Here is a 116385-nt window from a genome sequence, read left to right as displayed (position 1 = left end):
GTTAAAACATATACCCCCGATAACTTATGTGACTGTAATATACAAACCACATACCCCATACCTTATGTACAAATACCGTGGTAACTTGACTAGGGGGTTGAAAAGCATCCCCCGATAACATGCGAAAATAGCATGGTAATATATCAACCGCATACCCAATAACTTACGTAAAAACACCACGGTAACTTATATCAAAACAACATGGTAATATACAAATAGCATACCTGACAACTTATGTACAAACACCGCGGTATCTTTACAGCAAAAAGGAAAAGTTGTTGAAAAACATCCTCCGGTAACTTATGTGAAAATAAAACCGTAATGTACGAATTTTCAGTTTCATTTGATCTCATCTCAGGAAGGTACAAGTAGTGTGCAAGTTGAAAGAAATCATATGATGTGGTGTAGCCCAGTTGGTTGTTGTTGCTAAATTAATTGTGGAAGGTTGTGGGTTCGATTCCCCTCCTATGGCATTTTTTCGCTTTTTTCAAACTGTTGTGCAGAATTGCGACGGGCCCGCCCCCGGCGGGGGATCCGGGTTTCCTGGAAAATCGGGAGAAGGGAGGGGTTCGTGCGGGGGGAGGGGGTGATCGGGATGGCCCAGAAAATCGGGAGTGATGGGCTTCGTACGACAAGAGGGGCTGCTGTGATTTTTGCGATCGGGATGGGATGGGTTTCGTACGATAGGAGGGGGTGTGGTGATTTTTACAATCTGACACACGATTGCCAGTTATCACAGTCCATATATATATAGACTTGCTAAACTAAGCTTGAGCGTATTTGTCTTAGCGTACGCTCCGGCCGACCGAGCGCGCCGGCCAGTACGCGCTAATTAGAACCGCACGACTCGCCCCACGTGCTTCGCCCGTTCCTTCGCGGAAAGACAATCGTAACGATTACCATCATCACGCACTAAATCGGTCACTCGCCAGCGTCTCGGACATCAAGTCCTACTCTTAGTAATTCGCTTGTAGGAAGTAGTAACAAAGTTACCATCACTATTATAGCGGTAGTAATTAAAAATTACTAGGTGGTAATGGAGTTACCATCACTATTACAATATATATATATATATATATATATATATATATATATATATATATATATATATATATATATATATATATGTGTGTGTGTGTGTGTGTGTGTGTGTGTAGCCAGTCTATTTTCCTAATATTAGCAGAATAACTATTCTGATAATACTTCTGCACTGCACGCTCAACGTAAGTGTACGTCATTGTTTGAACCAAGTGTGTTGCAGTACTCACACGAGTGAACTTTCCATCGCAAAAAAACTGCACGCTGTGTTTTTTCGGTACCTTTTTCGCTCTAATTTTTTAACCGTTTATCGGAAGGCGTGTAATATACGGTTGAAAAGCTATGGATTAGGAGCTACTTCGACATGTTGAACATTTTTCAAGATTCCACGCGGTTTAAGAGTAGTTTTGAAAATGGTGCGGCCCATGACGAGTGGCAGCGAGCATTTTTTCCCGATTTCTTCTAAACCGCTTGTTGGAATGAAGCAAATGATCCCCGCAAAAAAAAAGGAATGAAGCAAATGATACACCGTTGGAAAGATATCGTCGAGGCGCATCTTTTTCATAAGTATTATTTTCTCTAATTCGCTACGGTTTAAGAGCAGTTTCAAATTTACTAAATCGCGGAATTCTGTTTTTCAAATTTTTTCAAATTTTCAGTACTGTTTCCGCTCCAATTTTCTAACCGTTCGTCGAAATGAGACATACGATACGCCGTTGGATAGCCACAGACGAGGCACAACTTTCATATGTTGAAATGTTTTTGAGATTCCTTACGGTTTTTAGGTAATTTTGAAAATTGTGCGGCTGACGATGAGAGGCAGCGGCCGTTTTTCGTGAAATTTTTACGAACCGCTGGTCGAAATGATTCAAATTATACGTCGTTGGAAAGATATCGATGAGGCGCAACTTTTTCATGTAGAACCCTCTCTCCGATTCCTTACGGTTTCGGAGCAATTTTGATTTTAATGAAATGCGGAAACTGTTTTTTCGTGACACCAAAATCATTGTTTGTACTGCATCAGACAGCAAACCGCACTGCTTTAGACTAAAACACGCACTTCATCGGACGGACAAGTGCACTGCATGATTTCTTTTTTGTGGGACGTAAATTTTCCCAAACGAGGTACCAAACCACACTGCTTTAGACTGAAAACCGCACGGCATGAGACAACCAAGTGAACTTCATGATTTCTTTTGTCGAACGTAAATTTTTTCAGACGAGTTTTTGTTGTCTTTTTTTTCAACATTTTTTTATGAACAAGAGTGGACCGCAGAGACGAGGGCAAGTGAACCGCGACATATATCAAAGTGAACCACATTACTATCTTGTTGTTTCGCTAATTTTTTTACACTTTCATGTTGCGCGCAAACGAACAACATCACTCTCAAAAGTGAACCACATCGAGGACCAAACACACTGTAGGTGTTGCATTGATATAGTGAACCACTTAGGAGTTTTATAGCTAACCAGGCGAGAGAACAAAGTGAGCTTCACATCTATCTGATTGTTTTACACAGACACACACATACAAAATTTGTACTCTCTACCAGTCGAACCACAAAAAATTATATGGGCTACACGAACTTCCGTTTTTCACAATGAAGTGCAGATCTCAGCAACAACCAAATTGAGTAACTGGGCATGCAACCGAACTGCATCACTTCATCTTCCCTGCAAAGAGAAAAGTAAAATGAACCCCGAGAGCAAAAGAACAACATACTGCAATTTTCACTCGATTTCTCTTCACAGAAAACACACAATGAACTTCATCCACATATTTATGTTTTTCAACAATTGCAGCCCATGCAGAGTCGTGGATCTGACAAAATAATGAATAGCTTGGACTACACTACAAATCTGAAAACTAAAATAAACTGAACCCCGTGCTACCCCTAGCCAAACTACAGCATGGGACACCCTGTTTTTCTAGCGGACTTGCTGATGATAGTACTACCAGCGAGCCGTGGTGGTGCAACCTGCGCATGGACCACACGGAGAGGAGCAGCGAACTGCATGCGGCACCGAGGCCGAGCTGCACAGAAAAGGAGATGGAGGTCAGCAGGATGTGCAGCTCGTTAGGGAGGAGCAGGGCTCCAGACTCGGGAGCAAGGGAAGTGGTGGCCCTGTCAAGGCGGGGATTGGGAGGGGAGGGGTGGGAGGCAGGGTACCAACGCAGTTCCACCGCGGGCCGGAGTCAGAGTACTGCGCGAGCACCGTCGGCCGATACGGCCGCCTGAGGAGCCGTAGCCAGGCGGGGCTCGCTGGGTAGGGTGCTGTGGACGGCAGCAACTGCCCATGCTGGTAGCCCGTCGTGGTGGCGCGGGGACGGCGGGAGGGAGGAGCAGAGAGGATTTGCGGAAGGGGAGGGGTGGATCTGGCTGCGAGAGTCGCGCAGGGATGGCGGGAGGAGCAGAGCAGAGTCGCGCGGCAGGGGAGGGGAGGGTCCGGCTCCGGGGGTCGCGGGGGAGCTGCTTGCCGGCGCGAGCCTAGGCCGCTGGCGATGCAGGGCACGGGCGGTGCGAGCCCAGGCCGCTGGCGATGCAGGGCAGGGGCGGCGCAATCCCAGGCCGCGTGCGGGTGATGCAGGGCCTGGGCGGCGCAAGCCTAGGCCACCAGCGGGTGGATCGATAGCCGACTAGGGGTAGGGCGGCGCCAAGCATACGGTGGATCGGGGAAGAGAGGTGCGGCGCCGGCGGGGGAAAGAAGGTGGATCGGGGGTGGGGAGGTGCCTAGCAGAAGGTGCGGTGGGAGGTGGCGTGGGGGAAGCGGGGAAGGTGGTGGTGCGGTGGCGGCGTGGGGGGAAGCAGGGGAGTGGATGGGTGGTGACGCCGCGGTGAGGAGGTTGAAGAAGGGGGGGTGGATCGGGGAGGTTCGTGCGGTCTTGGTGGGGTGGGAGGGGGTGGGGATTGGGATCGGGCAGAAGTGGGCACATCGGTTGGTTTTTTAGCGCGGTTCCTTGCGTGTTTGCACGGGTGTTAGCAGAATAAGGTCTTAAGGCGTGTTATCATAATAGACCCACCCTATATATATATATATATATATATATATATATATATATATATATAAAGCAACATCAGCAAGTTACACGGCGAAACGATACAATGTGGTGAGGCGGCCCTCTGATATAGCAGATCTCTAAATAACTGTCCAACATAACCACACGACTACATTGCGAACAGCTAATCACAGGATGACCGGATACAACGCCATGACACGACCTAAGACACATAGCCTCCACGACGATGCCCTCAGAAGGGGAACGCAAGCACCACCGTTGTCGAGCCCAAAAGGACAAAGGTTTTGACCCGGAGACTCGCCACGGAGAGGAGAACTACGACGACGTCGTCAAGAAGATCACAGCACCCGCAGATATCATCACCGTCGCCGTCGCCGCCAAAGCGCGAAGCTTTCACTCGGCAACTCACCCGTGTCACCATGAGGCACACAAACCAGTCACGGGGAGAAGCGGCCTCCAGATCCAGATGGGCTTGTGCAGAAGAACTTGCGTTTGAACCATCTGAAGCTTGACGCCTTGTCTCATCTTAGCACATTCATTTTATATTTCTATTCCATTCCATGTTACCTTTATTTAAGCCGTATCACCGTAATATAATGACCTGCCGTGACACAGAACAAGTCTATTTCCAGAAAAATGACGTTTGCCGTATCACCATATTCTTATCCATGTATCCATATCCCCGTACCATGTAACATAAAGCCTACCGCACCCACTGGTCGACGACCGCCACCGCACGCCAACCCGCCGCGCCCGCCGGGCAACGACCGCCACCGCACCGCGCTTCTCTGCCTTACGCTCCTGCCAGCCAGCGGCCACCATCACCGCATGCGCATGGTTGCACGCCTGTCACACCGCGCTACTCTGCCGGCGCTACTTTTTTTATTCAATACTTTGACATGTGAGTCTACATGTTGCTACTTCCTTACATTCATGTATTTTAATTTTTTAATGAGTAAATATGTGCATATAGAGCGAGAACTCATGCTAGATTAAGGGTGAGGCTCTGTCGCCGGCGTAAAAATCATGTCATATTAATGTTATTTTGTCTTTTGTTTTTTTATGAAATTGGTGTAGGGAAATTTTGACGATAAGATGAAATCACCTTGATTGATCAAGATATTTTTCTATTTTTTTGCAGTATGTATCTATAAAAAAAATAGCGCGCTATTTCGGCGTTATAGCATATCTTGAAGGCCGACAGGAGAATTTGCTCGCTACGGTGATAAACGAAAAACATGTTTTAGCGTTATAGCGTGCACCCGGCCCATCTAGCATCGGCCCATACCACTCTTAGGACTCCCTTGATTCAAAGGAATTTCATAGGATTTTTGTAAGGTTAGAATCCTTAGGACTTTTTCCTACATTGGTCGTTTGATTCATAGGATTGAATTCAATAGGATTTTTTCTTATGAAATCATGTGTACTAGATTTCATTGAAAATCCAGCATCCACTCCAACCTTTTTTTTCAGTTTCTTTGTTTTTCCTATGACATCAAACACTCTGTGATAATCCTATGGGATTCAAGTGGACATGCCATTCCAATTCTTTATTTTTCGTATTCCTGCGTTTTGAGAATCCTACAAATCAAAGAGGGCCTTAGTCTTTAACTCGCTCTCTCCCAGACGCAAGTCAGCCCAACGCATAAGACGCCAACTCGATAGCGGCGGCGGCGTGGTCTGGTAACCGGCAGCGGCGGCGTCTCCGGCAGCAGCAGCGGCGTCTCCAGCAAGTCAGAGGCTCAGCGCCTCCAAGGCTCCAAATCCAGCAAGTCCGAGGCTCAACGCCGATGTCAGCCACGTAGCCGGCGCGGGCAATTCAGACAGCAGGTGAGAGCTACTTACCTCTCTTCAAGTCTCCATCCCATCTCCAGCACTATCAAAGTTCGAGGAAACTTTGAGCGCTATGTACACCTGAATGCTTGTCAGATTTCTCTCCTGAATGTTTGCATCACCTGTCCAAACTTTTTTCTTGAGGGCAGGAGGTTGCAACACCTTCAGGCTTTGTTCGGTTACACCTTGTCTCAAGGGGATTGGAGAGGATTTGGGGGCGATTTGACTTGTTTGGGATTCAATCCCTGCCAAACCCCGTCAAATCCATACCAACCAAACGCACTCTCAGGTTTTCCAGATTTCTATCATGAACGAGTCTGAACCAAGGTTTTGGTTACCGAATGAGGCAATTTTACCGAGGGGGCTGATAAATGTTGTTACCACGGTTACCGAGAAATACCGAGAATATTTCGAGCGAATTTTGTAGTTGAATTTTGAATTCAAATAAGTGAATGAACGAATATTCGAACCAGAGACCTCTCAAAACCGTAAATCAAGTGTTTAAATTCAAAATTTTCAAAAAATGGTATTTTTGCTCGGTATGGCGATTTACCCAGGGGCACGGAAATACGCGGTAACCATGAAAAATCTTGAAATTTCGACCGGTAACCAAAACAGTGGTCTAAACTCTGAAGCGAGTAGATTCAGCATTGGTTATGAGTAATTTTATTCGACAGTGTTTGAAGTTAAATTGAGATAATAGGACGGTTGTTGAGCCTAAATATTTTATCCATTTTCCTTGATGGCTTCAGCTATGATTTATATAAGCCAAAACATATCTTTACTATGCCATTACGTATGTAAGGTTTCCGAATATCACCCAACCATGTCTCCACCAAGGAGCGTGATGCTCCTTCAAACACTATAGCGCCGTGATAGCGTGCTATTTAAAACTATAGTCTCCACTAGAGTATGATAAAGAAATAATTTCGTGTATAGCTTCTTTTGTTTATATCTACTCACTTGATCTTGTAACAAATGGGAACAGAGGGTACTTACTTACTAATGAAAACAATTCAGAATTTGAAAACTTTTGTGTTCTTCTTTAGCTCAGCAATGGCCCGCCCAGCACTTCGTTTGTAGCTCCGCCACTCCGCCGAAATCAACACTACTGTGGCTTTCTGATCTAATACTAATCCAGCAGTTCGTGTTTCTGCTAAGCCTAGAGTAGTGAAGATGTGGCGGCGGCCGCAAGCTGTCCTCTGTCGTGTCTCGCCAGCAAACCTATCTCCAGCCGCGTGGACCAGTGGTGGGGCGAGCTACCATGCCTCCTCGCCAGAGGGGGGGAAGGGAAAGGCGGCGCCTTTGCAGGTCACAGTCTATCTTCTTCTTACAGCTTTATGTGCGCTACACTTTCCCTCAAGCTTGTTCCGAAGAATCAACGATGAGCCGAGGCATTGAATACCCATTGTTCCAGGTACGTGGGATGGTGGATAGGTTCCGGCTACTTGCCAGGGGTGGCGATGGTGGCAATGGCTGCATCAGCCAAAGACGCTCCAGGTCCGACCGCGGCAGGCCCGATGGTGAGCCTTTCTAAATATAATCCAATCCCTTTTTTTGTGCGCTGCTCATTGCTGTCATATGTATGCGAACCATCCAAGTCCTTGTAGACTGATAATGCTCTGAATTCAGAGTCTGAACATTGATGCAACTTTGTTTCTGGTGTTATCGGTTCTGTTTGTTTGCACCATTGACCATGCAATTGTATGTTACTATGGTGCAGCGGGTCATCTGATTTGGTTTTGTTCCACTGAGTTCCGGATGCTGTGAAAAATCATTGTAGATTTATACTGTGCCCTATGTACGCCGGGTGTAGTGCTCTTCGCCGAGTGCTAAACACGGACACTCGGCAAAGCAAAATTTGCCGAGTGTCACTCTCGGCAAATCCAGCTTCACGGCAAACTGCCATCTTTGCCGTCACTGCCTCACGGCAAAGAGGCACCGCACGGCAAAGTTTGCAGACGCCGAGAGCCGCTCACGGCAAAGAGGAGCCACGCGGCATGCCCGTCCGCAACAGACGGCTCCGTCAGTTACTGCATACTTTACCGAGAGCCGCAGCGCGACACTCGGCAAAGCATATGCAACAATTGTGTTCTTTCTAACTGACATGTGGTCCCACTGGTCACATTTATCAGTAAAAGTTTTAAATAACTTCCTAAATATTCTTGAAAAAAATGACGATATCAGCTCTCGGCAATCCTCCTGACCAGTAGGACAGCGTGGCCCACATGGGAGATGACAGTTTACATAGCTTTGCCGAGAGCTGGTCTCGGCAATGTCGCCTTCCTTTCCGTGAGCTGCTCTCGGAAAAGTTGTGGCACAACAGTAGGTCTCCCAGACGACCATGTTTTCGAGAGGGGTTCTCGGTAATATGTAGTTTTCCGAGTGTTGCTCTCGGAAATCTTTCCCATCCATTCTGCTGTTTAAACTATTTCTTTTCTGATCCCTGCAGATAAAAACAACTACTTGGCAGAAGGATCATATATAGGCATAATTTGATCTAGTCCACACATATATAGGCATAGTTTGATCATATATAGGCATAATTTGATCTAGTCCACACATATATAGGCATAATTAGGGATAGTCCACATATTGTCACACACAAGTCGAATGTATTATCCTAGTAGACGTCACACACAAGTCACAAATTCATACATATTATCACTACTTGCAAAACACGCGCACGTCACAATAGAAGTACACTTGTTCATATATAGATCATCTTGAGGAGGAGAGGCCATCGGGTTAATATTTCGGAGGAGGAGGAGGGGCATCACTTGCACTGCTTCGAGATTGCATAAGAACCTATAAGAGTAGAGTCACGTGAGGGTGGTTCGTCCCTATGTAATGAATCTTCTACTCTAGTTTAGATAATGTTCTACCTGTAGTTGATCCTCAAGCAGCTTCAACCTCTTGTTTGTGTCTTCCGTTCCTTTTCTCTGGACTCTTGCTCAGCCTGCCGCCTTTGCTCCTCTTCAACAGCCCGCTGCGCCATTAAATCCTGTAACATGGCATTAGGCTCATATAGGTTGGAACGGTGCTATTTCGAGGCATGGACATAAATGAAAGGTTAGGATGCTAACCTTGAGACGCGCTATCTCACGTGATGCGGCGGTTGGGCGACTCCGTATGGACGGAGTTGAGCTGGTGCTCGACGCGCGTATCTCGTGCAGCTTGCGATGCGAGGAGGTGGCGATCGCCCCGTTGCAAAGGAGGTGGCGGCCATGGCCCTTCCCCTCACCAGCAATGATGAGAAGCTCAGGATCAAGGGGCTTGGACGTAGGTTCGGCTTCCTGCCCGTGCACCTCCTGGAAGACCTCTTTGAAGGTCCCCCACTTCTCCTCCGCCGACTCGCTGCAGAACTCGGCACCATCCTTCCCCTTGTGGCCTTCTTTCCAGGCTTCCAGGATGTGGACCGGGCGACCAACCTTCGCCTCCTGCAAAATTAACCATCAAGTTTAATGAACCAAGATGCACCCCGCGAAAAAGTTAACATCTTAATCCACATACCATGTGTTGCTTGAGAGCGGTTAGGTTCCGGCTCCCCTGGACATGAGCCGGGCCTGTCATTTTGGCTCGGTCGTTTCCCTTCTCCACATGTTGCGCCTGCCATGCTGGGTTACACCACATGTCAACTAGGGCCTCCCAACAATCGTCCTTCATCCAGTGTTCCTTCACCTTGTCGGTCAAAATCGAATAACTGAGGAACAAGAGGGATGAATCAAAGTACTAGCAACCGATGTAGTCACTTACCACTGACAGGTATTCTTCTCGCGACGTGTTGGTCTGGCAAGCAGTCTTCCTTGTCATCTTCTCTCCCTTCTCATCGAGCGGCCGACACTGCATCACGGCTTTGTACCACAGCGTGTGCTTGAGGTCAGAGAGTATCTTTCGGGCAGATTTCACGATGCCTTTGATCGCCTTCTGCTGCTCACCATCCACGCAAGCAAATGTTTCCTACAAGAAAGCATATGGCATCTTCTCACCATCCACGCAAGCAAGGATTTGGATATGGAAAAATGCAATGGTCGGAGCGAAGATACTTACAAAAAAGCATTGATGACCCGAGTGGCCATGGTGACATCATGCTCATCCTTGTTATGTAGGTAATGCTCCCAGGTTAAACCTGGCGACGGCGGATCGTCATCACCCGGCTTGGACAATCCAGGGAAGTGCTTCCTCAAGAGGGAGCCGATGATGTGGTTCGGCGGGCGTGCCCCCTTAGGTTGTGTCGGGATAAATTCCCACTGACTGCATGATATAAAAGACAACCATATGTGAGTGTCAAAGCTGTGGCATCCAAAATATGATGCAAATGAAATGCTTGCTTACCCCTCTCCTGTCGGGCAAATGACAGGACGGTTGCTGGCAGCAGTTGGTTCCGGGACCTTCCCCGGACCACGCCCGGATTTCTTCCTCTTGGAAGTGTTGCTCGAGGTATACCCCGAGCCGTCCGAGGCCTCCATGTCGCCCGACTCAGTAGCGAGCGGATCTGGTGCATCTAAGTCCACTCCGACATCGCCATCTGATGACGACGATGCCTCGGTTGTGGCCTGATGGGAGGCGGATGACTCGGTCCTACCAGTCGGGACTCTCCGGTACTTATTTCCAGTGCTCCCATCAGAATCTGAAAAACAAAATATATATGGTGAATATTAACCATACCACTTGTCCAAAATACATGAAAAATTGACTGAAAAGAGTACATAGGCAACAGGAGCATATTATCATGCACTGGACAATATGAACTGTTCAAATATATGAAAAAATAGGCGGAAAACTATACATTACAATAGCTGAAAAATATACATAAGCAATATGAGCATATTATCATGCACTGAACAATATCAACTCCTCAAAAACATGAAAAATAGGCTGAAAGCTGTACATTACAGTAGTATACAGCAGCATATTATGATGAACTTGACCCACAATTTCAGGTTTGGTTGTTTTGTAGCCAGTTTTGCCATGGTATTAAATTCCTCAGCAAGACGGTGCCTACTTGCAATTACTAGCCCCTAGTGGCAGTAGCGGAGCGTGACAAGCATCCAAGAGGGGGTCATTTTCAAAATGAAAGCAAAAAACATGTCCAACTCAAACATCCTAGTGGAGCACCTAAAAATACCTAGAACTAGATCAACATGGACCTAGTGGAGCACCTAAAAATACACTATGAACTGAATTACTAGCCCCTAGTGGAGCACCTATGAACTGAATTTTCCAAATTCTCATCTTCTTCAACAAAATTTGCATATGTTCAGTGGGATGGGTGTACACACCTGAGGGCATCTCCAGCTGCCGCGCTACCGGAGGAGCTCCGCTGCGGCGGCCGTCGTTGGGTCACATCGAAGAGCCGCCGCGCCGCCGGCCGGCCATGAAGCACCGTGGCGGCGACAGTTGGGGGCGGTGGACGTAGTTGGGGCGGTGGAGGAGGGGTGGCGGCGGCAGTTGGTGGCGGTTGAGGGCTGGCGGCGGCGGTGGCGGCGCAGGGAACAGAGAGGAGGGGAATGAAGATACAAAAGAAAGGGGAAAGGTTAAGATCTAGGTTAGATGCTTTACCGAGAGTGCCTCTCGGAAAAGGTGGCCATTACCGAGAGCCGAGAATCGACCCTCGGTAACCACTGCTCTAGCTTTTTTCCCCTTCTCTTTTTGTTTTTGTTTTGCACTATCTTTTTTGTATCTCATATTTCATATGCTTTTACGACCAAAGTTTGGAAATTCCATGACTTTTGATGAATTTTTTCGATTAAAGACATTTGATTTACTCATATATATATATATATATATATATATATATATATATATATATATATATATATATATATATATGCTTTTTGGGTTAGATTTGTTCAAAACTCAACTTTAAAGAGTGTAAAGTAAAAAACATGAGAAGAAGCAGTTGTTGACTGATACGTCCATTTTGCATCATGCTTTTATATCGATATTTATTGCATTATGGGCTATTATTACACATTATGTCACAATACTTATGCCTATTCTCTCTTATTTTACAAGGTTTACAAAAGGAGGGAGAATGCCGGCAGCTGGAATTCTGGGCTGGAAATGGAGCAAATATTAGAGACCTATTCTGCACAACTCCAAAAGTCCTGAAACTCCACGAAAGTTACTTTTGGAAATAATAAAAAATACTGAGCGGAAGAAATACCAGAGGGGGCCCACACCCTGGCCATGAGGGTGGGGGGCGCACCCTACCCCCATGGGCGCGCCCCCTACCTCGTGGGCCCCCTGTTGGCCCTCCGGTGCCCATCTTCTGCTATATGAAGTCTTTCGTCCGAAGAAAAATCATAAGCAAGCTTTCAGGACGAGACTCCGCCGCCACGAGGCGGAACCAATCTACGGCTCTGGCGGAGCTGTTCTGCCGGGGACACTTCCCTCCGGGAGGGGGAAATCATCGCCATCGTCATCACCAACGCCCCTCTCATTGGGAGAGGGCAAATCTCCATCAACATCTTCATCAGCACCATCTCCTCTCAAACCCTAGTTCATCTCTTGTATCCAATTCTTGTCTCTAAGTCTGGGATTGGTACCTGTAGGTTGCTAGTAGTGTTGATTACTCCTTGTAGTTGATACTAGTTGGTTTACTTGATGGAAGATCATATGTTCAGATCCTTTATGCATATTAATACTCCTCTGATTATGAACATGAATATGCTTTGTGAGTAGTTACGTTTGTTCTCGAGGACATGGGAGAAGTCTTGCTATTAGTAGTCATGTGAATTTGGTATTCGTTCGATATTTTGATGAGATGTATGTTGTCTCTCCTCTAGTGGTGTTATGTGAACGTCGACTACATGACACTTCACCATTATTTGGGCCTAGAGGAAGGCATTGGGAAGTAATAAGTAGATGATGGGTTGCTAGAGTGACAGAAGCTTAAATCCTAGTTTATGTGTTGCTTCGTAAGGGGCTGATTTGGATCCATATGTTTCATGCTATGGTTAGGTTTACCTTAATACTTCTTTTGTAGTTGCGGATGCTTGCAATAGGAGTTAATCATAAGTGGGATGCTTGTCCAAGTAAGGACAACACCCAAGCACCGGTCCACCCACATATCAAATTATCAAAGTATCGAACGCGAATCATATGAACGTGATGAAAACTAGCTTGACGATAATTCCCATGTGTCCTCGGGAGCACTTTTCTCTATATAAGAGTTTGTCCAGGCTTGTCCTTTGCTACAAAAAGGATTGGGCCACCTTGCTGCACTTTATTTAGTTTTGTTACTTGTTGCTCGTTACAAATTATCTTATCACAAAACTATTTGTTACCTATTATTTCAGTGCTTGCAGAGAATACCTTGCTGAAAACCGCTTATCATTTCCTTCTGCTCCTCGTTGGGTTCGACACTCTTACTTATCGAAAGGACTACGATAGATCCCCTATAACTGTGGGTCATCATTACTCTTTTCTGGCGCCGTTGCCGGGGAGTGAAGCGCCTTTGGTAGGTGGAATTTGGTAAGGAAAAATTTATATAGTGTGCTGAAATTTATTGTCACTTGTTACTATGGAAACTAATCCTCTGAGGGGCTTGTTCGGGGTATCTTCACCCCGACAAGTAGAGCAAATAGTTGCTCCTCAACCTACTGAACCTATTGAAAATGAAAATGTCTACTTTGAGATTCCTCGGGTATGATAGAAAAACTGCTAGCTAATCCTTTTGCAGGAGACGGAACAATGCATCCTGATGAGCACCTAATATATGTGATGAAGTTTGTGGACTATTTAAGCTTGCAGGTGTGCCCGATGATGTTATTAAGAAGAAGGTCTTCCCTTTATCTTTGAAGGGAGATGTATTGACATGGTATAGGCTATGTGATAATATGGGATCATGGAACTACAAACGATTGAAATTGGAATTTCATCAGAAGTTTTATCCTATGCATCTTGTTCATCGTGATCGCAATTATATATATAATTTCTGGCCTCGCGAAGGAGAAAGCACCGCTCAAGCTTGGTGGAGGCTTAAATCAATGTTATATTCATGCCCCAATCATGAGCTCTCAAGAGAAATGATTATTCAAAAAATTTATGCTCGGCTTTTTGATAACAATCGCACCATGCTCGATACTTCTTGTGCTGGCTCTTTTATGATGAAGACTATTGAATTCAAGTGGGATTTATTGGAAAGAATTAAACTCAACTCTAAAGATTGGGATCTCGACGAAGGTAAGGAGTCAGGTATGACACCTAAGTTTGATTGTGTTAAATATTTTATGGATACCGATGTTTTCCGTAAGCACTAAATATGGACTTGACTCTGAGATAGTAGCTTCTTTCTGTGAATCTTTTGCTGCTCATGTTGATCTCCCTAAGGAGAAGTGGTTTAAATATCATCCTCCCATAGAAGTAAAAGTAGTTGCACCTATTAAAGTTGAAGAAAAGACTATCACTTATAATGATCCTATTGTTCCTACTGCTTATGTTGAGAAACCACATTTTCCTGTTAGGATAAAAGATCATGCTAAAGCTTCAACTGTGGTTCGTAAAAGCAATATTAGAACTTATACACCTCCTGAGCAAGTTAAAGTTGAACCTAATACTGCTACTGTTAAAGATCTCTTGGCTGATAATATTGATGGCCATGTTATTTATTTTTGTGGTGAGACTGTTAGAATTGCTAAACCTTGTGCTAAAGATAAACATAGACATGTGGTAGGCATGCCTGTTATTTCTGTTAAAATAGGAGATCATTGTTATCATGGCTTATGTGACATGGGTGCTAGTGCTAGTGCAATACCTATTGACTTATACAAAGAAATTGTGCATGATATTGCACCTGCTGAGTTAGAAGATATTGATGTCACCATTAAACTTGCCAATAGAGATACTATTTCACCAATTGGGATTGTTAGAGATGTTGAAGTCTTGTATGGGAAAACTAAATATCCTGCTGATTTTCTTGTTCTTGGTTCCCCACAAGATGGCTTTTGACCCATTATATTTGGTAGACCCTTCTTGAACACTGTTAATGCTAAGATAGACTACGAAAAGGATGTTGTTACTATTGGTTTAGGTGATATGTCTCATGAGTTTAATTTTTCTAAATTTCGTAGACAACACCGTGAAGAGGAATTGCCTAGTAAAGATGAAATTATTGGTCTTGCTTCTATTGTCGTGCCTCCTGATGTCTACTACGCAACCATCTTCTTGTAGACGTTGTTGGGCCTCCAAGTGCAGAGGTTTGTAGGACAGTAGCAAATTTCCCTCAAGTGGATGACCTAAGGTTTATCAATCTGTGGGAGGCGTAGGATGAAGATGGTCTCTCTCAAATAACCCTGCAACCAAATAACAAAGAGTCTCTTATGTCCCCAACACACCCAATACAATGGTAAATTGTATAAGTGCACTAGTTCGGCGAAGAGATGGTAATACAAGTGCAATATGGATGGTAGATATAGGTATTTGTAATCTGAAAATATAAAAACAGCAAGGTAATTAATGATAAAAGTGAGCACAAACAGTATTGCAATGCTAGGAAACAAGGCCTAGGGTTCATACTTTCACTAGTGCAAGTTCTCTCAACAATAATAACATAGTTGGATCATATACCTATCCCTCAACATGCAACAAAGAGTCACTCCAAAGTCACTAATAGCAGAGAACAAACGAAGAGATTATGGTAGGGTACGAAACCACCTCAAAGTTATTCTTTCCAATCAATCCGTTGGGCTATTCCTATAAGTGTCACAAACAGCCCTAGAGTTCGTACTAGAATAACACCTTAAGACACAAATCAACCAAAACCCTAATGTCACCTAGATACTCCAATGTCACCTCAAGTATCCGTGGGTATGATTATACGATATGCATCACACAATCTCAGATTCATCTATTCAACCAACACATAGAACCTCAAAGAGTGCCCCAAAGTTTCTACCGAAGAATCAAGACGAAAACGTGTGCCAACCCCTATGCATAGGTTCATGGGCGGAACCCGCAAGTTGATCACCAAAACATACAGCAAGTGAATCACGTGATATCCCATTGTCACCATAGATACGCACGGCAAGACATACATCAATTGTTCTCAAATCATTAAGGACTCAATCCGATAAGATAACTTCAAAGGGAAAACTCAATCCATTACAAGAGAGTAGAGGGGGAGAAGAAACATAAGATCCAACTATAATAGCAAAGCTCGTGATACATCAAGATCGTGCCAAATCAAGAACACGAGAGAGAGAGAGAGAGAGAGAGAGAGAGAGAGAGAGAGAGATCAAACACATAGCTACTGATACATACCCTCAGCCCCAAGGGTGAACTACTCCCTCCTCGTCATGGAGAGCGCCGGGATGATGAAGATGGCTACCGGTGAGGGTTCCCCCCTCCGGCAGGGTGCCAGAACAGGGTCCCGATTGGTTTTTGGTGGCTACAGAGGCTTGCGGCGGCGGAACTCCCGATCTATTCTGTTCCTCGAAGGTTTTAGGGTATATGGATATATATAGGTGAAAGAAGTACGTCAGGGGAGCCACGAGGAGCCCACGAGGGTGGAGGGCGCGCCCAGGGGGGTGCGCGCGCCCCCTGCCTCGTGCCTCCCTTGTTTCTTTCCTGACGTGCACGCCAAGTCTATCGGGTGGCTTTCCTTCCAAAAGTAACTTCTCCAGAAGGTTTCATTCCGTTTCGTCTCCGTTTGATATTCCTTTTCTTCGAAATACCGAAACAAGGGAAAAAACAGGAACTGGCACTAGGCTCTGGGTCAATAGGTTAGTCCCAAAAGTAATATAAAAGTGTTTAATAAAGCCCATAAACATCCAAAACAGATAATATAATAGCATGGAACGATCAAAAATTATAGATACGTTGGAGACGTATCAGCATCCCCAAGCTTAATTCCTGCTCGTCCTCGAGTAGGTAAATGATAAAAACAGAATTTTTGATGTGGAATGCTACTTGTCATAATTTCAATGTAATTCTTCTTGATTGTGGTATGAATATTCAGATCCGAAAGATTCAAGATAAAAGTTCATATTGACATAAAAGTAATAATACTTCAAACATACTAACTAAGCAATTATGTCCTCTCAAAATAACATGGCCAAAGAAAGTTCATCCCTCCAAAATCATATAGTTTAGTCATGCTCCATTTTCGTCACACAAGAATACTCTCATCATGCACAACCCCGATGACAAGCCAAGCAATTGTTTCATACTTTAGTAATCTCAAACCTATAAACTTTCACGCAATACATGAGCGCGAGCCATGGACATAGCACTATGGGTGGAATAGAGTATAATGATGGGGGTTATGTGGAGAAGACAAAAAAGGAGAAAGTCTCACATCAACGAGGCTAATCAATGAGCTATGGAGATGCCCATCGATTGATGTTAATGCAAGGAGTAGGGATTGCCATGCAACGGATGCACTAGAGCTATAAATGTATGAAAGCTCAACAAAAGAAACTAAGTGGGTGTGCATCCAACTTGCTTGCTCACGAAGACCTAGGGCACTTGAGGAGGCCCATTGTTGGAATATACAAGCCAAGTTCTATAATGAAAAATTCCCACTAGTATATGAAAGTGACAAAACAAGAGACTCTCTATCATGAAGATTATGGTGCTACTTTGAAGCACAAGTGTGGTAAAGGATAGTAACATTGTCCCTTCTCTCTTTTTCTCTCATTTTTTGTGGGCCTTCTCTTTTTTTTATGGCCTTTCTCTCTTTTTTTTATTCCTCACTTGGGACAATGCTCTAGAAAATGATGATCATCACACTTCTATTTATTTACAACTCAATGATTAAAACTCGATACTAGAACAAAGTATGACTCTATATGAATGCCTCCGGCGGTGTACCGGGATATGCAATGAACCAAGAGTGACATGTATGAAAGAATTATGAACGGTGGCTTTGCCACAAATACTATGTCAACTTCATGATCATGCAAAGCAATATGACAATGATGAACGTGTCATGATAAACGGGATGGTGGAAAGTTGCATGGCAATATATCTCGGAATGGCTATGGAAATGCCATAATAGGTAGGTATGGTGGATGTTTTGAGGAAGTTATGAGGAGGTTTATGTGTGAAAGAGCGTATCATATCACGGGGTTTGGATGCACCGGCGAAGTTTGCACCAACTCTCAATGTGAGAAAGGGCAATGCACGGTACCGAAGAGGCTAGCAATGATGGAAAGGTGAGAGTGTGTATAATCCATGGACTCAACATTAGTCATAAAGAACTCACATACTTATTGCAAAAATCTACAAGTCATCAAAAACCAAGCACTACGCGCATGATCCTAGGGGGATAGATTGGTAGGAAAAGACCATCGCTCGTCCCCGACCGCCACTCATAAGGATGACAATCAAAGAACACCTCATGTTTCAAATTTGTTACATAACGTTTACCATACGTGCATGCTACGGGACTTGCAAACTTCAACACAAGTATTTCTCAAATTCACAACTACTCAACTAGCACGACTTTAATATCACTACCTCCATATCTCAAAACAATCATCAAGCATCAAACTTCTCTTAGTATTCAACACACTCATAAGAAAGTTTTTACTAATCTTGAATACCTAGCATATTAGGATTAAGCAAATTACCATGCTGTTTAAGACTATCAAAATAATATAAGTGAAGCATGAGAGTTCATCTATTTCTTCAAAATAAAACCACCGCCGTGCTCTAAAAGATATAAGTGAAGCACTAGAGCAAACGACAAACTACTCCGAAAGATATAAGTGAAGATCAATGAGTAGTCGGATAATTATGCAACTATGTGAAGACTCTCCCATTTAATAATTTCAGATCTTGGTATTTTATTCAAACAGCAAGCAAAGCTAAAGAAAATAAAACGACGCTCCAAGCAAAACACATATCATGTGGTGAATAAAAATATAGTTCCAAGTAAAGTTACCGATGAATGAAGACGAAAGAGGGGATGCCTTCTGGGGCATCCCCAAGCTTAGGCTCTTGGTTGTCCTTGAATATTACCTTGGGGTGCCTTGGGCATCCCCAAGCTTAAGCTCTTGCCACTCCTTATTCCGTAGTCCATCGAATCTTTACCCAAAACTTGAAAACTTCACAACACAAAACTTAACAGAAAACTCGTAAGCTCCGTTAGCGAAAGAAAAAAAAACACCACTTCAAGGTACTGTAATGAACTCATTCTTTATTTGTATTGGTGTTAAATCTACTGTATTAAAACTTTTATATGGTTTATAAACTATTTTACTAGCCATAGAGTCATCAAAATAAGCAAACAACACACGAAAAACAGAATCTGTCAAAAACAGAACAGTCTGTAGTAATCTGTAACTAACGCAAACTTCTGGAACTCAAAAAATTCTACCAAAATAGGACGACCTAGACAATTTGTTTATTTATCTGCTTCAATTGGAATCAGTATTTTATCACGTTCTGGTGATTTTTAACAATTGTTTTCGTGAACAGAAAGTTTCTGGAATTTTCAGCAAGATCAAATAACTATCATCCAAGAAGATCCTATAGGTCTTACTTGGCACAAACACTAATTAAAACACAAAACCACATCTAAACAGAAGCTATATGATTTATTTACTACTAAACAGAAGCAAAAAGCAAGAAACTAAAATAAAGTTGGGTTGCCTCCCAACAAGCGCTAACGTTTAACGCCCCTAGCTAGGAATGATGATTTCAATGATGCTCACATAAGAGATAAGAATTGAAACATAAAGAGAGCATCATGAAGAATATGACTAGCACATTTAAGTCTAACCCACTTCCTATGCATAGGGATTTTGTGAGCAAACAACTTATGGGAACAACAATCAACTAGCATAGGAAGGCAAAACAAGCATAACTTCAAAATTTTAAGCACATAGAGAGGAAACTTGATATTATTGCAATTCCTACAAGCATATATTCCTTCCTCATAATAATTTTCAGTAGCATCATGAATGAATTCAACAATATAACCAGCACCTAAAGCATTCTTTTCATGATCTACGTGCATAGAAAATTTACTACTCTCCACATAAGCAAAATTCTTCTCATTTGGAATAGTGGGAGTATCATAAGAGACTTGAATACTATATATTGTTTCCACATTAAAAGAGTAATGTTCAGAAAAAGGGTAATCATAATCATGACAAGTTTTATAAATATAATCATCACTACTTTTTATAGCATAAGTTTCATCACAATAATCATCATAAGTAGCAACTTTGTTCTCATCATAATCAGTTGAAACCTCTTCCGAAATAGTGGATACATCACTAAATAAAGTCATGACCTCTCCAAATCCACTTTCATAAATATTATAAGATTCATCATCCTCCAAAATAGTGGGATCATTACTTCCTAAAGTTGACACTCTTCCAAACCCACTTTCATCAATATAATCATCATAGGTAGAAGGATGATATCATCATAACAACTTTGCATATCAAAACTTGGGAGGCTAAAAATATCAACATTATTAAACGTAGCCTCCCCAAGCTTGGGACAAACATTAATTGCAGCAAATATATTCTCAAAAACATCATCTTCATCAAACATAGCATCCCCAAGCTTGGGCCTTTTCATATCATAAGCATAATCACTCTCATCATTAATAGTATGGATAGCACCAATAGTATAGCGATTCTCATATTCCAAGCAAGTACCAAAAAGATTTTCAAGATCATAAGAAGTATCATTATTTTCCCAATCATAATCATCACAACAAGCAATAGGCATAACTAGATCATCATCAAGTGCATCATCTTCCACAATTATTTTTGATTCATTTTCATGAGGCACAACAATAATAGGAGCAACATTATTTGGGAGGGATACCTTTTTACCTCTCTTCCTTTTTCTTTTCTTCTTCTTCACCACATCATGTGTGGGTTCAATCCTCTTTTTGGAGCTCCTTATTAATGAGATTGGTTGAATAGAAGGCTCCTCCTCGTTACCTGATTCATCATAAGAAATAATAGGAGAATATTGGGAAGTCTCTTCCCTTTCATTAGTATTCTCCTCATCTTCTATTTGTTTTCTTTTCTTTATGTAATTGGCAATATAAGGATTTTCAATGCAATTCACCGCACAATACATAGAAATTTCCTCTAGATCAAATCCAAGAAGTTTATAATGGGCAAATTCTGGAAGATAGTTAGTTATACGTTTCATTTCTTCATGACCCATAAGCAAACTAAGTTCATTATAATGTGCAAGGGAAATCAAGTCATCACAATTTTTGGACATGATTAGATCATGAAACAATTTGCATCGCATAGTTAAATGACCCCGTTCATTGCAAAGTTCACAAGTATGGCCAAGAAAATTTAAATTTTCAGCGCAAACATCTAGCCTTTCTTGCAACAATTTAGTTTCTAAATGCTTATGCCTCTTGCAATATCTATCTTCTCTATTTGATATGTACTTGCAAACCCAATGCACTCCACAAAAATTGACATGTTTATAGGAGGCATTTTCATCATAACTAGTGCAATCATCATTAGTACCATGGATATTCAAGGAGTTCATACTAACAACATTGCAATCATGCTCATCATTCAAAGATTTAGTGCCAAACATTTTAATGCATTCTGCTTCTAACACTTTGGCACAATTTTCCTTTCCATCATACTCACGAAAGATATTAAAAAGATGAAGCGTATGAGACAAACTCAATTCCATTTTTTTGTAGTTTTCTTTTATAGACTAAACTAGTGCTAAAACAAGAAACAAAAAGTTTCGATTGCAAGATCTAAAGGTATACCTTCAAGCACTCACCTCCCCGGCAACGGCGCCAGAAAACTGCTTGATGTCTACTACGCAACCTTCTTCTTGTAGACATTGTTGGGCCTCCAAGTGCAGAGGTTTGTAGGACAGTAGCAAATTTTCCTCAAGTGGATGACCTAAGGTTTATCAATCCGTGGGAGGCGTAGGATGAAGATGGTCTCTCTCAAACAACCCTGCAACCAAATAACAAAGAGTCTCTTGTGTCCCCAACATACCCAATACAGTGGTAAATTGTATAGGTGCACTAGTTCGGCGAAGAGATGGTAATACAAGTGCAATATGGATGGTAGATATAGGTATTTGTAATCTGAAAATATAAAAACAGCAAGGTAACTAATGATAAAAGTGAGCACAAACAGTATTGCAATGCTAGGAAACAAGGCCTAGGGTTCATACTTTCACTAGTGCAAGTTCTCTCAACAATAATAACATAGTTGGATCATATAACTATCCCTCAACATGCAACAAAGAGTCACTCCAAAGTCACTAATAGCAGAGAACAAACGAAGAGATTATGGTAGGGTACGAAACCACCTCAAAGTTATTATTTCCAATCAATCCGTTGGGCTATTCCTATAAGTGTCACAAACAGCCCTAGAGTTCGTACTAGAATAACACCTTAAGACACAAATCAACCAAAACCCTAATGTCACCTAGATACTCCAATGTCACCTCAAGTATCCGTGGGTATGATTATACGATATGCATCACACAATCTCAGATTCATCTATTCAACCAACACATAGAACCTCAAAGAGTGCCCCAAAGTTTCTACCGGAGAATCAAGACGAAAACGTGTGCCAACCCCTATGCATAGGTTCATGGGCGGAACCCGTAAGTTGATCACCAGAACATACATCAAGTGAATCACGTGATATCCCATTGTCACCACAGGTACGCACGACAAGACATACATCAAGTGTTCTCAAATCATTAAAGACTCAAATCCGATAAGATAACTTCAAAGGGAAAACTCAATCCATTACAAGAGAGTAGAGGGGGAGAAGAAACATAAGATCCAACTATAATAGCAAAGCTCGCGATACATCAAGATCGTGCCAAATCAAGAACACGAGAGAGAGAGAGAGAGATCAAACACATAGCTACTGGTACATACCCTCAGCCCTGAGGGTGAACTACTCCCTCCTCGTCATGGAGAGCGCCGGGATGATGAAGATGGCCACCGGTGAGGGTTCCCCCCCCCCGGCAGGGTGCTGGAACAGGGTCCCGATTGGTTTTTGGTGGCTACAGAGGCTTGCGGCGGCGGAACTCCCGATCTATTTTGTTCCCTGAAGGTTTTAGGATATATGCATATGTATAGGTGAAAGAAGTACGTCAGGGGAGCCACGAGGGTGGAGGGCGTGCCTAGGGGGTGGGCACGCCCCCTGCCTCGTGCCTCCCTCGTTTCATTCCCGACGTGCACTCCAAGTCTACCGGGTGGCTTTCCTTCCAAAAGTAACTTCTCCAGAAGGTTTCATTCCGTTTTGTCTCCGTTTGATATTCCTTTTCTTCGAAACACTGAAATAAGGGAAAAAACAGGAACTGGCACTGGGCTCTGGGTCAATAGGTTAGTCCCAAAAGTAATATAAAAGTGTTTAATAAAGCCCATAAACATCCAAAACAGATAATATAATAGCATGGAACAATCAGAAATTATAGATACGTTGGAGACGTATCACCTCCTAGTGATCCTTTAGAACAATATTTGCTAGACCATGAAAATGATATGTTTATGAATGAAAGAAGGGAAATAGATGAAGTGTTCTTTAAACAGGGACCTATTCTGAAACACAACTTGCCTGTTGAAATCCTAGGGGATCCTCCTCCACCCAAGAGTGATCCTGTGTTTGAGCTTAAACCATTACCGGATACTCTTAAATATGCTTATCTTGATGAAAAGAAGATATATCATGTTATTATTAGTGCTAACCTTTCAGAGAAGGAGGAAGAAAAATTATTGAAAACTCTGAAGAAACACCGTGCTGCTATTGGATATACTCTTGATGATCTTAAGGGTATTAGTCCCACTCTATGTCAACACAAAATAAATTTGGAGAAAGATGCCAAACCGGTCATTGATCATCAACGACGGCTGAATCCTAAGATGAAAGAAGTGGTAAGAAAGGAAATACTAAAGCTCCTTGAGGCAGGTATAATTTATCCCGTTGCTGATAGTCAGTGGGTAAGTCATGTCCATTGTGTTCCTAAGAAGGGAGGTATTACTGTCGTTCCTAATGATAACGATGAATTGATTCCGCAAAGAATTATTACAGGTTATAGGATGGTAATTGATTTCCGCAAATTAAATAAAGCTACTAAAAAAGATCATTACCCCTTACCTTTTATTGATCAAATGCTAGAAAGATAATCCAAACATCCACATTTTTGCTTTCTAGATGGTTATTCTGGTTTCTCTCAAATACCTGTGTTAGCTGATGATCAAGCTAAGACCACTTTTACTTGTCCTTTCGGTACTTTTGCTTATAGACGTATGCCTTTTGGTTTATGTAATGCACCTGCTACCTTTCAAAGATGCATGATGGCTATATTCTCTGACTTTTGTGAAAAGATTTGCGAGGTTTTCATGGACGACTTCTCCGTCTATGGATCCTCTTTTGATGATTGCTTGAGCAACCTTGATCGAGTTTTGCAGAGATGTGAAAAAACTAATCTTGTCTTGAATTGGGAAAAGTGCCACTTTATGGTTAATGAAGGTATTGTCTTGGGGCATAAAATTTCTGAAAGAGGCATTGTAGTTGATAAAGCTAAAGTTGATGCTATTGAAAAGATGCCATGTCCCAAGGACATCAAAGGTATAAGAAGTTTCCTTGGTCATGCCAGTTTTTATAGGAGGTTCATTAAGGACTTCTCAAAAATCTCTCGGCCTCTGACTAATTTATTACAAAAAGATATACCATTTGTCTTTGCTGATGATTGTGTAGAAGCATTTGAAATACTTAAGAAAGCATTAATTTCTGCACCTATTGTCCAGCCACCTGATTGGAATTTACCCTTTGAAATTATGTGTGATGCTAGTGATTATGCTATAGGTGCTGTTCTAGGGCAAAGAGTAGATAAGAAATTAAATGTTATTCGACATGCTAGTAAAAATCTAGACAATGCTCAGAGAAATTATGTTACTACTGAAAAAGAATTCTTAGCAGTTGTATTTGCTTGTGATAAGTTCAGACCTTATATTGTTGATTTTAAAGTAACTATTCACACTGATAATGCTGCTATTAAATATCTTATGGAAAAGAAAGATGCTAAACCTAGACTTATTAGATGGGTTCCCCTGCTACAAGAATTTGATTTGCATATTATTGATAGAAAGGGAGCTGAGAACCCCGTTGCAGACAACTTGTCTAGGTTAGAAAATGTTCTTGATGACCCACTACCTATTGATGATAGCTTTCCTGATGAACAATTAAACATCATAAATGCTTCTCGTACTACTCCATGGTATGCTGATTATGCTAATTACATTGGTACTAAATTTATACCACCTAGTTTCACATACCAGCAAAAGAAAAAGTTTTTCTATGATTTGAGACATTACTTTTGGGATGACCCACATCTTTATAAAGAAGGAGTAGATGGTGTTATTAGACGTTGTGTACCTGAGCATGAACAGGAACAGATCCTACGCAAGTGTCACTCCGAGGCTTATGGAGGACACCACGCTGGAGACAGAACTGCACATAAGGTATTGCAATCCGGTTTTTATTGGCCTACTCTCTTCAAGGATGCCCGTAAGTTTGTCTTATCTTGTGATGAATGTCAAAGAATTGGTAATATTAGTAGACGTCAAGAAATGCCTATGAATTATTCACTTGTTATTGAACCATTTGATGTTTGCGGCTTTGATTATATGGGACCTTTTCCTGCCTCCAATGGATACACACATATTTTAGTTGCTGTTGATTACGTTACTAAGTGGGTAGAAGCTATTCCAACTAGTAGTGCTGATCATAACACTTCTATTAAAATGCTTAAAGAAGTTATTTTTCCGAGGTTTGGAGTCCCTAGATATTTAATGACCGATGGTGGTTCACATTTTATTCATGGTGCTTTCCGTAAAATGCTTGCTACGTATGATGTTAATCATAGAATTGCATCTCCTTATCACCCACAGTCTAGTGGTCAAGTAGAATTGAGCAATAGAGAGCTCAAATTAATTTTGCAAAAGACTGTTAATAGATCTAGAAAGAATTGGTCCAAGAAACTTGATGATGCATTATGGGCCTATAGAACTGCATATAAAGATCCTATGGGTATGTCTCCGTATAAAATGGTTTATGGTAAAGCATGTCACTTACCTCTCGAACTAGAACATAAGGCTTATTGGGCTATTATAGAGCTCAACTATGATTTCAAACTTGCCGGTGAGAAAAGGTCATTTGACATTAGCTCACTTGATGAATGGAGAACCCAAGCCTAGGAGAATGCCAAATTGTTTAAAGAAAAAGTTAAAAGATGGCATGACAAAAGGATACAAAAGCGTGAGTTTAATGTAGGTGATTATGTATTGCTATACAACTCTCGTTTAAGATTTTTTGCAGGAAAACTTCTCTCTAAATGGGAAGGTCCTTACGTTATCGAGGAGGTCTATTGTTCCGGTGCCGTAAAAATCAACAACTTCGAAGGCACAAATCCGAAGGTGGTGAACGGTCAAATAATCAAACATTATATCTCAGGTAATCCCATAAATGTTGAAACCAATGTTATTTAAACCGTGACCCCGGAGGAATACATCAGGGACACTTTCCGGAACGTTTCAGACTCCGAAAAGGAATAGGTATGTGGTACGGTAAGTAAACCGACTCCAAAACAGTTCTAATTGCAATTTTTCTCTGTTTTGGAATATTTAGAAAAATATAAAAATAAGAAGCAGTCCGGAAAGGACACGAGGGTTCCACGAGGGTGGAGGGCGCGCCCTACCCCCCTCGGCGCGCCCCCTGCCTCGTGGGCACCTCGTGCGCTCTCCGGACTCCGTTTTCTTGCACGATACGTAGTTTGGTCGGTAAAAATTCATTATATAATCTCCCGAAGGTTTTGACCTCCGTATCACGCAAATATCCTCTGTTTTCGTTTCAAGCTGTTTTTCTGACAGATCTAGATCATTATGACGTCTCCAAGAGCCCCCAAGGACAAGTTCTTCGAGAAGGACATCAACCCTTACCTCGCGGAGGTGCTGCGACACCCTCAAACCATTGAGATGTGTGATGGGTTGCTGCACATCCGCGATGTTGAGGGACCAAAGGGGACTGGAAGCATGGAGACGAGGCTCGAAGCAATGGAGCAACAAGTTTTCAAGTGCCAGGGGATGGTGGAACGTGGACTCAATTCCAACCACATGATGATCGCGGAGTTCACCAACAACCACAAGCTAGATTCCCAGAACATTGGGGATACCATCTTCAAGCTTCACGAGAAGATCGAGCACCTCCAAGCCCAAATCTATGACCTGCAAAACCAAAACTGTGAGTATGAATATAGATTCAAGAGGATGAGTTTGGCTACAGATTTGAGGATCCCGGAGACTCGATCATCCTTCTATGATGGTGAGCCTATGCCTTGGAAGATGGACGACAAGCTCACATCATCAACAACTCCACCACCTTCCTCTTCAACAAAGGAGATATAATCACATGGGTATGGGCACTCCCCTTGGCAACTGCCAAGCTTGGGGGAGGTGCCCCGGTATCATATCACCATCACATCTCCTATCTTTACCGTTTTTCTTAGTTCGATCCTTTTTAGTATTATCTTGATTTAGTAGAATAAAAGTTTTGGTATGATCTAGTTTTGAGTTTGGCTTTATGATCCCTCTATGTAATCGAGCCCGTGAGCTATATAATAAAGATTAGTGTTGAGTCAAGGGCTTGATTATTTTGCTATGAACTTGAGGGAATAAAAGAAAAGAGAAAGAATAAAAAGTAACAAAGAGATCATATTGATCTTATGGAGAGTAATGACTTCACATAGAAAGAGTATGATGATTAAAAGTTGTTGAGAGTTGACAAACATAGCTTTGGTCATCGTTGCAATTAATAGGAAGTAATAAAGAAAGAGAGGTTTCACATATAAATATACTATCTTGGAAATCTTTTATGATTGTGAGCACTCATTAAAATATGACATGCTAAAGAGTTGATGTTGGACAAGGAAGACAACGTAATGGGTTATGTTTTCTTATATCTGAAATAAAGTATATTGTCATGGATCATCCAACATGTTGAGCTTGCCTTTCCCCCTCATGCTAGCCAAATTCTTGCACCAAGTAGAGATACTACTTGTGCTTCCAAAAACCCTTAAAACCAGTTTTGCCATGAGAGTCCACCATATCTACCTATGGATTGAGTAAGATCCTTCAAGTAAGTTGTCATCGGTGCAAGCAATAAAAATTGCTCTCTAAATATGTATGATTGATTAGTGTGGAGGAAATAAGCTTTATACAATCTTGTGATGTGGAAGAAATAAAAGCGATGGACTGCATAATAAAGGTCCATATCACAAGTGGCAATATAAAGTGACGTTCTTTCGCATTAAGATTTTGTGCATCCAACCCTGAAAGCGCATGGCAACCTCTGCTTCCCTCTGCGAAGGGCCTATCTTTTACTTTTATCTCTAACCCTTATGCAAGAGTCTTGGTGATCTTCACCTTTCCTTTTTACATTTTATCCTTTGGCAAGCACGGTGTGTTGGAAAGATCCTGATATATATATCCAATTGAATGTAAGTTAGCGTGAACTATTATTTTTGACATTACCCTTGAGGTAAAAGGTTGGGAGACGAAACTATAAGCCCCTATCTTTCTCTGTGTCCGATTAAAACTCCGTAACCACAAGTATTGCATGAGTGTTAGCAATTGTGAAAGACTAAATGATAGTTGAGTATGTGGGCTTGCTGAAAAGCTCTTATGTTGACTCTTTCCGATGTTACGATAAATTGCAATTGCTTCAATGACTGAGATTATAGTTTGTTGGTTCTCAATAAAGTTTCTGATTCATACTTTGCATTGTGAATAGATTATTACTTGAGCATAAGAAATCATATGACAATACCCATATATGTTGCTGTTATTAGAATATCATGATGCCCTCATGTCCGTATTTTATTTTATCGATACCTCTATCTCTAAACATGTGGACATATTTATCGTTATCGGCTTCCGCTTGAGGACAAGCGAGGTCTAAGCTTGGCGGAGTTGATACGTCCATTTTGCATCATGCTTTTATATCGATCTTTATTGCATTATGGGCTGTTATTACACATTATGTCACAATACTTATGCCTATTCTCTCTTATTTTACAAGGTTTACATAAGGAGGGAGAATGCCGGCAGCTGGAATTCTGGGCTGGAAAAGGAGCAAATATTAGAGACCTATTCTGCACAACTCCAAAAGTCCTGAAACTCCACGAAAGTTATTTTTTGAAATAATAAAAAATACTGAGTGGAAGAAATACCATAGGGGGCCCACACCCTGGCCACGAGGGTGGGGGCACGCCCTACCCCCTGGGCGCGCCCCCTGCCTCGTGGGCCCCCTGTTGGCCCTCCGGTGCCCATCTTCTGCTACATGAAGTCTTTCATCCGAAGAAAAATCATAAGTAAGCTTTCGGGACGAGACTCCGCCGCCACAAGGCGGAACCTTGGCGGAACCAATCTAGGGCTCTAGCGGAGCTGTTCTGCCGGGGACACTTCCCTCCGGGAGGGGGAAATCATCGCCATCGACCAGCACCGAGAGAGAAATTTAAAGAGTGTAAAGTAAAAAACATGAGAAGAGGCAGTTGTTGACCGTGGCCTACCCCCTGTCTCGGTTCCGCCAACTTCTTAGAACGGCACCGAGAGAGAACTTTAAAGAGTGTAAAGTAAAAAACATTAGAAGAAGCAGTTGTTGACCGTGGCCTACCCCCTCTCTCAGTGCCGGTCAACTTTCTAGACCGGCACCGAGAGAGAACTTTAGGAGTGTAAAGTAATAAACATGAGAAGAAGCAGTTTTTGACCGTGGCCTACCCCCTCTCTCAGTGCTGGTCAACTTCCTAGATCGCCGGGGCCACCGGATAGCCCATGCACATACATGCGATGGCCTCCTTTGAGAGCACAAGAAGTTTTGAGGCCAATGAAGCAACATGACCCGCACTTCCTGCACAAACCGGACACATTCCCTCTCAATACCCACAGACTATCTCAAAGAATGGGCCTAGACTTGGTCTGTCATCTCGCGATGACATGCACTAACACGGAGAAGCAGTTATTCACCGTGGACTACACCCTCTCGGTGCCGAACAATGCCCTAGACTGCCGGGGCCACCGGATGGGTGCTCGATATAGAGACCGCCCGAGGGGGGAGGGCACCCCTACATGCGTGTGGCCCATGCATATGCATGCAGGGGTGTTGTGCTATTTGAATAAGCAACGCACCTCCTTGACGTGACATGTGCCTCACAAACCACACACACGGGCGGGAACGTCGAGGACCGGTTGCGTCCGTCCCCGAGACAGAATCTTCGGTGGGTGATCCCGTGACAGAACGAGCCTAGACTTGGTCTGTCATGTCGCGATGACATGCACTAACACGAAGAAGCAGTTGTTCACCATGGACTACACCCTCTCGGTGTCGAATAACGCCCTAGACCGCCCGGGCCACCGGATGGGTGCTCGATAAGGAGACCGCCCGAGGGGGGGAGGGCACCCCTACATGCGTGTGGCCCATGCATATGCATGCAGGGGTGGTGTGCAATTTGAATAAGCAACGCACGTCCTTGACATGGCACGTGCCTCAGAAAAAACACACACGGGCGGGAACGTCGAGGACCGGCTGTGTTCGTCCCCGAGACAGATTCTTCGGTGGGTGATCCCGTGACAGAACGGGCCTAGACTTGGTCTGTCATCTCGCGATGACATGCACTAACATGAAGAAGCAGTTATTCCCCGTGGCATACCCCCTCTAGTTGCCGAACAACGCCCTAGACCGCCGGGGCCACCGGAGGGGTGCCGGTCTCTAGAACCGGACGTGGCCCATCTGAAGAAGAAAACACAAGACGGTAATTATGATGTGCTAAGGCTGTTTGCCAAGCATGGAAGAAAACAACAAAAAAAAGTATAATACATATTATACAGAATGCACAAGAAGGAAAGAGATCTAGGTTAGATGCTTTACCGAGAGCCCCTCTAGGAAAAGGTGGCCATTGCCGAGAGCCGAAAATCGACCCTCGGTAACCACTGCTCTAATTTTTTACCCTTCTCTTTTTGTTTTTGTTTTGCACTATCTTTTTTGTATCTCATATTTCATATGCTTTTACGACCAAAGTTTGGAAATTCCATGACTTTTGATGAATTTTTTCGATAAAAGACTTTTGATCCCGTGCGTTGCAACGGGTAAAGTAAGCACTTGTACCTGCTTAAAATCATTATATTGGCTACCTTTTCCCATGGTATAAATGTAGAATGGAACAAAAGTTGGTGAAGCAGAACCCTCAACAGATCGGGACCAGTCCGCTAGAAATGATGCAGAAGACGACCATTCAAAGCTATCCACATATATTCGGTTGCATTTCGGGTTCGAACCGCGCGGTTCAGACGATTGCAGACGTTTTGAGGGTTGGTGTCGAAGATGCCCTTAAATGCTCCTTGAGAGTATAATAATTCATTTAAATTATTTATAAATTATCAAAAGCTTTGAATTCTAATGATTTTGATTATTTAGTATTTTATTGAAGGTTGTTTTATTTGAAGATTATATCTCATTCCAAACGTAAGAAAAATACTCTTGTACTGGCTGATAAAAACAATGTTGTCATCTGGCACACCCATCAGACACGTGTACCTCCACCCACCGCTTTAAAGCTTATCTGGTCTCTAGCGAGATGCATCTGCATCCACATCTTACCTTGCTCGCTTCATCTCCTTTCTCTGATTCTCAGTCCCTCTTAATTCATAGCCTCGCCGATTCTCATGTCGGGTTACCATGCCTTCGTGTCTGATCCTCAGTCCCTCTTAATTCATTGCCTCGCCGAGGATCTCTGCCATGTATTCAGAGTCTGTTTTCTGTCTGTTGATTTTTTAGGAGGCTGGTTAATATTATGGATAATTTGCAATTGTATATATAAATCAATGAGAATCAGTTTTAAGGGATCGAGGTGGGACAAAAATCAAACGTAATCAATGCATGACCAGACCGAGTTTGCGAGCGTGCGCGATGGCTGAACGTACGGGCGATATTTAGGACGTGACCGCGTGTTGATAAAACGCAGGGGCTTTTTGTAAAAAGTGAAACGTTTTTTCTCAGACATCCACTTAAAAACGTACCGCGGGTTTAATAAACAAAAACATAAGAGTTTCTCGCAAAAAGGGCGCGACGGTGAACCCACGAAGTCAATCCGTACTTTATTATTACTAGCAAAAAAGCCCTTGCGTTGCAACGGAAGAAAAATAATATGGTACACCCCTTTCCTGAAGCATGGCTCAGAACCCACCACAACTTCACTTCTTCTATTTGAACATGGCACTCCATTTAGAAATAGTAGCTAGTTCAAAATTATTCAGCCCATATACTATCTTGTTAATTCCTATAAAAATAGATTAAGAGTTAATTAATTAGTCAACCCTTTGAATAGTAATGCTCACCTTTTGTGATATTTGGATTGAATGGTGAACTTCAGAAACTCACCTCATCTCCCCTTCTTCCTAACCTATACCCCCTTCGCTAGTCTCATGAAGACGAGATCTCTGAAGAATCAACATAGTACTTGTACAAAGAAAATAGTTATGTACCAGTAGGAAGCAACAACCCTATGCATGTCCTCACTCTCATATGCCCGTGCGTTGCAACGGGAAAAAACAAATCATCGCATGTTCCAAGCGACCCATCGGTGTTACCACTCTCTTCACCATCATGGTCATGTAGTCCATCTATTCATGACGAACAAGATCAATCTCAGGTAATGAGCCTGATCGTCACAATCTAGCACACACCTTTAGCAATCCCATCATGTGCCTCGCAACGAAAAAAATTATCCCTACACCCTCCTACCAGAATAGAACACATCTAAGTTGATGCCTACAAAATTGTTATAGTACAAAGCAAGCCAAATTTGCCATGCCTCTATGCTAGCAATTTTTTAGTTAAATTGAAAAATAATATAAATTTATTTTTAAGCTACCAAAACTTTGATTAGCTGTTACCACTGAGACAGAAAGTCTGGAATCGAGACACGTATTATTCAGTACATCAAAATATTCAGAGTAGTGGTGTAAAGAAGAAAAACAATAAAAGTAGTCTTTAGAAAAGAACTACATGGTTCACATGGTGGCTCTATTTTTATGCATGTAATGCAGTACAAATTTTATCACATTTGCAGTAAGAGGTTAAAATTTCATGGTAGAGTCGACCTCTGAGTATTTAACTTTCTGTTATTTGTTTAATCCTAATGTAACGCATGGCCGCAACTTGAGTAATCAGACAGACATAAACCATGCGTTGTGAGCTGATAAAAAGAGTAGGTTGAAGATGCTCGCACGGATGTCCTCATGCCCAAAAGTGAATCGCAGACCACTAACCTTTTTCAACAATCCACCTATCTTCTGCTTTGATGGCTGGTTGTAACCATATTGAAACAAAACTGATGATTCACTGAGCAGCTGTGGCGCAAAAAAAAGAAATATTTGAAAAATATAGGGTTTTGCTCACCGTTCGCACAGTATGTTGACTCCTGCTAATGCCATGTCCTTCATCGATTACATTAGACAGATTGGTAGTCAAGATCAATTTATCAGATTCGATAAGGTGGATGAACGCCAAGGGGAAAATAAATTATCAAGGAGAAATATTAATGGAAAGCATTCTCTGTAGAAAAGTGTCAGTAAAAAATTGAATTTATGTGTGGGTCTGCATCTGTTAAATAGAATTGAACAACAACAAAACTGAACTATTTATGTTGTGTCTTCCTAAGCATTCACATGCATGGCTGAAAATGCAATGATATATATTTGATTAAGAAAACGTATGCTCATAGTATAGAAAGTACACATACTTCCTATATTCCAAGCAGACCAGGAAGGAAGTAATGTGGATAACTTATCTTGTCTGGCAATAAATATGGTGCCAAGCCTTTAGCCCAATCATCTCATCCTCGTCCAATGTAGTGGTAGAATTGTGTGATAACCACTGAAAAAAATAGCGCGCTATAACGCTGCTAATAGCACGCTATAGCGTGTAGAGAATTGTCTCGCTAAATCCTTCAATGTACAATGTCTCGCTAATAGCACGTTATAGCGCGCTATAGCAGGCAAATAGCATATTTTTAGGGGTGGCGCTATTTTCTGTAGCGCGCTATTTTTTTCATTGGTGATAACACACAGACACATCTTAATATAATTATTATCTGCATGCATATATATTGGCGTAAGTGTGGATGGCCGGAAAGAAATCCATACCTGAACATCCATGCTGATGGTCCTGAAGAAATCATATGCAGCTGCAGAACTTGTCATGCAAGTCAGAAAAGGGCAGCTCCTCACCCACACGCACGCATGCACAGGATAGATCAGAATAAGATGTACCTGTGAGTTTTGAGTGATTGATCACCCCATGGTGGAGGAGCGAAGAGGCAGGGGATGAGCTTGAGTAGCAGGCGGCCGTTTAGAATTATACAATCCCCTGTTGTTGGATTCATGCTAATGTGGATATACACGATGATTGAGCGCCTTCGCTCAGGCTCGTCATCTCCCTCAACGAAGCAGGTAGACATGGAGACAGAGGGGAGCAGTCACTGCACGCCCCTGGAACTGCCGGTCTGTGCCATAGACAGCCCCGCTGCCGCAGTCCAAGATCCGTGCGGCCTCGTCTCGCGGGTTGCAGAACCTCGTGACACGGCGATCTCGGACAACGATCCCACCAAGCAGTAGTGGATCACAGTACAGCAACAGTAAAACCTCAAAGAGAAACAACGATCGATCGGTCCTAGCTAGAGCACCCGGTCGGAGAGCGACGACAGGCGGCAGAAGAAGTTGAAGCCGGCGGAGGGCATGTCGCCGCGGAACCTGGGGTGACGGAGGTAGAAGAAGCCCATGCCCAGCAGCAGCGCCTTGAACGGCACGGGATAGAGCACAAGCGGTGCGTACCCGGTGGCGCCAGTCGTGGCCAACTTCGTCGCCCAAATCATGGCGCCTACTTGGGCGGCCGTGCGAGCGCCGGCGTACATCGCGTGTTGTGCCAGGCCCGGTTGCGAGGGGCTGGCTTTTTATATCGATCTTGAGCTGGAGACATGTTTGGTCAGATCAGGAATCTGCATCTGTTACGGTCCACGTGACGGAACCGGGCGGGATACATATTTAAGTTTTTACAGGCCCAATAACGTAGACCCACCGACGTTCGATGCACGTCGCCTCGTTCCAGAATTAGTACCACTTACGTATACGTTTTAAATTCAAACTGAAAGCGTAAATTCACGGAAAGAAGCGTATTGTGACGGTGAACTCGACAAAGTCAATCCGTGCTTTATTATTATTAGGGAGAGATTGGAACCCTCCCCGTGGTTCCGCTCCCGCCCCCGCTGTGCATCATCATCCTCATCACGGCTGAGGCTCTTCACCAGCCTCTGCAACCACTACCCCAACGGAGGAGCCTTAATTGTTCGCGATGGGCGCCGACGGCATGATGGCTCTCAAGATCGCAGCAGGGGGCCGGGATAGGGGCACACCACCCCCAGGGTTAGTACTCTAGCGCCGACATACTGACGCTCTCCTTCTGCACTGCCGCCAAGCTCGCCGTTGGTTGGACGCGATCTAGAGTGGTACAGATAAGAGGGAGGAGTAGAGAATTTCTTCATGGGACTGGATCCCAGCGCCGACGGCCAGGACCGCGACCGCGGGGCGGATGAGGAGGCGACAGCAGGAGACATTTTTTCTCAGGAGCCGGGAGAGAGACGGGATCGGGTGCCATGGGGTGCGAGAGGCGACGAGGCTGCGTGGGTGTGGGATCGTGCGTTCGTGGGTTGTGGTTTTTTTTTGGCCTTTTTTTCGGGCGGGGATGGAAGAAGCGGTGGGAGGACTTTCGATAGCTAGCGATAGAAGGGGGTTGAACCACGAGAGGAGGTCGAACCATCACGACGTTCGATCCCTCTTTAATAGTAGAGATAGTTAAATGGCCGATGTACTTATATTAGAAATATTTATTACTCTGCATCCCTGCCCATGCAGAACAACAAATGTCGTTAACTTCAACTTAATTTCCAAACAAATCCCTGCAGGCCCATGGAAAAGAAGATGCTTGCATCTAAAGCAGTAAAAATATATCCTAGTTTCTCATGAGAAGCTACCAACAGGCAAAGAAGATGAGTTGTCATCAGAATAAAAACATAACATAAGCATCTTGCCTTCGATGGCCCCGATGCATATTTCAAAAAGAATTGGTCAATGAATACACTTTAAAGTGTAAATGTTGATTCTTGAACCATTAAGATTGAGATCTGGATGAGTTTGCAAACCTTGATTGATTAGAGATCAATTGCTTATCCATTGACATACGTGTGTTCTCATATGCAGACTAACTATATTGGACAAAGTAAGAGAGGCTTAAGATCTAAACTATAGGCAAGAAAGATTAGAAGCACCAGATCATCATGGACGTACCTGTTCAACATGAAATTTGACTGAATGTTGACCAATGAGCTTCAAATCCACCTGGTCTTCCAACTCAATAGCATCTCTCCCTGCACTGGATCTCTTAAATTTCTTAAAAGGTCACCAACAGCAAAAACCTACCCCCAAGAAAATCAACATGCCGCTCCACCGGGCCACGCCGCCGCTGTGTCCACAGAATCATGTATCCTCCAGATCTCTGCGCCGCCGAGCGTAGACTCTGCCTCATCCACGTCCCTCTTAACCACATCGCTGCAGCGCCGGCCAGGTGGCATGATGCCGCGCTAGTGAGCAGCATCACGTTGAGATTAGCTCGCCACGGCATGCGCCAGGACCCCGGCCCGCCGCACCACCTCGGCGCACAGCATCAGCCCCGTCCAGGCGCCCAGGTACACCTCCAGGGAGCCGTCCCACGCGCCAACTACGTTGATTCGATCCGCTGTCAGGGCGGCCGAGGATGAGGCCTAGGGCATGACCTCGCCGAACGCCATCGGTGATCGATCAGGTCATGGAGTGCTGGGGTTTCGACGAGTTGGGGTTGGGGAGGCGGCTAGTGCCTTTTCAGGACGGGAGGAGTTATTTTTTTAGGGAAGGACGGGAAGGAGGTGCGTGCTGTGAAAGAAACTCAGGGCTGGCTGGATTCTTTGTTGGGCCAAATTGGATTTACGTGTGAATTTGACGTACAGGCAAAAAACAAAACGTCGTATATGGCCCGAAACTACAGACGGTTCCCCGAATTAGTACCACCTCGCCTATATGTTTTAAAATCAAACTGAAAGCGTAAATTCACGGGAAGAAGCGTATTGTGACGGTGAACCCGACAAAGTCAATCCGTGCTTTATTATTAGGGAAAGATATATATATATATATATATATATATATATATATATATATATATATATATATATATATATATATATATATGCTTTTTGGGTTAGATTTGTTCAAAACTCAACTTTAAAGAGTGTAAAGTAAAAATATGAGAAGAAGCAGTTGCTGACCGTGGCCTACCCCCTCTCTCGGTGCCGGTCAACTTTCTAGACCGGCACCGAGAGAGAACTTTAAAGAGTGTAAAGTAATAAACATGAGAAGAGGCAGTTGTTGACCGTGGCCTACCCCCTCTCTCGGTGCCGGTCAACTTCCTAGACCGCCGGGGCTACCGGATAGCCCATGCATATACATGCGATGGCCTCCTTTGAGAGCATAAGAAGTTTCGAGGCCAACGGAGCAACAGGACCCGCACTTCCTGCACAAACCGGACACATTCCCTCTCGATACCCATAGACTATCTCGAAGAATGGGCCTAGACTTGGTCTGTCATCTCGCGATGACATGCACTAACACGGAGAAACAGTTATTCACCGTGGACTACACCCTCTCGGTGCCGAACAATGCCCTAGACCGCCGGGACCACCGGATGGGTGCTCCATATAGAGACCGCCCGAGGGGGGAGGGCACCCCTACATGGGTGTGGCCCATGCATATGCATGCGGGGGTGGTGTGCTATTTGAATAAGCAACGCACGTCCTTGACGTGACACATGCCTCACAAACCACACACACGGGCGGGAACGTCGAGGACCGGCTGCGTCCGTCCCCGAGACAGAATCTTCGGTGGGTGATTTCGTGACAGAACGAGCCTAGACTTGGTCTGTCATCTCGCGATGACATGCACTAACACGGAGAAGCAGTTATTCACCGTGGACTACACCCTCTCGGTGCCGAATAACGCCCTAGACCGCCGGGGCCACCAGATGGGTGCTCGATATGGAGACCGTCCGAGGGGGGGAGGGCACCCCTACATGTGTGTGGCCCATCCATATGCATGCAGGGGTGGTGTGCTATTTGAATAAGCAACGCACGTCCTTAACGTGGCACGTGCCTCACAAACCACACACACGGGCGGGAACATCAAGGACCGGCTGCGTTCGTCCCCGAGACAGAGTCTTCGGTGGGTGATCCAGTGACAGAACGGGCGTAGACTTGGTCTGTCATCTCGCGATGACATGCACTAACACGAAGAAACGGTTATTCCCCGTGGCCTACACCCTCTAGGTGCCGAACAACGCCCTAGACCGCCGGGGCCACCGGAGGGTTGCCGGTCTCTAGAACCGGATAAGGCCCATCTGAAGAAGAAAACACAAGACGGTAATTATGATGTGCTAAGGTTGTTTGCCAAGCATGGAAGAAAACAACAAAAAAAGTATAATACATATTATCGAGAATGCACAAGAAGGAAAGAGATCTAGGTTAGATGCTTTACCGAGAGCCCCTCTCGGAAAAGGTGGCCATTACCGAGAGCAAAAAATCGACCCTCAGTAACCACTGCTCTAATTTTGTTCCCTTCTCTTTTTGTTTTTGTTTTGCACTATCTTTTTTGTATCTCATATTTCATATGCTTTTACGACCAAAGTTTGGAAATTCCATGACTTTTGATGAATTTTTTCGATAAAAGACTTTTGATGCACTCATAGATAGATAGATAGATAGATAGATAGATAGATAGATATATGCTTTTTCGGTTAAATTTGTTCAAAACTCAACTTTAAAGAGTGTAAAGTAAAAAACATGAGAAGAAGCAGTTGTTGACAGTGGCCTACCCACTCTCTCGGAGCCGGTCAACTTTCTAGACCGGCACCGAGAGAGAACATTAAAGAGGTTAAAGTAAAAAAACATGAGAAGAGCCAGTTGTTGACCGTGGCCTACCCCCTCTCTCGGTGCCGGCCAACTTTGTAGAACGGCACCGAGAGAGAACTTTAAAGAGTGTAAAGTAAAAAAACATGAGAAGAAGCAGTTGCTGACCGTGGCCTACCCCCTCTCTCGGTGTCGGTCAACTTTCTAGACCGGCACCGAGAGAGAACTTTAAAGAGTGTAAAGTAATAAACATGAGAAGAAGCAGTTGTTGACCGTGGCCTTCCCCCTCTCTCGGTGCCGGTCAACTTCCTAGACCGCTGGGGCCACCGGATAGCCCATGCATATACATGCGATGGCCTCCTTTGAGAGCACAAGAAGTTTCGAGGCCGAGCAACAGGACCCGCACTTCCTGCACAAACTAGACGCATTCCCTCTCGATACCCATAGACTATCTCGAAGAACGGGCCAAGACTTGGTCTGTCATCTCGCGATGACATGCACTAACACGGAGAAGCAGTTATTCACCATGGACTACACCCTCTCGGTGCCGAACAATGCCCTAGACCGCCGGGACCACCGATGGGTGCTCGATATAGAGACCGCCCGAGGGGGGAGGGCACCCCTACATGGGTGTGGCCCATGCATATGCATGCAGGGGTGGTGTGCTATTTGAATAAGCAACGCACGTCCTTGACGTGACACATGCCTCACAAACCACACACACGGGCGGGAACGTCGAGGACCGGCTGCGTCCGTCCCCGAGACAGAATCTTCGGTGGGTGATTTCGTGACAGAACGAGCCTAGACTTGGTCTGTCATCTCGCGATGACATGCACTAACACGGAGAAGCAGTTATTCACCGTGGACAACAACCTCTCGGTGTCGAATAACGCCCTAGACCGCCGGGGCCACCAGATGGGTGCTCGATATAGAGACCGTCCGAGGGGGGAGGGCACCCCTACATGTGTGTGGCCCATCCATATGCATGCAGGGGTGGTGTGCTATTTGAATAAGCAACGCACGTCCTTGACGTGGCACGTGCCTCACAAACCACACACACGGGCGGGAACATCAAGGACCGGCTGCGTTCGTCCCCGAGACAGAGTCTTCGGCGGGTGATCCAGTGACAGAACGGGCGTAGACTTGGTCTGTCATCTCGCGATGACATGCACTAACACGAAGAAACGGTTATTCCCCGTGGCCTACACCCTCTAGGTGCCGAACAACGCCCTAGACCGCCGGGGCCACCGGAGGGTTGCCGGTCTCTAGAACCGGATGAGGCCCATCTGAAGAAGAAAACACAAGACGGCAATTATGATGTGCTAAGGTTGTTTGCCAAGCATGGAAGAAAACAACAACAAAAAGTATAATACATATTATCGAGAATGCACAAGAACGAAAGAGATCTAGGTTAGATGCTTTACCGAGAGCCCCTCTCGGAAAAGGTGGCCATTACCGAGAGCAAAAAATCGACCCTCAGTAACCACTGCTCTAATTTTGTTCCCTTCTCTTTTTGTTTTTGTTTTGCACTATCTTTTTTGTATCTCATATTTCATATGCTTTTACGACCAAAGTTTGGAAATTCCATGACTTTTGATGAATTTTTTCGATAAAAGACTTTTGATGCACTCATAGATAGATAGATAGATAGATATATGCTTTTTGGGTTAAATTTGTTCAAAACTCAACTTTAAAGAGTGTAAAGTAAAAAACATGAGAAGAAGCAGTTGTTGACCGTGGCCTACCCCCTCTCTCGGTGCCGGTCAACTTTCTAGACCGGCACCGGGAGAGAACTTTAAAGAGTGTAAAGTAAAAAACATGAGAAGAGGCAGTTGTTGACCGTGGCCTACCCCCTCCCTCGGTGCCGGCCAACTTCCTAGAACGGCACCGAGAGAGAACTTTAAAGAGTGTAAAGTAAAAAACATGAGAAGAAGCAGTTGTTGACCGTGGCCTACCCCCTCTCTCGGTGCCGGTCAACTTTCTAGACCGGCACCGAGAGAGAACTTTAAAGAGTGTAAAGTAATAAACATGAGAAGAAGCAGTTGTTGACCGTGGCCTACCCCCTCTCTCGGTGCCGGTCAACTTCCTAGACCGCCGGGGCCACCGGATAGCCCATGCATATACATGCGATGGCCTCCTTTGAGAGCACAAGAAGTTTCGAGGCCAACGGAGCAACAGGACCCGCACTTCCTGCACAAACCGGACACATTCCCTCTCGATACCCATAGACTATCTCGAAGAACGGGCCTAGACTTGGTCTGTCGTCTCGCGATGACATGCACTAACACGGAGAAGCAGTTATTCACCATGGACTACAGTCTCTCGGTGCCGAACAATGCCCCAGACCGCCGGGGCCACCGGATGGGTGCTCGATATAGAGATCGCCCGAGGGGGGGGGGCACCCCTACATGGGTGTGGCCCATGCATATGCATGCACGGGTGGTGTGCTATTTGAATAAGCAACGCACGTCCTTGACGTGACACGTGCCTCACAAACCACACACACGGGCGGGAACGTCGAGGACCGGCTGCGTCCGTCCCCGAGACAGAATCTTCGGTGGGTGATTTCGTGACAGAACGAGCCTAGACTTGGTCTGTCATCTCGCGATGACATGCACTAACACGGAGAAGCAGTTATTCACCGTGGACTACACCCTCTCGGTGCCGAATAACGCCCTAGACCGCCGGGGCCACCGGATGGGTGCTCGATATGGAGACCGCCCGAGGGGGGGAGGGCACCCCTACATGTGCGTAGCCCATCCATATGCATGCAGGGGTGGTGTGCTATTTGAATAAGCAACGCACGTCCTTGACGTGGCACGTGCCTCACAAACCACACACACGGGCGGGAACATCAAGGACCGGCTGCGTTCGTCCCCGAGACAGAGTCTTCGGCGGGTGATCCAGTGACAGAACGGGCGTAGACTTGGTCTGTCATCTCGCGATGACATGCACTAACACGAAGAAACGGTTATTCCCCATGGCCTACACCCTCTAGGTGCCGAACAACGCCCTAGACCGCCGGGGCCACCGGAGGGTTGCCGGTCTCTAGAACCAGATGAGGCCCATCTAAAGAAGAAAACACAAGACGGTAATTATGATGTGCTAAGGTTGTTTGCCAAGCATGGAAGAAAACAACAAAAAAAAGTATAATACATATTATCGAGAATGCACAAGAAGGAAAGAGATCTAGGTTAGATGCTTTACCGAGAGCCCCTCTCGGAAAAGGTGGCCATTACCGAGAGCAAAAAATCGACCCTCAGTAACCACTGCTCTAATTTTGTTCCCTTCTCTTTTTGTTTTTGTTTCGCACTATCTTTTTTGTATCTCATATTTCATATGCTTTTACGACCAAAGTTTGGAAATTCCATGACTTTTGATGAATTTTTTCGATAAAAGACTTTTGATGCACTCATAGATAGATAGATAGATAGATATATGCTTTTTGGGTTAAATTTGTTCAAAACTCAACTTTAAAGAGTGTAAAGTAAAAAACATGAGAAGAAGCAGTTGTTGACAGTGGCCTACCCCCTCTCTCGGAGCCGGTCAACTTTCTAGACCGGCACCGAGAGAGAACATTAAAGAGGTTAAAGTAAAAAAACATGAGAAGAGCCAGTTGTTGACCGTGGCCTACCCCCTCTCTCGGTGCCGGCCAACTTTGTAGAACGGCACCGAGAGAGAACTTTAAAGAGTGTAAAGTAAAAAAACATGAGAAGAAGCAGTTGCTGACCGTGGCCTACCCCCTCTCTCGGTGCCGGTCAACTTTCTAGACCGGCACCGAGAGAGAACTTTAAAGAGTGTAAAGTAATAAACATGAGAAGAAGCAGTTGTTGACCGTGGCCTGCCCCCTCTCTCGGTGCCGGTCAACTTCCTAGACCGCTGGGGCCACCGGATAGCCCATGCATATACATGCGATGGCCTCCTTTGAGAGCACAAGAAGTTTCGAGGCCAACGGAGCAACAGGACCCGCACTTCCTGCACAAACCGGACACATTCCCTCTCGATACCCATAGACTATCTCGAAGAACGGGCCTAGACTTGGTCTGTCATCTCGCGATGACATGCACTAACACGGAGAAGCAGTTATTCACCATGGACTACACCCTCTCGGTGCCGAACAATGCCCTAGACCGCCGGGGCCACCGGATGGGTGCTCGATATAGAGACCGCCCGAGGGGGGGAGGGCACCCCTACATGGTGTGGCCCATGCATATGCATGCACGGGTGGTGTGCTATTTGAATAAGCAACGCACGTCCTTGACGTGACACGTGCCTCACAAACCACACACACGGGCGGGAACGTCGAGGACCGGCTGCGTCCGTCCCCGAGACAGAATCTTCGGTGGGTGATTCCGTGACAGAACGAGCCTAGACTTGGTCTGTCATCTCGCGATGACATGCACTAACACGGAGAAGCAGTTATTCACCGTGGACTACACCCTCTCGGTGCCGAATAACGCCCTAGACCGCCGGGGCCACCAGATGGGTGCTCGATATGGAGACCGTCCGAGGGGGGGAGGGCACCCCTACATGTGTGTGGCCCATCCATATGCATGCAGGGGTGGTGTGCTATTTGAATAAGCAACGCACGTCCTTGACGTGGCACGTGCCTCACAAACCACACACACGGGCGGGAACATCAAGGACCGGCTGCGTTCGTCCCCGAGACAGAGTCTTCGGCGGGTGATCCAGTGACAGAACGGGCGTAGACTTGGTCTGTCATCTCGCGATGACATGCACTAACACGAAGAAACGGTTATTCCCCGTGGCCTACACCCTCTAGGTGCCGAACAACGCCCTAGACCGCCGGGGCCACCGGTGGGTTGCCGGTCTCTAGAACCGGATGAGGCCCATCTGAAGAAGAAAACACAAGACGGTAATTATGATGTGCTAAGGTTGTTTGCCAAGCATGGAAGAAAACAACAAAAAAAAGTATAATACATATTATCGAGAATGCACAAGAAGGAAAGAGATCTAGGTTAGATGCTTTACCGAGAGCCCCTCTCGGAAAAGGTGGCCATTACCGAGAGCAAAAAATCGACCCTCAGTAACCACTGTTCTAATTTTGTTCCCTTCTCTTTTTATTTTTGTTTTGCACTATCTTTTTTGTATCTCATATTTCATATGCTTTTACGACCAAAGTTTGGAAATTCCATGACTTTTGATGAATTTTTTCGATAAAAGACTTTTGATGCACTCATAGATAGATAGATAGATATATGCTTTTTGGGTTAAATTTGTTCAAAACTCAACTTTAAAGAGTGTAAAGTAAAAAACATCAGAAGAAACAGTTGTTGACAGTGGCCTACCCCCTCTCTCAGAGCCGGTCAACTTTCTAGACCGGCACCGAGAGAGAACATTAAAGAGGTTAAAGTAAAAAAACATGAGAAGAGCCAGTTGTTGACCGTGGCCTACCCCCTCTCTCGGTGCCGGCCAACTTTGTAGAACGGCACCGAGAGAGAACTTTAAAGAGTGTAAAGTAAAAAAACATGAGAAGAAGCAGTTGCTGACCGTGGCCTACCCCCTCTCTCGGTGCCGGTCAACTTTCTAGACCGGCACCGAGAGAGAACTTTAAAGAGTGTAAAGTAATAAACATGAGAAGAAGCAGTTGTTGACCGTGGCCTACCCCCTCTCTCGGTGCCGGTCAACTTCCTAGACCGCCGGGGCGACCGGATAGCCCATGCATATTCATGCGATGGCCTCCTTTGAGAGCATAAGAAGTTTCGAGGCCAACGGAGCAACAGGACCCGCACTTCCTGCACAAACCGGACACATTCCCTCTCGATACCCATAGACTATCTCGAAGAACGGGCCTAGACTTGGTCTGTCATCTCACGATGACATGCACTAACACGGAGAAGCAGTTATTCACCGTGGACTACAATCTCTAGGTGCCGAACAATGCCCTAGACCGCCGGGGCCACCGGATGGGTGCTCGATATGGAGACCGCTCGAGGGGGAGGAGGGCACCCCTACATGCGTGTGGCCCATGCATATGCATGCAGGGGTGGTGTGCTATTTGAATAAGCAACGCACGTCCTTGACGTGGCACGTGCCTCACAAACAACACACACGGGCGGGAACATCAAGGACCGGCTGCGTTCGTCCCCGAGACAGAGTCTTCGGTGGGTGATCCAGTGACAGAACGGGCGTAGACTTGGTCTGTCATCTCGCGATGACATGCACTAACACGAAGAAACGGTTATTCCCCGTGGCCTACACCCTCTAGGTGCCGAACAACGCCCTAGACCGCCGGGGCCACCGGAGGGTTGCCGGTCTCTAGAACCGGATGAGGCCCATCTGAAGAAGAAAACACAAGAGGGTAATTATGATGTGCTAAGGTTGTTTGCCAAGCATGGAAGAAAACAACAAAAAAAAGTATAATACATATTATTGAGAATGCACAAGAAGGAAAGAGATCTAGGTTAGATGCTTTACCGAGAGCCCCTCTCGGAAAAGGTGGCCATTACCGAGAGCAAAAAATCGACCCTCAGTAACCACTGCTCTAATTTTGATCCCTTCTCTTTTTATTTTTGTTTTGCACTATCTTTTTTGTATCTCATATTTCATATGCTTTTACGACCAAAGTTTGGAAATTCCATGACTTTTGATGAATTTTTTCGATAAAAGACTTTTGATGCACTCATAGATAGATATATAGATAGATAGATATATGCTTTTTGGGTAAAATTTGTTCAAAACTCAGCTTTAAAGAGTGTAAAGTAGAAAACATGAGAAGAAGCAGTTGTTGACAGTGGCCTACCCCCTCTCTCGGAGCCGGTCAACTTTCTAGACCGGCACCGAGAGAGAACATTAAAGAGGTTAAAGTAAAAAAACATGAGAAGAGCCAGTTGTTGACCGTGGCCTACCCCCTCTCTCGGTGCCGGCCAACTTTGTAGAACGGCACCGAGAGAGAACTTTAAAGAGTGTAAAGTAAAAAAACATGAGAAGAAGCAGTTGCTGACCGTGGCCTACCCCCTCTCTCGGTGCCGGTCAACTTTCTAGACCGGCACCGAGAGAGAACTTTAAAGAGTGTAAAGTAATAAACATGAGAAGAAGCAGTTGTTGACCGTGGCCTACCCCCTCTCTCGGTGCCGGTCAACTTCCTAGACCGCCGGGGCGACCGGATAGCCCATGCATATACATGCGATGGCCTCCTTTGAGAGCATAAGAAGTTTCGAGGCCAACGGAGCAACAGGACCCGCACCTCCTGCACAAACCGGACACATTCCCTCTCGATACCCATAGACTATCTCGAAGAACGGGCCTAGACTTGGTCTGTCATCTCGCGATGACATGCACTAACACGGAGAAGCAGTTATTCACCGTGGACTACACTCTCTAGGTGCCGAACAATGCCCTAGACCGCCGGGGCCACCGGATGGGTGCTCGATATGGAGACCGCCCGAGGGGGGGAGGGCACCCCTACATGCGTGTAGCCCATGCATATGCATGCAGGGGTGGTGTGCTATTTGAATAAGCAACGCACGTCCTTGATGTGACACGTGCCTCACAAACCACACACACGGGCGGGAACGTCGAGGACCGGCTGCGCCCGTCCCCGAGACAGAATCTTCGGTGCGTGATCCCATGACAGAACGATCCTAGACTTGGTCTGTCATCTCGTGATGACATGCACTAACACGGAGAAGCAGTTATTCACCGTGGACTACACCCTCTCGGTGCCGAATAACTCCCTAGACCGTCGGGGCCACCGGATGGGTGCTCGATATGGAGACCGCTCGAGGGGGAGGAGGGCACCCCTACATGCGTGTGGCCCATGCATATGCATGCAGGGGTGGTGTGCTATTTGAATAAGCAACGCACGTCCTTGACGTGGCACGTGCCTCACAAACCACACACATGGGCGGGAACATCAAGGACCGGCTGCGTTCGTCCCCGAGACAGAGTCTTCGGTGGGTGATCCAGTGACAGAACGGGCGTAGACTTGGTCTGTCATCTCGCGATGACATGCACTAACACGAAGAAGCAGTTATTCCCCGTGGCCTACCCCCTCTAGGTGCCGAACAACGCCCTAGACCGCCGGGGCCACCGGAGGGTGCCGGTCTCTAGAACCGGATGAGGCCCATCCGAAGAAGAAAACACAAGACGGTAATTATGATGTGCTAAGGTTGTTTGCCAAGCATGGAAGAAAACAACAAAAAAAGTATAATACATATTATCGAGAATGCACAAGAAGGAAAGAGATCTAGGTTAGATGCTTTACCGAGAGCCCCTCTCGGAAAAGGTGGCCATTACCGAGAGCAAAAATCGACCCTCAGTAACCACTGCTCTAATTTTTTCCCCTTCTCTTTTTGTTTTTGTTTTGCACTATCTTTTTGTGTCTCATATTTCATATGCTTTTACGACCAAAGTTTGGAAATTCCATGACTTTTGATTAATTTTTCTGATAAAAGACTTTTGATGCACTCATAGATATAGATAATAGATAGATATGCTTTTTGGGTTAAATTTGTTCAAAACTCAACTTTAAAGAGTGTAAAGTAAAAAACATGAGAAGAAGCAGTTGTTGACCGTGGCCTACCCCCTCTCTCGGTGCCGGTCAACTTTCTAGACCGGCACCGAGAGAGAACTTTAAAGAGTGTAATTAAAAACATGAGAAGAAGTAGTTGTTGACCGTAGCCTACCCCCTCTCTCGGTGCCGGCCAACTTCCTAGAACGGCATCGAGAGAGAACTTTAAAGAGTGTAAAGTAAAAAAACATGAGAAGAAGCAGTTGTTGACCGTGGAATACACCCTCTCGGTGCCGGTCAACTTTCTAGACCGGCACCGAGAGAGAAATTTAAAGAGTGTAAAGTAATAAACATGAGAAGAAGCAGTTGTTGACCGTGGCCTACCCCCTCTCTCGGTGCCGGTCAACTTCCTAGACCGCCGGGGCCACCGGATAGCCCATGCATATACATGCGATGACCTCCTTTGAGAGCACAAGAAGTTTCGAGGCCAACGGAGCAACAGGACCCGCACTTCCTACACAAACCGGACACATTCCCTCTCGATACCCATAGACTATCTCGAAGAACGGGCCTAGACTTGGTCTGTCATCTCGCGATGACATGCACTAACACGGAGAAGCAGTTATTCACCGTGGACTACACCCTCTCGGTGCCGAACAATGCCCTAGACCGCCGGGGCCACCGGATGGGTGCTCGATATGGAGACTGCCCGAGGGGGGAGGGCACCCCTACATGCGTGTGGCCCATGCATATGCATGCATGGGTGGTGTGCTATTTGAATAAGCTACGCACGTCCTTGACGTGACACGTGCCTCACAAACCACACACACGGGCGGGAACGTCGAGGACCGGCTGCGCCCGTCCCCGAGACAGAATCTTCGGTGCGTGATCCCATGACAAAACGAGCCTAGACTTGGTCTGTCATCTCGTGATGACATGCACTAACACGGAGAAGCAGTTATTCACTGTGGACTACACCCTCTCGGTGCCGAATAACGCCCTAGACCGTCGGGGCCACCGGATGGGTGCTCGATATGGAGACCGCTCGAGGGGGAGGAGGGCACCCCTACATGCGTGTGGCCCATGCATATGCATGCAGGGGTGGTGTGCTATTTGAATAAGCAACGCACGTCCTTGACGTGGCACGTGTCTCACAACACACACGGGCGGGAACGTCGAGGACCGGCTGCGTTCGTCCATGAGACAGAGTCTTCGGTGGGTGATCCCGTGACAGAACGGGCCTAGACTTGGTCTGTCATCTCGCGATGACATGCACTAACACGAAGAAGCAGTTATTCCCCGTGGCCTACCCCCTCTAGGTGCCGAACAACACCCTAGACCGCCGGGGCCACCGGAGGGGTGCCGGTCTCTAGAACCGGACGAGGCCCATCTGAAGAAGAAAACACAAGACGGTAATTATGATGTGCTAAGGTTGTTTGCCAAGCATGGAAGAAAACAACAACAACAAAAAGTATAATACATATTTTCCAGAATGCACAAGAAGGAAAGAGATCTAGGTTAGATGCTTTACCGAGAGCTCCTCTCGGAAAAGGTGGCCATTACCGAGAGCCGAAAATTGACCCTCGGTAACCACTGCTCTACCGAGAGTCCTCTCGGCATAACTGCAATAGCCAAGTGCCTTCAGCTTCCAGCGCATGCCTCTTTGCCGAGTACCGCCCTCGGTAAAATTTTGTTCCCAGTTCTGTTCACACTTTTTTTGCTCGAGTGCAGCAAAAACATTTATACAATACTCAAACTTGCATTTCAAGTCACACAGGTTAACAACAAACTCACATAAGCATTAATCCATAAATAGTTCACACAAGCTTCATTTCAAATCACAAACTAGCTCTTTAGTACAAGTGCCTACTTACTAATTAAACAACAAAGTGGTCTACATGCATGCACCATATGATAAAAAGCAACACCACAATTATGACAAACTGAAAGAGAATTATGAAGTTCTTCAATCCACTGAACCAGCTAAGCCTTGTCTGGCTTGCACCATTGCGTTCATCAGTTTTTCTCTTTTGCTTAAGCAAATACTGATTGTAATGATACTCTGCCGTCTCTCTGTTGTCGAATGATTCGTGGGAGTTGCCTTCATAACGAAGTATTTGTTCATTGCATTCCGATAATGAATTGTTGACTCCTTGACACCGTCCTCTGTACACCACGTACCACTTCATCTACAAAAGAACAAGAAATAATGCACATCATACATAATCAACATAAGCATTCATCACTCATACAATCAAAAGCATCGCAAGTGGCCATCCAAGTCCATATCAGCAGGTACTTAAGGATACAACTAAATCAACGTCAAACTATCTAGGTGACTACTCCGAGGTGTAGTTGGTGAAACCAGTGATCGTCGAGTCAGAGCACGTGGGGGCATCCCCCACAGTGGAGGACCAAGCGTCGTCGGGAATGATGGTCGGTGGACTCAATGGCTCCTTACGTGGTGGAGCCTTGCCCTCCTTAGTTGGGGGATTCTTCTTGGCCAGATCCACAAAAAACTTCATTATGATCAGATGTGGGTTCTTCTCAAGCAGTTCCTCCAAGCAGTCCTCGGCGCTCTTCTCCGTGTCCGTGGAGTCGACCCTAATGGAAGCTTCGCCGTTGGAGGAAGCCATAGCCAAAAAATGGATCGATGCTAACACCTTTCATCACACAATGGAAAATAAGATAAGAATCAAACATGAAAGATATAACATGAAGAGCTCACGTAGATCGATCGCCATCATCAAAAGTCGATTTTCTTCCTCCAAGAACAACTCTCAACGACACTCTCTCACGTATATACGGTGGACACTCTCGCTGGTGATGGTATATATGGTGGACACTCTCTCATGGGTATTTTAACTTTCGGTGATGGTTGAGATGGGTGAGCCCCTCGTGCGTTATCAAGATATAACATGAGGAGGAGCTCACACAGATCACCGTCATCGTTCAAAAGTTGATTTTTGTTCCTCCAAAGAACAACTCTCATCAACACTCTCTCACGTATCTCATCGGTCACATCCACACATAGCATCCATGCATACAACATTATCAACAATTATCTACATTTTTTCTTTTGATATAGAAAAAATGTATCTACATGGCATCCATCCATCTATCAATCCATCCATCCATCTATCAATCCATCCATCTATCTATGCATCCATCTATCAATCCATCTGTCTATGCACACATGGAGAGGAGGAGGGGGGCTCACCGGAGGGAGGAGCTCGGTGTGGTGGGGGCGGCGGTGGAGGTTGCGCCGGCCGGTGGAGGGGGCGCCGGCCGGTGGAGGGGCGCCGGTCGGTGGGGAGCAGAGGAGAGGAGAGGAGTGGAGGGGCACCGGTCGGTGGGGAGCAGAGAGAAGAAAAAACAGGGGGATATGCTTAAGTAGTCGACGTCACCTTTACTGAGTGCTTGTCGGTGCGCCACTTTTACCGCGTAACTCTCGGAAAATATGTCCCCCTAGATCTAGGTTACACTTTTACAGAGAGTAACTCTCGGAAAGGTGGACATTACCGAGAGCCGATGTCGACCCTCGGTAACCACTGCTCTAATTTTTTCCCCTTCTCTTTTTGTTTTTGTTTGGCACTATCTTTTTTGTATCTTATATTTCATATGTTTTTACGACCAAAGTTTGGAAATTCCATGACTTTTGATGAGTTTTTTCGATAAAAGACTTTTGATGCACTCATACATATATATATATATATATATATATATATATATATATATATATACATATGCTTTTTGGGTTAGATTGGTTTCAAAACTCAACTTTAAAGAGTGTAAAGTAAAAAACATGTGGCGTGAATATTATTAAATACTCGGAGCGTGATAAAATCATGAGTTTTTTACACGACGTGGGCACATGTGCTATAGGACTGATGGTAATTTTTCATAATTTTTTGTGATGGAGAAGTATCTCAGCACTTCCGTCTCCGCGGATTGCTCTTCGCGTGTCTATGACTGTGGCCGGGGGCCTCCGGGGGCTAGCACATGCCGCCAAATCTTGCGTAGGCGGCCTCTCACAAGTCAGGAAGTGTTGTGGCGGTTGCAAATGCCCCACACGCGTCTCCGGGGTGTGCCCCCCTCACGGACGGCGCCGCCGCCGACACCTGGAGGGGGGAAACGGACGCGTCGGGTCTACACGGATGGGATCTTGCTGTGGCTTTAGCCCGGATGTTGCTCCAAAGTGTTCCTATGGGCTGACCTAACACAACCGGGTGGAGAGTTCCACTGGTCAAAGCACGTCCGTGCAACGTCAAAGGGCTAGATCCCGTGGTCAAACGCTACAAGGTTAGGCGGGACAGGGGCCCTGGGGGGGTAGCAATGCCACCGGAGCATCGCACCGGGCCCTCATACATGCCGTACGGTGTGGTGGTATGTCCGAAGAGGCGGCACGCGTCTCCGGGGTGTGGCCCCCCTCACGGACGGCGATGACACAGTAGTAGACGTTCTCCGGTAACGATGCGGCGTGAATATTATTAAATACTCGGAGCGCGATAAAATCATGAGTTTTTTACACGACGTGGGCACATGTGCTATAGGACTGATGGTAATTTTTCATAATTTTTGGTGATGGAGAAGTATCTGAACACTTCCCTCTCCGCGGATTGCTCTTCGCATGTCTACGACTGTGGCTGGCGGCCTCCGGGGGCTAGCACATGCCGCCAAATCTTGCATTGGCGGCCTCTCACAAGTCTGGAAGTGTTGTGGCGGTTGCAAACGCCCGACACGTGTCTCCGGGGTGTGCCACCCTCACGGACGGCACCGCCGCCGGCACCTGGAGGAGGGAAACGGACACGTCGGGTCTACACGGATGGGATCTTGCTGTGGCTTTGGCCCGGATGTTTCTCCAAAGTGTTCCTATGGGCTGACCTAACACAACCGGGTGGAGAGTTCCACTGGTCAAAGCCCGTCCGTGCAAAGTCAAAGGGCTAGATCCCGTGGTCAAACGCTACCGGGTTAGGCGGGATGGGGGCCCTGGGGGGTAGCAATGCCACCCGGAGCATCGCACCAGGCCCTCATACATGCCGTACGGTGTGGTGGCATGTCCGAAGAGGCGCCACGCGTCTCCGGGGTGTGGCCCCCCTCACGGACGGCGATGACACAGTAGTAGACGTTCTGCGGTAACGATGCGGCATGAATATTATTAAATACTCAGAGCGCGATAAAATCATGAGTTTTTTACACGACGTGGGCACATGTGCTATAGGACTGATGGTAATTTTTCATAATTTTTGGTGATGGAGAAGTATTTGAACACTTCCCTCTCCGCGGATTGCTCTTCGTGTGTCTACGACTGTGGCCGGCGGCCTCCGGGGGCTAGCACATGCCGCCAAATCTTTCGTAGGCAGCCTCTCACAAGTCTGGAAGTGTTGTGGTGGTTAACGCCCGGCACGCGTCTCCGAGGTGTGCCCCCCCTCACGGACGGCGCCGCCGCCGGCACCTGGAGGAGGGAAACGGACGCGTCGGGTCTACACGGATGGGGTCTTGCTGGGGCTTTGGCCCGGTTCTTGCTCCAAAGTGTTCCTATGGGCTGACCTAACACAACCGGGTGGAGAGTTCCACTGGTCAAAGCCCGTCCGTGCAAAGTCAAAGGGCTAGATCCCGTGGTCAAACGCTACAGGGTTAGGCGGGACGGGGCCCAGGGGTAGCAATGCCACCGGAGCATTGCACCGGGCCCTCATACATGTCGCACGGTGTGGTGGCATGTCCGAAGAGGTGGCACGCGTCTCCGGGGTGTGGCCCCCTCACGGACGACGATGACACAGTAGTAGACGTTCTGTGGTAACGATGCAGCGTGAATATTATTAAATACTCGGAGCGCGATAAAATCATGAGTTTTTTACACGATGTGGGCACATGTGCTATAGGACTGATCGTAATTTTTCATAATTTTTGGTGATGGAGAAGTATCTGAACACTTCCCTCTCCGCGGACTGCTCTTCGCGTGTCTGCGACTGTGGCCGGCGGCCTCTGGGGGCTAGCACATGCCGCCAAATCTTGCGTAGGCGGCCTCTCACAAGTCTGGAAGTGTTGTGGCGGTTGCAAACGCCCGGCACGCGTCTCCGGGGTGTTCCCCCCTCACGGACGGCGCCGCCGCCAGCACCTGGAGGGGGGAAACGGACGCGTCGGGTCTACACGGATGGGATCTTGCTGTGGCTTTGGCCTAGACTTGGTCTGTCATCTCGCGATGACATGCACTAACACGGAGAAGCAATTATTCACCGTGGACTACACCCTCTCGGTGCCCATCAACGCCCTAGACCGTCGGGGCCACCGGAGGGGTGCCGGTCTCTAGAACCGGGCGAGGCCCATCATTTGAAAAAGAAAACACAAGACGGTAATTATGATGTGCTAAGGTTGTTTGCCAAGCATGGAAGAAAAAACAAAAAAAAGTATAATACATATTATGGAGAATGCACAAGAAGGATGCTTTACCGAGAGTTCCTCTCGGAAAATGCAGCCATTGTCGAGTGCTGCTGGATGACCCTCGGTAACTACTGTCGGTGCGGCTCTCGAAAAAGCCCCCGAGATCTAGGTTAAGACTTTTACCTAGTGTCGCTAAAAGTTGGCTCTCGGAAATATTTCCCGCGGGGACTTATGCAAAATTTCTCCCTCGTGCGCGCTCACTCCTCTCTTCTCTCTCTGTTTCTCTCGCCCCCGCCCCCTCTTTCCGCCGCCGCCCCTCTGTGTCGCCGCCCCATCCGGCGAGCTCTGCCGCCGCCGCCACTGGAAGTGCCTCCCCCGACCCCTCCACCTCCACCGAGCCCCCCACCGCCACCTCCACCGAGCTCGTCCACCGCCACCATCTCGGCCAAGCTTCACCGAGCACCACCGGCGCGGCATCCCCTCCACTGAGCTCTACCACGTCCGGCATCCACCTCCGCCGCCGCCCCCCTGCCCCGTTGGTGAGCCTCTACTCAATCTCCTTTTTTTGAAATAAAAGGGGTTCCCCCCCTCTCCATTACAACAAAAGGTGTATATATATGCATAGTGAATAATGTGTGTGAGTGTGTGCTTTGTATGTGTGTGTGTCAGTGAGTGATGTTGGTGTATGTGTGCATATATAATGAATGTTTTTTTATATTTAGGTGTGTATATATGTGCATATATAATGAATGGTGTATGTGAGTGTTTGTGTGGGAGAGGGGTGCTATTGATGTGTGTGTGCATGTGTGAGTGAGTGTGTGATGTGTGTGTATGGATATGTGAGTGTGTTTGTGTGTGGGGGGTGAGTGAGTGAGTGTTATTGATGTTTGTGTGTTTGACATATGATTGACACAACTTCATTCTTTCATGCAGGACATGCATCTATTTTGACAATAGAGAGAGTGAATTCCGTTGCACGCTTCAAGGGTAATCTCTTCCCGTTCATGTGTAGGTTTCCATTATTTGTAGATCACCTAAATAGTCGCGTAACCTAGTGAAGGAAATATGCCCTAGAGGCAATAATAAAGTTATTATTTATTTCCTTATATCATGATAAATGTTTATTATTCATGCTAGAATTGTATTAACCGGAAACATAATACATGTGTGAATACATAGACAAACAGAGTGTCACTAGTATGCCTCTACTTGACTAGCTCGTTAATCAAAGATGGTTATGTTTCCTAGCCATAGACATAAGTTGTCATTTGATTAACGAGATCACCTCATTAGGAGAATGACGTGATTGACTTGACCCATTCCGTTAGCTTAGCACCCGATCGTTTAGTATGTTGCTATTGCTTTCTTCATGACTTATACATGTTCCTCTGACTATGAGATTATGCAACTCCCGTTTACCGGAGGAACACTTTGTGTGCTACCAAACGTCACAACGTAAATGGGTGATTATAAAGGTGCTCTACAGGTGTCTCCAAAGGTACTTGTTGGGTTGGCGTATTTCGAGATTAGGATTTGTCACTCCGATTGTCGGAGAGGTATCTCTGGGCCCACTCGGTAATGCACATCACTATAAGCCTTGCAAGCATTGTGACTAATGAGTTAGTTGCGGGATGATGTGTTACGGAACGAGTAAAGAGACTTGCCGGTAACGAGATTGAACTAGGTATCGAGATACCGACGATCGAATCTCGGGCAAGTAACATACCGATGACAAAGGGAACAACGTATGTTGTTATGCGGTCTGACCGATAAAGATCTTCGTAGAATATGTGGGAGCCAATATGGGCATCCAGGTCCCGCTATTGGTTATTGACCGGAGACGTGTCTCGGTCATGTCTACATAGTTCTCGAACCCGTAGGGTCCGCACGCTTAACGTTACGATGACAGTTTTATTGAGTTTTGATGTACCGAAGGAGTTCGGAGTCCCGGATGAGATCGGGGACATGACGAGGAGTCTCGAAATGGCCGAGACGTAAAGATCGATATATTGGACGACTATATTCGGACTTCGGAAAGGTTCCGAGTGATTCGGGTATTTTTCAGAGTACCGGAGAGTTACGGGAATACGTATTGGGCCTTATTGGGCCATACGGGAAAGAAGGAAAAGGGCCTCAAGGGTGGCCGCACCCCTCCCCTTGGTCTGGTCCGAATTGGACTAGGGAAGGGGGGCGCCCCCTTCCTTCCTTCTCTTTTTCCCTTCCTCTTTTCCTATTCCATATGGGAGGTGGAATCCTACTAGGACTAGGGAGTCCTAGTAGGACTCCACACTTGGTGCGCCCCCTCCTAGGGCCGGCCTCCTCCTCCCTTTCTCCTTTATATACGGGGGCAGGGGGCACCCCATAGACACAACAATTGATCCTTGAGATCTCTTAGCCGTGTGCGGTGCCCCCCTCCACCATATTACACCTCGATAATACCGTTGCGGAGCTTAGGCGAAGCCCTGCGTCGGTGGAACATCATCATCGTCACCACGCCGTCGTGCTGACGAAACTCTCCCTCAACACTCGGCTGGATCGGAGTTCGAGGGACGTCATCGAGCTGAACGTGTGTAGAACTCGGAGGTGCCGTGCGTTCGGTACTTGATCGGTCGGATCGTGAAGACGTACGACTACATCAACCGCGTTGTGATAACGCTTCCGCTGTCGGTCTACGAGGGTACGTGGACAACACTCTCCCCTCTCGTTGCTATGCATCACCATGATCTTGCGTGTGCGTAGGAAATTTTTTGAAATTACTACGTTCCCCAACAGTGGCATCCGAGCCTGGTTTTATGCGTTGATGCTATGCACGAGTAGAACACAAGTGAGTTGTGGGCGATATAAGTCATACTGCTTACCAGCATGTCATACTTTGGTTCAGCGGTATTGTGAGATGAAGCGGCCCGGACCGACATTACGCGTACGCTTACGCGAGACTGGTTTCACCGTTCGGAGCACTCGTTGCTTAAAGGTGACTGGCGGGTGTCTGTCTCTCTCACTTTAGTTGAACCGAGTGTGGCTACGCCCGGTCCTTGCGAAGGTTAAAACAGCACCAACTTGACAAACTATCGTTGTGGTTTTGATGCGTAGGTAAGAACGGTTCTTGCTAAGCCCGTAGCAGCCACGTAAAACATGCAACAACAAAGTAGAGGACGTCTAACTTGTTTTTGCAGGGCATGTTGTGATGTGATATGGTCAAGACATGATGTGATATAATGTGTTGTATGAGATGATCATGTTTTGTAACCGAGTTATCGGCAACTGGCAGGAGCCATATGGTTGTCGCTTTATTGTATGAGATGCAATCGCCATGTAATAGTTTTACTTTATCACTAAGCGGTAGCGATAGTCGTAAAAGCAATAAGTTGGCGAGACGACAACGATACTACGATGGAGATCAAGGTGTCGAGCCGGTGACGATGGTGATCATGACGGTGCTTCGGAGATGGAGATCACGAGCACGGTGCTTCGGAGATGGAGATCACAAGCACAAGATGATGATGGCCATATCATATCACTTATATTGATTGCATGTGATGTTAATCCTTTATGCATCTTATCTTGCTTTGATTGACGGTAGCATTATAAGATGATCTCTCACTAAAATTTCAAGATAAAAGTGTTCTCCCTGAGTATGCACCGTTGCAAAAGTTCTTCGTGCTGAGACACCACGTGTTAATCGGGTGTGATAGGCTCTACGTTCAAATACAACGGGTGCAAAACAGTTGCACACGCGGAATACTCAGGTTAAACTTGACGAGCCTAGCATATACAGATATGGCCTCGGAACACAGAGACCGAAAGGTCGAGCGCGAATCATATAGTAGATATGATCAACATAGTGATGTTCACCATTGAAACTACTCCATCTCACGTGTTAATCGAACATGGTTTAGTTGCTTTGGATCACGTAATCACTTAGATGATTAGAGGGATGTCTATCTAAGTGGGAGTTCTTAAGTAATATGATTAATTGAACTTAAATTTATCATGAACTTAGTCCTGATAGTATTTTGCAAATTATGTTGTAGATCAATAGCTCGCGTTGTTGCTTCCCTGTGTTTATTTTGATATGTTCCTAGAGAAAAATTATGTTGAAAGATGTTAGTAGCAAAGATGCGGATTGGATCCGTGATCTGAGGATTATCCTCATTGCTGCACAGAAAAATTATGTCCTTGATGCACCGCTAGGTGACAGACTTATTGCAGGAGCAGATGCAGACGTTATGAACGTTTGGCTAGCTCAATATGATGACTACTTGATAGTTTAGTGCACCATGCTTAACGGCTTAGAATCGGGACTTCAAAGACGTTTTGAACGTCATGGACCATATAAGATGTTCCAGGAGTTGAAGTTAATATTTCAAGCAAATACCCGAGTTGAGAGATATGAAGTCTCCAACAAGTTCTATAGCTAAAAGATGGAGGAGAATCGCTCAACTAGTGAGCATGTGCTCAGATTGTCTGGGTACTACAATCGCTTGAATCAAGTGGGAGTTAATCTTCCAGATAAAATAGTGATTGACAGAATTCTCTAGTCACCATCACCAAGTTAGTAGAACTTCGTGATGAACTATAGTATGCAAGGGATGACGAAAGTAATTCCCGAGCTCTTCGTGATGCTGAAATCGACGAAGGTAGAAATCAAGAAAAACATCAAGTGTTGATGGTTGACAAGACCACTTCAAGTGTTGATGGTTGACGAGACCACTAGTTTCAAGAAAAGGGCAAAGGGATAGAAGGGGAACTTCAAAAAGAACGGCAAGCAAGTTGCTACTCAAGTGAAGAAGCCCAAGTCTGTACCTAAGCCTGAGACTAAGTGCTTCTACTGCAAAGGGACTGGTCACTGGAAGCGGAACTACCCCAAGTATTTGGTGGATAAGAAAGATGGCAAAGTGAACAAAGGTATATTGGATATACATGTTATTGATGTGTACTTACTAGTGTTTATAGCAACCCCTCAGTATTTGATACTGGTTCAGTTGCTAAAGAGTAGTAACTCGAAAACGGGAGTAGCAGAATAAACAGAGACTAGTAAAAGGCGAGGTGACGATGTGTGTTGGAAGTAGTTCCAAGATTGATATGATCATCATCGCACACTCCCTATACTTTCGGGATTAGTGTTGAAACTAAATAAGTGTTATTTGGTGTTTGCGTTGAGCATGAATATGATTTGATCATGTTTATTGCAATACGGTTATTCATTTAAGTTAGAGAACAATTGTTGTTCTGTTTACATGAATAAAAACCTTCTATGGTCATACACACCAACGAAAATGGTTTGTTGGATCTCGATCGTAGTGATACACATAATCATAATATTGAAGCCAAAAGATGCAAAGTTAATAATGATAGTGCAACCTATTTGTGTCACTGCCGTTTAGGTCATATTGGTGTAAAGCGCATGAAGAAACTCCATACTGATGGGATTTTGGAATCACTTGATTATGAATCACTTGATGCTTGCGAACCGTGCCTCATGGGCAAGATGACTAAAACGCCGTTCTCCGGAACTATGGAGAGAGCAACAGATTTGTTGGAAATCATACATACAGATGTATGTGGTCCGATGAATATTGAGGCTCGTAGCAGGTATCATTATTTTCTGACCTTCACAGATGATTTGAGCAGATATGGGTATATCTACTTGATGAAACACAAAGTCTGAAACATTTGAAAAGTTCAAAGAATTTCAGAGTGAAGTGGAAAATCATCGTAACAAGAAAATAAAAGTTTCTACGATATGATCGTGGAGGAAGAATATTTGAGTTACGAGTTTGGCCTTCAGTTAAAACAATGTGAAATAGTTTCACTACTCACGCCACCTGGAACACCACAGTGTAATGGTGTGTCCGAACGTCATAACCGTACTTTATTGGATATAGTGCAATCTATGATGTCTCTTACCAATTTACCACTATCGTTTTGGGGTTATGCATTAGAGACAGCTACATTCACGTTAAATAGGGCACCATCAAAATCCGTTGAGACGACGCCTTATGAACTGTGGTTTGGCAAGAAACCAAAGTTGTCGTTTCTTAAAGTTTGGGGTTGCGATGCTTATGTGAAAAAGTTTCATCCTGATAAGCTCAAACCCAAATCGGAGAAATGTGTCTTCATAGGATACCCAAAGGAGACAGTTGGGTACACCTTCTATCACAGATCCGAAGGCAAGACATTCGTTGCTTAGTATGGATCCTTTCTAGAGAAGGAGTTTCTCTCGAAAGAAGTGAGTGGGAGGAAAGTAGAACTTGATGAGGTAACTGTACCTGCTCCCTTATTGGAAGTAGTTCACAGAAATCTGTTCCTGTGACTTCTACACCAATTAGTGAGGAAGTTAATGATGATGATCATGTAACTTCAGATCAAGTTACTACCAAACCTCGTAGGTAAACCAGAGTAAGATCCGCACCAGAGTGGTACGGTAATCCTGTTCTGGAGGTTATGTTACTAGACCATGACGAACCTACGAACTATGAAGAAGCGATGGTGAGCCCAGATTCCGCAAAATGGCTTGAGGCCATGAAATCTGAGATGAGATCCATGTATGAGAACAAAGTGTGGACTTTGGTTGACTTGCCCGATGATCGGCAAGCAATTGAGAATAAATGGATCTTCAAGAGGAAGACGGACGCTGATAGTAGTGTTACTATCTACAAAGCTAGAATTGTCGCAAAAAGGTTTTCGACAAGTTCAAGATGTTGACTACGATGAGAGTTTCTCACTCGTATCTATGCTTAAGTCTGTCCGAATCATGTTAGCAATTGCCGCATTTTATGAAATCTGGCAAATGGATAAACAAAACTGCATTCCTTAATGGATTTATTAAAGAAGAGTTGTATATGATGCAACCAGAAGGTTTTGTCAATCCTAAAGGTGCTAACAAAATATGCAAGCTCCAGCGATCCATCTATGGACTGGTGCAAGCATCTCGGAGTTGGAATATACGCTTTGATAAGTTGATCAAAGGATATAGTTTTATACAGACTTGCGGTGAAGCCTGTATTTACAAGAAAGTGAGTGGGAGCACTACAGCATTTCTGATAAGTATATGTGAATGACATATTGTTGATCGGAAATAATGTAGAATTATTCTGCAAAGCATAAAGGAGTGTTTGAAAGGAGTTTTTCAAAAGAAAGACCTCGGTGAAGCTGCTTACATATTGAGCATCAAGATCTATAGAGATAGATCAAGACGCTTGATAAGTTTTTTCAATGAGTACATACCTTAATAAGATTTTGAAGTAGTTCAAAATACAACAGTCAAAGAAAGAAGTTCTTGACTGTGTTACAAGGTATGAAATTGAGTAAGACTCAAAGCCCGACCACGGCAGAAGATAGAACGAGAATGAAAGTCATTCCCTATGCTATGGCCATAGGTTCTATAAAGTATGCCATGCTGTGTACCAAATCTATTGTATACCCTACACTAATTTTGGCAAGGGAGTACAATAGTGATCTAGGAGTAGATCACTGGACAGCGGTCAAAATTATCCTTAGTGGAATAAGGAAATGTTTCTCGATTATGGAAGTGACAAAAGGTTCGTCGTAAAGGGTTACGTCGATCCAAGTTTTGACACTAAATCTAGATGACTCTAAGTCTCGGTCTAGATACATATTGAAAGTGGGAGCAATTAGCTAGAGTAGCTCCGTACAGAGCATTGTAGACATAGAAATTTGCAAAATACTTACGGATCTGAATGTGACAGACCCGTTGACTAAAATTATCTCACAAGCAAAACATGATCACACCTTAGTACTCTTTGGGTGTTAATCACATAGCGATGTGAACTAGATTACTGACTCTAGTAAACCCTTTGGGTGTTGATCACATGACGATGTGAACTATGGGTGTTAATCACATGGTGATGTGAACTATTGATGTTAAATCACATGGCGATGTGAACTAGATTATTGACTCTAGTGCAAGTGGGAGACTGAAGGAAATATGCCCTAGAGGCAATAATAAAGTATTATTTATTTCCTTGTATCATGATAAATGTTTATTATTCATGCTAGAATTGTATTAACCGGAAACATAATACATGTGTGAATATATAGACAAACAGAGTGTCACTAGTATGCCTCTACTTGACTAGCTCGTTAATCAAAGATGGTTATGTTTCCTAGCCATAGACATAAGTTGTCATTTGATTAACGAGATCACCTCATTAGGAGAATGACGTGATTGACTTGACCCATTCCGTTAGCTTAGCACCCGATCGTTTAGTATGTTGCTATTGCTTTCTTCATGACTTATACATGTTCCTCTGACTATGAGATTATGCAACTCCCGTTTACCGGAGGAACACTTTGTGTGCTACCAAACGTCACAACGTAAATGGGTGATTATAAAGGTGCTCTACAGGTGTCTCCAAAGGTACTTGTTGGGTTGGCGTATTTCGAGATTAGGATTTGTCACTCCAATTGTCGGAGAGGTATCTCTGGGCCCACTCGGTAATGCACATCACTATAAGCCTTGCAAGCATTGTGACTAATGAGTTAGTTGCGGGATGATGTGTTACGGAACGAGTAAAGAGACTTGCCGGTAACGAGATTGAACTAGGTATCGAGATACCGACGATCAAATCTCGGGCAAGTAACATACCGGTGACAAAGGGAACAACGTATGTTGTTATGCGGTCTGACCGATAAAGATCTTCGTAGAATATGTGGGAGCCAATATGGGCATCCAGGTCCCGCTATTGGTTATTGACCGGAGACGTGTCTCGGTCATGTCTACATAGTTCTCGAACCCGTAGGGTCCGCACGCTTAACGTTACGATGACAGTTTTATTGAGTTTTGATGTACCGAAGGAGTTCGGAGTCCCGGATGAGATCGGGGACATGACGAGGAGTCTCGAAATGGCCGAGACGTAAAGATCGATATATTGGACGACTATATTCGGACTTCGGAAAGGTTCCGAGTGATTCGGGTATTTTTCGGAGTACCGGAGAGTTACGGGAATACGTATTGGGCCTTATTGGGCCATACGGGAAAGAAGGAAAAGGGCCTCAAGGGTGGCCGCACCCCTCCCCTTGGTCTGGTCCGAATTGGACTAGGGAAGGGGGGCGCCCCCTTCCTTCCTTCTCTTTTTCCCTTCCTCTTTTCCTATTCCATATGGGAGGTGGAATCCTACTAGGACTAGGGAGTCCTAGTAGGACTCCACACTTGGTGCGCCCCCTCCTAGGGCCGGCCTCCTCCTCCCTTGCTCCTTTATATACGGGGGCAGGGGGCACCCCATAGACACAACAATTGATCCTTGAGATCTCTTAGCCGTGTGCGGTGCCCCCCTCCACCATATTACACCTCGATAATACCGTTGCGGAGCTTAGGCGAAGCCCTGCGTCGGTGGAACATCATCATCGTCACCACGCCGTCGTGCTGACGAAACTCTCCCTCAACACTCGGCTGGATCGGAGTTCGAGGGACGTCATCGAGCTGAACGTGTGTAGAACTCGGAGGTGCCGTGCGTTCGGTACTTGATCGGTCGGATCGTGAAGACGTACGACTACATCAACCGCGTTGTGATAACGCTTCCGCTGTCGGTCTACGAGGGTACGTGGACAACACTCTCCCCTCTCGTTGCTATGCATCACCATGATCTTGCGTGTGCGTAGGAATTTTTTTGAAATTACTACGTTCCCCAACACCTAGGTGTCTCCCGTTCGGAAGGGTTGTATCTATAAATATGCAAGTCTTTGCATATTTATAACCTCAACTCTTTCGAATTGTCCACGTTTTCCATGGGCAACCCGAGGATGTGTAGGCGGGTCGTTTTCATGATGTACTTAGATCAGAGACAGAATTTCGACAGTGTCTCCTTGTTGTTCTCTATATACACATCCTCTTGGCTTATTGCTGAGACGTGTATTTCGAGAATAGCGGGGAGGTGCTGCCGAAATTTTGTCTCGGGTCGGAGTACGTCATGAAAGCGGACCCAGCCTACACATTCTCGGGTGGGATTAGGACCTATCTTTACCTATTACATAGCTCAGTGCATGTCGTAAAACTTGATGGAACCACTTGTTACATAAAAAATTATGTGTGTGTTTCACTTTATATCAGAGGATGGAAGAACGTGAGTGGATGTACACCGGACATCCCAGCATGGAGGGTATGACCCCTGAGTGGAGGTCGAAGACCAATGATTTCCTGGAATTAGTATTTGCTGGAGAAACGCCAGTTCGTGGAATTTGGTGCCCATGCACGGAGTGTGATAACCAGACTGAAAGAGATAAGATTACTATGAGTAAACACTTAGGCAAATATGGGTTTACGCCAGGCTATTACCGGTGGATCTTTCACGGTGAGACAGAGCAGTCCAGGGCGGAGGTGGTGCGACAACACACCGGCGAATATGATACTCGGATTGAAAACCTATTAGGTGACATCCGCCGTGCGGATCCGCGGGAGGACCCGAACTCCGAGGAGCCGCCGAAAAGCCCTAAAGAGTATCATGCAGCTTTGTTTGCGGCACAAAAACCCCTTCACGCCCATACAGAGGTTACTCAACTAGATGGCATTGCACGCCTAATGGCCCTGAAGGCAAACCATAACATGAGCATAATTTGCTTCAATGAGTTATTGTCAGTTATTGCTAGCCTGTTGCCTAAAGAAAATATATTGCCAAAGAACATGTACGAGTCGAACAAAATCATCGGTTCACTTAAGATGCCGTATGAGCAAATACATGCTTGTCCAAATGGATGCATGTTATTTAGAAATGAACATCAAGATACGAATTATTGTGTCAAGTGCAAATCCTCTAAGTATATTGAGGTAAGAGATGATGATGGTAGCAAGAGGCAGCTCACAATTGTCGTCAATATCCTTCGATATCTTTCATTCAGAGAAAGGATCCATAGGCTTTATATGACCGAGGAAACTGCCCAATATATGAGATGGGTCGCCGAAGGGAAGATGTACAATACAAAAAGGATGCAACATCCACGGGATGGTGAAGCATGGAAGAAATTTGTTGAAATTCATAAGAAAACAGATGACTGGAAGAGTGTAGCTGTTGGGATAACAACCGACGGGTTCAATCCATATGGTTTGATGGCTGCCATATACAGTTGTTGGCCATTATATGTTATCTCCCTGAATCTGCCCCCTGGCGTTTGCATGCAACGACATCACATGTTCCTGACGTTGATAATTCCAGGTCCTAACTATCCCTGGAAGCATATGAGTGTGTATGTGGAGCCATTGGTGGACGACTTACTTGTTGCTTGGAACAACGGGGTCCGGACATACGATGCCGTTTCAAAGAAGCACTTCAATATGCATATCTGGTACCACACATCGCTACATGACCTACCGGCACGTGCGATATTTTGTGGTTGGTGTGTAAAGGGGAAGTGGCCTTGCCCAGTGTGCCGACAGCGTGTGACTTTCATTTGGCTGGCTAAGGGTCACAAGTATGTATGCTTTGACCAACATCGGCAGTTCCTTCGTCTTGATCACCCATACAGACAAGACGTTATGCACTTCCAAAAAGGTATTATTGTTGATGACCCACCACCACCTATTATGACCGGTGCCCAGCTTAAGGATGAGTTAGATGCTCTCGAGGAAAAGCTCGATGGGAAAGGTTTTGTGGGATATGGAGAGACACGCCAGTGGACTCACATTCCAAGCTTATGGAGGCTCCCTTACTTTAAAGATCTTCTACTTCCACACAACATTGATGTAATGCACACTGAAAAGAATATTGCGGAGGCCTTACTCGGCACGCTCCTCGACACCGAGAAGTCAAAGGATAACATTCAGGCTAGGATCGATCAAGCCAAACTATGCAACAGGCCAAAATTAAATTTGGTGCCTCGTGCAAAAGGTAATTCTTGGAAGAAGCCACCAGCCCCTTTCACCCCTTCAATGCCCCAAAGGAAGGAAATTCTCCAATGGATTGTGAACAACTTGTACTTCCCTGATGGATATGCAGCTAATATAATGAGGGGAGTGAATATGGCTACAAAGCGAATAGGAGGCCTCAAGAGTCATGACTACCATGTATGGCTTGAGCGGATAATGCCTGTGATGATTCGAGGGTATGTCAGAGAGGATATTTGGCGAGTGCTGGCGGAGTTGAGCTACTTCTTCCGTCAGCTTTGTGCCAAAGAACTAGATTATGAAGTGGTTGCAAAGTTGGAGGAACAAGCACCTGAGTTTCTATGCAAGTTAGAGATGATATTTCCACCAGGTTTCTTTAATCCGATGCAACATATGATCTTACATCTCGCGTATGAGGCTAGAATAGGAGGACCTATGCAGTTCCGATGGCAGTATGCACCTGAACGGGAGTTCAAGCATCTTCGTGGGAAATGTAAGAATAAAGCCCGCATTGAAGCCTCCATAGCCGAGGCACACCTGAACGAGGAGGTGGCCACGACCACGAAAAAGTACTATCATGACACTATTTAGACTAGGTTAAATCCAGCTCCTCGTTACAATGAAGAACCCACCAGTAATGTTTCCGACCTTAGCCTCTTCGAAGGCCAAGGTGGCAAAGCAAGTGGACTGAAGCCCAAGAACTTTTCACCTACTGAGTGGTCGACTATTATGATCTATGTCTTGACCAACATGGAAGAAGTGCAACCGTACATAAAGTAAGTGTAGAACACCTTTATTGACAACTACTCACTAGTCTTGAGTTCTAACTCGAATTCTTCCCATTGCTAGGGAATTCCAGAACGAATTCTGGAAGCTACCACGGCCTCCTAGCGACGAAGAATCAGCAGACCTTCTTGAAGATACCAATGCTGATGGCGGTTTCATTTCTTGGTTCTCAAGAAAAGTAACTTTTCTAACTTTATGTTACTTCAAGTTGATCTTACTTGCCGGTAATGCTTCCACTAATGAACCAGACAATCTCCTATTAATCTTGTAGGCATATCAGGAGGTTGATATGGACGCCAAAGTGAGAGAAGTAGCCAAAGGTTTTGAATACGAGGCCAAGTCATTTAAGGCTTATGACATGAATGGGTATCGCTTCCACACTGATAAACACACGCGTGAGAGGCCCAACCGAAGGTCAATAAATAGTGCGGTCTATTGTCTAGGGACAGATGGACGTCACTACTATGGAACCATCAAAGAAATTTATGAGCTGCAGTATTGTGGTTTACAAGGAGTGAAGCCCATCGTATTCAGATGCAGCTGGCTCAATCCTGAGAAAGTGAGACGAACCCCTAGTATTGGCTTTGTCGAAGTTGAACGAGCATCGAAATATGCAGGAAATGATGTCTATATTATGGCTCAACAGGCTACACAAGTGTTTTTTCTCCCATACGCGTGCACATCTACGGAATATATCGATCTCTTGAAGTGGGATGTCGTGTACAAGGTACCCCCGCGTATCAAGGTACCTACCCCAAACAAGGACGATTACCATATAAACCCTAACACATACGAGGGAGAGTTCTTCCAAGAAGTAGACACTAACAAAGACGAAGATGATGCAGAGGAAGATGATGGCGTGCATCACGAACATGATGCTATGGAACATGAGGCCATGGATGACATGGAAGTAGATAATGCAGAGGACGAATACGAGGATGTTTCTGACCCTCGAGATTTGGCATTACTTATGCGATGGCATATGGGGATAGATGAGGATGAGGGCCCCCTGAAGACTTTGAGGATGAATGTATGAACGGGCGTGATAGCGATGATGAAAGCTCTGATCCAAATGTTGCACCTAATATTGACCCTTATTTCTAACAACTCCATGTAATTGTGTGAGAAGTCTATGTATGTGTGTCACAACTCTATGTATTCGTGTGTGTGTGTAACAACTCTATGTATTCGTGAGTGCAACAACTCTATGTATTCGTGTGTGCAACAACTCTATGTATTTGTGTGTGTAACAACTATATGTATTATTGTGACAATTCCATTTATTCTTCATATGTGATATATTTATTGTATTTACATCAAGTTGTATCATCTGTACTAACTAGTTTTTTCTTCTTCGTATCAGGTGATTGAAACATGACAGGTAGCAACAAGATTCCAAAGGAAAGTTTGAAAAAAGTGAATGATCTGTACAATGATTAACTTGCTCGGCCGGTGAAAGCGGTGGCCGCTCCTTCATCGGTTGCCACAACCGCCAAGAAGGCGAAAGGATTGGCGGGTCTAGACACCCGTCCGACAAAACGTGCAAAACAAGGTCGAGTACCACGCGGGGGAGGAGTAGGAGGCGGACGAGGTGGAGGCGGACAAGGAGGGGGAGTAGGTGAGGCAGGAGGAGGAGGCGGACGAGGAGGCAGACGAGGAGGAGGAGTAGGTGAGGCAGGAGGAGGAGGCAGACGAGGAGGGGGAGTAGGTGAGGCAGGAGGAGGAGGTGGACGAGGAGGGGGAGTAGGTGAGGCAGGAGGAGGAGGTGGACAAGGAGGGGGAGTAGGTGAGGCTGGAGGAGGAGGCGGACGAGGAGGCAGATGAGGAGGGGGAGTAGGTGAGGCGGGAGGAGGAGGCGGACAAGGAGGGGGACGAGGGGGACAAGGAGGGGGAGTAGGAGGGGGAGTAGGGGGGCGAGGAGGGGGAGTAGGTGAGGCGGGAGGAGGAGGCGGCGGACGAGGAGTACGTAAAGCAGCCCAGAGTAGAGCACCTCTTTTCTCTCCTCGACCCTCTGATGCAGTGCTTCACCGTGCTCAGGAGGAGGAAACAGAGGATGGGGATGCGGCGTGTGAGGAGGAGGACGAGGAGGATTTTGCGGAGGAGGTGGTGGAGGATGAGGAGGAGGAGGTGGTGGAGGACGACGCCGCCGAGAGGAGGCTGGTTGTTCGTCAGGTTTCTGAGGGTGGGGATGGACCCTCACGGGTGACAGAGCACCACGAGGTGAGCGGTTCGCAACCGAGCGGTTTGACTATCAGCACTACTTCCAGAGGGAAAGTGTGGCTGTGTGGTCCTTCAAAGCTTCCAAGACGTCCATATGTGCATAGAGACGTGTTGCTTAAACCAATGGGAGAGAAGTAAGTGGTTATCTCGACTCATCCCATATAAATTGTACCTTTTGTCATTTCGTCATATATAATATGACTTCACTCTTCGTAATGCAGAAGCTTAGTAAAAGGTGGTGAGAGGTGTCTGCCACGGTTGCCGAGTGGCATCATTGGGGGTCTTTGTAGGTTAAATTATCCTGGATTGGTCACTTTGCCGAACGGTATCATTGAGCCAGCTTGTTCATGGGATCACTACAAACTTGCACCGGATTTCCTCGATATGCGTCAGAGGGTTTATGATAACAGAGCCATGCGAGTGGTCAACGATTTCTGGGTAAGTCCTTTCAAACACCTAAATGTCAATACCAAAAGGTTTAAATTTGCCATAGCCATGATTTAACCCTTCTCACATGTATGCATGTTTGTAGGATTTCTATACATGCGTTGAGGGTCAGAAGGATCGTGCAAATGTGGTGGTTGAGAATATTGCCAAGAAACTAGTCCACGACATGCACTATGAGGAGCGCGTCCGGTTAGTGGTCAAGTATCACGCGAACTATCTCAACCATAGGATTTCCAAACATGAGGCTCGAGGGACGCATCTTTCACGAGACAATTACTTCAAGGCAAGTGACAATGGATGCTTGCTATTCCCTACATTACCGCAAAATTAGAATCCCTACTAAGATGTATTTGTTTAATTTACAGGTGATTCCTCGGTGGTGCTCTGACAAACGTCCGTGCTGGGAGAAGATCGTCGAACGGTGGACAGATCCAGGGTGGCAGGATGAACACAAAGCAATATCTGAACGGCGTAAGTTGTTGGGGGTCGAGGACACCGTCAAGGCAACCTCACCATCCCAGGTGTCGTCTCAAAACATGTAGGCAACCACATCCTTTTCTTTTCATCATGTTCTCTTTCATTTGTGAGCATTCCCTTGATTGTTTGGATCGCTTTCTTTTGCAGAAAGAAGACACTGGCAAGGATATCACTTACTTTGAGGCATGGACCATCAAACGTACCAAAGACGACAAGGACAAGGACCCTCTCCACCCGGAGAGGGACTGGATCAGCTCTAAAGCCCGGTCAGATGGAGAGAACTACACCAAAAAAATTGAAGGAGACGTACGGGCCTGACGCTGATCCTCACGTGCTACCGTTTGACCCTCTTGTGGCCATTGCCGCGGCAGTCGGTAGACCGAATGGCCGGATGGCGGTTCACCTTGATTCTGTCATAACCTCCTCCCTTCCGAGAGTCAACACGCTCCGTGCTATGAGTACTAGCTCTACTCCTACCGTAGAGCGTCACTTACCACATTCCGTGAGCATTATTGAGGATATTCAGGTCAGTGCTTCTTCATTGATCCTTCATGGTCCTGCATATTTGCATTTCAACATGAATGACATTTGCATTGCCATATTGTAGACTCGACTGATTGACACCGAGAAAGAACGAGATGAAAACCGGGCCAAGCTAAAGGCACAAGATGATCTAGTGAAGTCTTTAAAACATATGGTGGCCAATCTTTATTCCATGCAAGGCCAACCAGTGCCAGAGATGCCACCGACGCCAGAGTGGAACATTGTGAGTTTCGTTCAAACTATTTCTATCACCATTTTCGGCATTACCATATGCATTCATCTCACTATTGGGTCAATCCATCACAGCTCAACCCATCACAAGGGTCGAACAATGTTCCGGTAGTTCCACCTCAAGTTGGTGGAATTGGGGCAGCAAACGGAATGATGCCTTCTAATGTTGATGTTATCACTCCGGTTGATGGAGTTGGGGCAGCAGACGGAATGATGCCTTCTAATGTTGATGTTATCACTCCGATCTCCAAAATCACGTGAACTTCATGTTATGTTATGTTTGAAAATGTTCCTTGTATGTTGAGAACTCTTGCATCTTGAGACTTGTAAACTTGTGGTAGTCGAGTGTCTTCACTACTATTTCACCTTTTATGCACTATTGCTTTTATGTGGAATGTTTTTCAGAATCAATCATTGCTTCTTTTGTTCAATGATGCCTATATGTGACATGTTCTATGTGTGATGAACTATAAGCTGCTGCTGTATATGTTTCGCTGCAGGAAAGAAACAGAAACAGGAAAAAAAGGCTCCTGGGTACACCATTACCGTGGGTGGCTCTCGGCAATGGCTGTGAAACTGGACCAGAATGCACCCTTTACCGACCAACCAGTAGAACCTGACACCTTTACCGAGACGCCTATCGATATACGATAATAACCTGTGGTGCCCCTGACAACTTTACCGAGAGGTGCTCTCGGTAAAGGGAAAAGGATTGCCGAGGTCGGCTCTCGGCAAAGTTGGCCCTCGGCCTGTTCTCATGGTCCCACATGTCAGGAGGTAACACGTGTCAGCCTCCTAGTGGTTCTCTTTGCCAAGAGGGGCTCTCGGCAAAGTTGGCCCTCGGCCTGTTCTCGTGGTCCCACATGTCAGGAAGTGACACGTGTCAGCCTCCTACTAGTTCCCTTTGCCGAGAGGGCCTCTCGACAAAGTTGGCCCTCGGCCTATTCTCGTGGTCCCACATGTCAGGAGGTGACATGTGTCAGCCTCCTACTGGTTCCCTTTGCCGAGAGGGCCTCCCGGCAAAGTTGGCCCTCGGCCTGCTCTCGTGGTCCCACATGTCAGGAGGTGACACGTGTCAGCCTCCTACTTGTTCTCTTTGCCGAGAGTGGCTCTCGGCAAAGTTTGCCCTCGGCCTGTTGTCATGGACCCACATGTCAGGAGGCAACACGTGTCAGCCTCCTACTGGTTTTCTTTGCCGAGAGTTGCTCTCGGCAAAGTTGGCCCTCGGCCTGTGGTCGTGGGCCCACATGTCAGGAGGCGACACGTGTCAGCCTTCTAATGGTTCCCTTTGCCGAGAGTGGCTCTTGGCAAAGTCGGGGCTTGGCCTGTTGTCGTGGACCCACATGTCAGGACACGACACGTGTCAGCCTCCTAGTATTTCTTTTTGCAGAGAGTGGCTCTCGGCAAAGTTTACGTGGTCCCACATGTCTGGAGCTAACGGACTTATCCGTTAGCTGCTTTATTTTGCCGAGACGGGTTGTTTAGCTCTCGGCAAAGGCTTTGCCGAGTGCCCGTGTTATGGCTCTCGGCAAATTCCTGTTTGCCGAAGAGGTGTACGCCGGGTGGCTTTTGCCAAAGGTGACACTCGGCAAAGGCGTTGCCGGCGGTTTTTGGGCCTTTGCCGAGTGTCCGTGGCACTCGGTGTATAGGGCGATTCCAGTAGTGTCTGCACTATGTCAAAATGATTCTAATAGCCGAAGTTATTTTCTGCTACTTTGTATAGTTTTCATGCGCCCAGAATTTCTTTATTCACAATAAAATATTGCAGGTGGCGATGGAGGAACAGGTGGTAATGTCATTCTTGAGTGCTCAAGATCTGTCCGGGATTTCAGCAACTTGCAACATCACACGTTATGCTTTTGGTATCATCATATTTTGTGTTTCGGTATGAGATATATAGATGCCATGCGCTCTTTGTTTTGCTAGATGCATGATCCCTCTTCTTAAAAGAACTAATCTCTTGGTGTAAATTCTTAGCTTGTGTATATTATTGAGTTAAAAGCTCACCCTTACTTGTGTCGGACTTAAGACTAAGAGTGACTTGTTACACTGCAACTTAATATCACATTGAGCCTTTGCAAATGAAGAAGATTCTGCAGAATTTATACTTTTCCGTGTCATGGTTTTACATTTATTTACTTTGTGTTTCCAGAAAGCAGTCCGAGGAGGCAATGGACTTTCTAAGAAACAGATAGGGACAAGAGGTCCTGACAAGGTTACCAGAAATATATGTACATTATGTACATACATATGCATTTCGCATTTACTAAGTCCCTTTTCGAAATATATAACCTTCTCTTCGTGTGTCTGACAGGTCGCCCAAGTACCAGTTGGCACAGTGATTCATCTAGTCCGAGGGGAGCAACCATCTTTCATCGTAAATAAACCAACCAGATCTCTAGATCCCTGGGATATCCCAAATGTTGCGGATGACTCTGCAGACAGTTCCACTCAGAAGAACAAAGATGGCATTAGTGGAAATGAAGCTGAAAGAGAAAGTAGCAATCAGTGGGGTAAGGCAAACATGCTCCAAGACTGGGTTTTCGAACGCTGAAGATAGCGATGCAAGTAGCATTCAACATCAGGTCGAGTTGGATGAAAATGATCAGTTTGATGACGACGATGAAGGATTTTGGGAGGATGAAGACGAGACGGAGGAAGAGGCTCTAGATGCAGATGAGGAGAGGGGGGAAGATGACATATAGTATTCTGTTGCTGAAATGACAAGACCTGGGCAACGGTTGATCGTGGCACAAGGAGGGGAGGGTGGACTAGGGAATGCTTCTATAGGCAGGGACGTCCATCTATCCAAAGGAAATAGACAAGAGGAGGTAGCCCGTTTAAGTAGTAGACAGCCAGGAACAGAGTCTTTTCTTATCTTAGAACTAAAGAGCATTGCTGATGTTGGCCTTGTTGGTTTGCCTAATGCCGGAAAGAGCACACTTCTGAGTGCTCTCTCTAGGGCTCGCCTGGAGATCGCTGACTATGCATTCACCACTATAAGGCCCAATATTGGTAGCCTGACCTACGAAGATTACTTGTCAGTGAAAGTTGCTGACATACCTGGTCTTATCAAAGGTGCCCATGAGAACCGTGGCCTGGGTCATGCCTTCTTGAGGCACATTGAGCGCACCAAAGTTCTGTCCTATGTGCTTGACCTGGCAACAACACTCAACGGTAGGAAGGGTATCCCACCATCGGAGCAGCTGCGCGATCTGGTCGTGGAGCTAGAGCATTACCAAGAAGGCATGACAAGGCGGCCATCGTTGATTGTCACAAACAAAATAGACGAAGAGGGAGCTAACGCAATGTATGAAGTGTTAGATGTGTATAGTCCCTTTTCGGTATATCCCTATTGTATAAGGGTTTCTTGCACTTTACCTCACATGTATATGTAATGGCCTTTGGCCCTCAGTGAATGTTAGTTGCTGATTATCCAACATGGTATCAGATGCCAGGTTAGCCCCTTCCTCCCGCACGATGGAACTCCATGCGCCTCGTATCTAGCCTGCCCGTCTCCGGCCACCTTCTCTGTGGCCCTGAACGGCTCTGCCTCTTCTCCGTCAGGCTTGTCCAGCCGCCCCCGGCCCGTCCCGCTACCTCGCTGCCTCCTCTTCGTCCAGCCCATCTGCTCGGCTACTGCTCCACCCCGCCGCCTCAAGCTCGTCCTGCGGCCGGCCGCTCCCTCGCACCTCCTCAGCTGACCGGCTAGGCCGCTCGCCTCCGCAGTTGTCCGGCCAGGCCAGGCCGGATCTGCTTCCCACTGCTGCCATCAGCCCCCGGCCTCTGCTCGCCTAGCAGAGCGAGCGGGCGGGCATGCATGTGAGCGCCAGGCCACTCGATCCCGTTTCGGACGGGCCGTTCCCCTCTTCCAGCGAGCGGGTCCTGGATCCCGCGAGTGTGTGCTCGATCCCTCGATCCAGATCGGGAGTGCTTGATCCCTCGATCCAGATCGGGACTTTCTGTTCTCGTTGACTTCCAAAAAAAGAAAAAGGAAGAACAAGCCCCTCATGTCTTCTTTGGGCTATGTCGATGTCCCTCGGTGCTCGGTGATCTTTGATGGCACCAACTATGCTGAGTTCGCCGGTTTCATGCGTATCCATATGTGCGGTCTTCTGCTGTGGGGAGTTCTCTCTGGCGAGGTCCCCTGTCCGCCATGCCCGGTTGCTCCCCTGGCTCCTACCCCGCCGACACCGCCAGTTCTTGCTGCTAATGCTTCTCAGGCTGATCGGGATGCAGCCAAGGCGCTTGATGATGCTGTGGTTGATGCTTATGATCAGCAGGTATCTGCTTATTCGGATGCTCTCTCCGTCTACTGCGATGATCTTTCTGCTTACACTCAGTGGTGCAATGATGATGCTCGGGCAGCTGCCGTTCTTACTGCGATTGTCCTTCCTCAGTTTGCTTCGGAGTTCATGGTCCTCGGCACCGTTGCAGCGATGTGGTCTTATTTGTGTCAGCGATACCAGCCCTCTGGTGATGCTCTCTACTTATCTGTGGTTCGTCAGGAGCATGCTCTCCAGTAGGGTGACTCTTCTGTTGCTGAGTTCTACTCACAGAGTTCTGCCATCTGGCGTCAGCTTGACTCTCTTCGGACAGCTGTGTGTGGAACTTACCGTTGCTGCCAGACTACTCGATCTGACTTGGAGTTCTAGAAGTGGGACCGCAAGCCCGAGCCCCTGTGTCGTCTGCTCGTCTCACTTCTCCACCGGTCATGCCCACACCTTCAGGGGGGTGGGTCGCCCTCCTTATGTTGACAAGGGTCGGTCTCGCCGTGACACCTTCTGTGACTACTGCTCCAGGCCTGGTCACCCAGAGTTTGATTGTCACCAGAAGCAGCGCAACCAGAGGCACTCCTCTTCCAGTGGGACTCCTGTGTCGTCATCGACTCCGTCACTCACTGACCAGGACATTGTGCGGCTCAAACGCCTTCTGGCTTCCTCTGGTTCCTCATCGACGGGTTCTGCTGCTGCTGTGACTGCTTTCACCACTTCATCACCGCCGGCATCTACACCGTCAGGTACATCTTCGTGGGTTCTGGACTCTGGAGCTTCCTTTCATATGTCTTCTGATTCTTCAGCTTTGTCTTCTCTTCGCCCTCTTGATTCTCCTATTAATGTTCTTATTGCCGATGGCACATCTCTTCCTGTTGCTAGTCGTGGCTTTCTTTCCACTCTGTCCTTTTCTGTTCCTAGTGTTTCACATGTTCCTCGCCTTACCATGAATCTTTTTTCTGCTGCCCAACTTACTGATTCTGGTTGTCGTGTCATTCTTGATACCGATTCTTGCTCCATTCAGGATCGTCGCACCAAGACTTTGGTTGGTGCTGGCCCCCGGCACCGTGAGTCAGAGGGCCTTTGGGAGGTTGACTGGCTTTGTGTTCCTTCCACTGCCACCACTTCTGCCAGCTCTCATGCCCTTGCTGCCTCCTCGTCCGCGTCCTTCCAGCAGTGGCATCATCGCCTTGGTCACATCTGTGGCTCTCGCTTGTTGTCATTAGTGCGTCAGGGCCTCTTAGGGTCTCTATCTGGAGATGTTTCTTTACCTTGTAATGGTTGTAGACTTGGCAAACAGACTCAACTACCTTATCCTACCAGTGAGTCAGTATCTCAGCGTCCTTTTGACTTAGTTCATTCTGATGTCTGGGGTCCTGCTCCCTTTGATTCGAAAGGTGATCATCGCTACTATGTTTTGTTTATTGATGATTTCTCTCGCTACACTTGGCTCTACTTCATGAAATCTCGTAGAGGTTCTCTCTATATACAAACAATTTGCTGCCATGGTTCACACCCAGTTTTCCACGCCTATTCGTACTTTTCGTGCTGACTCCGCTAGAGAGTTTATCTCCCAGCTGTTGCATGGTTTTCTCGCGGAACAGGGTACTCTTGCCCAGTTCTCATGTCCTGTGTTAATGCCCACTTTGCTTCGTGGCACATCGGTGTGGATGCCCACTTTGTGCGTGCTGCTGTGCAGGATCAGACTCTCGCTCTCCACTATGTGCCTTTGAGTTACAGTTGGCAGACTTCTTCATGAAGGCACAGACTCGAGCACAGCATGGTTTTCTTCTCTCCAAACTCAGTGTTGTTGATCCACCATGAGTTTGAGGGGGGGAGTTAGATGTGTATAGTCCATTTTCGGTGCATCCTCATTGTATAAGGGGTTCTTGCACTTTACCTCACATGTATATGTAATGGCCTTTGGCCCTCAGTGAATGTTAGTTGCTGATTATCCAACATGAAGAACTGAAGAGGAGAGTGCAAGGTGTTCCCATATTTCCAGTGTGTGCCATGTTGCAAGAGGGAGTACCTGATCTTAGAGTTGGCCTGAGAGACCTTATGGATGCTGCCTCGGATCCACAAGGCGTTGATTTGAGCAAAATTACTGTAGACTAAAAGGCTGTGCCCCTTGGATACCGTCATGTTGGAGAAGAATTGCTCTCCGAAATTTTTCCCCTTGAGTGCTGTCTGCTTACAGATGGAGTGTAGATCTGTGTTGCAAAAGCTGCTCAAATTTTCTGTGTTGCAGAATAGATCATCCAGTGTTTTAGGAAATTCAGTGTAACTGTAATAATAACTAATGGTAACAAAAAGGTTCATTCAAGTGCTATTTCTAGTGTCTGAAACATTAATATGCCTTTTTGTGGAAACCTATGACCAAGAATTTGATTGAAACCTCTAAGGCGTAATCTGCTTTGTTTCTCAATCAAAAAGTCATCGTCTCATTGGATTTTCATTGTTGGTGACTGACTGGTGTCTGCTGAAACTTGCGTCAAAGTTGAGCCACTGTCGCAATGTCTACTTATTTTAAGTCATTTCAAGGACTTGGCGTCTACTTTTGCGAGCGCAGAGAAGGAATATGATGCTCAAAAATGAAATTCAAGCAAGCCCGTCTAGCTCAGTTGGTAGAGCGCAAGGCTCTTAACCTTGTGGTCGTGGGTTCGAGCCCCACGGTGGGCGATTGTTATTTCCTTTTTTTTTGCCTTACAGCTCTTGACTTGTTTCCATTCACCTCATGTTGCTGAAGTTGTTTTTATTACCACTCTTGTTGGCTCTGTTTTGGACTGCTCTTAAAATTCTTCACCAGATTCTTGTCACCTCAGTTTTTTCTCAACATGTACAGCTGCAAAGCTCATGGTAAAATGTTGCAATCAAGTTTTGTGCTGGAGATCGAAGAAAAGAAGTGCCCAAAATTTCTCTATTTGAGCTCCTACACTAGGTTTGAAAATGCAATAATCTGTTTTGCCAAATTAATTTAGATTTGGCGATTTTGAAGTTGGTAAAGTGTTAACCTGTCGGTATCTTGCCATCCCAGAGATATGCGTGCATGCTTGTTTAACATGCATTCTCACGACAAGTATTTATGAAGCTTGTTGGTTTAGTTAGTAATATATGTGTCGTGTAGTCGTCCTTGGTTGTCTCATATTAATTTGCCACACATAACAGTCAGGTTGGTAAGAAATTTTGTACTGGAATTTCCTTATTGTTATCCAAATAGCTCCAAATTAAGTTACTGTTTTAAACTTCACTTTAGTGTATCGGCTCATAGTTGAAGATGAACCCATGCATAAGAGTTGTAATGTAGGTACTGTTGTCGGTCATTGTCACCACTCCATAAAACCTCATGAAACATGCCAGCATCAATTGTTTGATCATGAACGAAAGTGGTGACATCATCAGCGCTTCTGCTGGCATGATATTTGCTCGCACTTTACCTCCTAGTTCAATGTTTTACTTTTATCCGTAGTAACCAAAATTCTTCTGATTGAGCTACTGCACATGTTTATTTCTCATGATGAAATGAATGCCAAGCGATCTTTTGCTCTGCTTTAAGTGATTGAATTAACTGCTTATATCCTGCACCTGAAGCTTCTCTGTCTAATTGCAAACATGGTTTCTGCAGGACTGGCTCTGTCGCCGTGAACAATTTGATGCTGTCATCGTCTCATCGACGCTGCTAATGTTGGCCTTTACTATAGTAAAGATTTCAGTTTTTCTCAGGTAAAAGGAATGTTGTCCTGCAAAGCAATAATTCTGTAAATGATACAGTTGATCTTGGCATGAAGGCATAGAAACACGGCTAACACTCAACCCATGCGTCTGTTGTAGGTGAACTCTGTTGTAAATGGCATACAGAGAATAATCAAGTCAAAGAAACCGCCACTTATAGTTTTGCATAGGAGCCGAGTAAATGGTGGTCCTGCAAAAGCTCCACGCAATCAGAAGCTTATACAAAGTTGGCGAAATGCTGGAGCACTATATGCCACTCCTCCTGGTTCCAATGATGATTGGTGAGGCCACTGTTTTTTCCTTGCTTAGCATAACAGTTGGGAAAAAACATTATTGGCTGCATCACTTAACTAAGCTAAGCTGATAGAAGTAGGCTCTAATGAAGCAAGCATTGTGCTGTTTACAATATTTATTTTGTAAATCTCAATAGATAATGCTGAGAGATGGCGAGGCAGTGATTTGTGATATGACTGCTCTCCCATTTGATGAATTTATGTTTTTTGGCCCTGAGTTGTTCTTTATGTTTCCACCTTTGCAAATCGTTCATCTCTTCTGCTGCGGGTATTGGCTGTATGCAGCTGTCAGCTGCCGTTCATTGCTTGTTACGAACGATGAGATGCGGGATCACTTGTTTCAACTGATCGGCACTAGTTTCTTCCCCAGATGTCTCGAAGAGAAGCACCAGGTATGTTTTTCATTGGAGAACCCAACACATCTAAAGCCCTGGCTTGGTGTCGCAAGTATAAGTTGTGGATCCTCCGAGTTATCTGCTTGAAAAATTCCGATCCAAAGAACCCTGGGAAACTCTATGCAGGTCAGGCTAATGTACTCGGGCCGTGGTCCCACTTTTCACATGCCACCTCCTTCGGGTAATCAATCGAATTCTGATCTCCTTCGCTATCAGTAATTCACGAATATAAGTGCTGAAACAAACAAAACAAATGGTGATGTCGTCCTTGGATGCAGGAATCCGAAGCTGGGAGCTGGCACGTGCCGACGATGACCGGCGACGACATCGAGAGCCTGCGGCAGTGGGTCTGCGCCACCAGGAGAACTTCGGAGAGACCGACTTCTCTGGAGCCCCAAGCTCGCGTCACTAGCAAAACACCGGAGAGCCCGTCTTCTCCGCCGCCCCAGGCTCGCACCAGTAGCAAAACTTTGGAGAGATCGTCTTCTTCACCCCAAGCGAGGTTAAGTGATATTGGTTCGTAGTGAGTGTGGTTTTCTGTAGCTCAGGCTACATGGTATCCCTTATCTTTGCCATCCATTTATGCATCAAGATCCGTGCAGACACATTTGTCTTTTTTGTTTCTCTCAAACGACACAACATATAATCTTCAAATTTTGCAGAACAACAATACATTCTAACTACAATCTAGGAAAAATACTTTCAGATTTTTTCATGCATTTTAAATACTTGAAATACTATTTTTATTCAAAGAAAATCTCATTTTATATATTTATATCAGAACAAAAAATCTGAAAGTTTTTTCACACATTGATGTTCTAATGTTTGTTCGATCTGCAAAGTTTGAAGTTCATATGTTGTTTCATTTTTGAGAAACAAAAAAGATAAATCTTCTTGTTGTTAGTTAGTTGGAGAGTACGGATCTCAAAGCAAGGCTGGAGGGTTGAGGATAAGAGGTTCCATGTAGCCTGAGCTACAAAGGAACTTTGTGTTGGTTCGTAGCCTTTGGTAGACCTCATGTAATAGGATGTGTGAGCTACCATAAATCGCCCGCAGACCCGTCTGGCCGTCCATGGTTCACAGTGACCCGAGGAATGGCCATTGAGGGTGGAAAGACCACCTTAGTGGCTGAAAAGCTGCGAGGCTGGAGTGTATGGAAAGCCTCCCCCTGAGGATTTTCAAGTGGACTACGAGCACTGGAAGCGGGCGAGACACATTTCTTATATGTAAGGTTTGGGTATTGATTGGTCCGCTGTCAGAAACCTAAAGGACATGAAAGCTGTATATATTGAGGGTAAGAACACATCACATCATTGATCATTTTTAGCATAAAAAGAATGGAAATGGTGCTGCCTAGTCTATACTTTTCTTCCATGGCAATCCATGTTCTCAAAGTTTAGATCAAGAGTTCTTTCTCAAGTCCAGAAGCAGAAAATTGCTTCATATTGCAGCACACTACAGTACATTAATCCTGGGACACGCTTCCTGTTGTAGGTTTGCAGCAGCTTTTGGGAAACATGAATTTGTGGGTCATGAATGTAGGTCCCATCGATTCGCCCGACACACTCCCAACCATATACCAGCGCGGGCGGCTTGGGCTTTACCACGACCGGTGCAACTCGTTTAGCACCTGCCCGAGAAGTTACAATCTCGTGCACGTGAATCATCTCTTCTCCAAGAAGAGGTAAGGCCTTGACAGCAGAGCACTGTCAATGATCAAATGTTGTTTAACCTGCTGTATATATTGGTGTCCGTTGTGGTTGCGGATAGAACACGAGTTGGACTAAGACTCAAGTGCTGGATGTTGTCCTTGTAGGTGTAAACTGCTGGCTGTGATTGTGGAGGTGGACCGGGTAGTGAGGTGGAGACGATCGTCAAGTCGCTGCACTGGGAGGTCTGGCGGTCATGCTCCCAGGACAAGGTCTTCTGTTTGTACAGAAGACCATGTCCATGTGGATCCAACGAATCTGCTGTGCGTGCTCAGCTCGGGATTAATAAGAGACGGGTTTACGTCGTCCCCGGAGGACCCAACTTCACGTATCTACTCTGGTCTGCTGCTACTTCACGTACACACAACTTCAAAATCCACGTTCACTTGTCATTTGACTTACTGATTAAACAAGATAGTACAACGGATTGAAGACACTAGGATGGACTGGACAAAGAAAATTTGAGCTATATATAGCTGATAAAAATAGAGTTGTGTTTCCATCCAGCGTAGTTGGTCACCTGATCTCATCGGGGCCTTGATCGACGGCCTCCATTCCTCACTTTCAAGATCAAGCCGGAGTATATGCATGGTGATAGTCCTTGTCCAAGTGCCACCGGCAAAGGAAGTGCATGAAACCATTGATCGTGATCGCGGTGTTGTGGTTATAGATGGTAGGGACTAGTTCCGAAGGAGACTGCATCTGCCTCCAGTTGGGGCCATCTTCTAATGTAAGAATCTTGCAAGGCTGTTGAGCACCTGGGCCCTTGAGGCGGACTAACTTGTACGTGCCAGACGGGGCAGCACAACCGACGTTGAGATTGATAATAGATTCACCGTTCAATTCTGCAGAGGCCCCCCTCATCACATTCCCAGTTGTCAGATCGATCACGTTGACGGCATAACTTTTTTATTTTTTTTTGAAACGAGGGGCAAAAGATTTGCCCCTTTTCATTAATTAGGAGAGGGAAAAGGTCTTTCAAAGTTACAGAGGACAAGAAAATAAAAGCCCCAAGCATGGGGTGCATATCACATCCGCACTATCCTCCCGGTAGAATGTAGCCCAAATGTTTCGCCCCCGTGGTCGCCCAAAGAATCGCCGCTTTTTGACGGCATAATTGTAATTGCCAGAAGTAACCCGATAATCATCGGTGAGGCATATAGGACCGTCGAGGCGACGGCTGCAAGTCGAAAGACCTCCCCTCTTAATCGCTTTTACTAGGTTGCCGTCCAAGTCGACCAGCCGCAGCTCGTTGTCGGTGCCATCGTAGGAGGAGCCCAGAAACAGGAGTAGCGGCTCTACACGGGCTCTGTGTGCGGCGATGAACGCCGGGCCGGAGATGAGAGCATGCCACCCCCAAGTCACGCATCGGAACCTGCAGATCGATTTCACCGGCACCCATGAGAGTATCTCAAAAATCACGTCGTCTGGTAATGAAGACGGCAGCGTCGTCGCGTCAGCCATGTGATGATACAAATACAAATACCTAAGTTCTCGTGTTCATGACCTTTTTCTTAGATTGTTTGTGTGCTGTTCCGACAATATATCTCGAAAAGGGGTCGGATGTGTAGCCATAGCCGGATTGCACTCCAAGTCTGGACTTGTGCTTGCGCGGGCGCAGCCGCAGACAACGATTTCCTACAGTCCATCATGCGTAGGTTGTCCTTTCGGAGGTCTAATGACAAGTCGTGATATGCTCGAGGTCCTAATATATGACCAGAATATGACCTGACATATATACGGCGTAAGAGTTTATCCAACCCGAACGCAATCCTTCTCTCGATCCCTCCTCAACAACTCACGGGCGTTTTTACCATCACGCACCTCGCCGACGATGCTGCCGCCGTTACCAGAAGATGTGGCCTTCGAGATACTCTCACGGGTGCCGGTGAAGTCGGCCTGCAGATTCCGGTGCGTGTCCAGCGGGTGGGACGCTCTCACCTCTCATCACCGGCCCGGCGTTCATGGCCGCGCACAGAGCCCGCACCGAGCCGCTGCTCCTCTTCCTCGCTGCTGACTCCTGCGATGGAAGTAACACCAGAGACCTGCGGCTCACGGACATGGACGGCAACGTCGTAAGAGTTATCAACAGGCCCGGTGCTTACACTTACGGCTACCGCCTCGACGGCACAGGCTGCATTGCCCATGATTACTTTGGCGTCGAGTCAGTCATCAACGCGATCGATCTTCCCACTGGGGCTGTGACGAGGATCTCCACGAGGCGGAACAGGGAATCGTTCTGGGATCTCAATGTCGGCCGTGCCGCTCCATCTCGCACGTACAAGGTCGTCTGCCTCACAAGCAAAGATTGTAAGGTTCTCAGGATGGTCGCGCCAAGTGGAGGCACGTGCACTCCCCTCCAGAACCAGTCACCGCCAACAGCCCTAACAACAACGCCGCCATCACAGTCGGTGTCATGTACCTCCTTTGCACCGGGTCCGCGTCACCGCAGATGGAAGAGGTCTCTGTGCTCTGCTTTGATCTCGAAATTAAGTGAGGAGTGGAGGCGTCGATCAAGGGCCCAACGAGATCTGGTGGCAAACCACGAAGGAAGACAAGGACAATTGGTATGATCAAGCTTAATAACACCCTATGCATGGTTCAACAAAGCTCTTCAACCAGCATATGGTCCCACCAAAGGCGTCTGGGTAGAGAAACGGATTCACTAGTTGAACGGGTGATGCCTTTGACGGTGATGCATGATGGTGAAAAGTTGCTCTTTAATGTGCATAATAGGTTGTCGGCAACGTCACATTGCAAGTCTACGATCCACTCATACAGAAGTGCACACAACGTCTGAAATTTGCAAGCAACCTTTTGGGTGCTGGCCTTTGTGACTTGCACTTGGAAAATTTTGTCTCAACTAAGATCTTGCCGGTGGCTGCTCCGAGTGTTTTGTCTCACCAAAAATTTCACCAGCGGCCTCTCGCTTTTATAAGTAACTTTTTGTGGACCAAATAACTGAAAGAACTAAAATCCTGGAGTGTGATGCACGGGACTGTGTGGCGTGGCATTATGAAAAGTCAGGAGCTTTCACTGTTAGGAGTGCTTATAAACTCGCAGATTCTTTGAAAAGAAACTCCAAAGCAGCAGCATCGAGTTCTTCCAATGAAGTGGGAGACCGAAGCATATGGGATTTGATCTGGAAAGCAAGCATCCCTGAGAAAATAAAGATTTTCGGATGGCGGGTCGCTACCAACTCCTTAGCAACAAAACACAATGTCTTCAGGCGTACTATTGCTCTTGACAACACATGTGAGATCTGTGGAAATGGGAGGGAGGATGAGCACCACGCGGTGATTGCCTGCACAAGGAGCAGGGCACTCAGACAGGCGCTGAGAGAAACATGGGGTCTGCCGAAGGAAAAGAGCTTCAGACTGTTGGAGACTGGCACGGATTGGTTATCATATCTGTCGGACGCCATATTGGCAGCTGCTCTAGCGTGGAGGAAGCTGAGGCTGCGGCTGCGCTGATAGGACTGACGGAATTAAGGAAAATATACAGGGGGCATACTGCGCTGGAATTGGACTGCGCTGACCTGGTGAAAAACCTGTCCATGCAAAACCAAAACCGGTCGAAGTGTTTTCCCTGGATAGCGGACATTAAGGCTTGCCTGAACGATTTCTTGGATCACACCATAATACATACGGGAAGGAAGCAGAATACGCTAGCTCATGAACTGGCAGCTGAAGCGAGAAGGGCAGAGGACTTTCTGCTGTTTGCAAAGGTTCCCAGTAGACTGCACCAGATCATGGTGTCAGAATGTAACCTAACCACTAAGTAATTCACTCGTGGTCCTCAAAAAAAACTGAAAGAATTGGAGGCGTGGAAGCGTATGCTTTTCCGCATGAACGCGTGCATGTTTATATAGCTCAACAAGTTACATGATCGGCAGGTAGTTGGTAGTCTTAATCCATACTCCAAGCTATACATGAGATGAGATCATATCTACTCTAACTACCTGCCTAGTTTACACAATACGCACGCGTACACAACCGTGACACACATGTCACGTTACACATTAAACAGATACAAGCCTATCTTTTAACATCCTCCCTCAATCTCAAACATCAAGGTTTAGATTGTTTCTGAAGCCTTGAAGCTGTCGAACTTGTAGTGGTTTGGTAAAACCATCAGCTACTTGATCTCCAGTTGGAATAAAATTGATCTCTAAGTTTTTCTGAGCAACTCTTTCTCGAACAAAATGAAACTTAATCTCTATGTGTTTTGTTCCTGCATGAAACACAAGATTTCCAGAAAGATATGTTGCTCCTAGATTATCACACCATAGGCGTGACACATGTGGTCTATAGACACCCAATTCATCAAGTAGTGTTTCCACCCACATTACCTCAGCAGTAGCATTTGCTAGTGACTTGTACTCTGCCTCAATACTGGAACGTGAGACAGTTGCTTGTTTCTTTGCTTGCCATGATACAAGGTTGGAGCCAAGAAACACTGCAAAGCCCCCTGTGAACTTTCTATCATCTGGGCATCCTGCCCAATCTGCATCTGAGAAAGCACTTACTGTAGTTGATGAAGACATGCATATACTTAGTCCAACTCCAGTACTTCCTTGAATATATCTCAGTATTCTTTTCACAGCTGTCCAATGTAAAGAGGTTGGTGCATGCAAGAACTGACAAACCTTATTAACTGAGAAAGATATGTCAGGTCTTGCCAATGTAAGATATTGAAGTGCTCCAACTATACTTCGGTATTTTGTTCCCTCTTCTAGACTTAGCAGTTTGCCCTCATTCAATGACGACTTTTCTGTGGATGACATAGGTGTACTAGAAGGTTTACAATCCTTCATCCCTACACGACTTAAAATATCAGAGGCATATTTCTCTTGAGTGAGCAAAATGCCATCTTTCAACTTCTTTACTTCAATGCCTAAGAAGTAGTGCAATTCTCCCAAATCTTTTAATGCAAATTCGCTTTTATATTTCTTAGCAAGGCTAATGTGGCATCTTGTGAGGAGCTCGCTACAATTATGTCATCAACATAAATAAGCATGTATATGATCACCTTTCCTTTTCTTGAGAAGAATAAGGAAGTATCTCCCTTTGATGGACAGAATCCAAGCTGTTGCAACTTAAGGCTCAGTCTTGAATACCATGCCCTTGGTGCTTGTTTTAAACCATACAAGGCTTTATCCAACCTGCATACATGGTTAGGTTTGGAGCTATTTTCAAAGCCTGGTGGTTGCCGCATATAGACCTCTTCCTCTAGAACGCCATGTAGAAATGCATTCTGAACATCCAATTGGCGAAGATTCCATCCCCTGGAAACAGCAACAGACAGAACAAGTCTGATAGGAGCAGCCTTCATTACTGGACTGAAGGTGTCCTCATAATCAATGCCATAACGCTGTTTGAAAGCCTTAGCTACCACTAGTAGAAAAAGGGGCTTTTGTCCCGGTTGGTAAGGCCCTTTAGTCCCGGTTTTTGAACCGGGACTAAAGGGTCGTTACTAATGCCTCTCCCCTTTAGTCCCGGTTCTTACACGAACCGGGACTAAAGGCCGCGGCCACGTGGAGCTCCACCTTTAGTCCCGGTTGGTAACACCAACCGGGACTAAAAGAAATTTTATGATTTTTTTTTGAATTTTTTTTTTGATTTTCAAATTTCTGAATTATTTTAACCTCTAATCTCTAATCATCACCCCTCATCACTGCTCAATTTATCCTCTAATCTCTAATCACCCCTCATCATTTCAAATCATCTAACTTCCCGAACGGTCATCCATCCTCCCACTCCCCCAGCCTGAGCACGCTTAACTTCCGGGTTCTATTCTCCCTCGTTTCCAAGTCTGCACTTATTGTTTTCCTGACAATAGTAAGATGTCAATCCTATTAACCCTCAGGAATTTTGCTTGAGCATGAAATGACACATTTCACTGTTTGAGTTTGAAACTATTGTTTAAAAAAAATTAGTAACACTAATATTTCTTGAATAATTAGTTTGACCATTGTTTGACCATTGTTTGACCACAGTTTGACCAGATTTGACCAAAATTCAAAATAACTAAAATAATTATTTAGTAACACTAATATTCTAGAATAATTACTTTGACCATTTTTTGACCATTGTTTGACCACAGTTTGAATTTTTTTCATTTTTTCCACTCTAGATCGCCCCGTAACTTTTTTCTATTAGGTTTTTGAGGATTTTGAAAATGTTTAATGGGGTTTCCCCGTTAAATTCGGATGTAACTTTTCAAGTAGATGATTTTTCATATAAAAAACTTTTTCATCCGAGTTCGTATGCAAAAGTTATGCCCATTTTACAAATTCCAGAGAGATTTTGCAAATAAAGTCGAAATTCATATTTGTTAATTTCCCCAACAACTAGACCACATATCACATGGGAAACTTATTTTATTTTATTTTTTTGACATTTCCATCATTTTATTTTGGTTTTTCTAAAACTGAAAAGGCGGTCCACAGGGGGGGTAGAGTTTGAAAATGGGACCTTTAGTACCGGTTCGTGCCATGAACCGGTACTAATGCCTCAAAGCCCATTAGTACCGGTTGGTGGCACCAACCGGGACTAAAGGTCTAACCTTTAGTCCCGGTTGGTGCCACGAACCGGGACTAATGGGCATCGCACCCTTAGCCGCACGAACCGGGACGAATGCTCACATTAGTCCCGGTTCGTGACTGAACCGGGACTAATGTGAATACTGCCCTGTGACCAAAGCCCTGTTTTCTACTAGTGTACTAGCCTAGCTTTATATCTATCTATTGTTCCATCTACCTTCTTTTTAATTTTGTATACCCATTTACAATCTACAATATTCCTCCCTGGCTTCGGTGGAACTAAATGCTAGGTGTTGTTCTTCATTAAAGCATCATACTCAATGCTCATAGCATTTTTCCAATTTTTATCATGCAAGGCTTCTAGCACGTTCTGAAGGAAATATGCCCTAGAGGCAATAATAAAGTTGTTATTTATATTTCCTTATATCATGAAAAATGTTTATTATTCATGCTAGAATTGTATTAACCGGAAACTTAGTACATGTGTGAATACATAGACAAAACAAAGTGTCCCTAGTATGCGTCTACTTGACTAGCTCGTTAATCAAAGATGGTTAAGTTTCCTAACCATAGACATGTGTTGTCATTTGATAAACGGGATCACGTCATTAGAGAATGATGTAATGGACAAGACCCATCCGTTAGCTTAGCATAATGATCGTTAAGTTTTATTGCTATCGCTTTCTTCATGACTTATACATATTCCTCTGACTATGAGATTATGCAACTCCCGAATACCGGAGGAACACCTTGTGTGCTATCAAACGCCACAACGTAACTGTGTGATTATAAAGATGCTCTACAGGTGTCTCCGAAGGTATTTGTTGGGTTGGCATAGATCGAGATTAGGATTTGTCACTCCGAGTATCGGAGAGGTATCTCTGAGCCCTCTCGGTAATGCACAACACTACAAGCCTTGCAAGCAATGTGACTAATGAGTTAGTTACAGGATGATGCATTACAGAACGACTAAAGAGACTTGCCGGTAACGAGATTGAACTAGGTATGATGATACCGACGATCGAATCTCGGGCAAGTAACATACCGATGACAAAGGGAATAACGTATGTTGTTATTGCGCTTTGACCAATAAAGATCTTCGTAGAATATGTAGGAACCAATATGAGCATCCAGGTTCCGCTGTTGGTTATTGAACGGAGATGTGTCTCGGTCATATCTACATAGTTCTCGAACCCGTAGGGTCCGCACGCTTAACGTTCGATGACGATTTGTATTATGAGTTATGTGTTTTGGTGACCGAAGTTTGTTCGGAGTCCCGGATGAGATCACGTACATGGCGAGGAGTCTCCAAATAGTGAGAGGTAAAGATTGATATATTGGAAGGTGGTATTCAGACATCGGAATGGTTTCGAGTGGTTCGGGTATTTTACCGAAGTACCGAGGGGTTACGGGAACCCCCCGGGGGAAGTCATGGGCCTCATGGGCCACGAGAGAAAGAGGGGACAGCCCACAAGGGGTGGCCGCCCCCCTCCCCCATGGGAGTCCGAATAGGACTAGGGGAGGGGGCGGCGCCCCCCTTTCCCTCTTTCCCTCTCCCTCTCCCACTCCTTCCTTTTACCCTCCGATGAAGAAAGGAAAAGGGGGGGGGCGAATCCTAGTAGGAATGGAGTCCTAGTAGGACTCCCCCCCCCATGGCGCACCCCTCTTGGCCGGCCGCCTCCTCCTCCCTTCCTTTATATACGGGGGTAGGGGGCACCCAAAGCACAACAGTTGTTCTCTTAACCGTTTGCGGTGCCCCCTCCACAGTTCGCTCGACCCATTTTGACGGCGCCGACAAAAAAATAGTGCATGCATATTTAAAATAAAAACAACTTAATTAATCATTAAAGTCGGCCAGGAAGGCCGGCGAGAGTCCACGCGTCCACATTAGCATTAAATAAAACTAGAAGCAAACTAAACTACGAGGCGGCGCGCTGCCCTAGGCGTCATAGTCGTCGTCGCCCTCGGGGTCGGTGAGGTCGATGAGCGTCGGCGCAGGGCCGGCCCAGGGGAACGCCGTGTTCCAGGCGGCGGCGATGTCGGCCGCGGGCAGCTGTGCCGGCACGGGAGGAGGGAGGAACTCCGAGGGGAAAGGGATGGCGGGGGCCTTGCCCTTGGCCTTGCTGCTGCTGGCGCCGGAGAAGAGCCCCATCTCGCTGTGGTGGTGGTGGTGGCTAGGGTTTGCTGGCGACGGGGGAGTAGAGCTTGCTAGATGTGGACGGCGATTTGGATGAGGACAACCCCGCCGCACGGTCGGCTTAAAAAAGGACGACCGCCGTCGCGGACGCGTGGGTCCAAGGTCATAAATTAAGTTAACCAGGTTGGCCGCGGACGGTTGGACGACCGCCAGGTGGGGCCGCGGCGGTCACCGAGGAGACGCGCGTGGCGTCCGTTCCGCGTCCGCGCGGACGCATTTGGGGTGCAAATGCGTCGGCGCGGACGCACAGCGGACGAGATTTGGATTTGGATCGGCGCGTTGGGCCATCACTTTTGCCCGCGCCGACCCAAACGGACGTAGGCGGATGAAATGAGTCCCCCCATTAGAGTTGCTCTAAATAAAGATTTGGGTCAAGCTTGTGACCAACTGCACAAAGGGCTTAAATCCTTGGCGTTGACTAGCTAGTTGGATGGACTTACTAGGTGGCATTTCCCTTTTCCTTGAAAAAACCCGAAGGTACGTACCACTTGTTTTGGTAGGGCCGATTGAATCAAAAAATTATAGCGAACCAACCTATGGTCGGATGGTTAGGAGGACAATTGTGGCGCCAGCCCATCAGGGTTTAAGTCCAGGTGCTCCTGGATTTATTTGAGGATTTTTGGCGATACGTGTTCAGTGCGGGGAAACGTTCCCATAGACTACGAGGCGCCTGCGGTGAGACGATATATCGGCTCAGTCTTTCGGAGGTGCTCATAAGAGTAGGGTCTGCGCGCGAGTGTTTATAGGGATGAGTGTATGCCTACGTGTATTCTTAAAAAAATAAATCCAAAAAATATAAAACAAATTTATTTAGGAAACGGAAAAATGTGGAGGGAAGAGAGGCGAATTTATTGTGAGTTGGCGCCCTTGGCTTGAATGGCGTTCAATCAAATCGAAATTAAAAGGAAAATTAGGGAGCCAACAAACCAACCGGAAAAAAGGCCCATCGCGTCAACTCCTCCTTCCCCGCATCGCACTCAGCCCAAATCAAAGCCTTTCTTCCCTTGTCACCACCCACAGGCACAGCCAGCCGCCATCGCCACCGCACCCATCCTCCTCTTCTCTGCCCATCCCCGGCCGCGCCGCTCCTTCTCAACCCAGCGACGACGGCGGCCGATCTACCTCGATCTCCACCTCCACGCATCCATGGAGGAGGCATCGAACCCTAGCCCTGTTGGGTCACCGGCGTGGCGCTGGATCCTCGCCCCGAGATTCCTCCGTTGTGCGGCCGGACGGAGCAGCAGCGACCACGGCGAGGACCATCGTCCTCCCTCTTCAGTACGTCTCTCTCTCTCTCTCTCTCTCTCTCTCTCTCTCTCTCTCTCTCTGTGTGTGTGTGTGTGTGTGTGTGTGTGTGTGTGTGTGTGCAAGGCTGGGTCATCCGTTTTGCTCGTGTACAAATCCTGTACATGATATGCTTAAAAAACATTTCAGACCTTGACAGTACGCTGTACCCGGTGAAGAACATCCCGTCAGGGTACTGACTGATCGATTGATAAGTAGGATTTGTATGGATTCAGATCAACAACAACAGCGGCAGCAGAGTTTTCATTTTCAGTTTCAGGCAAGGTAGGCAGGCAGGTGCCTGATCGATGGAGGCGTACAGTAAACAGTGAAACGCATAAATGGAAAAGTATTTACATCTCCCACGTTTATGCACAAAGAGATGGCCTGCTGTTTGTGTATGCTGGATTTTGACTAATTCACTGTCCGGTGGTCCAGATTATATATGGCCAGAAGCTCGGCGTCAACGATAGCTCACCGTCATCCTCTGCAAGCACTCAAGCAGCACCATGGCCTGGCTGCAGGTGCATATGATTTAATTAGGCAGTAAAGTCCCTTTCTTTTTTGTTTGTTTGTCTCTAGTCTGACCATGTATGCCACTTGTCATTATTGACGCAGGCCGTCAGGTCGGTTAGCAATTCGACTACAATGGTTTCCATGGGTACTGCCTGCCGGATGCTCGCCCTGAGACCCCTCCTCGTCTCCTCTGTTGTGCGACCGAAAGGAGCCGCATCTGGCGTGGGACATTGTTTGGCGTCGCAGTATGCCCTGTCCGAGGCATGTCGTTGGGAACCGGCCTGGGCCATGAGGGCAGCAAGTAAGGCGAGGACCAGTGCCCTCCCACCTTGCTACCTCCCTCACCCTCTCAGGCTGATTTCAATCTCACGCCATCTTGCTCGAGTACAAATCAAGTACATGATATGCTCATTTCTTTTTCAGACCTTGATGGTGCGCTATACCCGGTGAAGTACATCCAGTCAGGTCAGGGTCCTGACTGCTTGAGTGAGAAGTAAGATTTGGGTGGATTCAGAGCCAGAACAGCAGCCGCAAGAGAGTTTTCAGACAAGGTAGGTAGGTGCCTGACAGGAGCATCTATCTGCAGCTTTGCGTCCTCCTCTAAAAGCACTGAAGCACAACCATGGCCGGGCTGCGGGTGCGTATATGCAACAAAGGCCGCTTCTTTTGTTTGCTTATAGTTTTGACCTTGTATGTCTCTTGCGATCCTTGATGCAGGCTGTCGGGTAGCAATTCATGGGTACTGCCTCCTGCTGCCCTCTCTTGCGATCCTTGATTTCCATGGGTACTGCCTCCTGCGATCCTTGATTTCTATGGGTACTGCCTCCTGCGGGTTGTATGTCTCTTGCGATCCTTGATTTCCATGGGTACTGCCTCCTGCTGCCCTCTCTCCAAACCAGCTACCTTTTTCTTAATATAAGATTCTCATACAGCGGCAACCTACGTGACGTGTAAAGAAAGTGCATGACACCATTGACCGTGACCATGAAATTCCGATAATAGTAGTTAGACAGTTTGGTTGCTGGAGACCTCATCTGCCTCCACTTGGCGTCATCTCCCAGAGTGAGAACCTTCCAAGACTTGTAATTGAAGTGGACAACCTTGTACACGCCAGACGGGGCGGCACAACCGATGTTGAAGAGGAAGAACTCTTGGTTCTCCAACTCAACGGTCGCCATTATTAGAACACTCCCGGGAGCCGGATTGATCACATTGACGTCAAAAACTTCGCGACGACCACGAAAATCGCGGGTGACGCAGACCGGGCCGTCAAGGCCATGGCAAACCGTCCAAAGGGCACCAACACTCTTGATCACTCTCACGACATTGCCTTCCTCGTCAAACAGCCGCAAGTCGCGGCCCTCGTTGCTGGCCTCCTTGCCCGAGGAGCTGGTGGCAAGGAGGAGGTGCGGCTCGACCCGGGACTTGTGCGCGGCGAGGAACGCTGGGCTGGAGACGACGGCATGCCACCCCCTGGACAACGACGGCATGCAACGCTGGGCTGGAGACGACGGCATGCCACCCCCTGGACAACGACGGCATGCAACGCTGGGCTGGAGACGACGGCATGCCACCCCCTGGACAACGACGGCATGCAACGCTGGGCTGGAGACGACGGCATGCCACCCCCTGGACAACGACGGCATGCAACGCTGGGCTGGAGACGACGGCATGCCACCCCCTGGACAAGCACCGGAATCTGCAGACGGACTTCACCGGCGTCCATGAGAGTATTTCGGAGATCAGGTCGTCTGGTAAACACGTCAGCATCGTCGGCGGCAGAGACATCCGTAGGTTTTGTTATCGGTAAATAAAAACACTCAGATCGTGGAGCCATCTGCACGATATTTATGCCTGGAAGAGGGGGCCGCAATGGGCCCAGAAATCGAGAAGGGCTCGGAGTCGCGTTGTATACCAGCTTTTTTTTTTTCTCTTTGGTTGTATTACCAACTCTAGAAACACATTGGGTTACGATATTTTACTGATCGGTAAACAACCCAGCCCAGTACACACTCGAGTGCAAGCAACATGGATAAACTTTATGAAACGGTCCTCCTGCTAGATAGATATCCCACTAAAACAAGACAAGCTTATCTGAAAAAATAAGGCCGGAGTGTTTCGTGACACACGTGTGACACTTATTATTTGGGTTTAATAGTCCGAAGAACCAATAGACAGAGCAGCATCACAACAAACTGTCTTGGTGATATCGACAAGAGAAGCCCTTTCATCAATATATATAATCACACAATTAACAGGCTATCAGGTGAAACTACCATATCGTCGTGGTCTCTCATTATTTTAGTTGTTTGTTATATGTACAACTACTACTACAATCTATAAGGGTTTAAAGAAAAAAAAAACATGTTCACATTTTTATAGGAAGGGATGAGACGGTCCAACCAGGTTCAGCCACTGCTGCTTCAGATGGGAGGGATGTTGGCAAAAGAGAAGCCCTGGTACCCTTTGTAAGCATAATACGCTACTCTTGTGTAGTAGAATCCAGGGATGAACATCACTACGCCCAGCACTGTGAAGAAAATCCCTGTATCCAGAAAAACAGAGACGTACATCATCAACAGCTAGAGATATTGGAGATATTGAGAGATCGGTACTCTGGAACAAGCTAACAACTAAACACTCATGCACCCTGAAAGTATCTTCAAACTGCAACAACCGTCCGTAAGTACGTATGCTATTAGCCCTTCCTTGCAAAGTGAAGTTGTATGCATCAGGCTCTTGCCAACATTGTGCAAAAGGACTTGACATATCTACGGATTGAAACAAACAAAAATGCCTCTTCAGAACTTCCTAACGCTTTGCTACATGTGGGCTTTGGCACACTGCTGGGATTGAGTGCCAATAAGCATGGCATAAGTTTGTAATATCAATTCCGTTCGTACATGATTCCGCATTTATAATCGGTAGAGATGGTCTTCGATTTCAATTATGAAACAGATATCCTTGACTGCTACACATAGTGGAGCCAACAAAAGAGAAAGATATTTGATGGTTTCTCAGCCCATACTTGTCATGAGTTCTGGTTGATTTTCTTCTCAGTTCACTCTGACGTCCAAAACAGCTCAGGGGGTTAACAAATTACTGCAACACACAGCAATCTTCGTAGATTTTAGTTCATTTGGCCAGTTTCTCAAAATTCATTAGCACAAACATGTCTGAATCTCTCTTTTCTACTATCTGCAATTCTGCATAACAAGATACCTTATCTACAGAATTAGTTCAGCCAGATCCAGGATGTTCGATTTTTATTCAGGCAATCATTACAAATGAATACTCTCTGAAATGCAAGTATAAATAACAGGGTGCAGGGCTAGGAGCCCCTCCCTCCATGAGTTCCCCAGTTCATCACCAAACAAAGCAACTGCAAATCCTAATCGGAGGTAGACAGAGAGACGGATGTTGGCCTCACCGTGGGAGCGGTCGCCGCCGACGCGGTGGCCGGCCATGACGAGGCCGGCGACGACGCCGAGCGCGCCGAACGCGAGCAGCGCGGCGGCGAAGGCGATCTCCTTGACCGGCGCGCCGCGCGGCCGGCCCCCCGCCGCGCCGCCCACCAGGTCGTCCTCGTCGGTGATGGAGAAGGCGTGGTCCACGTACGCCATCCCGCTGCAGGCCGGTCGAGCGCCGCCGCCGCCGCCGCCGCCACCACCACAGTCCACAGACGGAGGGGGTTGCGCTGCCTCACCTGTGCCGCCTCAAGATCTGGACGTGCGGGGGCGGGATTGGGGGAGACCTGGAGAGGTGGTGGCGTCGGGTGAGAGGGAAGGAGGAGGAAGCTTGCGGCGCGGGCAAAGGCGGCGGGGAAGGGGAAGCGGTGGCGCGGTCGCCTCTGCCGGCCGTTGCGGGGTCGCGGTCGCGCCTGTGGATTTGGACGCCTTCTTTTTCCGTTTCGCTTTCTCCCTATGGTTTGTCTACTCGATTACTAGTTCATTCAGATGAATGGGCAAAACGTTATCAGAGGATGGGTTTAGAAAATGCTAAATAGCTTCTTTTTTATTTTCCCACCGGAAAAGCTTGCACACATAAAAAAAGTTCAGAAATGATAAATGCCAAAAGTTCGGGATCTGCCCATGGCAAATCGAGCGTTTTTATGGCAATTTTAGTTGAGATGACGATGACAAATTTAATTGACAAGCACGGCGATTTTCTGGCAAAAAGTAAGCTGAGGGCGAAATTGCCATGCTTCCAAACTAGATTTACCATCCCTCGCGTATATAAATTGCCAAAAGAAAAACATTTGATTTTCCATGGACAAATCCCCAATGTTCGGGAGTTATCGGAGTCCAAAATTTTGTGAAATAAAAATGTTTAGCGTCCGCTCGTCATTGATGACATTCTCTACGGATGGATACTTATGGTTCGCTCATCAATAGTGTTACCATGGACGGAAGACTAATATATGCCCATAAGTGAAAACTCATACAGTCGACATGAAAGATGTCATCATAGATGGATCTGTGATACCTGTCAGTGGTGACATGTATCCCAAGCCAGCAAATGTTGCTTGCTAGCTCAATTCCTGAGAAACTACACTAGCACAGCAACCCTCACGGTCTGAGAAAGTACATTTCATACAATAGAACATTTCATATGCATTACAAATACATTTCATATACATATTCATCAATGGTAGAAATGTAGATGCATATTTACCTTGTTGCCACTTAGCACTTGCAACCTTCACTAGTTAGTATTCTCAAGAAGACATAGCATGTGAACTTTACAGACTTTCACTTGAAGTAAAATCATAGTCATGTAGTGACTATATAAAGACAAGTTATATCCACCAAAAGTAACTTAGCATCTTCATAATGTAAATGTATAAATTGTATAAATATGAACTACGTAGTCATCACGGTATTAAGTGTTGGTGAACATAGCATGCAATTTCAAAAAAATTCCTACGATCACGCAAGATCTATCTAGGAGATGCATAGCAATGAGAGGGAAGAGTGTGTCCACGTACCCTCGTAGACCGAAAGCGGAAGCGTTAGGTTAACGCGGTTGATGTAGTCGAACGTCTTCACGATCCAATCGATCCAAGTACCGAAAGTACGGCACCTACGAGTTCAGCGCACGTTCAGCTCGATGACGTCCTTCGAACTCTTGATCCAACAGAGGTTCGAGAGAGTTCCGTCAGCACAACGGCATGGTGATGGTGATGTGATCCGCGCAGGGCTTCGCCTAAGCACTACGACGCTATGACCGGAGGAGTAAACTGTGGAGGGGGCACCGCACACGGCTAAGAGAACAATTGATGTGTCTTTGGGGTGCCCCCCGCCCCTGTATATAAAGGAGGGGAGGAGGAGGTGGCCGGCCCTTGGGGTGGCGCGCCATGGCGGGGGAGTCCTACTAGGACTCCACTCCTAGTAGGATTCACCCCCCTTCCTTCCAACGGAGAGGGGAAAGGGGAAAGAGGGGGAGAGGGAGAAGGAAATGGGGGACGCGCCCCCACCCCTTGTCCAATTCGGATTGGGTAGGGGGGGCGCCACCTCCTGTGGCCTGCGTCCCTCTCTCCACTATGGCCCATGAGGCCCATTAACTTTCCCGGGGGGTTCCGGTAACCTCCCGGTACTCCGAAAAATCCCCGAACTTCTTTGGAACCATTCTGGTGTCCGTATATAACCTTTCAATATATCAATCTTTACCTCTCGACCATTTCGAGACTCCACGTCATGTCGTGATCTCATTCGGGACTCCGAACAAACTTCGGTCACCAAAACACACAACTCATAATACAAATCGTCATCGAACGTTAAGCGTACGGACCCTACGGGTTCGAGAACTATGTAGACATGACCGAGACACATCTCCGGTCAATAACCAATAGCGGAACCTGGATGCTCATATTGGTTCCTACATATTCTACGAAGATCTTTATCGGTCAAACCGCATAACAACATACGTCATTCCCTTTGTCATCGGTATGTTACTTGCCCGAGATTCGATCGTCGGTATCATCATACCTAGTTCAATCTCGTTACCAGCAAGTCTCTTTACTCGTTCCGTAATGCATCATCCCGCAACTAACTCATTAGTCACATTGCTTACAAGTCTTATAGTGATGTGCATTACCGAGAGGGCCCAGAGATACCTTTCCGATACACGGAGTGACAAATCCTAATCTTGATCTATGCCAACCCAACAAACACCTTCGGAGACACCTGTAGAGCATCTTTACAGTCACCCAGTTACGTTGTGACGTTTGATAGCACACAAGATGTTCCTCCGGTATTCAGGAGTTGCATAATCTCATAGTCAAAGGAACATGTATAAGTCATGAAGAAAGCAATAGCAATAAAACTAAACGATCATAATGCTAAGCTAACGGATGGGTCTTGTCCATCACATCATTCTCTAATGATGTGATCCCGTTCATCAAATGACAACACATGTTTATTGTCAGGAAACTTAACCATCTTTGATTAACGAGCTAGTCAAGTAGAGGCATACTAGGGACACTCTGTTTTGTCTATGTATTCACACATGTACTAAGTTTCCGGTTAATACAATTCTAGCATGAATAATAAACATTTATCATGATATAAGGAAATATAAATAACAACTTTATTATTGCCTCTAGGGCATATTTCCTTCATTAAGTTTCTTCAATGCAATGTCTTAGGACATCATGTGGATTGGTCCCTTGGCACTGACCGGACCCTTGCCGACTATGCTTAGGGCGGCGGGGGTAGATGGATGTTATTGTAGAAGGATCGATGGGACTTATCACTTTGTGTTGGGCTCATAACCATTGTTGAAATTAATCCAAATGTGTCATAATTACCAAGTACTCCCTCCGTTCCAGAATATAAGGTGTATTGATTTTCGTGCAAGTCAACCATTTGAATGTTTGACCAAGATTATAGAATAAAATTACAACATCTGTAATACCTAAGAGACAAAATATGAAATTACTTATCATGATGATAAAATGATAAAGATTTCTTATTGTGGATATTGATACATTTTTCTAAACTCAGTCAAACGCGCACTCGTTTGACTTTTCAAAAAACAAATACACCTTATATAAAGGAGAGGAGGGATATGATTTAACGCTTTAATTTTGCAACACCTTTGGAGACTATTTTTGTTATGTCTAAAGGGCTTGCGCTTCCCGCACAAAAGAAAGAAAAGGATACGTTTGTGACCAACATGTGGTATATGTTTGTGAATGGGTATCATGAATAAGGCAACCATTACAAGAACTAAAAATTGTGAGCTCTTCCATGGTTAGCTGGTCTCTCTAACATATCAATGTTAAGACGGATTTTAGTAAACTCAAAGTTTTCTAAATAAGAACATTGTGTTATTCTATGACTAGCTCAGTGTAACGCCCCGGATCCGATGCGCCAGGTGTCTGCGAGTTATTCGCCGTCCTTGCCTTGTCATCTGCTTGCGTGTTGCTTTTTGCCATGTCATCATATGCATTGCATCATCATGTTTTTCAAAACTTGCATCCGAGCATTTTCCCCGTTGTTTGTTTTGGAATCCGGCACTCCCACCTCCTCCGGCGCACCCCTCTTGTTTCTTTTCGTGAGCGGGCGTTGAACGTTCTCGGAATGGACCGAGGCTTTCCAAGTGGCCTTGGTATACCACCGGTAGACCACTTGTCAAGTTTCGTGCCATTTGGAGGTCGTTTGATGCTCCAACGGTTAACCGGGTAACCGCAAAGTCCGTTCGTGTGTTGCAGCAAAACCCCCCTTAAAACAGCCCCAAAACCCCTCTAAGTCTCCGCCATGCTCTCGGTCGTTCGATCACGATCACGTGGGCGAAAATCGCACCCTGTTTGGACTCTCCTAGCTCCCTCTACCTATATAAACACCTCCCCCGTCCAAAATCGCAGTCCAAACCCTAAATTTCCTCCCTCACCACACCGGACATGTCCGACCCGCCGCCGGACGCCTGCGCCGCCGCGCCCGGCGAATGCGCTCGCGCCACGTCACCCCGCGCCTCCTCTCTCTCCTCCCCGCCGCCGCGGCCCACGGAGCCCATCTGGGCCCGCGCGAGCCCGCCGCGCCGCCGCCTGGCCCGAGCGCCTCGCCTCCCTCCTCCCGCAGTCCCGCACCGGCCTGCCCCGCCGCCTCGCCGCGCAGCCGCCCGGTCGCCGGCGCCCCTCGTCGCCGTTCCAGCGGGCCCGCGCCCACCGAAGCCCGCCGGCCGTCGCCGCGGCTGCCCCGCCGCTCGTCGCCCTCTCCTCCACCTCCTCCCGTCGCCACGCCGGTCACCGGGAGCAGCAGCTCCGGCGAGAGCCACGGCGAGCCCCGAGCCCGTGCGCCCGATCCCGATGCAGTCAACGCCGAGCGGTTGACCTCTCCCCCTCTGTTTTTTCCTCTGTCCCGACTAATTCCATATTATGTTGCATACTTCATCATGGCATAACTCTCTTCATATAGCTCCGTTTCGTGCGTGTGATATATCAAAATGTTCTTCTCGTGATGCTCTTCATTTTGTTCCATTGAACCATGTTCATTTGAGTCCATTTTGATGCCCAAATCTCTGGTGCAAGAGTGCTAGTTGCTGTTAACTGCTGTTACTTATCAGAACTTGGTGATTTGTTATTTTTGTTGCATTTAATCTGTGCATCTTATGAGCATGAGCTCTACATATGTTTTGATTTATGCCATGCCATCTTTACAGAGGTGTATGCCATGTATTTTTGTGATCTCTGTGGTGACTAGCACAAGCATGCAAACTAGGCTTCGTAATGTTTCTGATTTCAGAGTGATTTTACTAAGTCTGTGACTGCTGTTATTTTGTTTCTATGTATCCATGTGGCTACAGAGGGATCCATATTTATTTTGGAGATGTTCAGTAAGGATGCTTTGTAGATATTGTTGTAATTGATCCATCCATGCCCTTGTTTGCAATTATGGAGTGCCATAGCATGACTCAATCTTGCTCTACTTTTGCTATAAAATGTTCCTGGCAGAATGTTTACGTGTTATTCAATTTTGCGAAGGTTGTTGTAGTTTATTCATACATGCTATGTAATTGCTCTTACCATGGATAGCTTCATAAACATGCCATCTTGCTGTAGGTATGCTTTTTTTGTCATGTATTGATTTGTGATGAGTGCATCAAGCTCACAAATATGCCTTCATATTATTGTTTCTGCCATGCTCTGTTTTCTGCTAAGTCTGAAACCTGTTAACGAAACTTGCTATATTTACATGGTTGCCATCATATCTTCGGGTCCTTTTTGGCTTATGGTCAGTAAGGGACTTTTGTCATATGCATTTAGTAGAATACTGCCATGCCTTGTTTTGCCATGTTAAGTTCCTGTAGCATGTTCATTTCGTGCTCTGAACATTGCTACCTGATGCTGTTTCTGCCATGTCCAGTAATTTCACCAAGTCTGTGAACTGTTATTATTTGCAATCTTGCTATGTCCTTTTGAGCATGTTTTAGTGATTTCTGGGGATAGCTCAGTGTTCATGTTTTGTCATGCTTTACTTGTACATCATGTCCATGCCTTTTGTTTTCATGTTGAGTTGCTGTAGCATATTGTTTTGATGCTTGCATTATGCCTAGTTGCTGTTTTGGACAGATTGTTGCTATGTCTTGTTTGGAGTGTATGTGTTGCACCGTTGCTCCGTTTCGAGCATGCTCTATATGAAACTTGCTTAGATTTGCATGTAGTTTCATATTATCATGTTGCATCCTTGTTTTGAGGTATTTGCTTGATGTTTGTATGCATTTTGCATCAATGCCATGTTTAACTTGTTTTGCTCATATCTTCTAGGCCGTAGCTCCGAATCTAATGAACTTTATATGTAACTTGACTAGGATTTCGTGTAGATCATCATGGTGCTCTTTAACTTGTTATTTAACAACTTCAACTTAATGCTTGTTCAGTTCTGGACCAATTTCAAAATTTGCATATGAGGACTTACCGGAATTGTTATATGTTGTTTCCGGCCTCATTTAAACTTGCCTTGATGTGTTGTTCTTGTATGCATCATCTCTCGTCATGAGTAGCTTCATATAGCCTTGTCATGCATCATACTTGGTTGAGCATCATGCCTTGTTCATGTATGGTGTGTTTACCTTGTTGTGTGCTTCTTCTCGATAGTTCCCGTGTCGTTGCGATCGTGAGGATTCGTTCGTCTTCGTGGCTTCATCTTCTTCATGGATTCGTTCTTCTTCCTAGCGGGATTTCAGGCAAGATGACCGTCACCTTGGATCTCATTACTATCATTGCTATGCTAGTTACTTCGTTCCATCGCTATGCTGCGCTACCTATTCACTTGCTCTTCAAGCCTCCCAAATTGCCATGAACCTCTAACCTTTGTCACCCTTCCTAGCAAACCGTTGTTTGGCTATGTTACCGCTTTGCTCAGCCCCTCTTATAGCGTTGCTAGTTGCAGGTGAAGATGAGATTGCTCCATGTTGGATTACGTTTATGTTGGGATATCACAATATCTCTTATATTATTAATGCATCTATATACTTGGTAAAGGGTGGAAGGCTCGGCCTTATGCCTGGTGTTTTGTTCCACTCTTGCCGCCCTAGTTTCCGTCATACCGGTGTTATGTTCCTTGATTTTGCGTCCCTCACGCGGTTGGGTGATTTATGGGACCCCCTTGACAGTTCGCTTTGAATAAAACTCTTCCAGCAAGGCCCAACCTTGGTTTTACATTTGCCTCACCTAGCCTTTTCCCTTGGGAGTTGCGCTCTCGAGGGTCATCTTTATTTACCCCCCCGGGCCAGTGCTCCTCTGAGTGTTGGTCCAAACTAGAGCCCTTTGCAGCGCCACCTCGGGAAAACTTGAGGTCTGGTTTTAGTTGTACGGACTGCTCATCCGGTGTGCCCCGAGAACGAGATATGTGCAGCTCCTATCGGGATTTGTCGGCACATTCGGGCGGCTTTGCTGGTCTTGTTTTACCATTGTCGAAATGTCTTGTAAACCGGGATTCCGAGACTGATCGGGTCTTCCTGGGAGAAGGTTTATCCTTCGTTGACCGTGAGAGCTTATAATGGGCTAAGTTGGGACACCCCTGCAGGGTATTATCTTTCGAAAGCCGTGCCCGCGGTTATGTGGCAGATGGGAATTTGTTAATATCCGGTTGTAGAGAACTTGACACTTGACTTAACTAAAACGCATCAACCGCGTGTGTAGCCGTGATGGTCTCTTCTCGGCGGAGTTCGGGAAGTGAACACGGTTTCTGGGTTATGTTTGACGTAAGTAGGAGTTCAGGATCACTTCTTGATCATTGTTAGTTTCACGACCGTTCCTTTGCTTCTCTTCTCGCTCTCATTTGCGTAAGTTAGCCACCATACATTGCTTAGACGCTGCTGCAACCTCACCACCTTATCCATTCCTTTCCCATTAAGCTTTGCTAGTCTTGATACCCATGGTAATGGAATTGCTGGGTCCTCGTGGCTCACAGTTTACTACAACACCAGTTGCAGGTACAGGTTTTGCGATGATCATGACGCGAGAGCGATGTTTACCTGTTTTTGGAGTTCTCTTCTGCTTCTTCTTCGATCAGGGGATAGGTTCCAGGTCGGCAGCCTGGGCTAGCAGGGTGGATGTCGTTTGAGCTTCGGTTTGTGTTTCATCCGTAGCCGGATGTTGATCTTATGTATGATGTATTGTTGTATTCTTGCGGCATTTGTATGCCTTGTATGTATCCCCATATATTATATAATGTTGATGTAATGATATCCACCTTGCAAAAGCGTTTCAATATGCGGTTCTATCCTTGTTGGGACCTTCGAGTCTCTTTAGGATAGTATCGCATATTGGGCGTGACACTCAGTCCATATGTGAGGGCTTTCATGTAAAGGCAAGAGGAGTTATGGAATGTTATGCCTAGGGGTGAAATCGGAGCGGATTAAGTACAATAGTGCTGATATATTTCATATATTTTTGAGATTCAAAAGAAGGGTGGATAACACGTGGATGTAGATTCGAATATCGGATTTCGTCAAACTTGGACGTTGTGCGGTAAAGAATCGGACTTGGATAAAAAGACGAGAATATACAACATGCTTTGAACTAAACTATACATAAAAAATGAGCAAGTATTAATTCTTATACATGTTAAGACTCATAAAACACTAGACGGTAGTAGAATAATCCAAAGAAACCACTAGCAAGCATGTCTCCCATCCCATAAGCCAAGATAACCTTCATATATTGTTAGTTAATACCTAAACTTTTAACAAAAAAAGATATACATATTTAAATGTCGGGTTGTCAGTCTAGAAAAAACATTTATTTTATATTGTTGTATACGTATTAGCAATACCATATGTATAGTGTATCCTTTCAACCGGACTAGAAGTCAGATAGGATTGTGTTCATGAGTGATTTTTTTTTTGTGATATCCAATGCCCCTGAATTTAAAATTGATTTCGGCCAAAAATTGTCCTACCACTTTCACCTTTAGTTACGACTATTGGGTACAACCGTTTTCAGATTGATGTGTATTTGTTGTTGAAAAGAACCATGATAAAATTGGACGTATAAGTACTATCAACTAATGGTTTAGTAGCTTTGAGGTTATCACTTTTCATTTCTTGATGAACAAGGTGCTTTCTGTATCAAAGTTTGTGGCCTTTACTGATGGTTATTGTAACTGCCGTGGCATACAAGTAAGTTGTATTTATCAACCTGTTTTATTGAACGGTCCGTGGATACGTCAGATTCATTGCCAGCCTAACAGGTCAAGAACTAGGTTGCAATCAGTTATCTTGTTTAGGTTTGTCAACTGCTCTCCCAATTAGATCACACCAGGTAGCCTCCATCGTATTAGTTGGACTTGGTTGACAAGTAAGTGTGATGGAGACCTCTCATGGATATTGTATTAATTCCTTGGCTGCCAAGTGACTCTGTTCTGTTGCCAGTTAGTTCTCTTGTTTAATCAAGTTGCCAGCTGCTCTCGGTCTCTTTGGTGAGCAACTTGCCTTTTTCTGAAACCGAAGCGAAAGATTTGCCTCGGAAATTTAAGATTGCTCCCTTCGTACCCAATTTTTTTGCACTCGCGGCGATCCAAGGATGAGCATCTCCTTTCATAGTATTGAGTAAGATTGGTGGCGACGTGATTTTGTGGCGAAACACCCGTGCATTCCCCTCTCATTCCATATGGTCCAACTATTGTGAGCGACGCCATGGCCTTTCGATTGGCAGTGTGGATGTCGGAGCGGATTGTCCACCAATCCTTGACGGAACTCTCAAGGTGGTGTCTATGCTCTCAAGGTGTAGCCATTCGTTCACTAAGTTCAAAGACAGATGGTGAAGCGACACTTGAAGAAGAGGTGTACTTTGGATTCCTGTTCCTGCTTGCATAGAAATCAAAGGCTCTCACTTAGCCAATTTATCGGCAGTCCAAATTCTATCTTGTGTGGCCAACTGAGAAAAGAACTTGACTTTCAGGGCACCCAAGCCTTCCAAACTGCGTGCTCCATGAGAGAGTAGAAAGTACCAAAGAATTGTGCCGTATAAGAGGCCGTGGAGTATTGCCCATTGCTTGTGTGTGCTTCCACGCAATGTCATCTTCGGCATACTCATCTAGGCGGAAGTGGTGAATGGTTGTCTAAAGGACCAAAATTGATGGGTGTGCTCTAAACTGAAGTTGGCGGATATCTTGACCTTGGAGAGCCAAGCATTCTCGAAGAGAGCTTTCTTTGACATTTACTTTTGACTTAGATTTCCTCTGAAAACTATGTACTCAGGGTCGTCATGGAGCCTGGACTTTTGAAAAATTCAAAAACCAAATCTGAGGTTTCAAAAAATTCTGAAAAAAATTACACACGTGCATATAGATGTATACCACTTTTTGTAAATTTCATGATGAATACATTTTTGAGTGAGCTACACAAAGAGAACAAAATCATACATTTCTACCAGATGCACTATTTACTATTGCATCTGTACCAAAATGTAAGACCTTTTTGAGTTTTGCATAGGGGATAAAAAATATTTTACATTTTGTAACGAAAGGAATATAAAAGTCGACGATATTTTTTTTTATATAGCTCACACAAAAATGAGTTTCATCATCTACATTTACAGCATTGTGGTATACACGTGTACTTTTTAGAATTACTCCATCTGTAACTTTTTTATAAAACGTTTTCAGAGTCAAAAAAACGTCTTATAAAAAGTTACAGAGGGAGTATTTGATAAGAAACCTTATTTAGAAAGAAAAAATCGGGCTCCACGGGGCTCGGGAGCAAGAAATCCTCTCATATAAAACCCTCCTCGTGGAACATGACAAGCGTGGCAGACAAATATTTTGACCAAGGTTGCGGTTCTAAGCTTGCATCCTACGTAGATAAGATAAGATAATTAACATACTAGCAGTCAAACGGAAGGGGTGGAGGACGGGGGAATATATATGCGTGGCCATAATTTCAGGCAAAGATATTCTGTAGCGACTTGAAGAGCGAAGCCGGCCGGAAGAGCAACATGGAGCCGGTCGTGAAGGTGTACGGGCCAGCCATGTCTTGGAACATAGCCAGGGTCCTTGTGAGCCTGGAAGAGTCCGGCGTCAAGTACGAGCTCGTCGCCGTCGACTTCGCCGCGGCCGAGCACAAGAGCCCCGCCCACCTTGCTAGGAACGTATGTAGGCCTCTCTCGCTCTTCTAATTGCCTATGAGACGACTATATCCTGCTCTGTGTTCCTTTTCCTACGTTGGTATTGCTGATTAGCTCTTTTCACAGCCATTCGGTCAGGTCCCAGTTTTGAAGGACGGTGACTTTTGCCTCTGGGGTAAGAAACTTCAGAAACCATCTACGCCCTCCGTTTCCAATATTGAACTACCAAAATGTCACATGTTTAGGAGCGGGGGAAGTAAATATTTTTCCTCTTTGCTAATGTTTAGCGATTCCCTTGGCCAGGGCAGGCAGAGTAATTTAGCATGGATGCATAACTGGTATCCATTTACATAGTATTACTCAGATACGCCTTGGGAGAAAACTTTCTGTTGAAATTGAACATGTTTCAAGCCTAGCTCACATCACATATATTGTCTATGCAACAGAGTCACGCGCAATCACGAAATATATATGCCGAAAGTACAAACCTGAGCTCCTTGGGGTTGGCAATCTCGAGGGATCAGCAATGGTCGATGTGTGGCTGGAGGTGGAGGCCCACCACTACCGTCCTCTCATAGAGGCTGTTCTTATGGAGATCAGGATCCGGCCGATTTTCGGGCAAAGGGTTGATGAGAGGGCCGTTGAGGAGAACATTGACAAGCTGAAGAAGGTGTTGGATGTGTATGAGTCCAGATTGTCGAGCTCCAAGTACCTAGCTGGAGATTTCATCAGCCTCGCCGACCTCAACCACGTCTCCACCATGCTTTGCCTAGGGATCACTATATACACATCGGTGCTCGACATGTACCCGCATGTAAGGGCCTGGTGGGATGACCTGAAGGGCAGGCCAGCGGCGAGGAAGGTGTCGGATCTAATGCACATGTCCGTGAAGAATGATCTAAAATGATTATGTTGGCAACTCTTTCATTAATGTGTTTGTACTTTTTCGGTATTTGGTCAAGGTGTTTGTGTTGAACTAGTAAATATTCATGTTATTCGAGAAAATATGACACACAGTGGGAAATCAAGTCGAAATACGAAAAAAAAATGTAGCAGAGTTGCCACATTTCAAGTGATTCCTGTAGTCGGTCGTGGTGAAATAAAATTGAAGCCTTAATGCAACAGGTCTAACTAAAAAAAATGACTTGGTCCTATGAGAAATTAGACATCATATTTAATAGTTCACAATAGATAAACGTTAGTCACCTAAAAATCTGATTTGGGTCGGTCGATTTTCTAAATCGACAGAAGAAAGGAGGTGCCGGAGTGAAGGAAGAAACATCTGCAGTCCGGTGGGGGGCTCGCCGGAGAAGTTTCCCCATGATCTATATTAGGGTGGGGGTGGGGTCGGAAGAACGTCGGGTCAGTCGTCTTATAGGAAACAAATCCCCAAAATTCTAGGGTATAAATCCCGTAAATGATGCTTCAATTGTTTTTTTTTTCACGAATATGCAAAGCTTGCGTATCATTCATTGATTAAAAGGGAAGAGTGAATACAGGGTATGGAACAACACATGCATAGACGACATAGTGCCCGGAGCAGAGGGACACGGGGTGCTCAGCCCAAGGAAAGGAAAAGAACAACACGGCAAAACTCTCCTAGCCTTGAGAAACAACTAGAACACAATGAGGCCAACCAGTATCCAACTCCACTCTCAGGGACGCCGCGGCGAACAAGACACCACCTTCAAGAAGGGGAACGGCGTCAAGATGCCGCCGTCGTCCGGTCCAGGAGCCCGGACCAAGGGTTTCCTTGATGCTTCGATTGTAGGTGACAAAACTACAACGTACTCCCTAATCGTTTCTATAGCATAACACATACGCTTCGTCTTGATGTCCGTATTGGAGAGCTCCGTATTGAATTGGACTGGATTCCAATTCGATGAGGAAACTGAAATGGCACTAATACGAATTCGCCTGTTTGGTTGTTCACTGAATTGGCTCTTAAAATGCCTGTGAGGTTTCAATACCAAAAAATGTTTGGATGACAAACTCAGGAATTGTATAGTTTCATTAGCATAAAGATCATATTGTGTTCTTCATGCTAATGTACACGTACAAATTATTACGTACATTAGCAGTAAATAATGTTAGAACTAATCTTGTCATATGTGTATGCATGTCTATTTTCATTCTTCATGTACTCTAGTCTAGGGTGTTGTTTGTCCGGCGAAGCTTCAGCTATGCGCGAGAAGGAGGCGAGATGCCGGGCTGCCGTGCAATGCGGTGATTCTGGTAAGATGCCGACGGTGCCGTGCGATACGGCAATGCCGTGAGAAGCGGCAAGGCGCGACGGAGGGCAGGAGCCTTCGTGTGACCAAGGAGAAAAGCCTTTTGGTTTTCTTCTTGATGAAGTGTGCGTGCATGTGTGATTTTCTTCCTGATGTGTTCTTGTGTTCTTGAGAGCAACGGCGGAGCTACGTAGAAGTCTGAGGGGCCGTGCCCCCCCCCCCCCCCCCCCCCCACCCACCCACCAGCCCAGATGAGAATTATTTTTTACTAGGTAGTACTAATGACCCATCATGCCTCCACATGCACGCACAAGCCCACCTTACCATTATCACGCACGCACACTTCAGGCTCGATCGCTTCTCCTCTGTTCCCCAATCAGGCACCACGCTCGTGCACGTCTGCTCGCCTCCATAGACGAACCAGGCAACCAGCTGCCCTGCCGCCGCACTCCCTAACTCCCTCGACGCCGACGCTCTTCCTGATCCGTGTGGGCCGCCGGCAAACATCCTAGCGCACAAGAGGGAGGAACAAGGGCGCGCCTCATGCCTTCATCTTCGGCTCTTCGCCACTGGCCGGTCCGGTGGTGGTCGTCCATGTCGGCACACCGGCCGGCCACCACCCGTCATCACCGGCCGCCCCACCCCATACGAATTTGAAGGCTGAGCGCGGTGAGGCGTGAGCGGTATAATTAGACAAGTCGTGTATTTTGGTGTAGTTGGTTCTCATATGGAGTATATATTGCTTTTTGTTTGAGAACAACATGTATTTTGCGGCCAATATGGTAATATACGTATAAATTTGCGTGGAGGCCACAAAGTCTTGGTTTGTTGTGGGTTTTTTCTTTCATTGGCCCCCCCATAGGTTAGTCCACTGCTTGAGAGAGAAAAGAGAGAAACTCAAGAGAGAGTTGAGAGGAGAGGAAGAAGAAGCGGCGCTGCGAGAGGCAGCGCCAACAAAGAAAATGTGAAGAGAAAAAAATAGATTCATCTATATATTATGCATATACAACTTGAAGATTTGGCAATCAAATTTCATGGTTACATGCACATGTCCAGCAAGCATGTAGGCTTTGCACGTACATACACTGTGGCCTTTCTGAAAAAATGAGAAAGAAATAAGGTGAAAAAAGTAGTGGACGCCATTGAGCCGCTAATTCGCAAGTCGCCGTATTCCGTGAACTCTTGCAATGTTGGGTCAATATTATCAGCACGGTAATTAGAACCCTGTATACAAAAGAATGCTGATGTTTTAGGAATAAATCTTGTACTGGTTAGAAAATAGAGACGGCTGATTTTTTGCAACTCACATGAGCCGTAGAGGTTCTCCCCTGACATAATTTTCTCATGAAACGAAAACATTTGTCACATGTCATGGATGTCATTAATGCAAACATTTTTCTGACCAATGGACACATAGTTATGCTTTGTAATGGAAACATTTTCAGTGTAAATCAAACACTTCTTCACGTTGGTGGAAGTACATTCCATGTGAGCCAGTTCATACAAAACTTAATAAAGCTTCACTGGTTAACATCCAATGCCTTGGTACCGATGTGCCATTAAATTGCTTCATACAACATTAATAAAGCTTCATTGCTAATATTTCACGCGTGAAGCTTCATTAGTTATAACTTACCCATTCTTCGTTATATGTCCATATTTTCTGCAATGGCAGGCCAACACATATGTAGTATATTACTCATTAGGATACTAGAGTACCTGCCTTGTGGGGGCATCCACTTTTTAAAAAATTCAAAAACATTAACTTCCCTTTCCTCTCATTTTTCTCTTTTTGTTTTTTTTCACTTTTTGAAAACATGAACTCTTTAAATTTTGTGGATTTTTAAAAATTCATGAACATATTTTCAGATTGTGATGTTTTTTTGAATTCATGAACTTTTCAAAATCATGGTTTTTTATTCATGATTTTTTAAAATTGAAGAACTTTCTCTAGATTCGTGGAATTTTTAAAAAAATTGCACCTTTTCAAATTTAGGAACTTTTTTAAAATTCATGTTTTCTCATATTATGAACATTCCAAACTCTTGAAAACTTAATCAAATTTTAATAAATATAAAATAAATCATGAACATATTTTGAACCTTTGATTTATTTTTTAAAATACAAAAACAAACTTAAAAATTGGAGGTTGGTTATTTTCTGGAACCAGCTGCTGCTGGTTTTCCTCTAAACAATGAGTGTGTCAGGCAAGTCGAGCAAATAGTAGTTTAGGCCACAGCCACCTAACTTGGCATGCGGGCACCCGTGCGCCAGTCGGCGCTTAAGGCATTGTATAGACGCTCCCCACCACATACGTGAATAACGTGAGTAGCTACTTCGATCAAAGGAGCTGGAAGTGCACCCTATTTATTGCGTACCGCGATAGATAACGACCAACCACGTACCCCAAGAGCTCCCACGTGCTAGATGAGCCGACCTATTTCAATACTCTCCTCTGCATCGGTCAGAGTGTAAACTCGGGACATCAGGAATCAAGGATAACATTTATTTGTGTGTTCAATCAGGGACTAAAACGCTCTAGGTTCCTTTGAGTATGCTAAAAGAAGGTGACACAGTGATTTATACAGGTTCAGGCCGCTTGGGAAGCATAATATCCTACTCATGTTCTTGGTTAACTGATATGAGTGTATGAGGGAGATTACAAGTGCTTGGGAGAGTTAACTATGGTGATCGGGTGGCTTCCCATCCTACGCTAGCACCAACCCTTCTTCCTTTTTCCCTCTCTACTCTCTTTCTTAAGCCTGGTTTTTCCGTGTTATTCTCCCTTCTGTTTTGTGTTATGTGCTCCATTGTCTAAAAATGGTCATGGCCCTCCCTTTATATAGGATTGGGGGCACCACAATGGCCCGTTCACACATGTGGTCTTCTTTGCCGTGGGTCTCTCTGTTGTGCAGTATAGGACCGGGGGCACCACAATGGCTCGTTCACACGTGTGGTCTTCTTTGACTTGGGTCCCTCTGTTGTTTAAGCAATAACATGATGTTGTAGGTACTTGCGTGCACCTGATGACTATCTTATCCCTTTGGGTACGACTCGTCAACGTCAATCCTGCCAGAGTCTGAGGCGTCGTTGTCCCTTAGTTAGAAAGGAGCATATGTGTCATCGCTTTGAACCATGTAATAAGGTTAGTAACTTATCGTCTCGAGGCGCGCACACCGGCTGTAAATCATAATGATGATGGCCTAAAATACGTAGGCATGTGGTAGGCTATGCACCCTAGCTTGCATCCGTATTAAATGCATGGTCGTGGACGTGGCCGCGGTCGTTGGGGTTCGCCTGCATGTTTGACACGTGTGCATGTATGCAATTTTGCTCGGGACAGTGAGCACTTCCACCCAACGTCACTAATGATGTCTTTGAGCATTATTTGACTGGTAAAGGTTTTACCAAGGGTAAGTCGACAAAGATCTGGATGCTGCCACGTGTAGCTTGCTAATGCGCTAACTCCTTCTGGATGTTGTAGTATTTGACGGTGAGTAATTTTTTCTAATATACGAGCATGGCCTTTTGATGGGCCCATTGTTGGTGTGCTTGGGGTACCCTGGTAGGTTTTTAATATTACGGGAGCATCAGCTGTAGAACATTCGTGAACATATCTGAACTGATTTGCCTCTTATTTCTAGCTTTATAGGGGTTTTTTGGTTACCTTGTTTTATTTTCTATTTATCTGTTTCCTTCTTCTTTTTCCCTTTTCCCTTTTTGTTTTTTCATTTTCAAATTTAGTAATGTTTATAAATTGAGAAATATTTCTCAATTTGTGAGCATGTTTTCAAAATAGTATATTTTTTAAATAAATATTTGAAATTCATGAATACATTAAAAACTCATGAAGATAGTCTGAGTTCATACAAAAATTGAATTCCGAATAGTTATTGAATTCAAGATTATTTTCAAATTCACAAACATTTTTCAAGTTGTCAACATTTTACAATATTCATTAAATTTTTAGAAAATTGTGAACATTAATTACAAACTCAAGATCGTTTTTGTAAATCAAACAGCCTTATAAACGTTTGAACATTTTCTGAATTCACGATTTTTTTAATTTACTAAAATTACAAAATTCGCTAATATTTTTAAATTTGTGAAATACTTTGGACTTTCTGAATATTTAAAAAAACATAAAAACTTTCGAAAATCTATGAACATTTTGGAATTAAAAAAGAATTTTACAAATGCCGAATATTTTTTAAATGCGCACTTTTCATACCATGAGGATTTCTGAATTTTGTGATATATTGTTCTGAAATTGAGTAAAAGTTTTTAATTAACGAATATTTAGCATATTTATAATTGTTTTTGAATTTACGAAAAAATTGTATTCACATAAACTTATCAAAATTCTGTGAGCTGTCGGTCCGTTTCGTCTCTGGCGAGCTGACTATTACTCGATTAGCAGGGTTATTATTGTATCTCCAACTTGAAGTTTTACATGTTTAATAATTTACGAATACATGATTCACCATTTTTTTCAAATACTTGTTTTTTAACATTTCTTTGAATACGTGTTAAAATAATTCAAACACGTGTTCAAAAAATGATACATAACATATGTTTAACTGTGTGAACATATTTTTACATTGTATAATTTTTTTGACTGTCACAAACATATTTTTGGAAACATTATGTTAAATGTAAGTGACATTGTCTGAATGGTTTGAAACCCATTTTTTAATTACACTTTACATTGTATAAACAAATTTATAAAATATCAGGTATCTATTCTTTTCAAACAAGTGAATATTTTTAAAAATTTGCGCGCACATTTATTTAACACTATTTAACACACATATCAAATTTTAATAAAATTATTATCATTTAGGAAATGTACATAAAGGTTACCTCACGCTCCTGGGCAAGCCCAACAATAAGATACATCATTTTGGTCGGTTCTCCTTCCTTCCAAGGAGAAACTACTTAACGGATATCCATTAGGGGGCTCCAGCAAAGGTCACTTTTGGACCCTAGGACCTAGGAGCTCCTAGCCAACACCACTTGTGTGACGCGCTAGATGCACCCATATGACTGCGTTTTTTGTTATCTTTATTTCTTTTAACTTTGCAGTTTTTTCTTTGTTTAGTTCATACGTACTTCCTCGAAAAAAAGAGAAAAACACAATCTATGCTTTCGCGAGAAGCACACCTGTGCTTTTCGAAAAAGGGAATAGACAGCCTGTGCTTCTGTGAGAAGCAAAACTGTGCTTGCCGTAAAGGGAAAACATATCCGTGCTTCCAAAAAAAGAAGTAGAAAAGGCACAACTATGCTCCTGTTTGGGTTATAGTTTTTTTGGTTTTCTTTCTTTGGAATTTTCTCTTTTTTTGGTGATTTTTCTATTTTGGTTTCTGTATTTTTTTAGATTTTTCTACAAATTTTTTTGTTGAAAACTTATGAAAACGGTTCATGATTTGGACGGATGGTTCAAGATATACATGTTTTGCAAAAACGAATCTACGAAAACAAGGAAACTCTAGGGTTGTGCACCATTTGTCATCTCAAAGGAAGATTGGGATTGACCTTTGCAATGGATACCCCGTAATTAGTGATTCGTTGGGTCCGTCCTTCGATCGATCGCCATTAACATTTGCTAGTAAATTATTGACCTTTGACTGGTTAATCGATGAGCGTTTAATGTATGAAAAAAAATGTGAATTCGAAAAGTTCATGAATTTAGAAAATATTGTAAATTTTAAAAAAATCATAGGTTTGAAATGTGTTTGTAAATTTCAGAAAATTTATTAATGTGAAAAAATCATGAACTTGAGAATGTTCATGATTTTTTAAAAAGCTCAAGAATTTGAAAAACCATAGGAAAGAAGTTCATGGATTTGAAAATGTTCACATATCCAAAAAAGTTCATGGGATTTTAAAAATATAGACAACTTGAAAAAGTTTGTGAAGCTCAAAAAAGCACATGATAAAAATTAAAGGAAAAATAAAAAATAAAAATAAAATATAAAAAAGGAGAAAGGTGAAAAAAATAGAACCATTTGAGACTAGACAAAAACATATAAAGAAAAGAAACCCACATAACTAGCCCTGAAAAAGAGAAAACAAAACAAGACCTTGTGATAAAATGTGATCAGATTGGACCGGCCATTTAAGCCGTCGACAAGATCATGTGTGGGTCCCAGTTACCGTAATAGGCTATAACTCACATGGAGCAGAAACCCGAGTATATCGGGTGGGTTGGATAAAAACCTCCCCTCGTTGAAAAAAAAAATTGAGACAATATCGCCAAGCGTTATTAAATAATCACAACGTTTACACGTATGAAAAAAAAAGGTCACTAGGTGGTCCGAGCTATACATTGTAGTTGAACAAATGCGACGGCAGAAAAGCCCGGATGAAGTTTCCGAGTGTATTTCTTAACCAAGTAAAGGGCCTGGATCCCGGGAGTATTACGGCCAATCAAAAAAACCTTACTATTATTTTTAATTTTTTATTTGTCTTTATTTTTTGTTGTTGTTTTTTTACTATGATTTGCGAAAAAGTTCCTTTTTGAAAACAATATTAAGAAAGTCAGAAAACAATTGCGTTTTCATATTTAGTTCGAAATTTTAAAAACGTTCATATTTTTTAGAATTTTACATAAATAAAAGCGTTGACATTTTATTCTGTTTTTAGTAAAATTTTGAATGTTTTTAATTTTTTTTTCACATTTTAAAACAATGTCCATGATTTTTAAACCTATTCATAATTTGTTCGCTTTTTAGAAGCATTATTTGTTTCAAAACAATTATGAAATTTTATAAACTTTCATGTTTTCAATTTTTGTTAACATGTTGAAAAGGTTTGATATTTTTCAAAAAACATTCACGTTTTTGAAATATATTCCTAATTTTCTCAAAAAACTAATTACTAGAAAAAGGTTTTATTTTAATGTATGTTTTTCCGAATTTCTCTATTACCATAACAAACATTTATATTTCATTTCTGCTATTGTAAAACACTACAGTACCCCCTAAGGATTATAGTTCCTGCAAACCCTATTTGACGCTGCAGGCGCCGATTATAGTTGTTTCTGCAAACTTGCGCCTGTAGCCGCGCTCACTGGGCTCGGCCCATTTTTCTCGCTTCTAGTACCACACACCATCTCTTTCGTTCGCGAGATTTCAAAGCGCAAAAAATACGTAAGTGTTGGGAACCGTCACATCGCACTGTGGTAACCACCCTACCACGGGAACTTTTTTTTGAGGGAAGGCCATCATGGCTAGCTTTATTGATTATTCAGCAACATTACATCATCCACAAGCTTCGAGTATAACCAGCTAGGGGGATCATCGTCCCAATTACAAGATAATTTTTTCAAAAAACTATGTCTAGCTAGCTCATGAGCAACGTTGTTGGCTTCTCTACGACAATGAATAAAGTCGACCTTCCCAATCATGAAAACCACGTCAATGCATTCTGCATAAATAGCTGTTGCTGGATCCCACCATTGTGATTGTCCTGTGCAAAGTTAAGCACTTCGGTCGAATCGGACTCAGCTGTAACTCTGTGAAACCCCATAGATTTAGCCAAGATCAGCCCCTCTTTCATAGTCATTGCCTCGATTGTAACCGCATCTGCAGCATGCAAGTAAAATGTGCATGTCCCAACAAGAAATTTGCCTGATAAATCTCTAATGACAGTAGCCGTAGCTCCCGTGCCATCTTCTGCATGGTATGAAGCATCTACACTTAGTTTAACAAAACCCGGATTAGGTTTAGTCCAACTGATCTGAAAGTTCACCTGATTCCCACGGCCAGCTCGTGTTGCATGAGTTGCAATACCCAAGATAGACAGTGGCCATTTACTCATTGGAGGAACTGATTCGTTGTGGGTACCCTGCCACGGGAACTTGATTAGATAAGTTCCATCATTTTGTGCCTTGTCATCTTTTCTTTTTCCATTTTTTCCATTTTTTCTATTTTTTATTGTTCCCTCTTCCTAGTTCGACGTTTTTTTTTCCATATCTATCCACATTTTTTGAAATTTATGATTTTTTAATCAAATTTGATGAAAATTTTTCTAGTTCAATAAACTTTTTTCAAATTCGATAAACTTTTTGCATATCCGATGAACAATTTTTAAAATTTGATGAACTTTTTCAAGATTGCTGAATTTTTCCTTCAAATTTTGAACTTTTTTGAAAATTGATGAACTATTTTTCAAACTGGATGGAAAAAAAATTCAAAGTTCATGATTTTTTTGCCAATCGATGAACTTTTTATAAAACCGATGAAACTTTTCTCGAAAATGATGTACTTTTGAACTTCTTTTTATATAGTTTTTCAAAAATCGGTGAACTTTTTTAAGTTTGTGAACTTTCTTTA

The 116385-nt window shown here is 45.2% G+C and overlaps 2 protein-coding genes, 2 long non-coding RNA genes, 1 other non-coding gene and 1 pseudogene across 5 annotated transcripts; 4 read left to right on the top strand and 2 right to left on the bottom strand.

The window, feature by feature from the left end:
* Nucleotides 1-7066: 7066 nt before the first annotated feature.
* Nucleotides 7067-76697, top strand: LOC123170228 (probable GTP-binding protein OBGM, mitochondrial; annotated as a pseudogene).
* Nucleotides 31394-36816, bottom strand: LOC123170229 (uncharacterized). Its single transcript, XR_006485105.1, has 2 exons — nucleotides 32308-36816; nucleotides 31394-32206 (listed from the first exon to the last, which is right to left on the bottom strand). It is a non-coding gene; the product is annotated as an uncharacterized lncRNA (long non-coding RNA).
* Nucleotides 76698-77188: 491 nt separating the features above from the next.
* Nucleotides 77189-77261, top strand: TRNAK-CUU (transfer RNA lysine (anticodon CUU)). The gene has a single exon. It is a non-coding gene; the product is annotated as a tRNA-Lys (tRNA).
* Nucleotides 77262-90420: 13159 nt separating this feature from the next.
* Nucleotides 90421-93230, top strand: LOC123168611 (uncharacterized). Its single transcript, XR_006484429.1, has 4 exons — nucleotides 90421-90727; nucleotides 91172-91257; nucleotides 91352-91550; nucleotides 91673-93230. It is a non-coding gene; the product is annotated as an uncharacterized lncRNA (long non-coding RNA).
* Nucleotides 93231-93411: 181 nt separating this feature from the next.
* On the bottom strand, nucleotides 93412-95225 carry LOC123168610 (transmembrane protein 230). Its single transcript, XM_044586494.1, has 2 exons — nucleotides 94680-95225; nucleotides 93412-93794 (listed from the first exon to the last, which is right to left on the bottom strand). The coding sequence occupies exons 1-2, from the start codon at nucleotides 94870-94872 to the stop codon at nucleotides 93673-93675; spliced, it is 315 nt and encodes a 104-aa protein (XP_044442429.1). The 5' UTR covers nucleotides 94873-95225; the 3' UTR covers nucleotides 93412-93672.
* A 10427-nt stretch (nucleotides 95226-105652) lies between these two features.
* LOC123168671 (glutathione S-transferase 1) lies at nucleotides 105653-106940 on the top strand. Its single transcript, XM_044586538.1, has 3 exons — nucleotides 105653-105842; nucleotides 105945-105993; nucleotides 106265-106940. The coding sequence occupies exons 1-3, from the start codon at nucleotides 105690-105692 to the stop codon at nucleotides 106723-106725; spliced, it is 663 nt and encodes a 220-aa protein (XP_044442473.1). The 5' UTR covers nucleotides 105653-105689; the 3' UTR covers nucleotides 106726-106940.
* Nucleotides 106941-116385: the final 9445 nt, after the last annotated feature.

The sequence above is a fragment of the Triticum aestivum genome, chromosome 7D (genome assembly GCF_018294505.1).
Source record: "Triticum aestivum cultivar Chinese Spring chromosome 7D, IWGSC CS RefSeq v2.1, whole genome shotgun sequence".
NCBI classification, from domain to species: Eukaryota; Viridiplantae; Streptophyta; class Magnoliopsida; order Poales; family Poaceae; genus Triticum; species Triticum aestivum.
Note: the sequence above shows the minus strand (reverse complement) of the source record. Positions and strands in the feature narration are given on the sequence as shown.

Bases quoted from the DNA above. Each gene is read 5' to 3' on its own strand.
- LOC123168671 (XM_044586538.1), top strand. From the start codon at position 105,690: ATGGAGCCGGTCGTGAAGGTGTACGGGCCAGCCATGTCTTGGAACATA. The intron at 105,843-105,944 runs GTATGTAGGCCT...CTCTTTTCACAG, and splicing joins CCGCCCACCTTGCTAGGAAC to CCATTCGGTCAGGTCCCAGT. The intron at 105,994-106,264 runs GTAAGAAACTTC...TCTATGCAACAG, and splicing joins CGGTGACTTTTGCCTCTGGG to AGTCACGCGCAATCACGAAA.
- LOC123168610 (XM_044586494.1), bottom strand. From the start codon at position 94,872: ATGGCGTACGTGGACCACGCCTTCTCCATCACCGACGAGGACGACCTG. The intron at 93,795-94,679 runs GTGAGGCCAACA...TTCTGGATACAG, and splicing joins CGGCGGCGACCGCTCCCACG to GGATTTTCTTCACAGTGCTG.